A 144,179-nucleotide genomic window follows, 5' to 3' on the forward strand; every position below is an offset into this window, starting at 1 on the left:
GGAGGGATAGCTAATACTAGAGAAGAGAGAGAGAGGATTCAAAAAGATTTAAATAAACTGGAGAAGTGGGCAGCAACTAACAGAATGGTTTTTAACATGGAGAAATGCAAAGTACTACATCTGGGCAATAAAAATGAAAAAAGCATATATAGAATGGGAGGAATAGGGCTAAGTGACAGCACATGTGAAAAAGACTTGGGTATACTAATAGATCACAGACTGAATATGAGTCAACAGTGTGATGCAGCAGCAAAAAAGGCAAATGCAATTCTAGGATGTATTAACAGAAGCATACAGTCTAGATCACGTGAAGTCATTATTTCCCTCTACTCCTCTTTGGTCAGACCTCATCTGGAATATTATGTCCAGTTTTGGGCACCACATTTTAAAAAAGACATCAACAAACTGGAGCAAGTTCAGAAAAGAGCGACCAGAATGGTGACCGGTCTGCAAACCCTGTCTTATGAGGAAAGGTTGCAGGATTTGGGAATGTTTAGTTTGCAAAAGAGAAGACTGAGAGGAGACTTAATAGCTGTCTACAAATATCTAAAGGGCTGTCACATTGTAGAAGGATCAACTTTATTCTCATTTGCACAAGGAAAGACTAGAAGCAATGGGATGAAACTGAATGGGAGGAGACACAGATTAGATATTAGAAAAAACTTTGACAGTTAGAGTGATCAATGAGTGGAACAGGCTGCCACGAGAAGTGGTGAGTTCTCCTTCAATGGAAGTCTTCAAACAGAGGCTGGACAGACATCTGACTGGGATGATTTAACGAATCCTGCTTTGAGCAGGGGGTTGGACCAGATGGCCCAGGAGGTCCCTTCCAACTCTACGATTCTATGATTCTATGAATCTGGTAGGACCTATAGTAAAATCTGCCCAGGGCCACCAGCACATATTAGTAGTCGTAAACTACACCACCCGGTACTCAAAGGCGATACTGCTCCACCGCACTTCGGCTAAACTAATAGCCCATGAATTGATTGCCATGTTTTGTCGCCTTGGGCTACCCAAGGAGATCCTTACAGATCAGGGACTCCTTTTACGTCTAAGGTGACCAGGGAGCAAATGTAAGCTGCTCCAGATTAAACAGCTACGTACGTTGGTGTCCCATCCACAAACCGACAGGCTGGTGGAGAAGTTCAATAAGACCCTCAAAGCCATGCTAAAAAAGGTGGTTGCCAAGGATGGGCGGGATTGGGACATGTTACTGCCCTATCTAATGTTCGCCATCTGCAAGGTACCGCAGGCGTCCACCGAGTTCTCCCCATTTGAGCTATTATATGGCAGGCATCCGAGGGGACTGCTGGATGTTGCCAAAGAGACGTGGGAACAGGAGCCCACTCCACATAAGAGTGTCATCGAGTGTGTGGCAAGCATGCAGGATCGGAATGTGGCCATATGGCCCATACTAAAGGAGCATCTGTTAGAGGCCCAGGCCACTCAGAGCCGCATATATAATAAAAGGGCCACGGTAAGGACCTTTAAAGGAGACCGGGTGTTGGTACTAGTACCCACCCCAGAGCGTAAGCTCATAGCCAAGTTGCAAGGGCTTTATGAGATACGGGGCAAGGTGGGGGAAGTGAATTATAGTGTGTACCAACCCGTAAAAAGGAAACCCGAGCAACTGTACCATGTAAACCTGCTAAAGGCCTGGAAGGCTCGGGAATTTTTGGTCATGGAGACGACTCTGGTCGTACCATAGGGGTCCCTCTGGCATTGGCTAAGGACGCAACAGGGAGTCAGGTTAAAATAAAAGATGCTCTCACCAAACAGCAGCGGCGGGAGGCTCGGACCCAGGTGCAGCAGAATACAGATGTATTTTTAGAGCTCCCGGGACGGACCTCTGTGATACAACATGACATTGCCACCGAGCCCTGGGTAAGGGTACGAATGAAACCATACCGAGTGCCAGAAGCCCGAAGGCAAGCCATCGCGGCCGAGCAGAAGCACATGCTCCAGTTGGGAGTCATTGAGGAGTCCCGAAGTGAGTGGGCCAGTCCCATTGTCCTAATACCAAAACCAGACGGGTCATTACACTTCTATAATAACTCATAAAGTCCCATGGATTCCAGTACCACCTTTATGCCGATGATACTAAGATCTACCTCTCTGGCCCAGACGTCACCTCTCTGCTGTCCAGAATCCCAGAGTGTCTATCAGCCATATCCTCCTTCTCCTCTCGCTTCCTCAAACTCAATGTAGACAAATCTGAACTGATCATCTTTCCCCCATCTCACAGATCTTCCTTACCCGACTTATCTATAACAATTGACGACATCACGCTTTCCCCCGTACTGGAGGTCCGCTGCCTCGGAGTAACCCTTGACTCTGCCCTGTCCTTCAAGCTGCACATCTAAGCTCTCTCCATCTCCTATCTCCTCCAGCTCAAAAATATTTCCAGAATCCGTCCCTTCCTCAACCCTCATTCTACTAAAATGCTTGTACATGCCCTCATCTCCCGCCTCGACTATTGCAACATTTTTTTCTGTGGCCTCCCTGCTAACACCCTCGCACCTCTCCAGTCCATTCTTAACGCTGTTGCCCGACTAATTCATCTCTCTCCACGCTACTCCTCCGCTTCACCCCTCTGCAAATCTGTTCACTCTCTCCCATTCCCTCAGCATTGAAATTACTAATACTGACCTACAGGGCCATCTATAACCTGTCTCCCCCATATGTCTCTGAACTAATCTCCTGATACCTTCCCTCACGTAATCTCCGATCCTCTCAAGACCTCTTTCTCTCCTCCACACTTATTCGCTCCTCACCCAACCGCCTCCAAGACTTCTCCCGAATAGCCCCCATCCTCTGGAATTCTTTGCCCCAACACATCCGACTATCAACCACAATCGGATCCTTCAGACGGAACCTGAAAACCCATCTCTTCAGGAAAGCTTACAGCCTGCAATGATCCCCGCTGCCTCCTCACCACTACTGGAGCTACCGCCTCACCATCACTGGAGTTGCTGCAACCCCCCAACTTACTGTCTCCTTCCCCACCATCCTGTAGAATGTAAGCCCGAAAGGGCAGGGTCCTCTCTCCCCGCTATATCAGTCTGTGATTGTTAGTTTGTTTACTGTAAGTAATATCAGTAATTTGTATGTAACCCCTTCTCCTGTACAGCACCATGGAACCAATGGTGCTATATAAATAAATTATAATAATATAATGACTTCAGTAGGTTAAATGAGGTGTCAAAATTTGACCTCTAGCTCATGTCACGGGGTGGACGAGCTAATTGAGAGACTAGGGGAGGCCCAGTACTTCACCACGCTGGATCTCACAAAAGGTTACTGGCAGGTCCCCTTAACAGAGTCAGCAAAAGAAAAGACCACTTTTATAACCCCAGAGGGTCTTTGTCAGTATGTCATCTTGCCTTTTGGGTTACATGGGGCTCTGTCCACATTCCAGAGGCTAATGGGCATTGAGATAGCGACTCATCGGGAATACGCGTCGGCCTATTTGGATGACAGTCATCTTTAGTACCGACTGAGATACCCATCTGTCCCAGGTACAAGCAGTATTCGAGTCTCTCAGAACCACGGGGTTAACAGCAAACCCAAAGAAATGCAAGATATGACTCACGGAGGCCCGGTACTTAGGTTATGTGATAGGCCGCGGGGTTATGAAGCTCCAAGTAAATAAGGTTGAGGCCATTTAAAACTGGCCCAAGCCTTTAAGTACCAAACAGGTGAGAGCATTCTTTGGCATCATTGGGTACTACCGCCGGTTTATACTCAATTTTGCTTGGAAATCAGCACCCTTAACTGTTAAAAGGTAAGAAGACACTAATGGTCCAATGGAATCTTCAAGCAGAATAAGCATTCCAGTCCCTGAAGTCGGCGTTGTGTGGAGAGTCGGTCCTCATCAACCCCGATTTCAAGAAAACCTTGACTGTACAATCTGATGCCTCTGAGGTAGGTCTAGGAGCAGTGCTATCACAAGAGGTGAACAGGGATGAGCATCCAGTCACCTACTTGACCAGGAAACTGACCTCGGCAGAGAAAAATTATAGCGTAGTGGAGGAGTGCTTGGTAATTAAATGGGTCCCTACTATTTGCATGGAAGTCAGTTTTGTTTGGTAATGGACCATTCACCCCTTGTCTGGATGAGAAACGCCAAAGAGATGAATGCTCGAGTCACCAGATGGTTCCTGTCCCTTCAGTTTCTCAGTGGAACATCGGGCGGAGAAATCACAGGGAAATGCGGATGCCCTGTCATGGGCCCCCTGTATGGTGACAAATGTTCAACCCCACAAGTTTGAACAGAGGGGGGGTTATGTGAGGCAGTGACCGGAGTTATATGTGAGGGTCGCTATATGTCTCTCAGGATGTGCTCAGAAGTATATTAGATCCGCTGGAGTGCCTTGTGGTCACAGCAGGATGCCTGTGAGTTACAAGGCAGAATAAAAGTAAGCTTGAACCTGGTCAAGTTATTTTTGACCAAGGCGCTTGTTCAGGAAAACCCGGCATGGGCTTTTATTTTTCAAATGGACTGCAGGAAGGTAGTGGGGCCGGTCCATTATCTCCATCATGGATCTTACCAGTGGCCCATGGCCACAGAATCTAGGAGAGAGGAAAAACAAACCCTGCAGAGGGGTTTTGGGATGTCTCTATTTTGGTTTTGCAAGCAGACCGAGCAGTCAGGCTGCAGAGCAACACGGGGCCAAGTGTAGCCAAAAGGTCTGGCACCCTCAGCAGATATAGTGGTGTAGTCGTTAACGGTAACTGGTCACGGATTGTCTTTGTTTTCCCAGCTGCGATCCAGAGGATACAGCGTGCTGTGCACTGTATGAGTTTTTTTTGGATAATAAACACATTTTGTTTTGAACTTAGTTGGGTCACTGCCTCATCACTGCACAGCGTGGACACTGCTGCACTACACTTTATATATGTAATCATACTGATCCGAAGAATAAAGCTGCCTTATTAATTTTAGCACATGCGGAACTGCATAAAAAAGATAAAGAAAACAAAATAACTGAATTGCTGCATTTTGTCCTTTCTGCCTCCCAAAAATCTGAATAAAAAGCAATGAAAAAATGCTATGTGACCAAAAATGGTACCAATAAAAGCGTCAACTCATCTTGCAAAAAACAAGCCTTCCCATAACTCTGTTGTTCGATATATAGGAAAATTATAGTTATAAAAATATGATGCTTAATAAAAAAAACATTTTTTTAGTTTATGAAAGCAGCCAAACATAAAAAATGATATATTAACTGGTATCACTATAATCACATTGACCCAAAGAATGAAACTGTCTTATCACTTATAATGCACGGTGAATGGCGTAAAAAATAAATAAAACCAATTCTTGACTTGCTGTTTATTTGTTCATTCTGTCTCAAAGATTGCAGTAAGGCTCTGCGCACATTTATCCTGCGCTTAGACCAGGGTTTCTGTGTATATTTCTTAAATATGTGATTCCAACAGATCCCCTCACAGAAGATTCCCTATAATTAGGCAGATGGGGGCACTGTAGATGCCATCTGTCCTATGATCTGGATATGTCTGTCTTTTTAAGCGTACATGTAAGTGTGGTCAGCCACAGTTTTGTACAAGTCTGAAAAGGACACCGCTGAGTAGATGCCAGACGTCGTGCAAGTTAGATCTGCTGCTTCATTATATTGAGTGGATCAGTCAGGTCTTTCGTCTGAATTACATCATTCAGAGATTTGAAAGTAAACAGATGTAACTGCTCAGTGTAGAGCGCAGGATAAATGTAATCCCAAATGCTATGTAAAATGTTCTCAATAAAAGCTTCAACTCAATCCATAAAAAATGCAAGTCCCCTCTCAGCTCCGTCATCTTGTCCATATAACTATAAGGGGCTTCCACATTACTGGTAGCACAAAGGCTCTGAAAAAGCACTATGTGCCCTCGCCCCCAAAAGAAATCCAGAGAATTCTGTGCTCCCAAATCCAGATGCCCCACTGTGAGCCTAAACCACATTTAGCACCCACATGTTTGGCATTTCTGTAGGGATGAGAGCTTGCCTAATTTAGGGGTCCATGTCTCCAGAAGCCTGAGCTGGGCACAATATAGGGGCAGTACAACATACTGGGCACTACAATAGCAGATTTGTAATTTTCACTCAGCATCATCCACTACTTCTTGCTTCTCAAAACACGCATGGAGTCAAAATCGTGACTACCCCTGTAGATAAATTCCCAGAGGGGTATAATTTCCAACATAGTGTCACTTGAGGGGGCATTCTGCTCTTTTGGCACTTAGAGGCTCTTAATATTGAGTCCGCAAACTATTTTTCGATAATTTGTTGTCCAAGAGTCAAATAGCACTTTATCCCTCCCGAGTCTCACCGTGTGGCTAAGCAGTACTGCACAGCCACATATGAGGTATTTCCAAGTTCATCAGAAATTGTGTGACAAGTTTTGTCGACAGTTTTACTTATTTCCCAATGTGAAAATGTAAAATTTGGGGCTAAAATTATGTGTAAAAATTTAATTATTTTCTAAAGGTAAGTAGAGAAAACTTTTTAATAGAATTAAATAACTGGCCTAGGGGGACAGCAAGTGATGGGTGTGGGGGTGGGGTGGGGACAGCAATTGATGAATTGGGAGTTGGGGGTGGGGTGAGCAAATGATGAATTGGGAATAGGGAGAGCAAATGATTGAACTCAAGGTGGGGTTGGGGAGAGCAAATGATGACTTGAGGGTGGAGTGGAGAGGAAATGATAATGAATTTGGGTGAAGGGGGCATATATATTATGAATCGGGAGAGTGGGAGGTACAGAGTGGAGGGCATTGAGGATTACTGGTAAGGATTTGGGAAAGAGTACAGGTGCTAATTAATGGTTGGGGAAAGTGGTTACGTATAGTTAGTGAGGGCACAGTGGTGGATTACAATTCATATTTGGAATGGTAGTTTGCATAATAACTAATATATTAATGATGGGTGCATGTCTATATTCAGCTGCAAAGTGTAGAAGTTGGAGAATATGCTCTGGAAGCGGGGCTCTAGATAACGGTATTATTTTTTGTAGAGACGTGTTCTGGCTGGAATAGGTGATGGCGGTCTGCACTGCATGAAAAAGAAAAGTGAAGGTAAAGCACTTCAACTAGAGATGTCACCGGTGAGTAAGTGTGTCATCTGTACACTGACACTATACACTGTGTATAGAGCTCCTGTGTATATTGTCACTGGTGATCACTGTATTACCTGTACATTCTACACTATACACAGAGCTCCTGTGTATAATGTAACCGATGATCAATGTATTACCTGTAAACTATAAAAAGAACTCCTGTATATAATGTTACTTTTGATCACTGTATTTCCTGTACACTAACAATATACACTGTATACTAAGTACAGCACTCCTATGTATAATGTAATTTATGGCAATATTATTATTGTGTTTTTTTATTAATGATCAGTATTGTAGTGTTCGGTCACTATGTGGTAATATGTGGTCTGGTCACAGTGTGGCGGCATTTGTTCCATGTACATGATATTATTCAGTAACTATGTGATGGAAGTATGTGGTTGGGTCATAGTGTGGTGGTATTTCTCTTGTATGCGGTATTAATCGGTCACTATGTGGTGGTAATATGTGGTCTGGTCATGGTTTGGCGGTATCAAACAGAACCCTGAGACTATCACAGAGCAAGTGAATTTATACGGAGACTTGATTACACACAGGTGGATTACATTTATCATCATTAGTCATTGAGAACAACATTGGATCATTCAGAGATCCACAATGAACTTCTGGAGTGAGTTTGCTGCACTAAAAGTAAAGGGGCCGAATAATATTGCACGCCCCACTTTTCAGTTTTTGAATTTCCAAAATTTTTTTAAAATTACCAATAAATTTCGTTCAACTTCACAATTGTGTTCCACTTGTTGTTGATCAACTTCACAATTGTGTCCCACTTGTTGTTGATTCTTCAGCAAAAATTTACATTTGGAATCTTTATGTTTGAAGCATGATATGTGGGAAAAGGTTGAAAAGTTCCAGGGGGCCGAATACTTTCGCAAGGCACTGTATCTAACAACCAGGGGCGGAGCGGACACCGCTCCTGGCTGTTAGTGCAGAAGCTCAGCCACTGGCAGTGCTAAGTGCCTGCACTGACCGGGCGGGAGGTGCTGATATTTCATGCTGTGATTGGTCATGCTGTGATTGGTCAGTCAGATTGACTGCGACCTGGGTGCGAGGACCGAAGGCATGGGTCCCAGCACATCTTCCCATGCCTCTCAGCTGTCTGTGACAGCTATCGGCACGGAACTGTCACTGCGTGTTTACACCCGGTCATGATGGACTATGTCCGTCAATTGATGTTAAGGGGTTAAAGTAACTTCTAATGTGATGTGGTCTGGACAAAAACTGGTTTTGTAATTTTGGTGGAAACTGAGAAATTGCTGATCGACTTTGAACCTTTCTAAATTCCTAACCAAAAAAAAATATTTAAAAATTGATTTTTATGTAAAGTGGACATGTGGTTTTTTTTATTAACTATTTTGTGTGCTATAACTCTCTGGTTTAGGACAGAAAAATATAAAGTTTGCTAAATTTCCGATATTTTCACAAATAAAATCAAGTCACATCTAACAAAAGGTATCACTATCATGAAGTACAATATGTCATGAAAAAACATAGTGGGATCTGCTGAAGCGTTCCAGAGTTATTGTTATAACTCAAAGTGACAGCAGTCAGAATTGTAAAATTTGGCCTGGTCATTAAGGTGAAAACAGACTGGGGGCAGGAGGGGGTTAAATGGAATCTGGCAGCAGGTTTTGTTTATGTAATCCGAGTGTAGCATGAGATAGGGGCTGAGACACTGATTTCAGCGATCCGTCACTTTGGCTGTGTGCTGTTGCAATACAATTAATATTTTATCAGCAAGAGATAATCACTGCCTGGACTGGTGCCTACATGAGCCCTGGTCCAACTAAGATCCCTCCACTGATAAGCAGCTCATTGCCAATACTGGTCAGCACTGCAGCCTTGCAGCGCTGGGGTCCTGGGTTCAAATACCACTAAGGACAACATCTGCAAAGAGTTTGTATGTTCTTTCCTGGTTTGCATGGGTTTGCTCTACGAACTCCGGTTTCCTCCCACACTCCAAAGACATACTGATAGGGTTTTTAGACTGTGAGCCCCATCGGGGACAGTGATGTCTGTAAAGCCCTACGGAACATGATGATGCTACATAGAAACTATGTAGATAGAAAGCTATTATTCTTTCTGATAAGAACTCTGATTATACCCAGTAAATACTGCTGCACCCAGTAAACTAAGTGACACATCGCTGGAATCAGGGTCTCTTCCCTACATCATGCTGCTCTCAGATGGGGTAGCAAAAACCTGCTGACAGATTCCCTTTAAGTTGCGCAGGTCTGATTTTCTGTAACCCAAATGTGAATATCGTATTCTGAATTTCTCTCTAGTGAGTTTATTCAAAATGTAGAAAGTATGACTTGGTTGCCATGACACCAATATAAGAAGCTCCAAGGAATAACAGGGCGTATTAAGCTATAATTATCTGAAAGGTGGCATCGTTATTAAGCCTCGCTGTATTGTATGTCTCCTGGGTCACTACACCAGTGTCTTTCCTCTTCAGGCTGAACAAAGCCTTAAACGGATGGAAAAGTAATTGAGAAATACTATATGTAAGTTTTTCACTATAAACTGGCTTTTGACAATTATTTTTTCCTTTCCTCAGTCCCCAGTTCTGCATTTTGAAGTATTGTGGGCCCATCATAAATGTCCCTCTATATGCCTTGTCCGCTAAAGTGTGTGATCCTATTAGACGCCAAAGGGGCAAACATTTCCCAAATGGAAAGCTGATGGTAGAATTCCTCTGACGGGAAACAATCCAGGTTTTGGTATAAACTATACACAGCTCACATTATTTTCCAAGTAGAATGGAGGGAGATCCAAGCGCAGAGCTAGGATGATAGATGAATAACTAATGCCGAGATCAGGGCCGGCCGAACACCTGTAAAACCAGTAACCCGGCACGAGGTGCAGGCAGACAAAATAGTGAACAAATAATAGAGTCCGGTAAATGTAGTCTGAACACTCTCTGTGTCCAGTGTAGAATCATGTGCTACGTGGCAGGATCTCCCACCACGGCCAAAAGCATCAGCAAATCCAAAGGTATCCAAGGTACCATAGAGTAAAAATCCAATAAAAGAGAATGCAGTAGCCAGGAATCTGCGCACAGGGGTCACTGTACACACAATCTTCTTGTAGCTGAAGGTTGCACAGGTGTCAGAGATTGTCCTGGCTTTCATGCTTTTTGCATACCAGTCCTTTTTAGTCAATACATACAGTTGTGGCCAAAAGTATTGACACCCCTGCAATTCTGTCAGACAATACTCAGTTTCTTCCTGAAAATGATTGCAAACACAAATTCTTTGGTATTATTATCTTCATTTAATTTGTCTTAAATGAAAAAACACAAAAAGAATTGTCCTAAAGCCAAATTGGATATAATTCCACACCAAACATAAAAAAGAGGGTGGACAAAAGTATTGGCACTGTTCGAAAAATCATGTGATGCTTCTCTAATTTGTGTAATTAACAGCACCTGTAACTTACCTGTGGCACCTAACAGGTGTTGGCAATAACTAAATCACACTTGCAGCCAGTTGACATGGATTAAAGCTGATTCAACCTCTGTCCTGTGTCCTTGTGTGTACCACATTGAGCATGGAGAAAAGAAAGAAGACCAAAGAACTGTTTGAGGACTTGAGAAACCAAATTGTGAGGAAGCATGAGCAATCTCAAGGCTACAAGTCCATCTCCAAAGACCTGAATGTTCCTGTGTCTACCGTGCGCAGTGTCATCAAGAAGTTTAAAGCCCATGGCACTGTGGCTAACCTCCCTAGATGTGGATGGAAAAGAAAAATTGACAAGAGATTTCAATGCAAGATTGTGCGGATGTTGGATAAAGAACCTCGACTAACATCCAAACAAGTTCAAGCTGCCCTGCAGTCCGAGGGTACAACAGTGTCAACCCGTACTATCCGTCGGCGTCTGAATGAAAAGGGACTGTATGGTAGGAGACCCAGGAAGACCCCACTTCTTACTCCGAGACATAAAAAAGCCAGGCTGGAGTTTGCCAAAATTTACCTGAATAAGCCTAACGTTTTGGAAGAATGTTCTCTGGTCAGATGAGACAAAAATAGAGCTTTTTGGGCAAAGGCATCAACATAGAGTTTACAGGAGAAAAAAAGAGGCAAGCAAAGAAAGAAACACGGTCCCTACAGTCAAACATGGCGGAGGTTCCCTGATGTTTTGGGGTTGCTTTGCTGCCCCTGGCACTGGACTGCTTGACCGTGTGCATGGCATTATGAAGTGTGAAGACTACCAACAAATTTTGCAGCATAATGTAGGGCCCAGTGTGAGAAAGATGGGTCTCCCTCAGGGGTCATGGGTCTTCCAGCAGGACAATGACCCAAAACACACTTCAAAAAGCACTAGAAAATGGTTTGAGAGAAAGCACTGGAGATTTCTAAGGTGGCTAGCAATGAGTCCAGACCTGAATCCCATAGAACACCTGTGGAGAGATCTAAAAATGGCAGTTTGGAGAAGGCACCCTTCTAATATCAGGGACCTGGAGCAGTTTGCCAAAGAAGAATGGTCTAAAATTCCAGCAGAGCATTGTAAAAAACTCATTGATGGTTACCGGAAGTGGTTGGTCGCAGTTATTTTGGCTAAAGGTTGTGCAACCAAGTATTAGGCTGAGGGTGCCAATATTTTTGTCTGGCCCATTTTTGGAGTTTTGTGTGAAATGATCAATGTTTTGCTTTTTGCTTCATTCTCTTTTGTGTTTTTTCATTTAAGACAAATTAAATGAAGATAATAATACCAAAGAATTTGTGTTTGCAATCATTTTCAGGAAGAAACTGAGTATTGAATTGCAGGGGTGTCAATACTTTTGGCCACAACTGTACCTGTATAGTGCCTTACAGGGCTTGTCAGCTGACCAGAGAATTGTAGACAATCATTGATTAGTATCACCCCATTGCCTGCGATGTTCAAAATGAGCAGGGATTACAATGAATATAAACAAAAACTTACACTCATTTTCCCCCTTTACACTCAGCTTCTCCTGCTCAGTATCATGCAGCCTGATGAATGTGAACAATTGCCTTTGAAATCCTGCTATATGACTGCAGCGCCACCTGTTTACACACACTGCACTTTGTCTTCAGTAAGCCACATAGCTGCAAACAAGTCATGTGTCTATAACGAACGCGGTCACTGAGGTCGCAACTGCAACCAGAGGATGAGGGGTACGCCGAAGCCTGCACAAATTTCAACTGGATGTGCGTCCTTGAATTCACATTCAGGTGGAGGGTATTGCGGTGCAGAGACCCGTCAGGTCCAGGCCCGGATTTAGGGGGGGGGGCCAAGGGGCCCGGGCCCTGGGCCACCCACCAAGTGGGGGCCTCCCACCAATATAGGGATAAATATGTTAAAACATGTAAAATACATGTCTCTCTTTGCTGTGAACCATTTCTAATGATAAGGAACATTTAACAAAAGAGAAACTATTGAAAGTGTAGGCACCTGGCTACGGTCCTACATCTCATTCAGGCCCGGATTTAGGGGGGCCCAAGGGGCCTGGGCCACCAACAAGCAGGGGCCTCCCACCATTATAGGGATAAATATGTTAAAACATGTAAAATACATGTCTCTCTTTGCTGTGAACAGTTTCTAATGATAAGAACATTTAACAAAAGAGAAACTATTGAAAGTGTAGGGACCTGGCTACGGTCCTACATCTCATTGGCTGGCGCAAAGCGGCAGAGTCATGGCACCTGCGTCAGCATCCACTGACCTGGCTAGCCAGACTTCCTAAGTACCTGTACCTAATGCTTAGCTTATGGCATGCGGCAGCCTCCTCCGATCCCAACAGAAGCTTCTAGGCGCGCCGCGCTACCTATTCAGCTATATCGCTCCCTGACCCTCGGATCAGATCAGATGAGAGTTTGTTCAGTTCAGCTACCTTCGAGGAAGGAGGTGGAGCCACGATGTCAGCGCGAGAAGAGGATTCTCCACCGTAGAGGGCGGCAGGACTTCACTCTGGATCTTCAGTCACTGAAGATCCAGAGTGAAGTGGCTCAGTCTTCCCAGTGTCGCAGTGGGTGAGTATGATCTCTATCTGTCTGTGTGTGTGTGTGTGTCTGTCTGTGTGTTTGTGTCTATGTGTGTCTGTCTGTGTATCTTTCTTGCAGCTTCTGTACTACACAGTACCATACTGTATATACAGGTCCACACTATTATTGCTGCATTATGGTGTGTCTGTGTATATAGTAACATAGTAACAAAGTTAGTAAGGCAGAAAAAAAACATTAGTCCATCCAGTTCAGCCTATAAAATTCTGTCAGAATAAATCCCCAGATCTACATCTTTCTAAAGAACCTAACAATAACTGTAAGAGTCAATATTGTTACGCTCCAGGAAGACATCCAGGCCTCTCTTGAACCCTTCGACTGAGTTTGCCATCACCACTTCCTCAGGCAGGGAATTCCAGATTCTCACTGCCCTAACTGTAAAGAATCCTCTTCTATGTTGGTGTAAAAACCTTTTCTCCTCCAGACGCAGAGAATGCCCCCTTGTGACCGTCACCTTCCTTAGTATAAACAGATCCTCTGAGAGATATTTGTATTGTCCCCTTATATACTTATACATGGTTATTAGATCGCCCCCAAAGTCGTCTTTTTTCTAGACTAAATAATCCTAATTTTGCTAATCTCTCTGGGTATTGTAGTTCCCCATCCCCTTTATTAATTTTGTTGCCCTCCTTTGTACCCGCTCTAGTTCCATTATATCCTTCCTGAGCACCGGTGCCCAAAACTGTACACAGTACTCCATGTGCGGTCTAACAAGAGATTTGTACAGAGGCAGTATAATGCTCTCATCATGTGTATCCAGACCTCTTTTAAGGCACCCCATGATCCTGTTTGCCTTGGCAGCCGCTGCCTGGCACTGGCTGCTCCAGGTAAGTTTATCATTAACTAGGATCCCCAAGTCTTTCTCCATGTCAGATAGTGTGGACTTGTTTACAGTATAGTGCTGTGTATACACTTTATACAGCCCCTCAGCCTCTATTCTATTACAGCCAGCACAGCAACAGCCTCTGATATATACACAGCCCGGCAGCAGCGCTTTATATACATACAGCCCCGCAACAGCTTCTAATATATACAGCCCAGCAGCAGCCCCTCACATATATATATATATATATATATATATATACAGCCCAGCAGCAGCCCCTCATACATATACAGCCCAGCAAAAGCCTGCCTCTCATACATATACAGCCTAGCAGAAGCCTCTCATACATATACAGCCCAGCAGCAGCCTTTGACATATAGTGCCCAGCAGCAGTTTTTGATATAGACAGCCCACATTTCTACAATATACATATGTACATATTTTAATCTTTAACTCCCTTTCAGGACATCAAGTGTTGACAAGGTCATTTTGTTACTTTGAGATTACCATCATGGACAATCGTGAAGGAGATAGGCACAGACATCGCACAAAAATTTGGGAGTCTGGGACTTCTAAAAGACGTAAGGCAAAAGAAGCAACAATGAAATCAATAGAAGGGATAGCGAAGACAAGAAAATAGGACGAGTTCTTCACTGTTCATTCAAGGCAAGTGTCGGAAAGGAGTAATGACTTTGTAGAATCTGATCAACCTGACAATGCTTCAGTGGAAATGGTTGTTGATCCTGGCAAAGAAAAGGCTAAAGTAACGTGTACAACTGAAGAACACAAAGAAAAGGAGACTGATAGTGGCACATCTAATGAAGAAGGTGACGTTGAAGGTCCACCAGGGGGAGATGACATTGGACTTTAGCCATCCATTATTTCAGAACAGATGCGAGATTACTGGCTGAAAAGGGGTGTATCAACAATTCAGCACTGTGATGAAAGTTTGTTCATTGCACACTCGGTTCAGCAACCTAGAAAGGACTAAAATATTCCAAGAATGTGCACACTTGGGCTTTTCTGTCGTCAAAATCATAATGAAGAAGTCATAGCGAGGAATTGGTTATGCTTCTCTCCCTCTAAAGGATGCATTTACTGCTTCACGTGCAGATTGAGGTGCTTTATTACAGCATCTGAGTCTTCTCAGCTTTCGTCTCTAATGGATTCTGTGAATGGAAACAATCACAAGAACGTATAAAAAGTCATGAGCAGTCAGCGGAACATCTGAACTCTGCAATTGCTTTCAATATGAGGTTAAAAGCGATTAGGCAAATTGATACGGAGCTAACACAACAGATCGAGGCTCAGGAGCATTATTGGAGGTCAGCATTGAAACGAGTAGATGTTATTCATATTATTGCCGAGCGTGACTTAGCATTTAGAGGAGATAACGAAATGGTTGGATCACCTAGAAATGGAAACTTTCTGGGCGTTCTTGAACTCATTGCCCAGTACGACGACTTTCTTGCACAGCATATCAAATCTCAAGCCAAACGCAGCAAGGGTCATACAAACTACCTGTCATCTACAATTAGGGAAGAAATTATCAATGTAATGGGCGAACAAGTACTACTCCATCTCTTTGGACTCCACACCCGATGCAGCTCACGTTGACCAACTAACCCTTGTATTGAGGTATATGGAGAAAGATGGCCCTGTGGAACGCTTTGCAACATTCATGGCAAACAAAGGCCATGGCGCTCAAGACATGTTGGATGCCTTGTTGGAATTTTTGAAGAGACATGACCTAGACCTGGGAAATTGCTGCGGTCAAAGTTATGATAATGCATCTGCAATGAGTGGCAAATACAACGGCCTGCAAGCCAAAGTGAAAGAGAAGAACAATCTTGCATCCTGGATTCCTTGTACGGCACACTCTTTAAATCTGGTTGCTAAAAATGCTGTAGAAAACTGCTCAAGTGCAGTACATTTTTTTTTACTTCCTTGAAAAGCTGTTCCTCTTCTTCTCAGTTTCAATGCATCGGCATCAGCTCCTGACTGAGGCTTTGAAAAATATTGACTCAGCAACAGCATTGACTCTCAAACGTGTAACAACGCGTTGGTCCTGCAGAGCTAACGCTACTAAGGCCCTTAAGCATGACTATCAGCAGATTAAAGCTGTACTTAAACAGATTGCTGATGACTTTGAAGAAAAAAGCTGTGTATGGTGTGAAGCAGAAGGACTGTTAAGACAAATGAATCAGCTTGAAATTGGTATTAACACCACCTTCTGGAATGATATCCTGCAAAGAACAGATGCTACTACTAAAAATCTACAACACGCAAAACTCGATCTAAACACTCCTGTGGCGTCACTGACCAACTTTAAAAAAAGCGTGACGCCTTCAAAATTCATGAGAAGCAAGGCGAAGAGCTGTCTGGTTCATCCGAGTATGTTCAGATGATAACTTGACACAGGCGCCGAAAAGTGTGCCTCAATCCATTGGATTATGGCCATACAGAACAAGTACAACTCAGCCTTTCTGAAAAATACAGAACAGAAACTTTCTTGCCTATCATTGATCAGTTTATTGCTTCTCTTGACCAATGTCTTCAAGCATATAAAGATATATCAAGCAAATTTAGCTTTTTTAGCCATCTGAAAGAACTGTCTTCAGACGAGCTTAAGGCCACAGCAGAGCAACTCATCAGGTCTTATTCAGATGACTTGGACATTACATTTATCAATGAACTGTGTCAGTTTGTAACATTTGCCAATTTATTCACAGACGAGGAGAAAAAAGATATCAGCACTGAACTTTTCATGTACAAGCTTATCATGGAAAAGGGTGTGCAGGACACTTTCCCAAATATTGAGATAGCTCTAAGGAGATATTTAATTTTGATTGTAACAAACTGCAGTGGTGAGCATTCCTTCTCAAAACTCAAATTAGTTAAAAACCGATTAAGGACATCCATGAAGCAGGAACGACTTGTAAATTTGGCTATCATGAGCATCGACTCAGGTGTACTGCGTGAATTGGACTTTAGTGACATCATTAGTGATTTTGCAGCACGAAAATCAAGGAAAGTGCCTAGATTGTAAAAAATGAATTATTTTACCTGAATTACTCTGCGTAAATGATTCTTGGAAATAAACTTGCGTTCATTTCATTTTGTGTTTTTGCATTACATATTGCAACACCTTGAAAAATGGGCCTCCCTCCAAAATGGGCCCCGGGCCACCCACCTCTTAAATCCGGCCCTGGTCAGGTCTGTGGGCAACAATACACGCTGTTGGCCAATCAAAGGCCAGCAGCTGATGTCAGTGTGCATGTGACTGGGCAGTGCCATCATGTGCTCCCATCGCTTGCACTCTGAAGTCAGCTTCCAGCTTCAGAAAAGGACACCCCGTGGCGGGAGAGCATAGGGAAGGTGAGTATAATTGTTGTTTTTTTTTCTATGCATTAAAGAACAGCAACAGAACGGGGAACATATGTACCAGGAAGGAGGTCAAAATGAGGGACATATGTGGCGCCCCTGAGGGTTCAGTCACCACAGAGGTACTGCATCTCCTCCTGAGGTGTGGTACCCCACCATTCAGGTAAGGTGGAGACTCCTGACCACACTATAACACCTGCATCCCACACAACATAGTAGTGTAGCAAAGCACCCTTTGGTGGCTCCCTACTTGGAACACGAAGCGTGCTGGGAGGCGGGTGGAGTTAGTTGGCACCAAAAGAGCCGGAAAAGTTTAGGATTTAGTCAGTCTGACAGTCAGTGGAAGAGTGAAGATCCCCTGAGTGGGATGGATGAAGGAAGTGCTGCAGACGACCTCAGTGATCTGGGTCCGCTCGCACAAGAAAGAGAGATTGAAGGAAAGCCTGACTCTCTCCATAAGAAAGAAGGATTAGTACGGAACGTAAGGAGGACTAAGGATTAGGGTTAGAGCAGAACCCTTCCGAAGTTCACAGTGCATGGCTGGGGTTCGGTCCCCGAGGTTGTATGGATACTAATGGTCCTGCAGCAGACACCGGAGGAATAGAAGTTGTCACCACTGTATTCCCACACAAGACTTGGGGGCACAACAGCGACGAGAGTGAGCCGGGACTTGGTAGCAAGGAGTCCCCGAAGCAGGCTACAGCTGTCTGCCGTACAAGTAGAGTTCATAGGAACATCTGACAGGAGGAACTCCAGTGTAACTCAGTACTGAGAGTACTTCACTATAGGCGCAAAAGGGAGACGTTCAGAAAGGGCACTTATGTTGGCGGAGTGTTGGAACGGAGGACTTCATCTTGCCAGGAGGTTGGCTGAGCCCATGACCTGGAGGACACGGCACCGAGGCGGGCACCTGTATGCACAACAGACTGAGTAAAGCTTTGGAACTACATGCCCTGGTGTCCTCCGCTTATTCCTACGCCAACCCACTCAGCACTGCTACATCTCTGTGCTTAACACGACACCGCTCTCCTCTCCTCACCATCTCTCCATCTACACTGCCCTGGGACTACAGCCCTGTCTGTGGAGGGCTACACCATCATTGCTGCACCACACCGTCTGTCCCAGAGGATCTGTCTGTAGCGTCGGCTTAACATCTTCATTGCCGAACACCACATGCGGCGTCACGAATCATTCACTAATAAACTTTAATCATCATCCGCACACTTGACATTTCCCCCCTTTTACAATGGACGCCCAGGGCCACGCATCGGGTCACAGCTACTGTGACAACTCCCATTGAGTTCCACTGGGCACGGCTCCGAGTACCCTCCGCCGCACTGGCGAGACCCTGGGGGCGCTCCATTTTCTGGCGTCACGAACAGGATGTCGAAGCCCGGTGCCACCGGGTTCTGTGTGCCGAAGATTTATTGGACTTAAACATTGCTGAGAATGCGCAGAATAACCAAATTAATAGACTGTAAAATGGACTCTCAAAATGGCCACCTGCGCGATGAAGAAGGGCGTGACAACATGGGTGGTCCTAAGAAAAGACCGCGAACTGTCCTGGGCCTCCCCTGCCTAAACTTCTATGCTACAGCAACATGGCCCAGCCCCAGAGGGGTTCGTATACTGGCCTGGTATGGAGGAGTAGGAAGAAGACGCCGCCACCAGAAGGAGGAGAGGAGCGAGAGCCGTTGGCGGGATAGAAGCCCGGGAAGAAGGAGGAAGAAGGCGAGAACGCCATGATGGAAGGAGGACAGAGGCCGGAAGAACGCAATGGAGAGAAACCACTTGCTCCTAAGCAGCCCCTGCGGGGCATACGGCCGCTGCGATACCATCTACAGTGCCCACCTCCACCTCCAAGCCAATACTGCCACTGGATGCGGCCTGCCAGGAGGAGGTATATGAGAGTCCCGGAGCCGACTGTGGGGCAGGGACCAAGTCCCAACCAGGACCCGGCGCGGCTGCGCAGGATCCTACCAGCGTGCCCCAATCCTGTACGGGGAGGGATACCGCTGCTGCTCACTTACCAGGCAGCCCCGGAGGTTGCCGCTACCAGTTTCCCCCAAATGGCAACCGCGCAAGACCTAGAACATCCGCGGGAAATACCAGGTAGGATCACAGCCCCCGCCATGATCCTAGTATTAGGGACTGCTCCCATGGACAGAAATGGACCCATGATTTCCATGATATCGAGTGGCAGCACCCAAATTGTGCCGTGCTTGCAGCAACAGGCAGCAGCAGTGCTAACTGTGGTACCACCTGAAACTGGGGAACAACATCTATTGGTACCCGTTATAACCCCTGCGGAATCATTGGCAGCAGAGCTACCTCCAGCAGCAGCTGAAATGCTACCCTCACAGATAGCAGTCACTCCCGTTGCCATTCCATCTGCACCGGCAGCCACCAACTTAACCCCTTGGGAGAAGGAATACCTACAATTTGTGGACAATCAACAAGAAAAGGAAGCCCTTCAGTTCTCCCCTGGAAGCAGCCAAAGCGACCCGCTTCTACCACCCCAGGGATCCCCAATAAAGAAACACTCCAGTAACTAACTAATTGTTACCCAGGAGGGTATTTGCACCGTTGTGCCTTCTTTTTGTTATCATGTTTTCTTTGGTTTTACAAGTTTTTGCCTAATTACGTTGGCAGCATACTTTTTATTCAACTGCAGAGATCATGAACAATGAGTGATCCACAAACTGTGTTGTAAATAGTTGCACCTCTTAAGGTGCCCTCTCTTGGTTTTACATAGATCTTTTATGAATAAGGACTACCTCATCGTGGAGCATAGCTCCAATCCAAGGACACTGCAAGAAATCCCGGCTGGGAGCGGTGTCCAGCATGTGCAAAAATTATTGATGTCTTAATGTGAAGCATTGTATGATGTGTCTTATAAAAATGTTGCAGATTTTATAGAGAGCTTTCTTGATAGTAGTATTTAGGCATTTGATTAGGAATGGATATTTTATAGAATTCAGAGAATAAAGATGTAAAATTTTGAATAAAGATTTGAATGTAGGTGACGAACCAGGCATCAGCGGTTGTCACCCAAGTCTAGTCGAGACAGTAAAAGAAAATGGGAAAGACAAAGAAGAAAAATGTGTTGATGATAGTACTTGAAATGGTAGTGAGTTTACTTCCATAGCACTTTAAAATTAGGTAATATAACTTTAAAATTAGGTAATTATAGATAGTCTGTTAAATTGTTTGCAACGTTCAAGAGTGAGTGCCTCCCACATTGGGAAGTTTAGATAAGAATTGTTTATCAAGCATTTCAAAAATTTTTGTATTTTCCTTTGTTTGTCTGACTTTGTTTCACTTGCAGCCCGCGGACGTGCTGTGTTTAACGGGGAGGTATGTGGCGCCCCTGAGGGTTCAGTCGCCACAGAGGTATTGCATCTCCTCCTGAGGTGTGGTACCCCACCATTCAGGTAAGGTGGAGACTCCTGACCACACTCCAACACCTGCATCCCACACAACATAGTAGTGTAGCAAAGCACCCTTTGGTGGCTCCCTACTTGGAACATGAAGCGTGCTGGGAGGCGGGTGGAGTTAGTTGGCACCAAAAGAGCGGGAAGAGTTTAGGATTTAGTCAGTCTGACAGAGTCAGTGGAAGAGTGAAGATCCCCTGAGTGGGATGGATGGATGAAGGAAGTGCTGCAGCCGACCTCAGTGATCTGGGTCCGCTGGCACAAGAAAGAGAGATTGAAGGAAAGCCTGACTCTCTCCATAAGAAAGAAGGATTAGTACGGAACATAAGGAGAGGAGGACTAAGGATTAGGGTTAGAGCAGAACCCTTCCCAAGTTCACAGTGCATGGCTGGGGTCCGGTCCCCGAGGTTGTATGGATACTAATGGTCCTGCAGCAGACACCGGAGGACTAGAAGTTGTCACCACTTTATTCCCACACAAGACTTGGGGGCACAACAGTGACGAGAGTGAGCCGGGACTTGGTAGCAAGGAGTCCCCGAAGCAGGCTACAGCTATCTGCCGTACAAGGAGAGTTCATAGGAACATCTGACAGGAGGAACTCCAGTGTAACTCAGTACTGAGAGTACTTCACTATAGGCGCAAAAGGGAGACGTTCAGAAAGGGCACTTATGTTGGCGGAGTGTCAGAACGGAGGACTTCATCTTGCCAGGAGGTTGGCTGAGCCCATGACCTGGAGGACACGGCACCGAGGCGGGCACCTGTATGCACAACAGACTGTGAGTAAAGCTTTGGAACTACATGCCCTGGTGTCCTCCGCTTATTCCTGCACCAACCCACTCAACATTGCTACATCTCTGTGCTTAACACGACACCGCTCTCCTCTCCTCACCATCTCTCCATCTACACTGCCCTGGGACTACAGCCCTGCCTGTGGAGGGCTACACCATCATTGCTGCACCACACCATCTGTCCCAGAGGATCTGTCTGCAGCATCGGCTTAACATCTTCATTGCCGAACACCACAGGTGGCGTCACGAATCATTCACTAATAAACTTTAATCATCATCCGCACACTCGACATTTCCCCCCTTTTACAGTTGACGCCCAGGGCCACGGACTGGGTCACAACTACCGTGACAACTCCCATTGAGATCCACCGGGCCCGGCTCCGAGTATCCTCCGCCGCACTTTCGAGACCCTGGGGGCGCTCCACATACATACCAGATTGTAAGATATATACAGTGTATGTATATGTGTGTATATATATATATATATATATATATATATATATATATATATATACACATACATACACATATATAAAATATATTTATACACGCACACAGTGTGTACGTATATATATATATATATATATATATATATATATATATACACACAGCTCTGGCAAAAATTAAGAGACCACTGCAAAAATGTTCAGATTGTCTGATTTTTCTCTTTTTATTAGTATATTTTTGAGTAAAATGTAAATTGTTCTTTTATTCTATAAACTTCTAACATGTCTCCAAATTTCTAAGCAATAAATTATGTATTTATTTTCTAAAAATGAGAAATGGTCAAAATTTAAAAAACAAACAGTGCTTTCAGACCTCAAATAATGCTAAGAAAACAAGTTCATAATCATTTAGAAACAACAATACTAATGTTTTAACTCAGGAAGAGTTCAGAAATCAATATTTTGTGGAATAACCATGATTTTTTAATCACAGCTTTCATGCGCCTTGGCATACTTTCCACCAGTCTTTCACACTGCTTCTAGCTCAAAAATTTAAGCAGTTCTTTGTTTGATGGTTTGTGACTATATATGTATATATGTGTATATAATATATAAATCTCTATATATAAAATTGAACGTGTGTGTGTGTGTCACCAACCAATCACGAAGCATCTTTCATTTCACCAGAGCTATTTAAAAGAAGCTGAACTGTAATTGGTTGCTATGAGCAACAGTTTTCTCACTCCATGACAACACCTCAGCAGACAGTGACTGGGTGGGAGAAATCTACCATCCCCGGAAACATAAGCCCCCAGCCATTGTCTGCCCCCCAAAAAGGAGCAGACCGCACATGACAGAAATGAATCCCCCCCTCCCGTGCTCATATCCCCATCACACATCCTCCATCCCATAGGCACATCTTTCCTCTTAAAGGGATCTCCGGTAAGGAAGTTAGGGCAAATCCATCCAGCACTTTGGTTTGACCCTAGGCCTCTCTTAAAGGGATCCCCGGTATGGAAGTTAGGACCGTTCCACTCAGCTCTGTGGTTCTGACCCCAGGCTCTCTTAAAGGGATCATTGGTATGGAAGTTAGGGCAATTCCACTAAGCACTCTGTGCTTAGCCATGCGCTAGTATAGACTCTTATGGGTAGTTGTGTGTGTGAAGATGGATGCATGAGACTGGTGGCTGACTCATTATGATCCCCTCCCTTTGGTTGTGTATGGTATAGGGGTTACGGAGTCAGAGTCAGCACCAGTAGTGGCTTTGTCTATGTGCCACAGAGCATCCCGCTCTCCACACGAGCGTAGCGTCATATAGTGCCATCCAGCACAAGGCACCTCTGCACCGCACGAGCAGTAGCATTCCTTACAGTGGCGCCGTGCGCTTGTTAAGCGCTTTCCTCCCTGCTCTGGGTGGCTAGTGTCGTCTGCCGGTGCGGTGCAGTGCGCACTCGGTGCAATTAATATTAGTTGGTTCTCTTGCTGGCGCTGCGGCGCCGAATACTAGTGGTCTAGAGGGACTCTAGCCCTGTGTCTCTGGGGCAGAGTTCCGTGACTGTTAGCTAGTGCTCACCCAGCCGAGCTCTGTGAGTATAAATAGGCTCCGGTAGTTGTTTCAGCGGCTCTGTGAGGTAACAGAGTTCGCTCCTGTGCACCCCGGGTCAGCGGATATCCCACTGGTGTTCACTTAGTTCTCTGCCATTACCGAGCAGCAGTTTACCATCTCTGCACCGTGGACCCCGGGCTGTAAACGAACCTTATACCATCTTTATTATTTGGTGCGTTCCGCAAGCCCCTTTCACTGCATGCTTCCCTGCCCCCGGAGCAGCGCAATGTGCTGTGCAGCTCTGAGGGTCTCCTTCTCTGCACGCTCCCGGATCCAAGATGGCCTCGGAGGCTTGCAGGGAGGCGGCTCCTCAGTGCCTGCAGAGAGCAGGCATGGAGGAAACCTGTGCAGCGCCTGTCAGATTGCTGATCTGACACAGCGCTGTTCTAAGTTTCAGATCAGCGATCTGACACTAGACAGTGATGTCACCCCTGGGACAATAAAATAAAGTAAAAAAAAAAAAGTGTAAAAATCATTAATAAAAAAATCCCTAAATAAATAATAAAAAAAAATATTCCTTAATAAATTCAATTTTTTTTAATAAAAAAACAAACAATAAAAGTGCACATATTTAGTATCGCTGCGTCCGTAACGACCCGCCCTATAAAACTGTCTCACTAGTTAACCCCTTTAGTGATCCCCTTCAAAAATAAAAAACAAAGCAAAAAACAATGCTTTATCATACCGCCGAACAAAAACGCGCGATCAAAAAGACGGATATAAATAAACATGGTACCGCTGAAAACATCATCTTGTCCCACAAAAAATGAGCTGTCATACAGCGTCATCAGCGAAAAATAAAAAAAGTTATAGCTCGCAGAATAAAGCCATGCAAAAATAATTATTTTTTATATAAAATGGTTTTCATTGCATAAAAGCGCCAAAACATGAAAAAACAACATAAATGAGGTATCACTGTAATCGTACTGACCCAAAGAATAAAACCGCTTTATCAATTTTACCAAACGTGGAATGGTGTAAACTCACCCCCCAAAAGAAATTCATGAAATGCTGGTTTTTGTACTTTCTGCGTCCCAAAAATCGGAATAAAAAGCGGTCAAAAAATGTTACGTGCCCGATAATGGTACCAATAAAAACGTCAACTCGTCCATGCAAAAAATAAGACCTCACATGACTCGGTGGGTCAAAATATGGAAAAATTATAGCTCTCAAAATGTGGTGATGCAAAAACTATTTTCACAATAAAGCGTCTTTTAGCGTATGACAGCTGCCAAACATAAAAAACCACCGTAAATAGTAAATCAAACCCCCCGTTATCACCCCCTTAGTTAGGGAAAATAATAAAATTAAAAAAATGTATTTATTTCCATTTTCGGGCAAGGGTTAGGGCTGAGATTAGGGTTAGGGGTGTGTTGGGGTTAGGGTTGGAGTTAGAATTGGGGTGGGTTCCACTATTTGGGCACATCAGGGGCTCTCCAAACGCAACATGGCGTCTGATCTCAATTCCAGCCAATTCTGCATTGAAAAAGTCAAATGGTGCTCCTTCCCTTCCAAGCTCTGCCATGCGCCCAAACAGTGGTTTACCCCCACATATGGGGTATCAGCCTACTCAGGACAAATTGCACAACAACTTTTGGTGTCCAATTTCTCCTGTTACCCTTGGGAAAATAAAACATTGGGGGCAAAAATATCATTTTTGTGGAAAAAAAATGATTTTTTATTTTTATGGCTCTACGTTATAAACTTCTGTGAAGCACTTGGGGGTTCAAAGTGCTCAACACACATCTAGATAAGTTCCTTTGGGGGTCTAGTTTCCAAAATGGGGTCACCACAGTTTAGGCACATCAGGGGCTCTCCAAAGGCAACATGACACCCGCAGACCATTCCATCAAAGTCTGCATTCCAAAACTTCACTACTTCCCTTCTGAGCCCCGACGTGTGCCCATACAGTTGTTTTCTCCCACATATGGGGTATCAGTGTACTCAGGACAAATTGGATAACAACATTTGGGGTCCAATTTCTCCTGTTACCCTTAGGAAAATAAAAAAATTGGGGACAAAAAGATCATGTTTGTGGAAAAAATGATTTTTTTTATTTTCACACCCGGGCGTTATAAACTTCTGTGAAGCGCTTGGGGGTTAAAAGTGCTCAACACACAACTAGATAAGTTCCTTGGGGGAGGTCTAGTTTCCAAAACGGTGTCATTTGTGGGGGGTTTCCACTGTTTAGGCACATCAGGGGCTTTTCAAACGCGGCATGGCGTCCGATCTAAATTCCAGCCAAAAAAGTCAAATGGCGCCGCTTTCCTTCTGAGCTCTGCTATGCCCCCAAATAGTGGTTTACCCCCACATATGGGGTATCAGCGTACTCAGGACAAATTGCACAATAACTTTTGTGGTCCTGTTACCCTTGGGAATTTAAAAATTGGGGGTGAAAAGATCATTTTTGTGGAAAAAATATGATTTTTTAATTTTACAGCTGTACATTCTAAACTTCTGTGAAGCCCTTGGGGTTTCAAAGTTCTCACCAAATATCTAGATAAGTTCCTTGGGGGGTCTAGTTTCCAAAATGGTGTCATTTGTGGGGGGGTTTCTACTGTTTAGGCACATTAGGGGCTTTCCAAACGCGATATGGCGTCTGATCTCAATTCCAGTCAAAAAAGTGAAATGGCGCTGCTTCCCTTCCGAGCTCTGCCATGCGCCCAAATAGTGGTTCACCCCCACATGTGGGGTAACAGCGAACTCAGGACAAATTGCACAATAACTTTTGGGGTCCTGTTACCCTTGGGAAAATAAAAAATTGGGGACTAAAGATCATGTTTGTGGAAAAAATATGATTTTTTTATTTTCACGCCCGGGTGTTATAAACTTCTGTGAACCACTTGGGGGTTAAAAGTGCTCAACACACATCTAGATAAGTTCCTTGGGGGGTCTACTTTCCAAAATGGGGTCGTTTTGTGGGGTTTCCACAGTTTAGGTACATCAGGGGCTCTCCAAACGTGACATGACGTCCAATCTGAATTCCAGCCAATTTTGCATTGAAAAAGTCAAACGGCGCTCCTTCCCTTCTGAGCTCTGCCATGCACCAAAACAGTGGTTCCCCCCACATATCAGTATCAGCGTACTCAGGACACATTGCACAATAACTTTTGCAGTCCAATTTCTCTTGTTACCCTTGGTAAAATTAAAAAAAAATTGGACCTGAAGTAATTTTTTTGTGAAAAAAAATTAAATATTCATTTTTTTTTTTAAACATTCAAAAAATTCCTGTGAAGTACCTGAAGGGTTAATAGACTTCTTGAATGTGGTTTTGAGCACCTTGAGGGGTGCAGTTTTTAGAATGGTGTGCCTTTTGGGTATTTTCTATCATATAGACCCCTCAATGTGACTTCAAATGTTATGTGGTCCCTAAAAAAAAAAAAATGGTGTCGTAAAAATGAGAAATTGCTTGTCAACTTTTAACCCTTATAACTTCCTAAAAAAAAGACCAATTGGTTCCAAAATTGTGCTGATGTAAAGTAAATATGTGGGAAATATTATGTATTAAGTTTTTTGTGTGCCATATCTCTGTGATTTAAGGGCATAAAAATTCAAAGTTGGAACATTGCGAAATTTTCGCCAAATTTCCATTTTTTTCACAAATAAACGCAAGTTATATGAATGAAATTTTTACCACTAACATGAAGTACAATATGTCACGAGAAAACAATGTCAGAATCACTGGGATCCATGGAAGCGTTCCAGAGTTATTATCTCATAAAGGGACAGTGGTCAGAATTGTAAAAATTGGCCCGGTCATGAGCGTGCAAACCACCCTTGGGGGTAAAGGGGTTAAAGGCATCTCCGGTATGTAAGTTAGGGCAAATCTCTCAGCGCTCTGATTCTGACCCCAGGCCTCTCTTAAAGGGATCATTGGTATGGAAGTCAGGGCAAATACATCCAGTGCTTTGGTTCTGATGCCATGCATCTCTTAAAGGGATCCCCGGTATGGAAGTTAGGGCAATTCGACTCAGCATTCTGGTTCTGACCCCCACTCTCTTAAAGGGATTCCTGGTATGGAAGTTATGGCAATTGCCTTCAAATGCTCTGGTACTGACCTCAGGCCTCTATTAAAGGGATCATTGGTATGGAAGTCAGGGCAAATCCATCCAGCGCTTTGGTTTTGACCCCAGGCCTCTCTTAAAGGGATCCCCGGTATGGAAGTTAGAACCGTTCCACTCAGCTCTGTGGTTGTAACCCCAGGGTCTCTTAAAGGGATCATTGGTATGGAAGTTAGGGCAATTCCACTAAGCACTCTGTTTCTGACCTCAGGCCCCTCTTAAAGGGATCCCCGGTACGGAAGTGAGGGCAAATCCACTCTGCGCTTTGGTACTGACCCCAATCCTCTCTTAACCCCTTTCTGACATCAGACGTGCTATCCCGTCCACGGTACCTGGGTCCGTATGACCGGGGACGGGATAGTACGTCTAAGCGATCAGCGGCGCTCCCGGGTGGGGGGAGCTGCTGATCGCGGCCTGGTGTCAGCTGTTTATCACTGCCCCTGGCACATTAACCCCTGGCACACTGCGATCAAACAGTGGCACAACAAAGTGCTGTAATGCGCATGCATCGGGAGAGAACGAGCGCCGAAGAAGTAAAGCCAGCACATGTGCACTACAGTATTTTGCTCTGTAAAGTACACCTGCACAGGAGTGCGATTGGGAGACAGTGTGTGGATGATGTAGGACTTGTCATCCATGTGACGCAGGGCAGAAAGATAGTGCTTTTGATGAGAGAGGAGGTGCTGAAGGAAGACCAGCGATACCCATCCAAGAGAACAGTGCCGTATGGAGGAATTATTAAAGTTGTTTTTTGCACTATGCAGTGGGGATTGGAGACCTACATACAGCTTACTAGAATACTGAAAAAGAGGCCTTAAAGATGGTGGCTGTAGTTTATATTGGGAAAACCTATTCACAGGTTTCCATTAAGAAAACGCCAGATTTACATTTTTTTCAGTCATCTCAGTTCTCCCCACATTGCAATTATAAATGGTCAATATATGGTGGGTACCGCAAAAATGGTATCCATAAAAATGTCTTGTAGCATAACGGCTTAGAACCCAGAAAATACAACTCTAGTTGTTTTTTTACAAATATTTCAACATTTTTTCAGCACTCAAATATATATAAAAAATGTACAAGTTTAATATGTCCATAATCAGGCTGACCTAAACAATCATTTAGTTTATTGTTTACTGCACACTGAAAACTAAAAACACAAAACCTGAAAAAAACAATGGTTGAATTGCACTTTTTTCTCCACAATTTCACAGGATTTGGAATTTTGAATGGTCACAATAAAAACTTCAACCCATCCATCAAAAAACAAGTCCCCATTCAATTATACTGGCTTTTGTAAGAAAAGAAAAAACAAACAAACCTGATGTGTAATGTTGATGTGTTGCTGAGTATGGACGTTTCTTTATTTAGCAGTTTTAACATAATAGTTACAAACACTGAAAACAATTTTTTCACTGAGCTCTGCATCTTTTCAAAATAACAAAAAACAGCAATGTAGGCCATGCTAGGAGACCCAATCCAGGTCATCCCCGGGGGACTAATAGACCCAATTCAGGTCGTCCCCGCCCAGAGGACCAGTGGACCCAATGCAGGTTGTCCCCGCCCGAGGGGCCAGTGAATCCAATGCAGGACACCCCCAGGCACCAGTGGACCCAATGCAGATCATCCTGGGGGACCAGTGGACCTAATGCACATCATTCCAGCCTGGGGACCAGTGGGCTCAATGCAGGTCATTCCTGCCCAGGGGAACAGTGAACCCAATGCAGGTCGTCCCCAACCGGGGGACCAGTGGGACCCAATGCAGGACACCCCCAGGGACCAGTGGACCCAATGCAGGTTGTCCCATAGGATCAGTGGACCCAATGCAGGTCGCACCCAGTGACCAGTGGATCCAATGCAAGTCGCTCCAGATGTGATTGGCTGCAGTGCTCAGATGACAAAAGCAGATCATTGAAGATACATCAAATTACTCTTCTAGTTAGCCAGTCACAGGTTTTGGCGCTCCCGTTGACATCCGAACGACAAAGACCTCCGCATTAGTCTTTGCTTGATCCACAGGGGCAGGGGCATTGCTAGTGTCCTATAAGATGGGGGGCCCCAAGCCCCAAAGTATGTGTTTCCCTATCAACCTCACTGCCACTTAAAAGAGGATCTATAAATATATAGAGTAGTATATAGAGTATACTACTGTTGCTAACCTAAAATACACTATACAAAGACGAATATTACCAAAACTACTACTATATAAGGCCAAAATAATTTAGCTGCCCAATGTTCTCTACCAACCCCACTACCTAGTGAGTACATAATATGATAATATGACCATTGGCGCTATATATAACACACACTGTACAAAGACAAATAATACCACAATACACATACTACTGCATGACTGAAATGCGTGGAGCTGTAACTAAATTAAAAAATGAAAACGCTATTGAAAAGACTGATATTACCACCATACAGGGACCATATAGTGGCAGATACCAGTCCTGTCAACCATATTACATGGATTACAGTACAGATATACAGTATAGTGACTTACACCTAAAGTTCTTTCTGATGGAGTCGTTCACTTTTCTCATCTGTTTCTTTTGGTCCAGACCACATAACAATTTCTTCCAGCCAGGACTAGTCTGCAGAGATTATAACAAAGACACATCTAACTTCTGACATTTCCAGCACCGTCCCCATCTATTCCAAACCTGCACAACCTCCCTATGCTGCCTGCTCTTCTGGGGTGGAACAGAGACCTCAACACTTCGAACATTGTCATTACTATGATTACCCCTCCACAAATTAGTGTTACAAAGACAATGTGCCAGATGGAGGTGGTGCTACCTAATAATAACGATGCTTGATATGCTCTTTTGAAAGTTGTAATATCGAAAATTGTCCCTTCCAAGCAACAAATACCATTTAGTATCCCCTTTAAGTAACAACGCCATACCAAATGTAATAATGCGCCCTCAAAGCCACAATCAAAGCCAATAATGCACCGATTTAAATGAAATAATGTCCTGAGTGCCCCCATAGGCCCCCTATATACTGTATGATAGTCCCAAAGCTCCCTACACACTGTATGATGGTCCACAAAGCTCCCTATATCAGGTATGCTGCCTCTCACAGTTCCCTACACCCAGTATGATGGCCCATACAACTCCCTATATCTTGTATAATGGTCTCCACAACCTCATATATACTATATGATGGTGACTGCAGCTGAATATTGTGAGACTAGAGAGCTCCGGGGGTTGAACCCTCAGGACTGCGACGACGAACCTCCCTCAGGCAAGCTGGCCAGATGTACCACCTCCTATACAGGGAGCGTTAGGGGCAGACCCAGGGGAGACTATCACCGCGGAAGCTGATACCTGGGAACAGCCGGAAGGAGACACAGGCAGGGGACGTACAGGCCACCAGATGGGAGATGGCGACGACCACAGGGGAGACAGCTGTAGCCGCGGGGATGGAGGTGGACAGCAAGGGAGGCGGCAGGAACGGGTTCTGGGTGAGACACTGGAACAGTCAGACGAAGGCAGGAACAGACTGGACCTGGAAGGGAACACAGGAAGGTCACAAGTAGGGAAACTAGCGGAGGACCAGGAAAGGTACAAAGCGCAGAGACAGGAGGAGGAACGCAGGAGAGCGTGGAGCCGATATCAAGCGTGAACCACAATTGATAGTCAGGCAGAGAGCATAGGGTGAGGCTGCCTTATATAGGGTACGCTGCAGAACTTCCGGGTCAGGGTGCGGCAGTGTAATGGGCCAAGGGGTAGGGCGCCTAGTCTAGGGAGCAGGACAGGAAGAGAGGCAGTTGATGGACAAGCGCCAACAGTGGGGGCAGGCCGAGAGGACCGGAAGCGCAGGAGAGCCCTGGGCGGCGTGGAGGCACGGGAGGCGGCGGGGGCCACCAGTGCCTTGACAAGAGGAGCCATGGCAGAGGCGGACAGAGCGGCGGTGGCAGGAGCACGGCCAGGGGGAGCTGTGGCAGCGGCGGTCAGAGCAGCGGCCGCAGAAGCCGCAGGGCGAGCGGGAGCCATGGAAAAAGAAGAGGTCCTTGTATACTGTATTAAGGCCTCCACAGCTCTCTATATACTTTATAATGGCCCACACAGCCACTTATACTCTATATTATGGCGCTCACGTCCCCTTATATAGTATTATGGCCCCCTGCTCCTGATATATAGTATGACGACACCCACAGACTTTATACAAGTGCTTCTCACTAAATTAGAATATCATCAAAAAGTTAATTTATTTCAGTTCTTCAATACAAAAAGTGAGACTCATATATTATATAGTCATTACAAGCAGTGATCTATTTCAAGTGTTTATTTCTGTTAATGTTGATGATTTGGGTTTTCATTGGCTGTAAGCCATAAAGTCATTATCTCAGTATATTAGAATACTTTATAATACCAGCTTGAAAAATGATTTTAAAATCCAAAATGTTGGCCTACTGGAATGTATGTTCAGCAAATGCACTCAATACTTGGTCTGGGCTCCTTTTGCATTAATTACTGCATCAATGCGGCGTGGCATGGAGGCGATCAGCCTGTGGCACTGCTGAGGTGTTATGGAAGCCCAGGTCACTTTGATAGCAGCCTTCAGCTCGTCTGTATGGTTGGGTCTGGTGTCTCTCATCTTCCTCTTGACAATACCCCATAGATTCTCTATAGGGTTAAGGTCAGGCGAGTTTGCTGGCCAATCAAGCACAGTGACACGGTTGTTTTTACTCCAGGTATTGGTACTTTTGGCAGTGAAATAAATTAAGTTTTTGATTATATTCTAATTTAGTGATAAGCACTTGTATATAGTATAGTGGCTCCCACAACCGGATAATATAAAAAAATGATAAAGATTATACTCACCTAATCCTGGTCACCAGCACCGCAGTTTCTGTCTCCTCTTCAACGGTGGGTCTGCAGAGTGGCAAGCTGCAAGGACGTCATTGTGCCACTTGCATGAGTACGCTGATGTCTCATAATCCGCAGGCCTATAGCAGGTGCAGCTTACGAGATGAACAGTGCAGGGAGCTTGTGTCTCGCTGCTTTATCATGGAATTGATAAGTTGACGCCGACACAGTTCAATGCAGCAGTCGCAGGAGATCCGGGGCTCTGGGCAAAACGTTTGGGGTCAGAGCCTCGGCCCTGACGCCAGCGACGCCCCTGCGCAGGAGTAATGAAAGATGAGTATATGTCTATTCAATATTTTGAAAAGATATATGTCTAGGAAAGATGTTTTCAGTGTCAGAGAGCTCCTTTAACCCATTAATGCAATATGTTGTATAAGTACCATACGTCATTACAGGGCTGACAGAGCACAGGGGGCTTTGGAACTGAGCTCTCGCCAAACACATCTGATGATGGGTAAATTACATAAACGGCATCTTATCTAACAGCAGCAGCCAGAAATGAGCTCCGATCTGCTGCTGGGTAGTCATGGCAGCTAGTGACCTGCTGAAGGCCTCTGTTCGTGCCACCAAGGTACTGCATCATTGGGCTAAAGCAGACGACCGTATTATCGGTCCGAGTGTGATCCAATGACATTTTGCGAGGTTGTGCACATGTCCAATTTTTTCCTTGGACAGAGTCAGTCTGGGGGAAAAAAAAAAAACAACAAAATGTTACATGCCGAGGTGGATCTGAAATTCGGATCACACTCGACCTTGCAAGTTTAATGAGTGTATGTCAAACATCTGAGTGCTATCTGTCCATGGACTGACACTATGGACAAGGTAAAGAATTTTTTTCTGCCTCAACAGAATCAGATCTCACACTGTTCAGATTGTGAGCTGTTGGATAAGAGAAAATACGCTGGTGCTACTCTGGCCATAGGCTGAGCTTCATGACATTAAGATTTTCACTATACTGAAATACGGTGGTACTGCAGCATATAGGAAAAGTGATCGGATAGTTCTAGTTTCTCTCAGGGGACCAAAAAATTTTTTTTTTTAAATTATAAAGAAAAAAATTCAAATTTAGGGTGATTTGAAATTTTTTTAGTTTAATTTTTTACTTTTTTTTATTCCCTGCAGGAAAACTTGAATCTGTGATCGTTCAATCACTTATACTATTAATACTTTTCTCTCATTAAAAATATAGAAATTTAAAAGATAAATATATTTGATATTGCCGTATCCTCAAGCATCTAGTCTATCAAAATATAGCATTAATCCACATGGTAAAAGTCATGACAAGAAAAAAATCATAATGGACAAATTGTGGCCATAGAAAGCGATTAAAATATCATACAGTAGCAACCAAAAGCTTTGTATTTATTTAAAAGTGTGATTACTTCTGTCTGGTTGTTGTGATACCATTTTCCTTGTGATTTTAGTAAACCGGAAGCAAATGGTTGTCAGCTATAAGGAAGAAAATTGTATTTTACATTATCCCTTTGTGCTAGTGTAGTAATCGCAGGTACGCGGGATGCAGTGACGAGACGGGAGCCGGAGTAAGCTTAGAATGTAACCTTATTATATATATATATAATGTATATACAGTATGGGGCTATTTTGAGTAACTTGCAAGCTAACAATAGTTATCCTCGCAGGGATCAAAACAATAAGACACTGGTAACACGGTTATAACTACCCGGTCGGAACTGGTGACTATGAGGCCGCGGTGTGGCCGACTACGGGTCCAAGAACTAAGAATGAACAACTACGACGTGCCACTTATCCTCCTCTGATGTCCGGCAGAGTGGTGGTCGGTGTCTATTCGGCGTCTCAGCCACTGGGCCCAGCCGACGAGGAGCTGATGCAAGCTTCTGGCATTCCTACGCCCAGGTGAAGCGTGGGCACAACAGACCCCTGAAGAGTTCCTCTGCGTTGCACTTCCCGGTGGAGGCGGGATGGCGGTGGCCAGGGCCCTGTACGTGTAGGCCGCAGCCATAGGCTGGGGCCGGGCAGCAGCTGCCGCAGGTGATGGCAAGCAGGCCGCAGCCGCGGGCCGAAGCCTGGCAGCGGCGGCCACGGGTGGCAGCAGGCAGGCCGCGACCGCGGGCTGGAGTCGGGCAGTGGCGGCCGCAGGCGGCAGTGGACAGGCCGCGACCACGGGCTGGAGCCGGGCGGTGGCGGCCGCAGCCGGCAGCGGACAGGCTGTGACCATGGGCTGGAATCGGGTAGTGGCGGCCCCGGGTGGCGGGGAACAGGCCGCGACCGCAGGCTGGAGTGACGGGAGCAGGAGTCCGGTCATTCGGTCGGTGTCCCTCGGCTGGGCTGCTTGGTGCTGTCTCTTCCCTGACCGTGGTGAGTCCCCTTCCAGTCTGTCTGGTCGTCTCTCATTCCTTCTGGCTCTGGCACTCTGGCGCCACCTAGGCTTCCTGCTCCTTCTCTCCTTTTCTGTCGAGTGCCCCCTGCTAGCGTTCTCAGCGCCTTTCATATCTGCCCCCACTCCTTCTAGAACTCTCTCCGGTCCGTCCTCTAATTATGTCCCCCGGAAACAGTCTCCCTAGGAACCTTGGTGACAGTCTCCTTGGTTCCGGTCCGGTTACACAGCAGGAACTCTCCCTCCTACACTAGTTTTCAACATTTGCTGGGCCAAATGTTTTGCATATTTAGCCATGTGTAATCAAATTTTTGGGTAGTCAAAATTTTTTTTGTTTTGTGTGTTTTTTGGTAAAAACAGGGCAAAGACCAAGCCAAATTTATCAGCAGATGTTGGGAAGCTTATTATTCTGAGAGTGATGTCAGGCAAAAGCCAAAAAGAGATAGCTATGGAATTCACCTGCTCTCAGTCAAGTGCCAGGTATAATAAACAATGAAAAAGAAGGTTATGAAACAGGTGACCAAACTAGAAGTGGCCGACCATGGAAAACTTCCTCCAAAGATGATCACATTATTAAGAATGAGTCAGTATCTGAAGTCCATAAAAGTGCTGTACAGATTTTGCATGAAATGAATGACAAATATGAGGTTAAAGTGAGTTGCCAAACTGTGGTGAGACGGCTAAGAGCAATAGGGCTGAATGCACGAGTTCCAGTCAAGAAACCTTTCATCTCTGTAAATAAATAAGTGGAAGGACCGACTAAAGAACACAGCCAATGGAAAGAGATAGATTGGTCGAAGGCAGAGGTCCCCAACCTTTCTGGCCTTGAGAGCCACATTCAGCTCTGAGAGAGGGTCGCGAGCCACATTCAACTTTGAGAGAGTGTCGCAAGCCACATTCAGCTTTGAGAGAGTGTCGCAAGCCACATTCAGCTTTGAGAGAGTGTCGCAAGCCACATCCAGCCTTGACGGAGGGTCGCGAGTCACATTCAGCTCTCGCCCTCCTCACAATAGTGGAAGCCAAAACCCCCATTACATGCATAATGGTAACCAAACATTTTCCACAGAAATCTCAAAGCAGTATATCAAGATCCTGGGGTTCCCACAATACTCCCATTCAGTTCTCTCTCATCAAGCACTCCCAACACACTGTCACATCAAGCTTCAAGCACCTCCTCTGACCGGTGGTATCATCTTGTCTCCAGCATACCATACTTAAATTATCTCAAAATCCCTAAGACCAGTATAAGTGCATCCAGACCTGCTCTTCTGTGCAGGGCTGCTCACAAAATTCACCATTCATTCATACCTGTTTGCTAGATCTGGAGCTAATGCCCAAAGCTGGCAGACAGTTGTGAGCCACAATTCATGAGCCCGTGAGCGACATGTGGCTCCCGAGCTACAGGTTGGGGACCCCTTGTCTAAGGTGTTGTGGTCAGATGAATCCAAGTTCAGTCTGTTTGGTATGATGACAAGCACTATATATACCGCCCAATTGGAAAACATAATGATGTAAGGTACCAAACACCTACAGTGAAACATGGTGGTGGCAATGTCATGGTTTGGGGCTGCTATTCTGCATCTGCCCTTTTGCCTCTGCATAGAATTGATGGAAATATGAATGCTACCATGTACAAGGATATACTGGAGAATGAAATGCTGCCACATGGTAAAACCAAAATAGGCAGGTGCTGGAAATTCCAGCATGACAATGATCCTAAACACACATCCAATTTAATCACAAATTGGTTAGCAAAGAAAAATGTTCGCCTGTTGCAATGGCCAAGCCAATCACCTGATTTACGGTATATCTTATAGAGCACCTTTGAGGTAAGGTGACAAGTTGGAGCTCATACCAATAGCAATAAAGATGAATTGTTTGCAGGTTTGCAAATGTAATGGAGCAATATCCCTCAGGATGACTTGAATACCCTAGTAGCTTAAATGCCTCGTCGCTGTGGTGTGGTAATTAAAGCAAGAGGTTGTGCTACAAAATACTTATGGCATTGTACACAATGAATTACTCTCTATGTTATGATCAATAAATTGTATATGCAAAACTTTTAGCAGTCAGTTGTTTTTCATTACATGACCATACATATACTCTAAAGCATTTTAGTTAAAATTAAAGGGAACCTGTCAGCAGGATTGCGCACAGCAACCTACAGACAGTGGCACATTGGCGCTGTTATTCTGATTAAAATGATACCTGGGTTGATGAAATCAGTCTTGTGGTTATTTAATCTTTTTTTCAGTTTTGAGTTAATGATCCTCATGCAAACTGTGCATATAATTGAGTTAATTAGCGCTACAAATAAATTCTTTAAAAAAGTGCCTCCTTCAAGATGGCGTCGACCCTATGGGGGTGCCTTATACAGGGTGGGCCATTTATATGGATACACCTGGGTGGGCCATTTATAAAGTTGCATCCAATATGGCCGAATTCAAAATGGCCACCATGGTCACCACCCATCTTGAAAAGTTTTCCCCCTCCCATATACTAATGTGCCACAAACAGGAAGTTGATATCACCAACCATTCCCATTTAATTTAGGTGTATCCATATACATGGCCCACCCAGGTATATCCATATAAATGGCCAACCCTGTATAAGGCACCCCCATAGGCAGACTCTATATTGTATAATGCACTTCCATAGGCAGACTCTATATTGTATAATTCACCCCCATAGGGAGACTATGTTGTTTAATGCACCCCTCATAGGCAGCCTCTAAAGTATAATGCACTCCTCATAGGCAGACTCTATATAGTATAATGCACCCCCCATAGGCAGACTCTATATAGTATAAAGCACCCCCCATAGTGAGACTCTATATAATATAATGTACTTCCTGCTAGGCGTCGGGATTCTCCCTCTGCACAGGAGGAATCCCGAGCCCTGCATTCTGTGGTCTCCCATTCAGTCCTGGCTGCAGAGGAGCCTGCTCAGCAAAGACATTGTTCCAGGCACCTTGCTCAAGCTAGTGCTGTCAGGTTGGTTGCTGCTGCCATCCCTGGTTCAGCTATAACAGCATGCACTAGCCAGTGGCAAGCAGCTCCTGGGACTAAGTCCCTTTTTCGCTCCACTAACCATGCCCTTGGCTCAACCCCCCATTGGAGTTCAGGGGTCACATGCTCAGGTCCCGTCCCTGTTCCGATTGGACCATCAGGAAGGTTCCGGAAGGACGCTGCTATAAAAGGTTTGCATGGTCGCTCGGCCATGTGCTAGTATAGACTAATATTGTCAGTGGTATGTGTGATGATGGATGCACGAGACTGGTGACTGACTCCTTATGACTCCTTCCCTCTGGTTGTGCTTGTTATAGGGTTTAGAGTTAGAGTCAACGCCAACGGGTGGCTATGCTCTTGCCACCGTGCTCCTAAGTAACAGCACACACTAGCGTCCGGTGGTGTCGTCCTGTACTGCGCCAAGCCACAGCACCCGCCAGTGCAGCACTGTGCGCAAGTTGTGCAGTGGTTAGCCCAACCCTGGGCGATTCGTGGCGCATGCCAGAATGGCACCGTGCACACTTGTGTGCTACTTATACATTTATTTCACTTTCTTGCTCGCACCGCAGCCGTGGCGCTGAGCGCTGGTGGTCTAGAGGGACGCTATCCCTTGTCTCTGGGGCAGGGCCCTGTGACCGATTAGTAGCGCTCCCCCTGCCGAGTCCTGTGAAGTTAACAGACTCCGGCATTTGTTCCAGCAGCTCTGGGAAGTAACAGAGTTCGCTCCTGTGCACACCGGGTCAGTGGTTAACCCGCCGTTGTTCACTTAGTACTCCACCATTACCGAGCAGCAGAATACCATCTCTGCATGGTGGACCCCAGGTTGCGAACGCACTTTCTTATATTTTATGTTTAGTGCGATCCGCAACCCTAACACTCCCTATGTGTAAACTCTATTTAGTATAATATACTACCCATAGGCAGACTCTATATAGCATTATGTACCCCCATAGGCAGACTATAATATACTGTACTACCTGTTATGAATGGGTCACCGAGAAGGAAAACAAAACCAAGCTAAGTCACAGAAAACCAGAGAGATTGGTAACTACGCAGATTGCAGACACCTGATCCTAACCACACAACTAACAACAGCCGTGGAGCGTACCTCCGATGATTCTAGACGCCTCGTCACAGCCGGAGGACTAAATAAGCCTAAAGCAAGAAAAGGGGAAATCTAAAACTGCCCCAGAGCAGACCCCAAAGGAATAGACAGCCCCCACACATGTATTGACGGTGAGACAAGATGAAAACACGAACACAGGTAGGGAAATAGGCTGAGCAAACGATGGGCCACACTAACTAGAAAGGACAGGAAAGGAAAGATACGGTCTGCCATCACTCCAAAAAAAACCTGCAAAAATGTCCAACACTTCTGATAGCAAAAAAAACCCTGAAGTCACTAGACTTCACCCACTATATCAGCACTCTGGTATATTCTGAGAACAGAGCAAAAAGAGGCCAATCTAATAAGGGACAAAAAGCAAACTGGCAAATACAGATAAATAAGAGTGGAAATTCAGCACAGCCCCAGCCGGGGCTGGCTGACCACATAAAAAATTGAATAGACCAAACGAAATCAAATGTGAACATTAGCAAAGACAACTTAGCTTGAGAAGGCAGGAACTGAGCTGGAAACTAAGACCTCAAGAGGCAGGAAAAAAATCACCAGCATGGGAATAGGGAGTCGGCTGTCTTAAATCCAGTCTGTGACTCCAGATGTCCAATCCTCTTCCTCATTATCAGGTGGCAGGTCTCTGTTAATTAGATCAGCTTCATTACCTCCAGAGGGAGCCCGGAAAGAGAACACAACTCCTCTGTCAGCACAACCAGCTCCCTCAACAGAAACCAGAGGCAGACCAGAAAATGAGTTCACAACTACCCATAGGCAGACTTTATATAGCATAATGCACTATCCATAGGTAGACTCTATATAGTATAATGCACCCCCATAGGGAGTTTATATGGTATAATGCATCCCCAATAGGGAGACTCTATTGTTGTGAGTTCATTTTCTGGTCTACCAGTTGTGAGTTCTCCTTCCAGGCTCCCTCTGGTGGTAACAGGAGGTAGTGAGGCTGATTTAATCAGTGGAGATCTGCCACCTGATAAGGAGGATGACGATTGGACCTCAGGAATCTCAGACTGGATTTAATACAGCCGACGCCCTATTCTGGTGCTGGTGATTCCTTCTGGCTTGTCAGGTCTTGGCTCTCAGCTCTGTTCCAGTCAGCTCAAGCTACGTTTTTCTGCTAATGTTCACACTTGATTTTGTTGGTCTATTCAGTTTTTTGTGTGGTCAGCCTGCCCCGGCTGCGGCTGTGCTGAATTTCCACTCTTATTTATCTGTATTTGCCAATTTTGTTTTTGTCCCTTATTAGATTGGCCTCTTTTTGCTCTGTCTCAGAATATTTCAGAGTGCTGATATAGTGGGAGAAGTCTAGTGACTTCAGGGTTAATTTTATTATCAGAAGTGTTGGACATTATTTTTGTAGGGTTTTTGGCAGATTGCAGACAGTGTCTTTCCTTTCCTTTCCTCTCTAGTTAGTTTGGGCCCCATCGTTTGCTCAGCCTATTTTCCTGCCTGTGTTTGTGTTTTCATCTTGTTTCACCGTCAATACATGTGTGGGGGCTGTCTTTCCTTTGGGGTCTGCTCTGGGGCAGTTAATTTTCCCCTTTTCTTGCTTTAGGCTCATTTAGTCATCCGGCCGTGACGAAGAGTCTAGGTTCATCGTAGGAACGCTCCACGGCTGCTGCTAGTTGTGTGGTTAGGATCAGGAATCTGCAATCTGCATAGTTACCAACCTCTCTGGTTTTCTGTGACTTAGCTTGTTTTGTTTTTTTCCTCCTTAGTGACTCATTGTTAACTTTCTATATTGCATAATGCACCCCATATAGACAGACTCTATATAGTATAATGCACCCACATTGGCAAACTCTATAATATAATGCACCCCACATAGGCAGGCTCACTAGATAGTATAATACATCCGCTATAGGCAGACTCTATATAATATAATGCAACCCCTATAGGCAGACTCTATCGTATAATACAACCCCATAGGCAGACTCTTTATGGTATGATGCAGCCCCATAGGCAAACTATAGTATAATACACCCCCCTAGGCAGACTCTACAGTATAATGCATCCCCCATAGGTAGACTTCACATTGTATAATGCACCCCCCATAGGCAGACTCTATATAATATAAAGCACCCCATTAAAAAAAATCAATACTCACCTCTCCTCCTCATTTCCCTGCTGCTCCGAGCGCCGGCACATATCAGGACAGCAGGCGCCAGGTAATGACATCATTGCTCCTGCTGTCAGTGTGCGTAACGCTCCCACTCTCATCAATGCGGTCATCTGTATCTGCATTTAGCACAGCTAACACCAGGTCCCCCCCCCTTCCTCCTGCTCACGGGCCCCATACTGGCTGGGTGGTAGTGCAGGGTATACAGTGGTGAGGTGATCAAAAGTTTTTCATTTTTTTTTTTTTTTTTTAAAGTGCGATTAGTTCTGCCTGGTTGTTGTGAGGCCATTTTCCTGGTGATGAATTGAATGTGCACAAAGTTTTCATAATGCAAGACCTTAAAGCAGTAGTGTAGCTACCCGGGGGGTCAGTGGCCCCGCGCTCTGAGGGGGCCCACCCGGAGCTACGCTACTATAATGGAGTGCACAGCGCGCCCGCATTCAATTAGGCCGGGGTCACACGTGCAACTGCAATGCGAGAAACTCGCGCCTCGATACCTGGCACTTCTGCCAGCACTCGGACCGGAGTGTGCGGCTGCATAGAAATACATCCAGCTGCACACTCCGGTCCCGAGTGCCAGGTATTGAGGCGCAAGTTTCTCATAGAACGAGGGGCCTGGGGCTACTGCACCCACCCCCCCCGGTAGCTACGCTTTTACTTTAAGGTCTTGCATTATGAAAACTTTGTGCACATTCAATTCATCACCAGGAAAATGGCCTCACAACAACCAGACAGAACTAATCACACTTTAAAAAAAAGAGAGAAACGTTTGATCACCTCTGTATGTACCCTACAGTTACTATCAATAAAATTGTCTGCTCACCACCCAAAAAAAACAAAAAATCAAGTCCTTGCATATGTTCCTGAATGCAAAAATAGGTCGCGGAAATGGAGATTGTAAAAAAAATGTGTCTTCTAGCTTCTAAATTTGTTTTTAAATTAAAAAAAAGCCCGTGCAAGTTTGGTATCGCCCAATTGTTCTAATATGGAGACCTAGGTTTCAGAGACTTTTTTTTAACCACAAAATGCCGGGTGTAAAAAAAAAAAAAAACAACACCCCCCGCACCACCTCCAAAAAAATAAAAAATAAAAAAAACTATTGCATTTTTTCACAATTTCATCTTGCAGATTCTTTTTCCCCATTTTCACGTACATTGCATGGTTAAAAAAAAAAGCCTTCATACGGTTTGTGGATGGAAAATAAAAAAGTGAAGGCTCTCGGAAGAAAGAGAGTAAGGGTATGTTCACACAGTGCGGATTCGCCCGCGGATTTTTCCGCACAAAAACAGCAGCTCTTGGCAGAAAACATGTCATTTCTGTCCAACCTCCTCTTTTACATTTGTCCAACCCACACTTCATTACACACACAGACAGATGATAATAGATAAATATGGGATAGTTATAGATATACAGTGTGGCAAAAAAGTATTTAGTCAGTCAGCAATAGTGCAAGTTCCACCACTTAAAAAGATGAGAGGCGTCTGTAATTTACATCATAGGTAGACCTCAACTATGGGAGACAAACTGAGAAAAAAAAATCCAGAAAATCACATTGTCTGTTTTTTTTTCATTTTATTTGCATATTATGGTAGAAAATAAGTATTTGGTCAGAAACAAGCAATCAAGATTTCTGGCTCTCACAGACCTGTAACTTCTTCTTTAAGAGTCTCCTCTTTCCTCCACTCATTACCTGTAGTAATGGCACCTGTTTAAACTTGTTATCAGTATAAAAAGACACCTGTGCACACCCTCAAACAGTCTGACTCCAAACTCCACTATGGTGAAGACCAAAGAGCTGTCAAAGGACACCAGAAACAAAATTGTAGCCCTGCACCAGGCTGGGAAGACTGAATCTGCAATAGCCAACCAGCTTGGAGTGAAGAAATCAACTGTGGGAGCAATAATTAGAAAATGGAAGACATACAAGACCACTGATAATCTCCCTCGATCTGGTGCTCCACGCAAAATCCCACCCCGTGGGGTCAGAATGATCACAAGAACGGTGAGCAAAAATCCCAGAACCACGCGGGGGGACCTAGTGAATGAACTGCAGAGAGCTGGGACCAATGTAACAAGGCCTACCATAAGTAACACACTACGCCACCATGGACTCAGATCCTGCAGTGCCAGAGGTGTCCCACTGCTTAAGCCTGTACATGTCCGGGCCAGTCTGAAGTTTGCTAGAGAGCATTTGGATGATTCAGAGGAGTTTTGGGTGAATGTCCTATGGTCTGATGAAACCAAACTGGAACTGTTTGGTAGAAACACAACTTGTCGTGTTTGGAGGAAAAAGAATACTGAGTTGCATCCATCAAACACCATACCTACTGTAAAGCATGGTGGTGGAAACATCAAGCTTTGGGGCTGTTTCTCTGCAAAGGGGCCAGGACGACTGATCCGGGTACATGAAAGAATGAATGGGGCCATGTATCGTGAGATTTTGAGTGCAAACCTCCTTCCATCAGCAAGGGCATTGAAGATGAAACGTGGCTGGGTCTTTCAACATGACAATGATCCAAAGCACACCGCCAGGGCAACGAAGGAGTGGCTTCGTAAGAAGCATTTCAAGGTCCTGGAGTGGCCTAGCCAGTCTCCAGATCTCAACCCTATAGAAAACCTTTGGAGGGAGTTGAAAGTCCGTGTTGCCAAGCGAAAAGCCAAAAACATCACTGCTCTAGAGGAGATCTGCATGGAGGAATGGGCCAACATACCAACCACAGTGTGTGGCAACCTTGTGAAGACTTACAGAAAACGTTTGACCTCTGTCATTGCCAACAAAGGATATATCACAAACTGTTGAGATGAAATTTTGTTTCTGACCAAATACTTATTTTCCACCATAATATGCAAATAAAATGAAAAAAAAAACAGACAATGTGATTTTCTGGATTTTTTTTTCTCAGGTTGTCTCCCATAGTTGAGGTCTACCTATGATGTAAATTACAGACGCCTCTCATCTTTTTAAGTGGTGGAACTTGCACTATTGCTGACTGACTAAATACTTTTTTGCCCCACTGTATCTATCTATCTATAGATATATCCATAGACATATCGATAGATATTTCCATAGCTATATCTATAGTGTAGGGATTCAACTCGCTTAGGTGCGACGGGAGACAACCAGGAGGCACGTTCCTTTAAAAGTTCATAGGGTTTATTGCTCCATAACCCATAAAGCAGCACATAACATAAGGAATAGCCTTTAGCTCAGGCGAAAGCAAGTATAAGTGTCCATGATTTCAGGCTCAGTCCTGGAGCCTCAGCAAACACAGGAGGCTTATCCGTCCTCACATACAGCCAATATCCACAGGCCTCACCGGTCAGCAGCCTCAGCACGTGGTCTTCAGGAAGGTAGCACACCTTCCTCCACATAGGCCTGCCGGGACCTTCCACATGGCCCAATCAGATCCAAGCACTCTCTCTTATGTGACCTACTCTGGTTAGCTTATATGGTCCGTAGCCACGTCCCCCGGGTCACATGGCTATGACCTCATCACAGGTCCCTCAAGCATTCATACACATATACTTTATTATGATACTCTTAAACACACCCCTGGGTGGATTTGTAGATGATTGATCCCGCCCATCTCATCAATCATCTGAAGGCTTCTCCCTGACCCAGTGTAACAACAGCTCAGCAGTGCCTCTGCTGATCAGCACATAAGCAAGCCTTCATCTCAAGGCCACCTACCTTGAGATACATAACGATCCTTCAGCATCCTATACCCATTACCACAATAGATATGACTGTAGGCCCATCCTGGGACACCCACACAGCGCCCCCTAGCGGACATAGTGGTCACTACACCACAATAGATATTCCCACAGATCTATAGATATTCCCACAGATGTATCTATAGATATTTCCATGGATATATCTATAGATATTCCCACGGATATATCTATAGATATTACCACAGATATATCTATAGATATTTCCATGGATATATCTATAGACATATACATAGATATATAACTATATATATTTTAAAAGATAAAAAAAAAGGGAGAAAAAATGGCGTGAGCTCCCGCACAATTTTCTGCGCCAGAGGGGGAAAGCCGACGACCGGGGGCCAATATTTGTAGCCTGGGAAAGGGCTAATACCCATGGCCCCTTCCCAGGCTATGAATATTAGCCCGCAGTTGTCTGCATAGCCTTTACTGGCTATTAAAATTGGGAGACCCCCCAAAAAATGACATGGGGTCCCTCTATATTTTATAACCAGAAAGGCTACGCAGAGAGCTGCGGGATGATAGTAATAGCCTAGGAAGGGGCCATGAATATTGACCCCCCCGCTACAAATACCAGCCCGCAGCAGCAGCCTCAGAAATGGCTCATCTATAAGATGCACCAATTCTGGCACTTAGCCCCTCTCTTCCTACTCCCGTGTAGCGGTGGGATATGGGGTAATGGAATGTGACATTAAGCACGGTTACTAATAGAGAGGCATCAATAAGACACCAATCCATTATTAATCTTTTGAAAGGGTTAACAAAAACCCACACACATAAGAATAAAGTCTTTTAATTAAATAAAGCACAACACAGTTTTAATATTTTTATTTGACTCCCAGATCCAAGCGACGCCCTTGTCTCCTAGAAAAAAACGAAAAATAATAAACCAACCATATACTCCCTGTCTGACGCAGTCCAATTAATAACGAGTGTCCCACGATGATCTCCCCTATAGAACAGTGACATCAGGTGATGTCACTGCTCTATGGGGCCTCCCAGTGATGAACTGACAGGAGACAATGCCTCCTGCAGTCCATCACTGAGGTTACCTGAGGTAAGAGTCTCACTTTACAGCAATGCTGCGTGAGAATTAGGGCTAGGGTTACGGGACCTCTTTCCTGGCGGAGGGATGCACAGCGGAGGATTACCGCTACCTGTCATTTCATTGCTGGAGCCCCTGGAGAGCGGTCACAGCAGCTGATGCGGCTGTTCTCCACGGGAGATCATCGTGGGACCCTCGTTATTAATTGGACTACGGCGGAAAGGTAATGTATAGGTTGGTTTATTATTTTATGTTTATTACAGGTGATCGATGGCTTTGTGGAATTAGGTGTGTGCGGTGAGTATGTGCTCTATGTTATGTGTTGTATGTTATATGTTGCATGTTCTGTATGTTATATGTTGTATGTTCTGTATGTTCTATATGTTATATGTTCTGGATGTTATATGTTATGTATTTTCTATATGGTCTGTTTGTTATATGTTCTGCATGTTATATGTTCTGCATGTTATATATTCTGTATCTTATATGTATGTTATATGTATGTTCTGCATGTTATATGTTGTGCATCTTATATGTACAGTGGGGCAAAAAAGTATTTAGTCAGTCAGCAATAGTGCAAGTTCCACCACTTAAAAAGATGAGAGGCGTCTGTAATTTACATCATAGGTAGACCTCAACTATGGGAGACAAACTGAGAAAAAAAAATCCAGAAAATCACATTGTCTGTTTTTGTTTCATTTTATTTGCATATTATGGTGGAAAATAAGTATTTGGTCAGAAACAAAATTTCATCTCAATACTTTGTGATATATCCTTTGTTGGCAATGACAGAGGTCAAACGTTTTCTGTAAGTCTTCACAAGGTTGCCACACACTGTTGGTATGTTGGCCCATTCCTCCATGCAGATCTCCTCTAGAGCAGTGATGTTTTTGGCTTTTCGCTTGGCAACACGGACTTTCAACTCCCTCCAAAGGTTTTCTATAGGGTTGAGATCTGGAGACTGGCTAGGCCACTCCAGGACCTTGAAATGCTTCTTACGAAGCCACTCCTTCGTTGCCCTGGCGGTGTGCTTTGGATCATTGTCATGTTGAAAGACCCAGCCACGTTTCATCTTCAATGCCCTTGCTGATGGAAGGAGGTTTGCACTCAAAATCTCACGATACATGGCCCCATTCATTCTTTCATGTACTCGGATCAGTCATCCTGGCCCCTTTGCAGAGAAACAGCCCCAAAGCATGATGTTTCCACCACCATGCTTTACAGTAGGTATGGTGTTTGATGGATGCAACTCAGTATTCTTTTTCCTCCAAACACGACAAGTTGTGTTTCTACCAAACAGTTCCAGTTTGGTTTCATCAGACCATAGGACATTCTCCCAAAACTCCTCTGGATCATCCAAATGCTCTCTAGTAAGCTTCAGACGGGCCCGGACATGTACAGGCTTAAGCAGTGGGACACGTCTGGCACTGCAGGATCTGAGTCCATGGTGGCGTAGTGTGTTACTTATGGTAGGCCTTGTTACATTGGTCCCAGCTCTCTGCAGTTCATTCACTAGGTCCCCCCGCGTGGTTCTGGGATTTTTGCTCACCGTTCTTGTGATCATTCTGACCCCACGGGGTGGGATTTTGCGTGGAGCACCAGATCGAGGGAGATTATCAGTGGTCTTGTATGTCTTCCATTTTCTAATTATTGCTCCCACAGTTGATTTCTTCACTCCAAGCTGGTTGGCTATTGCAGATTCAGTCTTCCCAGCCTGGTGCAGGGCTACAATTTTGTTTCTGGTGTCCTTTGACAGCTCTTTGGTCTTCACCATAGTGGAGTTTGGAGTCAGACTGTTTGAGGGTGTGCACAGGTGTCTTTTTATACTGATAACAAGTTTAAACAGGTGCCATTACTACAGGTAATGAATGGAGGAAAGAGGAGACTCTTAAAGAAGAAGTTACAGGTCTGTGAGAGCCAGAAATCTTGATTGCTTGTTTCTGACCAAATACTTATTTTCCACCATAATATGCAAATAAAATGAAACAAAAACAGACAATGTGATTTCTGGATTTTTTTTTCTCAGTTTGTCTCCCATAGTTGAGGTCTATCTATGATGTAAATTACAGACGCCTCTCATCTTTTTAAGTGGTGGAACTTGCACTATTGCTGACTGACTGACTAAATACTTTTTTGCCCCACTGTATGTTCTCTATGTTATATGTTCTGTATGTTATAAGTTTCTCTTTTTTTTTTTTTACATTCAACACATTAACCGGATGATGGGACTACTACTGTCCCATCATTGGCTGATGTGTCACTCACTGTCAGGGTAGCAAGCATAGCCCGATGGGACTTGTAGTCCCATCGGACAATGCCTGCATACACATACACACAACACAACCCCCCCCCCCCCAGCACATCCGCCGGACAGACCGATGACCCACGGACAGCCCCCCCGCACAGGCCCCGCCAGCCCGATGAGCCCCGCACAGACCCCCCCAACAGCCCGATGACCCCTGCACAGGCCCCGCCAGCCCGATGAGCCCCGCACACACACACCCAGTCACCGCCCACACACCATACACACCCAGTCACCGCCCACACACCATACACACCCAGTCACCGCCCACACACCATACACACCCAGTCACCACCCACACTTTCCCCCTTCCGATCTGCAGCGTTTCATCAGCAGCAAAGCCGCAGATCTTTTTTAGACCTGCGGTTTTGCTGCGGATCAACGCAAGTCAATGGGTGCAGAAACGCTGCAGATCCACCCAAAGAATTGACATGCTGTGGAAATGAACCCACAGCTAATCCGCGCTGATTTTTCCGCAGCATGTGCACAGCAATTTTTAATTTCCATTCCATAATATTGTACTGTACATGACTTGCATATCCGCTGTGGATCCACGGGAGAATCCGCACTGTGTGAACATACCCTAAGGCCACGGTCAGTATGATATTGATATTGCACACAGAATGCGTGTCGTCATCTCAATTGTCTGTGGCCGAATTGGATCTCTGGCAGAGATTATACGTGCACGGAGAAAAGAATACACAAGACAAGGTATATCATGTCAAATGATTCTTCCCTACTTTTAATCAGAGATGTACAGTTTTTATAACAGAAATCGAGCGGTCTCATTGTGTTACATCATGGGTTCTTTTCCAAATTACTGTTTACCCCAAATAGCAAATTAGTATTGATCTCATATGTCCTATATCCGCCACATAATCATTATGCACATAATTATCGTTTTTGGCCTAGCCTAACCCAGTTTCGATGAGACTAAGTGGATACAGAAATAATTCTCAGAAAATCAGAAGTATCTTAAAGCTACATGATTCTTAAAGCTATATGATTCTAATATTTGAGGGAAGCGTCCATATAGTGGTACAATTTTTGATTCTTGTATATATTCATATGCCATATATTCTCCCCTTAACAAGTATTTTACCTCAGTATTTGTAAGCCAAAAAAGTATAATAGAAACCCGTCACCACTTTTGTATTTATCACCCACTCCTGATTTGGCCTACAAATACTGAGGTAAAAAAATAATGTATGAAAGTGGCCTAAAGAGCAAATACACCCACCCAGTCCTTATGCGGTTAATATAGTGATGTGTCGTTCACGAACGCTCCGACACAAAGAGCCGACTCCCTGCTGTGAATGATGGGAGCCGGCACCCCAGTGAGAGCCACTAAAATCCTTGAATGGCTCTCACTGGGCATAAAATCCCGGTATTCGGCAGATGTAACCCCGCCCACCAGAACGAAACTCCACCCACTCAACAAGCTAATTGGCTCCTAGCAAGAGGGCAGAGTTTCAGACGCCCCAACACATATGCAATAGGGATCCAAAAAGAGCCGGCTCTTTTTGGTGAGCGGAGCCATGAGAGCTGGATCACCAAAAAGAGCCGGACTGCCCATCACTAGGTTAATACAGTGGTGTAATGTGACCAGTACAGTGACCGCGCGCATATGCGGTAATACACGTATGCAGTGGCGTAACTACAAAGTTATGGGCCCTGGTGTGGACTTTCAAATGGGCGCCCCCAATGCCAAAATACACGCATATCTCCGCTCCGTACACCTCGTACGCGTGCGGCTCCGCACCCACATAGCTCCGCTCACCTCGTACACACACTGCTGTGCTCCGTACACACACGTCTCCGCTCCGTACACACAAGGCTGTGCTCCATACACACACGGCTCCGCTCCGTACACCTCGTACACCCAAGGCTGTGCTCCATACACACACGGCTCTGCTCCGTACACCTCGTACACACAAGGCTGTGCTCCATACACACACGGCTCCGCTCCGTACACACACGGTTGTGCTCCATACACACACGGTTCCGCTCCTTACACCCAAGGCTGTGCTCCATACACACACGGCTCCGCTCCGTACACCTCATACACACGCGGCTCCGCTCCGTACACACACGGCTCCGCTCCGTACACACACGGTTGTGCTCCATACACACACGGCTCCGCTCCGTACACCTCGTACACACAAGGCTGTGCTCCATACACACACGGCTCCGCTCCATACACACACGGTTGTGCTCCATACACACACGGTTCCGCTCCTTACACCCAAGGCTGTGCTCCATACACACACGGCTCCGCTCCGTACACCTCATACACACACGGCTCCGCTCCGTACACACACGGTTGTGCTCCATACACACACGGTTCCGCTCCTTACACCCAAGGCTGTGCTCCATACACACACGGCTCCGCTCCATACACACACGGCTCCGCACACACACGGTTGTGCTCCATACACACACGGTTCCGCTCCGTACACACACGGCTCCGCTCCGTACACCCAAGGCTGTGCTCCATACACACACGGCTCCGCTCCGTACACACACGGCTCCGCTCCGTACACACACGGTTGTGCTCCATACACACACGGTTCCGCTCCGTACACACACGGCTCCGCTCCGTACACACACGGTTGTGCTCCATACACACACGGTTCCGCTCCTTACACACAAGGTTGTGCTCCATACACACACGGCTCTGCTCCGTACACCTCGTACACACAAGGCTGTGCTCCATACACACACGGCTCCGCTCCATACACACACGGTTGTGCTCCATACACACACGGCTCCGCTCCTTACACCCAAGGCTGTGCTCCATACACACACGGCTCCGCTCCGTACACCTCATACACACACGGCTCCGCTCCGTACACACACGGTTGTGCTCCATACACACACGGCTGTGCTCCATACACACGGTTCCGCTCCGTACACCTCATAGACACACGGCTCCACTCAGTACACCTCATAGACACACGGCTCCGCTCTGTACACCTTGTACACACACAGCTCTGCTACATCAACCCTGTAACCCCTCCTGACCCCACACAAACTTCCTCTCATCCAGCACCATGACAACCAGCACAGCACAGTCCTCCTGCACACAGAGGCTCATGATCATGTGACCCCTCACTCCTCTCCTCCTGTGACCTCATCACAGGTCCCGTGCGCAGATATCAGCTATCCTGTCAGGCCAATTACAGCCGATCAAAGAACGGAGCTGCACAGCCAATGAGCGGCTACAGCTCCGCGACAGGGCCCCTAAGGCCTCCGGGCCCCTTCGCAGCTGTGACCGCGGTAGTCCCGCTCTTGCACGTATGTAACATGTGACGTGCTAGGAGCAGGTCCACACGTGCAGCACCATGACCGGTAGTGCCTAGCTGAGCCGCAGCACGGAGCGCCCACACATCTGCTCTCACACCCTGACTGACTCAGAACTAAGCTGAACGACTGAATCAGGAGTGAGAGGACAAAAGACTAGTAGCCACGCCTCTTTGCCGCCGACTAACCAATCAGCGTCAAGCATTTCAGTACACTCGTTAGAAGAGAACAGGCAGATGCCGGGGACTGTTCCATTCGCTCGCTCGCCGCGCCTAACGCTACATTTCAGATAATGCCGCATGTCAGAGTGTTAGGATGATATAACTAGTGGTGAGCCAAATATTAATACAGAATGGCGTATAGTTCTGTTTAATACGAGTTATATATACCCGAAAAAAACGCATTATTACTGCACAATGTTTCCACCTCGGACCCGGCGCAATGGTACAACCCACATATAAATAGAGGTTGCGCTGCACGTGTTTGCAGACGCTTGTGTGGCGCGGAGAGAGAAGGGTGGCTGTGAGGTTGTGTTAGCAATAGAGCAGGTTTAGAGGGCACAAATCATCGGCAGGGGCAAACATGCGACATTAGCTGCTTGCGCTGACGGCGGCAGCCCGGCTTTGTCGCTCATATAGGTGACCCTTGCTGCGACGAGCGCTGACCTAGCTGTGCCGCTAGGGGCAGCAGTGTGCTCCTCGGAGTATTCCTGACCTATATTCTGGAGGCATTTGTGCCCGGACTTTTGAATTAGTCCCTTTTTGTGGTGGCAGATCAGCCCCTGTGATCGGCTGCGGGAGGGTCATAGCTCCACGTGCACAAAGTGCGGTTGTCAGCAGAGCTGCTCCAATAAGTAATGCTTTGTGCTGCTCATAAATCACCATGAACGTGCCAAACGACTCATACGTGTCCATTAAGGACATTAGACCCGGGCAGAAAAACTTAAATGTCATCTTTATTGTCCTGGAGATAGGTAAGTGGGCTGCAGGGCTGACCATGCCCCAGTGCTGGGCAGACAGGTGGCACTGCTGGCTGTTGTGCCCTGATATTACAGCAGGTCGCTTCTGGGCGATCGCAATTGTCGTTTTTTTTTTTTCCATGACTAAATTCCAGTTTTGTTTCCCATTTCAATTTCTCACACAGGCAGAGTTACAAAAACTAAAGATGGGCATGAAGTGAGGTCCTGCAAGGTGGCAGATAAAACGGGCAGCATCACAGTCTCAGTGTGGGATGAAATTGGAAGCCTTATTCAGCCAGGAGACATAATTCGCTTAACAAGAGGGTATGTTATAATGACTAGGCGGTCACGGGCTGCTCATGGATGTGTGCGGCTCGGATGTGGCCTCTGACCCCTACATTCCTGGGAAAACCTAAGGGGCAGTCAAGGCAAAGCATCTAGATATCTGCTTCAGGGCCCATTCTCACGTCCGTTTAAAGGGAATCTGTCACCTCGTTTTTCGCGTATAAGATGCGGCCACCGCCATCAGGGGCTTATCTACAGCGTTCTGTAATGCTGTACATAAGCCCCCGATGTAACCTGAAAGAGAAGAAAAGCATGTTAGATTATATTCACCCAGGGGCGGTCCGGGTCCGGCGCCTCCCATCTTCATGCAATGACGTCCCCTTCCTTGCTCCTGTCGCGGCTCCTGCACAGGCGTAATTCTCTGAGCAAAGTACTTCAGTGTGCAGGCGCCAGGAAAGGTCAGAGAGGCCCGGCACCTGCGTACTGCAGTACGTTACTCTGCCCTCAACAGGACAGATCAGTACGCCTACGCAGGAGCCGCGACAGAAGCTAGGAAGAGGACGTCATCGTATGAAGGTGGAAGGCGCCGGACCTGCAACGTCCATTGGACCGGACCGCCCCCCCCCCCCCCCCCCCCCAGGTGAGTATAATCTAACTTGTTTTTCTGATCTTTCAGGTTACATCGGGGGCTTATCTATAGCATTACAGAATGCTGTAGATAAGCCCCTAATGGCGGTGGCCACAGCTTATATGCGAAAAATGAGGTGACCGATTCCTTTTAAGGACAGCAAATACGGACACACGCACACACACACTGTATTCCGTTGTGGTGCGCTCATGTCAGATTTTCCCATAGACCATGTGTCTGTGTGAAAAACCCACCACAGAATGTCCTTTTTTCTTTTCCACGCACCACAGACTATATGCGTGCTAAACACAGATGGGAGTTGGAATTGGCCCCTGCTGTCTGTGTTAAATTAATAAATAAAAAGTGTGACGTCCCCCTTCATTTACATAACCAGCTGAGGGAAAGCAGACAGCTATGTGCTGATATTAATATTTTGTGAAGGGGCCAAAAGCCACGAAGCTTCCCAGTCTATTAACATAAGCTCAAAGCTGTTTGCTTAGCCTTTACTGGTTATTAAAGGGGAGAACAAAAAAAATAAAAAGACGCTAGGTCCGCTCTCTATGCTATATCTCTTGCCCTTAGGTTCCGCTCTTCCTACTTGCCCTTAGGTTCCGCTCTTCCTACTTGCCCTAATGCAGTGGCAAGTGGGGTAATAGTTGTGGGATTGAGGTCAGCTGTTTTATGTTCGCTGACATCAAGCTCAGGGGTTAGTAATGGAGTGGTGTCTCTAAGACCCCCCTCATTACTAAACCCATAATCAAAATTAATAAAGACAGAGTAAAATCCTTTAATTGAAATAAAAACTCCCCACCCTCTTTTACCCATTTATTCACATAAAAATAAAGCCAATTCACCTTTTCACCAATAATCCATTAATGCCCATGTCCCACGACCATTCGGATGGTTTGGTGAGCGGTCACATCAGTGATGCGACTGCTCACCTCGCCAGCTGGAACACACTGAGTTGAGCATGAGAACGTGGCTATGTGTGACCAGCGGTAACCTTAAAAAAAAAAAACAAAAAAAAAAAAAAAACACAGCCAGTCACATGCAGCTGCGTTCTCGTGCTCAGCTCAGTGATGTGACCGCTAGCCAAACCATCCGGATCATTGTGGGACAGGGGCATTAACGGATTGTCGACAGAAAGGTGAGTATAACTTTTTATATTTTTTGGTGAATAGATGGGTAATAGAGGATTGGGGAGTGTTTATTTCAATAAAAGGAATTTACTGTGTATCTGACTTTATTAAATTTGACTATGAAGTAGGTTTTGGGATGTCTTATAGACCCCTCTCCATTATTGACTTCTTGGCTTGATGTCAGCAATCCTAACATAACACCTGACATCAGCTCCACAACTATTACCCCACTTGCACCACAACATGGATGCACCATTTCTGGGACGGCTGAGCGCTGATGTTCTTAGTCTGGTAGGGGACCAATATCCGTGACCCTTTACCATACTATTAATATCAGCCTGCAACTGTCTGTTTAGCCTTTTCTGGTTACAAAATATAGGTGGGACCTCATGTAACTTTTTTTTTTTTTTTGTGTAGGGGGTCCCTCCTATAATAAGCAGTAAAGGCTAAGTAAACCACTTTGAGCTGATATTAATATCTTGGGAACTTTTATGGCTATTGGCCCCTCCCCAGAATGTTAACATCAGCCCCCGGCTGTCGGCTTTCCCTCAGCTGGGTATGAAAATTAAGGGAGACCCCATGCTGTTTTATTTATTTAAACAATAAATACAAGAACAGAAAAATAAGAAAGCAAAGCACTGATTAGAACTCAGATTGAAATATGTCAGTGTATCTAGTTCTCCATCGGCATATCTCTATCTTTGAATATCTTTAATACAGAAAACTCTTAATTTCCATGCTGCATCTCATTCCATACATGTCACACTGGCAGCACACGGACCACTGATCTTACCAGGACTGTGTTGTGTTTTTTTTTTTTTTTTTTTTTTTTTTGAAAGGAGGTGGCTGACTGCCTATATCAGTGGTTGAGACACGTCCCTTCTCTCTCACATCTGACGCTTACACTGGAAAGTGGGCTAACAAGGCCATAGAAATGAGCAGGGAGTCAGCCTGCCCCCTTCACACAATGGGTCTGTCATGTTCCGACGCAGGAAAAGCTGTTCTGTGTCTTTTGCTGGGATGAAAGCAAAGCTGCTGGGACCAAGGCTACCTGTTGAGGGCACGTGGCCTATTTGAACCATATTAGGCTAGATTCACATTATGGGCCCTATTCATTAAAGGGTTTGTCTGGTCTTAAGCTACAAGTCTGCAGTCACATTTATGTGTCTACAGACTTGTGAATCCTCACACCGTGCATGCTATGAGGATTCTCTGGCTACAAGAGCGGTGGGCGCATTACTGCAAGTATACAATAATAATCTTTATTTATACAATTTCCATACATGCAGTCCACGTGTCAACTAGATGGGCGCGGCCTCGCTGAATGCAAGTGTATTGAGCGAGGCTGGAAACAGTCTAGTTGGTATGTGGTCGGGAGGATGCAAATCGCATACTTGCAGTCACATGACCACCCGCCCCCTGCACAGGAAAATCCTTGCAGTGCATGCAATGTGAGGACTCGCAAGCCTGCAGTACATTTCAGCCTTGGGCTGGGATCACACATGCAAGAAACTCGGACAAGTCTCGCATCTTAATACCTGGCACTTGGGACCGGAGCGTGCAGCTGCATGTATTTCTATGCAGCCTCATGCTCCGCTCCCAAGTGCTGGCGGCAGTGCCGGGTATCAAGATACGAGACTCATCTGAGTTTCTCGCATGTGTGATCCTGGCCTTAAAAAGGTTGTCCACTACTTTAACATTGATGGGCTATCCTTAAAATAGGTCATCAGTGGAGGTGCGACACCTGGTACCGCTGCCAATCAGCTGTTATTGAAGGCCGCTGAAATGGATCAGTTATGGTGCGGCACGGTGCAGCTGCGTTTACTGTATTGTAGTCGTAGCCAGGTACTGCAGATCTGCCCCCAATTTAGATCAATAGAGGGTGGAGGTGCAGTACTTGCCCTCGGCCTCTGTACAGTAGATGGAGCTGCACTTTGCAGCTCTGAAACGGGTCAGCACCGGACGACACAGAACAGCTTATCTGCAGGAGTGTTGCAGACCCCATGCCAATCAGACATTGATGACGCAGCAGCGATATCGCTACATGTGATACTTACTTCCGACCGGCTCCCCTGCTGGCTATCGCTGATCGCGCGAGATCGTTCACGTCCATTTCTCGTCGTCTGCTTCCTGCTGGCACCGACGAGCGAGCCATGGACGCGGGCGGAAGACGGCGGTCATTGCTTCGTCTGAAAGGTAAGTACGACCGCCGAGCATCGCTACATCGCTGGTGAGATCTGCCCGTGTGGCGGCTCACTAGCGACCATTTAGAGATGCACCACGATCCTGACCGGGTCATATCGTGGTCGGGATCGCTGGTGCATCGCTAAATGTAAAGAGGCCTTAAGGATAGCCAATGAATGTTAAAATACTGAATAACTTCTTTAATGACGGGGCGAGGTGTAGTAAGAGGTGCCTGAGTCATTAAGAGGTGCACATTCCCCTTGATGAATTGGACGCATATTTACATGTGGTGCGTGCCATCACCAGAAATATTCTCCAAGCACAGATTGGAGTAAGATTTCTAGCACATGTTCCACCACGTATGGTCGTGAATTAGACTTGTTAGTGTTGTCACGCCTCTGGCCACCCATGCTCCACCTACTGCGGCAGAAGTGGCGTGAAAATGCCAAGTCGAAATTTTTTGTACAACTTTGTAAAATTGAAAAAATTTTGCACAACTGAAGTGGTTTACTCTAATATTTGTTTTAAACACCTGTGTCTGTGCCTCATTTGCTGTCCTATCAGGTTCGGTCATATGATGCCTAGAGAAATGGGATTCCGACTCATCCATTGTGTATAATGAGGAAAACTGAATCCAAAGTCTGATCATTTTTTTTTTTTTTCCTGACATTCTGTCTTATGTCAGAAACAACAGCGCACTAGTCCACACTACACCAGAAAAAACTAAAAATGAAGTCCAAAATTGCCGACTTTGGAGTTCTGATTGGCTCTGTCGGGGTAGCACTGCAATCGGGGAGGCTGGCAATTGGCTTTATTTTACATAGAAGAAATAGTTTGAGTTTCATTATTATAAAAGTGGAAATCCCTTTATGGGGGAACTCTGATAGAAGCTTGGGGTTCCAACAAAGTATTCTTTAGTATTTTTTTTTTTTTTCCTGATTTTCATAATGAAAATTTGTTTGCGATGTATATTTAAGCTCCTGCTTAGTACTAGAATTCATGGCCCATGTATAGTGTGCTAGAAGTGGTTATGGTCCCTCTGGTCTCGCACAGTAAGTGTTAGATGTGTCACCAGCCATGGTAGACGGTGGCTGACCCCAAGTACTGAACATGGGTGTGCGGGTACTTAGCTGTCTGAAATGATAGCATGGGGTGAGGGCAGTATGGGACTTTGTTCCCTGCTGTAGATTTTTATCATGGGAGTCCTGGTAAACATAATGCTATGAGAATTACTATCTTTACAGCAGAGATCGTGCTGATAAGGCCACATGTTTGTATTAAGGATCTGCGATGTACACACACGTAATGCTGTGTAGTCCTGTTCTACCCCTGTTTCTATATTGAAGCACGCAGTCTGTAGGGTTTTGTTGTGTTCCATCCCATGTCCTATTATGCAGGTCTTCTGCCCTATGAACATTGCTGCAGTTGTCCATTGCCACCAATCGAGTTTCGCCTGTCATTTTTCAGGGGCTCTTGGGGGAGAACAATATGGCTACCTGATTGGTTGGCACGGGCAACAATTCCACTTATTTTGCACAAGGCTCCTAGGAGGAGGCTATGCACAATAGCACAGGGTGCCGCTGCTTCTGTCGGGACTTTGTGTGTTGCCATAGGGGTTTTTGGACTCCGCCATGTTATGTGCATGGACTCTGATCCATAGTGCTGTTGGGGAATTTTTATTCCCTCCATTGCCCTATCTCTTCATCAACAGATTATTGGTCGTGCCTGTAAATGGATGAGTGCAGAGAATTCTCCTGCCGTGTTGGATAAGGGTACGTGCACACGCTGCGGAATCCGCTGCGGATTAATCCGCACGGATTTTGCAAAAACCGCAGATAATCCGCAGGTCCAAAGACCTGCGGATTATCTGCGGTTTTGCCTGCGGTTTGGTCCTGCGGATTCACTATCTCCACAATGGTGGAGATAGGAACCCGCAGCGGTTTCCGCAGAAAGAATTGACATGCAATTCTTTCTGCGGATTCAAAACCGCAGCAAATCCGCGCGGTTTTTTCCGCAGCGTCGGCACAGCGTTTTTTTTTTTCCCATTCAAATGAATGGTACTGTACACCGCAGCTAAAACTGCTGCGTGTCCGCAGCGGCCAAAACCGCTGCGGAAATGCAGCGGAATCCGCAGCGTGTGCACACAGCCTAATAATGACATTCCTGCTTACCCTAAACATGGGCGGTTTTAACTCGCTTATAATTACTAGACATGTTTATAGAAATTGGCCAGACGAGCAATGCAGAGTTTCAAGGGGTCTATAGGTGATTTATTGATAAGTGATGGTTCCACTTGTGGGATCCGCACCGATGGGCAGAATGGGCACTTTTAGAATAGTGGCAGATCTAATGCCCAACTGCTGCTGCATTCCTCCTCTAAGCAGGGGCTCCTGGGGAAAAGAGTGCGACACTCAGTTGGCCTATAGGGATTGTATGGGGCCGCAGCGTCCATGTCTGTGCACCACCGCTCCGTTCTCGTAGGGTTAAAACTGCCCATTTTGCCAATCAGTGTGGGGTTCCTTCTTTTTACCAGATAACCCTTTTGATCGTTTATTTTTATATTCTGTAAATTGATGTGTGCTGCCGTGACACTACAGCTCTCCTTGCGGTAACTAGGATGCCAATTTTAATAATTTTCCCAAGGGTATTTTCCTATGAAGTCAGCTTCTTGTGCAGCATGAATCATGTGAAGGAAAGACCTGTTTAATAGACTGGTACAAACACTGAAGCATCAGGATCTGCTGGGTGACTCTTGGTATGTGGGGAAACATTGCACACATGGCAATTCCCTAATGTATACGTATTTCCCTGATCCTCTTATGGGTGAGCTGTCCAAACCTAAAGGAGAACCGCTGTGTATATACAGTATATGGACACATTTATTGCTCACCTACAGGAGCTTTTATGACATCCCATTTTACATCCATAGTCATTAACCTGGAGATGAAGGCCCCACCATGCTCTGCAGCCAAAACAACTCATGCTCTTCTGGGAACATTCTCTAAAAGCCTTTTCTTTTGCATCTGTGGGAATATTTTCCCATTCATCCAGAAGAACACGTTTCCATTGCTCCAAAATCCAGTAGTGGCGGCCTTACACCGTTCCATCTGACACTCGGTGGTGTAAGGCGTGCAGTTGCATGGCCATGTATACTTTGCCAAGAAGCTCATGACGCACCATTCTTGTACTGATGCTAATGCAGAAGAGGTTTGGACCTTTGCAGTTAGAGACAACAGGACATGGATGACTTTTATGCACTGTGTGACTTAGACCAGTTAACGTCAGAGTGGAGCTGCTCAGGGATAACACTTTGTGGCCGAGCTTCTGTGGTTTTCAAATGTTTCAGCTTTTTCATATTCCCACTCAGGCCTCAGTAAGCCATCAGATTATTCTCATACGCAGAAATTTATTTATTTTTATCATCACTGTTTTGTCTCAGATTTCCTTCATCTGGGTGAGACCTTACAAACCCATGTGTGAATGTCACCTTAAAATGAATACATGTTTTACTAGGGGGCCGTCCCACCGATCGATCTATCATGTGATGATCTTCTGTATAATATATCCCACTCACAGATGAGACCACATGTCTAACATGACCGGTTAGCCGATTGATCCATGTGGCAGAGGTATTTCATGTGATCGCTTCTGGGGCTGTGGTTGCTGATGTGCATCTAAACAGGATCTAGCACAATTGCTTCCTTTTAGTGTTCACATAAGCAAACATGGTGAGCGATGTTCTCTCCGGCTCGCCTATTATGGCAGCCTGGCATGAGTTAGTACATGTTTCACAGTGCAAGCTAAGCACATGGTCTGAGCAGAAGAATGACTTATTGTTCGATGCTGCGCTGTAGGACAATCGGTAAAGAGAAGCCTGTATTACTCTAGAGGCCGGTTTGGCTGTCGGTCTGCGGGCACTTTCCTTATAGTGGAGATATTTAATGAATGCGTCTTCGGCATTACTTTTAGAACTATTTAAACTATCCACTATATGGTATGTGAACGGTGCACATCTGGACACCTCTGTTTAGAGAAGCGGACAGCAGGATTAACCCCCTATTAACTAATTAAAGTGTTGCATTCATCATGTAACACTGATATATAAGGGAAAGTTGCCAGCATAATGGTAAAATCAGACTTGTACTCTGCTGCATACTCTAATTGGTGTGACTAGTCGTACAGACGAGCTGTAACGGCGGAGCAGCCCAGTCGATCGATGTCTCGCTCACGGAGGCTTGGTTATACCCTCTATAGTGCCCCCCCCCCGCATCCTCAATGGTTGGAATCGATGGCGCTATATAAGTATATAAGTGAGATAAATAAACATCAACGTTTTCTAGAAATCGGTGTTTAATGACAGATGCAGTGCTGTATTTAGCTAATGGGGTAAATCCTGCTGTCAGATTCTCTTTCGGGCGATTTATTGGAAATGGCCAAGTATAAATCTGAAGAAAGAAGCCCCTTCACCAATTTAAGAGTAAGAAAATAACTTGGGAATCAGCATGTCATTATCAATGTATTTGCTGCATACACTTCCAAAAATTTTCATCAAAATTCCTTTGAGGGCTGCGGAGAAATCCACAGCAGCACATTTACATAAAATCGTGCTGATTTTGGCACAATTTTTTTATTTTTTTTTTTCTAAGTGGCATTCTCATATTTCCAGTAACACTAGTTGCTTCCATTAATGAATTATCGACACGTGCAGTAGTCTCTTGTCTAGACCTTTTGTGGGCCAGAGAAGGGCCGAATGCCGTGCAGTCTCCAGCTTGTGGTAGTGTCCCTGCTGATCTGTGCTGCGTAGAGCCCCTGCCTCTGTCCTACACCCTGCACATGGACTGTAGGACATCGGAGTCCTGTCATGTGTACTTCTCCTTGTCCTTTCTTGGTAGGGGAGATATTTCTGTCTGGTCAGACAAACCCGTGCACTTTGCTTTGCCCATAACAAACTGCTTATGATGAGTGATAAGAAGCTGCACCGTTAGAGCTCGAGCCCTCCAGATATTGCTGTTGTGTCAGAATGAGACCCCGGCTGGTGTCGACTTCTTTATGACAAACTGGATTGGATCTCAGTGAGAAAGTTCCCTTTAGAAATGGGATCCAATACAGGTGTTTGTATTTACAAGGATGTACGGATATTAATTTCTGGCTTTAACAGCTATACGTGAACATAAATATCTAACCTTTCTGTCTTTAAGGTATGCGTCATTGTGGAAAGGCTGTCTAACACTGTACAGCGGCCGAGGAGGGGAGCTGCAGAAGATCGGAGAGTAAGTACCGCGCTTGTCCTCCACACCCGATGCCCTCGCTGAGGCTCTCTCTCCCTAAGCGAGCTAGAATCTCCAGTGTTTCTCTAGCATTTTGGTGCAAGTGCCTCGTATTCTTTCATTTTCCTTTTTTATTTAATTCTTTATTTTACATACACATAAGCGATTGCAGAGCCTTTTATGATTGCTTTATCATCCATTGTAGTAACTTGTGTTGCACGTGGAAATTAACGCTCAGTATATCATAGAAACCTAAAAAGTTCTTCTCAATTCTGACATGTGCAGATCCTGCTAGAGAGCAGAATAGGGGTCTCTGGACCCCCCACTTCCCTTGTGATATGGTCACTGTCCACTGACTCCATGGGGGGGGGGGAAAAGACCATATACGCACAGCTCTCTTCACTCTGAGAGTTGCAGAAGTAACTGAGCAAGTGTGCGGAGTAGGTATACTGATAAAAGGGAGCTGTCACTTTGCAAAAAAAAAGCACTTTTTTCCCTGCAGATATGGAATCAGTCTGCAGGTGATCCGCTTAGGACTTGTGCACATGACCATATAACTCGGATGAGAGATCTGGTTACAAAAAAACAAACGAATTGCACTTGGACCAATGTTATTCAATGAGGCAGTGCAGATGAACGAACCGCAGCATGCTCCATTTTAGGCCATGTTCATACATTCAATATTTTGTACCTTTCTTTACCTCAGTATCTATAAGCCAAAACCAGCAGTGGGTGATAAATGCAGAGGTGGTGACGTGTTTGTTATACTTTTCCTCTGATTGTTCCACTCCTGGTTTTGGCTTCCAAATACTGAGGTAAAATACTGATGCGTGAATTTTGGCCTTACTCAGGAAATCTGAGACTCCTCCATTGAAGTCCGAGTGTGAGGAAAAAACAATTGGAAGCCATACAGAGCCACAGTACAGCATCCGATTTTTACGGGCTACATTACAATTCTGTAACATAAGTGACTATACAGTTAGGTCCATATATATTTGGACAGACAACATTTTTCTAATTTTGGTTCTAGACATTACCACAATGAATTTTAAACAAAACAATTCAGATGCAGTTGAAGTTCAGACTTTCAGCTTTCATTTGAGGGTATCCACATTAAAATTGGATGAAGGGTTTAGGAGTTTCAGCTCCTTAACATGTGGCACCCTGTTTTTAAAGGGACCAAAAGTAATTGGACAGATTAAATAATTGTAAATAAAATGTTCATTTCTAGTACTTGGTTGAAAACCCTTTGTTGACAATGACTGCCTGAAGTCTTGAACTCATAGACATCACCAGACGCTGTGTTTCCTCCTTTTTGATGCTCTGCCAGGCCTTCAGACCGAACTGTAAATGGTCCTGTACATGATTAATAGCTGCCATGTAAAAAACTGATTACATACGGGCGAAAAGTGAGGGGGAAAAAAATCGTTTGACTTTTCTGGATGAAAAGTGTGTGTGTATATGTATCTATGATTCTATGTGTGTGTGTATGTATGTATATGTGTGTGTATATATATATATATATATATATATATATATATATATATATATATATATATATATAATATATATATTCAAGAAAAAAGGGCAGCACTACCAAAATAATATAGTAGGTGCAAAACCTATTCAGCAGTGTCCAAACAGCCGAATTAACAAAAGGAAAAAAATAGGCAGCACTCAAATTAAATATGACAAAGATGGGTCACTGTTGAAACGTTGCCACCTGAGGATCAGTAAAGTATCCACTGTTTTCACATTTAATTTGAGTGCTGCCTATTTTTTTTTTCCTTTTTTTTTCTATAATAAATATATATATATATATATATATATATATATATATATATATATATATATATATATATATATATATATATACACACATACCCTCAATGCAGCCAGCTGGAGAAAACAAGCCTATTTCCTCCCAGGAGCCTTCGGCTTTCAGTAATGAGGATGTGTATGGGGCGGCTCCAGTCTGCGCTCACAGAAGCTCCCTGTTCTGTGGACGGTGACTGTAAGCACGGCCTGACATGCATACCCCATGACTGAAAGCTGGCGGCTCCAGAGAGACAGTAAGTTTGTGTGTCTGTAGCCACACTTTCAGTAAGCTGTCGCTGGCCGGCAGCATTTTCCTGCAGGTACATGGTGTTTTCTGAGGTGACATACTCCCTTTATGCTCTAGTCACAGGATGTTTATGGGTTACATCAGTGGGATGTGTCTGTAAGTCATCTCTGATGTGCCCATGACATAGGCCATACATGTTCTTTTGGTATTTGTTAGACTTGGGGTATGTGCACACGGTGCGGAGTCGCAGTGGTTTTGGCTCTGCGGGTCTGCAGCAGATTTAGGTGCGGTGTACAGTATCATTGTTTTCAATGGTAAACTGGAAAACGCAGTGCACATGCTGCGGATTTTTCCACGGTTTACAATCCGCAGCATGTCAATTCTTTTGTGCAGAACTGCAGTGGTTTCATACCTCATCCATTATGAGGTTTAAAACCGCAGGCAAATCCGCAGATAAACCGCAGGACTTTAGTCCTACGGCTTTTACTACAAAATCCGCACCACCAAAAAACTCCGTGTGCACATACCCTAACAGTTTTATTTGACAGTATTGAAAAAGGTCACGTACCGCACCCTGAAATACTGTAAGGTAACCAGATGGACTTCAGTGAAATATCCATTATGTGTGATTGTGGGCTCTCCATTCAAGTGGCTTCTAGTGGCTAGCGATCCATGGTTCAGTGTCTGCCAATGTTTCCTAATGTTACTAGTGCCACTGTGACAGAGTTGGGTAGCAGTCCTGATAAGGGGCAGACTGCTGTAGTATAAAGTCACTTCTCTGTGTGCAAAAGTGTATGTGCTTCAGGGAAACTGTCCGCCATATCGCATGTAATACATCTATGGTTGTATGATGTGAACTCTGACATTATGAAGCCAGGTTCGCATGAATGTATGTAAAATCTGTTTTGTCCAGGAAAAAAAACAGCGTTTTTTTCATCAGTATATTTATGTACGTCTGTTTGTCATATGTTTATCGCATCCTTATGTCCTTCTTTTTTTTTTTTTTTTTTTTTGAATGAAACGAACTACTAGTACCATAAGAACCTAGGTATTCATGCAGCACATTGGGCTTGGATCTATTGAACAATGTAACTGCTTTCATATATAATGACCTATGCAAGATATATTTTGAATAATCTCTCGTTACTTTTCCATCATGGTCTGTGCAGAGTTCTCATTGTTTAACCATTTCCAATCTCCACAAGAGCAGTGATGGCCGAGGCTGCCTACCTTGCTAGTGTATGAAGGTTGCACTCTCTTCTGCCCTTTTCAATAAACTCCTGAAACTTGGTGCAAGAAAAGAAGAGTATTAAAGAAGCCGTTTAGCTGCCGCTGCTTCCACCCTGTGGTGAATGTCCAGAACTACATGCTGTCACTGAGGACACTCGGCTTATGCAGGCACACAGTGAACGCAGCTGCTGTGCTCCCCCTTGCTGTCTGGCTTAGGGGTGATGGTCTGATGTGTCACTGACTGCCATAGAGTTTGTGTTTGGGGAGGCAGAAATGCTTTTGCTTAAAGGGTATTTAATATTCTTGCCGACTACTTCCTGCACAGTTTTTCTCCCAGCCACTCGCTGTGCAGAGATCAGTCATGTTAGATGAGCAGTGGTGAGCACAGCTGTGTAGGGAAAATCTCCGTAATTTAAAGTCCCCCTCTTGTAGCGTCACTGCCATCTGGTCCATGGTCACCTACAACAAATCCTGATTTCTGTATACAGGCAATGACCCCTCGCAATGCGAGCTACCACCCACTCCCCTGACCCAAGGGAGCACCCTGTAGGGCTGCGAAAAGGTACAGCCACCTCCTGCTGGCCAGATAGTGGCCGCGGTGGATCAGCTAGAAGATGCGCATGGTGACGAGACTATTTCTTTTGGGGATTTTTGTTTTGTAGGCACTGCTGTGGAGGCGGCGTCTGTTTTGGTGGCGTTGGTATTAAATGGAACGACTCCTAAAATAAATAAAAATATTGGGTACAGTAGTTTAGTGCAGGATGTGCTCAGTATTTTACATAAGAATTTGGGAAAGTTCTGAAATGTCTATTCTGTTCCTAATCTATGCCGAGACTTGAGATGGAGTGCGTTACCGCGGCGTGCCAATTAAAGATTTATGTGCTAAAGTTGTATTCCAATACATGTTATATCATAATAAGTCTGATGTTGCCATTTTACTCCAGTAAATGTAACCCTTAGGCTAAGTGCACACGTACCGGAACTCTCGTGGAAATCAGGGCTGTGGAGTCGGAGTCGGAGTCGTGGAGTCGGAGTCGGTGCTCATTTTGGTGGAGTCGGAGTCGGTATAAAATGGACCGACTCCTAAAATATATAATAAATTGGGTACAGTAATTCAATGCAGGATGTGCTGAATATTTTTTCATAGGAGTTTGGGAAAGTTATGAAATGTCCTATAAATGGCTGTTCTATTCCTGATCTAAGGCTACATTCACACACAGCGTTTTTCCTGTGTTTTTTGAGGATACGTTTTTCAGCTGCAAAAGCTGATCATCTTTTTAAAAAACTGCATCACCTGAAAGGTTTTTGAGCTCATAGATTATGTTTTCAATAGCAAAAGCAGATTAGAAATCTGCTCTATCCATTTATCCATATCTGTCTATCCATATCGTATCTGTACCAAAAAGAATGAAAACCGGGTAGTACACCAATATATATTCTGTTCTATCTAAATATCTTGATTATTGGATCATAAAAATGATTAAATGTCTGAGGTTCACATTGTACTACAATAAATTTTTCACTTAAATATAAGCAATATGTGTGGGAGTCGGAGTCGGAGTCGGTGTAAGGGAAATTGAGGAGTCGGAGTCACAGGTTTGGCTTACCGACTCCACAGCCCTGGCGGAAATTACCGCAAGAATTCCGGAATTCCATTCCGCGGGAAAATCGCATTTTAAATTCCTGCGATTTTTTTTTTTTTTTTTTTTTTTTTTTTTTTTTTTTTTTTTTTTTTTTTTTTCCCGCGGAAAAACTAGCATTTTCCAAGCGTATTTAGCTTGCAAAATGCTAGCGTTTTCCAAGCGATCTGTAGCATCGCTTGGAGAACTGATTGACAGGTTGGTCACACTCGTCAAACATAGTGCTTGACAAGTGTGACCAACTTTTTACTACTGAGGCTGCCTATGCAGCCTCAGTAGTAAAAGATAAAATGCAAAAAAAAAATAAATGGTGTTATTCTTACCTTCTGACGTCCCGCGCAGCCGTTCCCAGTAATCCTTTGCGAAAATGCCCGTAATGACGTCAGTTCTCGCGGGATCGCGATGGCGTCGCGCGAATGACCGCGAGAACGGACGCCATTGCGGGCATTTTCGCAAAGGATTACTGGGAACGAGAGCGTGGAGAGAAGCGGGAAGGTGAGAATAACAATATTTTTTATTTTAAATTCTATTTTTTACAGGGATATGGTACCCAGAGCCCGGAGGACAGTCTCCTCTCCTCCGGACCGTGGGTACCATCCGCAAATGTTCTGCTTACTTTCCGTATGGTGTGCACAGCCACATGCGGGAAGTAAGCAGAACAATGCATTCCTATGGGTGCGGGATCGCTGCGATTCCGCAAATTAACGAGCATGCTGCGTTTTTTACCGCGAAGCGATTCTGCCGCGGTGAAAACCGCAGCACTAGCACAGCATTGCGGAATCCCATAGGAATTCATGGGATGCTTATTTTTCGCGGCAAAATCGCGCGGTTAAAACTGCCGCGGAAGCGCAAAAAAAAGCCACGTGTGAACTCAGCCTTAAACATGAGCCATGTATGAGGGAGTCGTAGTCAGTGGGAGGTTTGGCTTACCAATGTTCGTGGGAATATTGTTTCCCTTTCAGGTCAGAAAGCGCCCTGTATGGAAAGCTTGCGGAGGAACACTTTTAGTTCAATTCTGTCATCCTTACTTTTTTTATTTTCTCTTCTTTTTGTAAGCTGATGAAAAGATTATAATTTTCCTTAAAGGGAATCTGTCACCGCATTTGTACCTAACTATTAATATTGGCATCCTACTTGTGTCTCATATCAGGTGCCTTGTTGTGAATAAATCCTCTTTTATCACTTTATATAAATGACCTCTTCCAGGCTGTGGGGTCGATGCTTGGAAGATAACTCTGCCGCCAGAGATTATTTTACACGAAGGAGAGTTACCAGTGAGACAAGTAACTAACTTGGAAAAGGTGATGTGTAAGGCTGCTCTCTGCTCTCCTGATATCTCACTGCAGAGCTGTGTGTGGATATAACTGACACATCTGCAGGATCCTCTCGGTTTCCAGCTCACAGGCAGACAGGGCTGCAATATTGTTACAATACAGCAGAGCTCAACAGCTGAAAAAAAAAAAAAAAAAGTTTGTAAGAAGACAAATTTCATTTCTCTTGTTCTGTGTTGGTTACTTTTCTCACTGGTAACTCCCCTTCATGTAAGTTAATCTCTGGAGGCAGAGTTGTCTCCCAGGCAGCATTCTCCTCAGAGCTGGAGGAGGTCCTTTATATAAATTGATAAAAGATTACTTCTCCACAACAAGGCATCTGATATAAGACACACAGGGAGGACTGCTCTCAGCAGTCTATAACTTGTATGCCCATATTAATAGTTGGGTCAAATGTGGTGACAGATTCCCTTTAAAGCGCTCCAAAACCAAAGCAAAAATATTGTATGTGCTGTGAATACACAATTCCTACACCTGCAATATAACTTTGGGCCAAAAACCTCATCACAGGTAACTATATAAAACCACTTGCAGGATTCTTGTAGCTTTTATTGTATTTAAAATTGATAAGCAAAATGTAAATTGCAAATACAAAGTATATACCGTATGTATTTGCATTTGGTGTTGTGGTTTGGCAAGTTCTTGCGCCACGTTGGGTTATGCAAGTAGGCAGGGGAGGAGGTGCTAATCATTTACTTCCAAATATTAACATCAATAGTAAAATCTGTGTTTTGGGTGGGCTTTTATCAAAACCTAGCATGCAGTATCTTTTGCAATTTTTCTTAATGGGCTACTCAATAGAACTTCGAACTCCTGGATATTGCTTCCATCTGCAAGGATTTTTTTCCCCAGATCTTTAGTAATGCCATGATAAAAAAAACAAAACACATTTCTGCAGCAATCTACTGCTCATAACAAATTTAAAGGAGTTCCTAGTGATGAGCGAACATGGTCAGATAAGATGTTAGATCATATTCAGGTGCTAACCGAGTGTCTTCGGTGTGCTCGAAAAATATGTTCAAGTCCCCGCGGCTGCTTGTCTCGCGGTTGTTTGACAGCCACCACACATACAGCGATTGTGTAACCTAACAATGTGACACAATCCCAAGGAGAGCCAGCACAGACCCTGTGAGAACGACGCCGGTGGTGAGTATATCTGCTATTTTACTGGGGACAAACTGAGAAAGGGTTGTCCGAGTCGTGGGCAGCCCATGTAAGAATTCGAGAATGATGCCTTGGATAAGATGATAAAGCAATCTGGCAAACCTCAATGTGTAGTTTGGTGAATGTCCTGCTCGTAGCTTAGGTAGTTTAAGGTTCCTTCATAACTGATCAGTTCCCTGGACTTGAGATGTTGAGATGGATTCTCTGCTTAGATTTGTCTTGTTCACTCTTTCCCCTTATGTCCCTTTTTTCCCTGCTCTAGGTTTTGTATGGTGTTTTCAGAAGTGCCAAACTTTAGTGAACCCAATCCAGACTTCGCCAACCCGCAACAGAAGTCAAATCCAAATAAATCCGTAAGTTATATTTTTGAAAGCAGAAATAAAATTAGTCCTTAAACGGAACTTGTCAGCCATTTTTTTTTTTTTTTTTTTGCCCACAGTGAGCATGACATTTGTACATGTCTCCTCGTCAATTGTTTTCTCCCAAACACTCTACCGGTTTAGGAAAAAGAGCTTAATACAGTTGTGGCCAAAAGTATTGACACCCCTGCAATTCTGTCAGACAATACTCAGTTTCTTCCTGAAAATGATTGCAAACACAAATTCTTTGGTATTATCTTCATTTAATTTGTCTTAAATGAAAAAACACAAAAGAGAATGAAGCAAAAAGCAAAACATTGATCATTTCACACACAACTCCAAAAATGGGCCAGACAAAAGTATTGGCATCCTCAGCCTAATACTTGGTTGCACAACCTTTAGCCAAAATAACTGCGACCAACCGCTTCCGGTAACCATCAATGAGTTTCTTACAATGCTCTGCTGGAATTTTAGACCATTCTTCTTTGGCAAACTGCTCCAGGTCCCTGATATTTGAACGGTGCCTTCTCCAAACTGCCATTTTTAGATCTCTCCACAGGTGTTCTATGGGATTCAGGTCTGGACTCATTGCTGGCCACCTTAGAAGTCTCCAGTGCTTTCTCTCAAACCATTTTCTAGTGCTTTTTGAAGTGTGTTTTGAGTAATTGTCCTGCTGGAAGACCCATGACCTCTGAGGGAGACCCAGCTTTCTCACACTGGGCCCTACATTATGCTGAAAATTTGTTGGTAGTTTTCAGACTTCAGAAGCCATGCACACGGTCAAGCAGTCCAGTGCCAGAGGCAGCAAAGCAACCCCAAAACATCAGGGAACCTCCGCCATGTTTGACTGTAGGGACCGTGTTCTTTTCTTTGAATGCCTCTTTTTTTTTTTTTTTTTTTTTTTTTTTTTTTTTTTCTCCCGTAAACTCTATGTTGATGCCTTTGCCCAAAAAGCTCTACTTTTGTCTCATCTGACCAGAGAACATTCTTCCAAAACGTTTTAGGCTTTTTCAGGTAAGTTTTGACAAACTCCAGCCTGGCTTTTTTATGTCTCGGGGTAAGAAGTGGGGTCTTCCTGGGTCTCCTACCATACAGTCCCTTTTCATTCAGACGCCGACGGATAGTACGGGTTGACACTGTTGTACCCTCGGACTGCAGGGCAGCTTGAACTTGTTTGGATGTTAGTCGAGGTTCTTTATCCAACATCCGCACAATCTTGCGTTGAAATCTCTTGTCAATTTTTCTTTTCCGTCCACATCTAGGGAGGTTAGCCACAGTGTCATGGGCTTTAAACTTCTTGATGACACTGCGCACGGTAGACACAGGAACATTCTGGTCTTTGGAGATGGACTTGTAGCCTTGAGATTGCTCATGCTTCCTCACAATTTGGTTTCTCAAGTCCTCAGACAGTTCTTTGGTCTTCTTTCTTTTCTCCATGCTCAATGTGGTACACAGAAGGACAGAGGCTGAGTCAACTTTAATCCATGACAACTGGCTGCAAGTGTGATTTGGTTATTGCCAACACCTGTTAGGTGCCACAGGTAAGTTACAGGTGCTGTTAATTACACAAATTAGAGAAGCATCACATGATTTTTCGAACAGTGCCAATACTTTTGTCCACCCTCTTTTTTTTATGTTTGGTGTGGAATTATATCCAATTTGGCTTTAGGACAATTCTTTTTGTGTGTTTTCATTTAAGACAAATTAAATGAAGATAATACCAAAGAATTTGTGTTTGCATTCATTTTCAGGAAGAAACTGAGTATTATATGACAGAATTGCAGGGGTGTCAATACTTTTGGCCACAACTGTAAATGGCTCAGCCATGGGGAGACGTGTCCTATAAGAAACCTCTCGCCATTTACTTATAAGGAGAGACCTTACAATCTGCAGACCCTGGAGGGTAGATGCCAGTGGGTGATGCTGACTAGGATCCTTTTTTTTTTTTTTTTTTTTTTCCATAAAATAATGCAGTGCTCTAAAGTAAAATATAGCTTTTTGTAATGAGCTAGGGTTTCCTGTACAAATTGCGCACAGGTTCCTTCTCCATGTGTGAGTAATGTATAATTTGTATAAAATTTCTGTCTAGCTGTAGGCAACTTTATCAGCAGCCATATAAATGGTGTATCTGCACAGATGGACACATTGGCCTGTAGTATGTCCTGTGCAGAGACTGCTGATATATATAAGGGTTGCACTTTCCTCTAATATTGTGCTTTCCTATGATGTCTGAAGCTGGTGGCAAAGTGTGATCAGAAAGGATCGGTGATGTATGAATTATTACCAATCTGGCATTAAAGGGTATTCCAAAGTTTGGACATTAACCTCTAGCCATGGGTGGTCCTACCACTCGGACCCCCACAAATCCCAAGAGCTGGAACTATGAAGAGCCCTGTGTGAATGGGGTGGTGGTCGATCATGTACACTGTAGCTCCATTCGTTCTAATGGGAGTGGCGTACCAGCCTAGCGCTGCACTGGGCTATCCCTGATGGTCCCATAATGAAAAAATCATATGAGACTTTTCAGATCCCTGGTTCTCTGGAATGGTGGGGTCCCAGCTGTCAGCGCCTAAGCGATGGAGAGGTTATCCCCTATCACTTGATCATTCCCCTTTTAAGTCAGCTGTTGACACTTTGGGGAGTTCCTCATTCCAGTTTTCAAGTAGTACCGAAAAATGGATTTTACTTCTCAATGCATTTAGGAGGGTTTGCACTTCACTTGCACATGGGTATAATAAAATGCACATTGTCTTCCAGGTACATATGGATCAAAGCAATAATTCCCCACCAAACAATGGTAAGTGTAAGACCACTTTTGTTTTAGGAATTAAACTTTTTCTACCTGCCACCAGCACTTGTAAAGTAATGCAAATACCACGTTGGAAATGCACGTTTCATTTTCATGTAAAAAGTGTTTAGAAAAGTTGTGCTGATTTCTTTAAAGGGTTGACGCACCATTTACTCCTTGCAAATTCTATCCTTTGGATAAGTGTTGACTTTCTGTGCCTTGTGCTCTCATCACTAGGACCCCCACGATCACTAGAATGGGGTGTCCAGATCCCTCCTTCCAGGAGTGGACGGGGAAGCTCCCTGTGGTCGCTATACCGCTGAGAGCTGTGTGATTCCTCTCTGCATTCAGCCACTGCTGGAACCAGCTGATGGGGGTAGGGGCTGGGTTTTGTACCCCCACTGATCTGATACTGATCATCTGGAAGATAGGCCATCAATATTAAGTACTGGACAGTACTTTTAAGTGTATGTATACAGGGGGGTTGGAACACCTCAATAAAGACACAATGTAAAATCTGACTGTTCAGTCCAAGAGGTGAAGGAGGTATTTTTTTTTTTTTTTTTTCTGTGATAAATCAAGACATCAAGTGAAGCTTGCACTTAAAAAAAATAAATAAAGCGCATAAGATTGTCATTTTAGCTGTTATATGGCTTATTGTAGCATTCACAAGTGGTGGGTCATGCTGTGAACACATAATGCAATGTCGGGCTGCACACGTTGTCATCCAAAATTTGCACTTGGCCATTTGTCAGACTGCGCGGGAATGATGGATATAGTACTGATGCTCTGCAGTTCTGGAAGTACACTATCGTAACACGTGCTTTCCTTCTTGCAGGTAATGGCTCGCAATCTGTGTCAGGATCTGCTTCTAACCATGCACCTTCATATAGTAACAATGGTCGAACAAATGGACGGGGACCTGTAAACCGGCAAACCAATGTTCCACCAGTTAATCCTGCTCCCCCAACAGCTGCCTCCATGAGCAATGGACGAGACCCAAGACGAGCCAAGAGATGACGTGTATATGTTTCTGTAGGCCCTGATAGATAACACACCAGACTCCTAAGTTGTCAGCAACCTGTGAGTATCTAGCTATGGTTAAACTACACTTTCCATCATGGACTGCCAATCTCCATCTGCCGAGGGTTGTAGTTCCCCAACAGCTAGAGAGACAGGTTGCAGACCACTGCTCTACTTGAACACTTAGTGCACTTTTATTTTTGGTAATGTGAAGAGTTGGGTTTCTTGCATTTTTTGTATTTCTGTACCTCTGTTTCCAGATGATATATGATATTACGGAGTTATTATCAGGAGACTATATTAACGATTTGGAGCAATGTATAGAATTGTGATAAATGACCACACTGGACCAAATAGGATTTGCAGACACAATCTCTTCGTAGCATAAATTGTTTCTTTTTGGGATCTTGCAATGTTCCTGTAAAAGTTGCAGAGTAAAGGGTGCATTCTGCTGGGGATTACAGAAGGTATGGAACATGTTTTACGTACGGATCTATATTCATTTATTTTGGTTAACTACGGTACACCCAATTACTGTTTGAGAACGATGCTAAGAGTGGTGAATACTGTTGTATGCCATATATACTGTGTTTCCCATAATGAAATGTTTATTAGTAAAGGTCATTTTTAATGATGCTGGTCTCCTTTATTTATTTTTTTAAGTGGAAACTAAATCAAATTATGGAAGATGCGCTTCTCTGGTGATATGTTTTGCGGTTTTAAAGAGTGCCTATTGGTTAAATTTCTTTTTAAAAAGGTGCCACCTAACCTGTACTGCAGTACAGTCCTGAGACCAAAAGGCCACTCTGGTGTAAGGGCTCAATGTAAAGTCCATGACCCCAATTCATTATGCTGTTTGCTGGTGTTCTGACATACTTCTTTGCAAAATTTTACATACATTTAAAAAAATAAAAATGCTTGGCTTGCATCACCCTCCAGGTGTAGACTCCACACTCTTTCATTTTGGTGACAGGAAATGCAGAGATGTTAAACAGCCCCTCCACTCCTATGTATTTCTGTTCTGTCTCTATGGGGCATGAGTAGGGTTTAGTGCTTCTGATTAGGTGATCACCTGAACCAAATCTTATTTCACAAAGGAAAGTATAAAAAATCCTGCTGTGGTGTTCACAATCCTCTTGAAATAGGACAAGCTGGATGGCAAAACAATTGCTAGTAATATGCCAAAAGTAATAGGAATGAAAAAATAACTTTTAACCATGCCAAAGGAGTTGAAAAAAGTCTTGAGTGCGTAAAAGAAGGGCTCAATACTGGCTTTACTAGCAGAGGGATACAGTGAGCGTCATGTTGCCTCCATCCTTAAAATTTCTAAAACTGCGGTCTATTACAACAAGGTCAAGCAGCAGACATTGAGGACAACAAAGCTACAGACCGGCAGAGGGCGAAAACGACTCTCCACTGACCGGGATGACCATCATCTTATTCGAATGTCGCTCAGCAACCGGAGGATGACATAAATGACTTACAAAATGAATGGCAAATGGCAGCTGGGGTGAAGTGCATGGCAAGAACAGTTCATAACAGGCTCCTAGAGACAGGTCTCAAGTTTTGTAAGGCTAGAAAAAAAAGCCTTTAATCAATGAGAAGCAGAGGAGAGCCAGGCTGAAGTTTGCCAAAGACAAAAATTGGACCATAGAGGGCTGGAGTAAAGTAATCTCTGATGAGTCTAATTTCCAGCTTTTCCCAACACTTGGTCGTCTAATGGTTAGTTGGAGACCTGAAGAGGTGTACAAGCCACAGTGTCTTGCACCCACTGTGAAATTTGGTGGAGGATCGGTGATGTTCTGGAGATGCTTCAGCAAGGCTGGAATTGGGCAGGTTAATCTTTGCAAAGGACGTATGAATCAAGCCGCATACAAGGTTATCCTGGAAAAACAGTTGATTCCTTCTACTCAGGCAATGTTCCCCAACTCAGGACTGTTTTTTCCAGCAGGACAATGTGCCATGCCACACAGCTAGGTCAATCAATGTGTGGATGAAGGACCACCACATCAAATCCCTGTTATGGCCAGCCCAATCTCCAGATCTGAACCCCATTGAAAACCTCTGGAATGTAATCAAGAGGAATATGGATAGTCATAAGTCATCAAACAAAGAACTGCTTAAATTTTTGTACCAGGAGTGGCATAAGGTCACCCAAAGCAGTGTGAAAGACTGTTGGAATATGCAAATAAAGTTTCCGAAAGGAGCCACCCCTTGGCTGGGTCCTTGCCTGGAGGAAGATCTGGCTAGTCCCGTGTTTGAGACTCTTAAATGAGGCTCCATGGACTTTATTTGCATATTTGTATTTCCCAGGGAGCATTGCACCTAGGATTTCACTGATTGAGCGCCTTTGCCGGCTGCCACAGTGTTTCCTTTGACTGGTCTCCCTGAGGTCAGTGATTGTTTCGTAAAAGACTGTTGGAAAGCATGCCAAGATGCATGAAAGCTGTGATTAAAAATCATGATTATTCCACAAAATATTGATTTCTGAACTCTTCCTGAGTTAAAACATTAGTATTGTTGTTTCTAAATGATTATGAACTTGTTTTCTTCGCATTATTTGAGGTCTGCAAGCACTGCATTTTTTTTTTTTTTTTTTTTAATTATTTTGGCCACTTCTCATTTTCTGAAAATAAATACAAAATTTAGTGCTTGGAAATTCAAAGACATGTCAGTAGTTTATAGAATAAAAGATACTTATGAAGAGAAAAATCAGACAAACTGAAAATTTTGCAGTGGTCTCTTAAATTTTTGCCAGAGCTGTGTATGGTTTTTTTTTTTTAATTTGATCCCCTATGACCGCAACAAGAGTGAAGGGATCGGCCCTTCAAGGATAGGAAACCTACTGATATAAAAGGGTGACTGGCACCTCTCGCAGTTGGTTTCCTGTACTTAACGGGTGAACCTCTTAGGCCGGGGTCACACTAACCGACGCAAAATACGGTCAGTATTTTACATGCGTAATACGGATGAATGGCCCCTAAACAGTGCTCCGTATGTCATCCGTAATCAAGGTGTGGTCACGTATTTTGCGCATGTCAGCATCCGTATGTAATCCGTATGGCGAGATTTTCTCGCAGGCTTGCAAAATGGACATAGAATGGAGCCCTATGACAGGGTATCTAACAGAAAACAAAGAATAGATATAGACACATAGAATGCATATATATTTATATATATATATATCTCCTTTCATTTCTTTATTAAACCTGTCAGTGTGAGTTTACTGTATAGTTATGCAAATTGTCTCTTCAGAGACGAAGAGGACTAGAACTCTAGTGCCACCTATTGGAGGAGCATTGCGGCTTTAAGTCTCCTCACCTCGACATGCTTAGCATGTCATTCTCCGCAAGGAGAAATGATACTTCTTGGATTTACTGTATAGCGCACTGAATTGCCGGCTTTGCTAAAAGACACCTGGTGCGTATTTCTCGCAAGTCACATGTGTGGTCCGTGTGTAATGCGTATTTTTTGCGCACCCATAGACTTGTATTGGCGTATTACGGCCGTAGTACGCTGACAATCGCAGCATGCTGCGATTGGCACGGACCGTAGAATACGGATGAGAAATATACGGCTGGTGCGAGGGACCCCATAGAGAATCACTGGTCCGTATGTAATGCGGGCTTTTAGCGCCTCTCACTCGGCCGTATTCCTCGCCAGTGTGACCCCGGCCTTACAGACATATCTGTTGAAGATGGATGAACTCGTTCCCAGTTCAGGCAGCGGAGGTTCCCTTCCTCGGCCTGTGCGGGGTCCCTGGAAGTGCCACAGTCGGTCCAGGGGGACTGCACGGTAGGGAGCGGAGAAGGTGAGGTATCGTTTTTTAAGTATGAATATCTACATACTTTAAAAAAACAAAAACAAACCTTCTGCAGGCAGGTGCCAGCCTTGGCACCTGCTCTGCAGCATAATTGCATGTTTCATATCCCAATAATACATGTTCTTGATGTTATTCAGCTAGAAAAAAAAATCTATTTGAAAATGGTGCCCGCTGAGCCTGTGCAGTAGTAGCTATCGGTGTAAATAGCTGTGATCCAATAGCTGCTACTGTGCATGGGCCGGTGTCACCACCTTACTGGAGATGAAAAAGAAAATTCATCCTCCAGCAGCTTTCGGCTGCCTCATGGCTGGCACCTGCCTGCAGAAGGTTGTGTGTGGTTTTTTTTTTTTGTTTTTTTTTAAAGTTTGTACAGATATTAATTATGCACACTAGGGGGCAGGTCACTGAGGAAATACCTAATTGGAGCACCACATAAAGAACCCCCTCTTCAGGCCCGCCCTGGGCACGAGCATATCATTAACTCAAAACTGAAAATAAAGATTAATTAACAACCACAAGATGGATTTTATCTACCAAGGTATCATTTCAATCAGTATAATGATGCTGACCTGACACTGTACGTTACTGTGCACAATCCTGCTGACTGGTTCCCTTTAAAGCAGCCTTTCTCGTAGCGTTGACATCTGCCTGAAGGCTTAGCAATATTCAGACCCTTTCCAGACTCCCACCATACACTCGGTTTTTGGAGGATAGCATTATCTTGAAGCTAGATCCATCTTACTTACGGAATTTAGAGGCTACCTTCAGTAGGTTACTAGAGATGGTTCTTTCCTTCCTCCCTAACCCTAAGAATCAGTAGGAGGTGAAGCTCCATATGCTAGGTATCAGGAGGTGCCTATTGGAGTACATGTTGGTTACTAATCCTTGGAAAAGGGATAATTTTTTTATTCGTGACCTTTCAGGGGGCTAGAAAGGGACTTAGAATTTCAAGAGTCACTTTAGCTAGGTGGATCAGGGAGGTTATTTCATTAGCTTATACATCAAGTGGTAAGGCAGCCTCCTGGGGGAAAGATTGGAGGTTTCAATCGAGTAGATATGTAAGGCAGCTACATAACCTTCTCCTTCCATTTTTTTTTTTTTTATAAGCATTATAGGCTTGATATTGGTGCCTCTTCTGATCTCACATTTTGAAGAAAGATGCTTCAATCTGTGCTTGCTCCCTAAAATTCTTATCTCTCTGTAATTCTCTTGTGGTGTTGTCATGGGGGATCAAATAAAGTCTTAGTTACTTACTAGTAACCGGATTTTTCAGAGCCCATGACAGCACCCTTATTTTCCCTTCCTTCACGTGCGGGTGAGCACTCCTTTCACTTTTACATAATCATGTTTGAGAAATTATTGGGTGTCGGATTGTTGCATATTTGATGCTATTAACCATGGGAGGTCCTCATGTGCTCTATAATTCAACTAATGCGTGAGAGAGGTGACACTCTTTTATGTCTGTAGGTTTCCTGTCCTTGAAGGGCGGATCCCCTCTCTCTCATGGTGCGGTCATGGGCTATGAAAATCCTGTTACCTGAAAGTAACTAAGACTTTTTATCCCCTAATGCAAAACCTTTGTATGTATTAATGCAGATTTAATTTTGATGTTTGCTTCTGATCTGCAAGAAATTTTCAATAAAAAGACCACATCTCCATCACATGCATTGAAAATGTACTTCTGTTGAGAAAAAAAAAAAAAAGGTACACTGCTGATAAAAGGTTTGTACAAGTATGGAAGTAGTCCCCAATTCATAGAAGTCTCATTTGAGGGCAGCAGAGGTCGAGCAGAGCATGCGAATCTCTGCTGCATTTAGCCAACATGCAGTCTCACAGGAAGTTGTGTGCTGCTTGCATATAAGCTCTGGGCACGGAAATATTAATGTTTTCTACATCTGCATCTTACAGTAGGGATGTAGCCATTCATATATTCTACTCCCATTAACAGGATCAATCTAAAGTTTGGACACGCCTGTTCATGCAGTGATTTTTCCTTGTTTTTATTAGAACGTGTACATAGTAGATTCAGACTAGACGCAGCAAAACTACAAAGGTAGACATGGAGGGTATGTGCACACGTTGCGGATTCTGCTGCGGATCCGGCCCTGCAGATCTGGCATCCTGGATATCAACTTCTGATCCAAATTTTGACTGATGACAACCTATCTTGTCTAATCAGTACTTGGAATTTATCACAATTGTTTTTGTTTGTAAACCTGCCTTTTTTAGGATTGACTGCAGGTTCCCAATGGGATTGAGATCTGTGATTTTCCTGGCCATGGACGCAGAATTTTGAAGTTTTTTTTCACCAAGTTAGTTGGTTTTCATTTTTGACTTGTGACATGGCGCTTCACCATGTTGACATGCTCCATGATGTTTATAGCTGTCATGGAGCGTTAAGGGGTTAAAATAATGATGGATAGATGAGTGGATCTTGCCATTTTCTGACTTAGAACAGATATGAAATAAGGCTCAGCACTGTATGGAATGGAGTACCAACAATTCCTCTACAGAACACACTGAATGGTTACAAACACTTCCTGAAGGTTGGTGGTGATTCCACAAATCAACTCTTAATAAGACATATCTGTACTTTGGAGAACATTCTGCCATCAGAGTAGAAAGGGGGTACATTAAAGAATCTAAGGTTTAACACATATTCAAATTTAGTTCATTTGTTTCATGTATGTTTTTTATACCTTGTTTCCATATGCAATCCCATGTAGTTTTGCTGCCTTCAATCTGAATCTACATTGTCTACACTCTAAAGAAAACAATCAAAACTATTGACCAGCACTGTCTATTTTGGAATACATTGGTGAATTGATTTACCCGCGAGAAGATACAGATTAGATATTAGAAAAAATGTTTTGACAGTGGGGGTGATCAATGAGTGGAACAAGCTGTCACGAGAGGTGGTGAGTTCTCATCAATGGAGGTCTTCAAACAGGCTGGACAGACATCTGTCTGAAATGGTTTAGTGAATTATGAATTGAGCAGGGGGTTGGGCACGATGACCCAGGAGGTCCCTTCCAACTCCACCATTCTATGATTTGTGATCTGGTGAATTTATGACAAAATTAGGTAAAATGATTCTCTGATTATAAATGTCTAATTTTCCCTTCACCCATGACAGCACCACATGAGAGAGGGATCCGCCCCGCCAGGACAGGAACCTACTGAGACATAAGGGGCGGCACCTCTCCCCCGCTTCAGTTGGGTTCCTGTCCTGGAAGGAATCCCACTGTGGCGGTGCCTGTCATGGGCGAAGAGAAAGAAGACCCAGGCCCGTCCCGGCGCGGGAAGAACAGGTAGCTTACCTGTAGCGCCGGCCGTCGGGTCCTGGAAGCGCAGTCCCCGGGGTCCCTGGGGCTCCGGGTTCGTGCGGGCGTGGATGGGATCCCGGTGGCTCCGGGAAGCCCCCACCGCGCCGCCCTCCCCTCGCGCACGCCGCATCTCGATCCCCGTGGCAGGGGAGAGACGCTGGCGTCTTCCGGCCGCTGACGTCAGCGGCGCTTGGAATGCTGGGTACGCCGGCTGACGTCAGCAGAAGGCGACGGTGTAATGGCGCCGGGTGCGACGCCGGCCGGCTTTCTGAAGCGCTGGGCCGGCGGTCGCAGGGGGGAGGGGAGGAAGACGCTCACCAGGCGGAGGCATGCAGATTTAAAGGGGAAGACAGCGGTAGATCGGCGGTGCAAGATGGAGTCCGAGCAGGAACGTTCAGCGTCCCTGCCTCCCTCACAGCCCTCTGGCAGAAAGCATGGAAGCCATTCAAGCAGCAGTCGCCCCAGCCGCAGGTCGGGGCACTCCTCAAGGTCCAAAGAGCGCGGGTCAGGTGCTCCGACGCAGCCTCCAAATCCGGTACCCTTGATTACGGGTGGTGAGTGATCTTCGTGAATGTCAGCAGTATGTTAATAGGGGGTTTTTCTATTGTATGCTTCACCCTGTAGGAAAGGCCCAGAAAAGCAGGAAGCAAGAAGAACAATAGGGATTGTGCTATATGTAAATCTCCCCTAGCAAGAGACTGGCAAAAAGATCTCTGTGCTTCGTGCATTCAGCGAACTATGGCGGAGGAAGCACCTAGTTTCGCAGCCAATCTAATATCTGCCCTCAGGTCAGAAATGGAAGGCTCAATTAAGTCCTTATTGAAAAAAGGGAAAAAAAGCAGGAAGGATTTCCCTAGTTCCCCCTCAGATTCCGCATCAGTATCATCTCAGGCGGAAAAATCATCCTCCTCAGACTCCTCAGATAGTGACACAGGGGGTAAGCCATGTTTCCCTGTAGAAGATACAGATGCCCTCCTAAAGGCCATTAGAACCACAATGGGCCTACAGGAAGAAAGGGCGGCCAAAACCCTAGAGGACGTCATGTTTGGAGGGCTTCAGGAGAGGAAAAAACGAACCTTCCCAGTAAACGCGAAAATCCAGGCGCTTATTGAGAAGGAGTGGAAAAAGCCTGAAAAATCGGGGGCCCTTCCATCCGCTTCTAAGAGGCGATACCCCTTTGAATACAAGGATACGGAAATATGGGACAAAGTCCCAAAAATAGATGCAGCGGTGTCCAGGTCTTCCAAAAGGTCGGCCCTGCCCTTGGAAGATGCAGGGGTTCTTAGAGACCCGCTAGACAAAAAAGCGGACTCATATTTGAGGCACGCATGGGAAGCAACAGCAGGAGGTCTTAAGCCGGCGATAGCGGGCACCTGCACGGCACGCTCCCTCATGATCTGGCTGCAGCAGTTAGAAGAGAAGCTGGCGTCAAGGGTCCCAAGAGAGAAGATCTTATCAGACATGTATCTCTTGCACGGGGCAGCGGCTTTTCTGGCAGATACCTCGGCGGACTCTATGCGATTAACAGCCAGAGCAGCGTCACTATCAAATGCTGCTAGACGCGCGTTATGGCTTAAAGGCTGTCCGGGTGACCTTCAGTCCAAGACCAAATTGTGCTCTCTCCCCTGCGATGGCCGATTCCTGTTCGGCAAAAACTTGGACGATATTCTGGAGAAAGCAGGCGATAAGAAAAAAGGCTTCCCCAGATTCCCCATGGATCAGAGGAGACAGCCCTTTCGGAGGGGAAGATTCAATAGAGGACGTCCTCCCGCTGACAGGAGAAGATGGGAGGATAAAAAGAAGAAAGAATCAGGGTTTATGTTTGGTGGAGGCACCTCCACCTCCAAAAAGTCACCACAGTGACGCCAGTATTCCAGTAGGAGCGAGATTGGCACTCTTTTTCCAGGCCTGGGAAAAGATCTCCTCCAACACCTGGATTCTGAGCATCCTAAAAGAAGGCCTGAAAATCCCCTTTATTCGTCAGCCAAAATCCGTGGTCGTCATCACACCTATCAGGAAGATGACCGAAGAACAACTGGCCTTAGAAACAGAAATCCTGAGCCTGATAGACAAGCGGGTACTGTCCGAGGTGCCACGCTTACAGGAAGGAAAGGGGTTTTATTCACCCCTTTTCCTAATAAAAAAACCGGATCAGTCGTTCAGGACAATCATAAATCTCAGACGCCTCAATCTATGGATAAAGAACCCGACCTTCAAGATGGAATCAGTAACTACGGCAGTGAAGCTGCTACATCAAGATTGCTTCATGGCCGTAGTCGATTTGAAGGATGCGTATTACCACATCCCTATCCATCCAGATTACCAGAAATACCTGAGGGTAGCGCTTTATATTCAGGGCACACTAAGGCACTTTCAGTTCAGGGCTCTTCCGTTTGGCATATCCATAGCCCCGAGGGTCTTCACCAAGGTCATAGCGGAAGTGACAGCCTTTCTCCGGATTCACGATACGGTCATAATACCATACCTGGACGATTTTCTTATAGTGGGCAGTTCAGAGGACCACTGTACAGCACAGCTGACTCAGGTGATCAACACCTTGCAAGAGTTAGGGTGGATAGTCAATTTCAGAAAATCAAAATTACAACCCCTAAAGAAACAGACCTTCCTAGGATTTATACTGGACTCAGAAAGGCAAGAGTGTCTGCTCCCAGAGTCCAAGATAGAGAAGGTGCAAAATCTGGCCTTGGCGGGCCGAAACCAACCATGTATGACATTAAGAAAAGCAATGTCCCTGCTAGGTACCCTAACATCCTGTATTCCGGCGGTCAGGTGGGCTCAGTTTCACACCCGGCAACTCCAGTGGGAGATACTAAGAGCACAAAGATCGCTAAGAGGGCGTTTGGAAGGAAAGCTGGAGCTTTCCTTAAAAACCAGAGACTCTCTCAACTGGTGGTTGAACGAGACAAATCTGACCTTAGGAATACCATGGGACAGACAGGCGACAGATATAATTTTAACAGATGCAAGCTCCTCGGGGTGGGGGGCACACCTAAGGGGCCTCATAGGTCAGGGTTCCTGGACACCTCAAGAAAGGAAGGCATCCTCCAACCTGAGAGAACTGTGGGCAGTGGGCAAGGCCCTAAACCACTTCATTCCGCTACTCCAGGGTCAAGATGTACGCATCATGTCAGACAACAAGGTAGCAGTGGCATACATCAACCACCAAGGAGGGACAAGATCACACTCCTTAATGGAAGCAGCAACAAACATTCTGAGCAGGGCAGAGGATCACCTACACTCCGTGACAGCCCTACACATAAAAGGGGCAGAAAACATAGAGGCAGATTTCCTGAGTCGCAATACCCTGAGGCAAGGAGAATGGGCACTAAACCGATCCATTTTTCAAAAGTTAATTCAGCTTTGGGGGGAACCGGTGATAGACCTCTTTGCAAACAAGCACAACAGGCAAACAGAAAGGTTCTGCTCTCTAAACCCAAGGGAAAACCCATGGGCAGTGGACTCATTGCACATCCAGTGGAACTTCAGACTGGCTTACGCGTTCCCCCCAGTAGCTCTGATCCCGACTGTGGTAAGAAAAATCAGAAACGATCAAGCCAGGGTGATTCTAATAGCTCCATTTTGGCCAAAAAGGCCCTGGTTCGCTCTGCTACGGAAGATGTCCCTCTCCGATCCTTGGGTTCTGCCAGAAATCCCGGATCTACTAGCTCAGGGTCCAATATTACACGCTCAGGTCAAAGGATTCCATCTGACGGCGTGGAATTTGAAAGGTCGCTTTTAATAGATAGGGGGTTCTCCCCTGGGCTGGTGGCCACTCTGCAAAAAAGCAGGAAACCGGTGACTACTAACATCTACGGCAGAACATGGGATAAGTTCCTACAGTTCTTGGGTAAGCCGTTAGGGAAAGAACCTCCGATTAGTGACATCCTAGAGTTCTTACAATCTGGGTTGCAGATGGGGTTAGCAGTAAACACACTTAAGGTTCAGGTGTCGGCACTAGGGGCGCTCTACAATTGCAAACTGGCATCAGATAGGTGGATAGCCAGATTTATTAAATCCTGCCATAGAGCTAGACCTATTCCAATACCTAGAATAGCCCCCTGGGATTTAAACCTGGTGTTAGAAGCCCTTACAAAAGAACCGTATGAGCCATTACATCAGCTACCCCTAAAGTTTTTGACCCTAAAAACGATCCTGTTAGTAGCCCTCACATCAGCCCGCAGGATAAGCGACTTACAGGCTCTCTCAGTAAATCCTCCTTATACGCAAGTCTTTCAGGATAGGGTAGTGTTAAGAACAGACCCCAGTTATCTGCCCAAGGTAGTGTCAGATTTCCATCGGGGTCAGGAAATTGTTCTTCCATCCTTTTGCGAAAATCCAAAAAATCTGGGGGAGGAAAAATTCCATAGTCTGGATGTTAAAAGAGCTCTTGTAGAATATATATCTGCCACTAGCCAGTGGAGGAGGTCACAGTCCCTATTCGTAGCTTTTCAGGGTGCCAGGAAAGGCTATGGGGTTTCAAAAGGGACTATTGCTAGATGGATCAGGGAAGCCATTAGTGTAGCCTATTCAGCTAGTGGTATCCCGATTCCTGACGGCATCAAAGCTCATTCCACCAGAGCCGTGGCGACCTCCTGGGCTGAAAAGGCAGAGGTATCAATCGAACAAATTTGTAAGGCCGCTACCTGGGCCTCACCTTCAACCTTCTTTAAGCACTATAGATTAAATCTATCCTCCTCTGCTGACTTAACCTTTGGTAGAAGGGTGCTGCAAGCGGTGGTCCCTCCCTAAGGTGTTTCGAAGTCTCCAAAAATCTCTCATGTGGTGCTGTCATGGGTGAAGGGAAAACCACCATGGTTACTTACCGGTAGCCGGTTTTTCCGGAACCCATGACAGCACCCGTACATTCCCCCCCTTTTTCACTGTATGGTGTGCACAATTAGTAGGGTGTTTTGAGTGTTGTGGTGTTGGATAAACATGTAACTAACCGGGAAGTCCTCTCAATGCTCTGTAACCCAACTGAAGCGGGGGAGAGGTGCCGCCCCTTATGTCTCAGTAGGTTCCTGTCCTGGCGGGGCGGATCCCTCTCTCATGTGGTGCTGTCATGGGTTCCGGAAAAACCGGCTACCGGTAAGTAACCATGGTGGTTTCCCTTAAGACGGTGTATAGCAGTGAAACCTGTTGGGAGAACATATTTGGAGCTTCTACCAGTTTTTAGTAGACTGTCCTGTATTTTTATATATGAAGCAGAGTAGATGCTTTGAATGTGTGCTCGCTGATAAAATGAATAAAGTGCCAATAGTACTGATCCCAAAGTAGTGAAAATAAGACAACACATAGGACACCATAAATTTTAATCCACTGTACTTAAACATAATTCACTATTATTGTTTAAAGAAAAAAATGTAAATTTGACGTACCCGTTAGAAAAAGTCTTCTTCACTAGTGGGGTCTTTGGCTCTGGTATATTTGTTGGTTCTCTGAAAATATCACCGACACAAGTGAATTTTGTTTGCTGTTCTCTACTACGTTCTGATCTGAGCAAACAGTACCAATTACCATTCCTATGTTGTGCACAATCAGGTTCTGACTCCCAGTTTGTACCTCCCAGAGAAGAGCAGACTCTCACTGTACAGTCAAAATGACAAAAGATTAAAAACATAATGGGGAAATTTTCAACATTTTTATATCACTTTTTTGTCCTAAAAAACAATCACAAATTTTGCTGCATGTTGTTTGTTCAAAGTTACTCCAATAAAGGGTGGCCTAAGGCTAGTTTAACACTAGTGTTACCAAGCTCTGCCCCCGGCCGCGCCACCTCCGGTCAGCTCCTCCTCTGAGCGCATGACGCTGCATGAGACTAGCATACCCTATATTTAGCATTGGGTATGCTGGTCGTGCGCTGGTATGGTTTTTCCGGCGCATGCGCCCTTTTTGCGCAACAGTGCGTTTGGTGCATGTCGGCGCAGCGCAAAAAGGGCTCATGCACCAGCAAAACCATACCAGCGCATGGCCAGCGGACCCAACGCTAAATCTAGGATACGCTGGTCGCATGCAGCGTCATGCGCTCAGAGGAAGAGCTGACCGGAAGGGGCACGGCCGGGGGCGGAGCTTAGCGGCGGCCCTGCGCTGCGCGTGGTAATGCTAGTGTGAAACTAGCCTAAAAAGTGGATAATGTATTCTAGACAGAAGTGTTTTATATAAAGATGTGTCAGATTTATCAAACGGTGAGTGCTACTTTGATACATTTGGCACAAAATTATGAGAAACAATTTAAAAATGTATCTCATGGTGAATTATTTCCTATAAAACAGGGAAATCCTGTTTTGCTAATTATTGTCACTGAAATATTTCTTATTATTTAATACAGTGTAACTTTAGTGTTTTCCTCAGAACTAATGTCCTCCATAATAGATCCTGGCAAGCAATATACAACGCTATCTCTCTCAGGTCTGTCTGTCATGTGCTTATTGCTCACACACTCAACAAGAGCTATTTTTCAACACAGGCCGCATATTGCTCGTGCTAGCGTGAGCAGCCTGTGTGGTGTAAACGTGTTATCACAGCCTGCAACAGCTCCGCTATGGGGCCCATGAGTAAGGAGGGCCCGGCACTGCCCCCACATCGCACATTCAACTTATCGGCATCTCAGTTGAAAGTAATGATGGAGGAGAGAGCGTCAGATACGATACGGTATGACACTCCTGATGACACTCCTTCCCCCATCTTTCCCCTCTGCTTCTGATGCAGCGGTCTCTGAATGATGTCACTTCATTGTGGGCCCACGCTGTGCCAACAGTGGAGCTGTAGAGACACGCTGCAGGAGTCAGAGCAGCGGGGGAATGGTTAGAGGAATATCTCTAAATCCGCCCCTTTCTCACCATGGAAACAACAAAAACTCTCACTTTTGCCCTGATCCACTCTTGCCTGGACTACTGTAATGCTCTAATTGGCCTCCTCCTCCTAACTCGACTTTCCCCTTTCCAGTCCGTCCTTAATGCAGCCTCCGCTCTTTGTCAGTCATTGCACTGGCTGCCCATACAATTTAAACTGCTTGTTCTCACCCATAAAGCTCTCCACAGTGCGGCACCCCTTACATCTCCTTCATTTCTCATTATGCTCCGCAAGCGACCTTCGACTAACATCCGCACTAATCTGTACCACCCACTTCCGGCTCCAAGACGTCTCCCGAGTTGCACCAATCCTCTGGAATGCTCTCCCCCAAGAAATTAGGACTAAATACAACTCACACAGTTTTAGGCGCTCTCTAAAAACACATCTGTTTAGGGTGGCCTATCACGTTTTCTTTTATATGTAGTCCATTCTCTACTTCTCTGATCATAAGACTCCATCACTCCCAAAAAAACTACAAATATTGGCTGGCTTTTTAATCACAAAAAAAGTCCTTAATATTTTTGAACCCCTAATTCAATGGGGTATATCCCCTCAAAATGCAATATTAATCACAAAAATGGGTTCCTATAGAATAGGCAACACTCAAGGGATACTGATAAAAAGAATATTTTTATTGAAATAAATTAAAAAACAAGTAAAAAAGAATTGGTACTGAAAATACAAAGAATTGGGGACATCATGCTACAGAGTGCCAACAGTGCAAAAAAAGCTGTAATAAACAGCAAGTTCACAATCTGAAGGAATGATTAAATCCGCTATAACAATAGCACAATTCATGTATAGTGCACAAAGAACCAATAGAACCAACACTACAGATGTGGGATTATGTAAACAAATGCCCATATCCTGGAATAAAGTGCTTAGGTGCTCATTGTGTAAACCTTAAAGATAAATATAGCTATTAAGCCTATCATGATTGATGTGCTCATAGAAGGGATAAACTAGTCCCTATTTAAAGTGCATGGTGGTATAAACATTCTTATGACATATTAGAAAGGCTAAAAGCCGTTACCAGTATGATGCATGTGGAAATCCTGTCATCCTTGCTGCCCCGACGCACGTTTCGCTATCCTTCGGGAGGATACTATGAGGAGTGCATTGTACCATATGGAGGACTATGCGGGGTGCAATATACAATATGGAGGACTATGGGATACATTATGGTATATGGAGGACTATGGGGAGTATATTATACTATAGGGAGGTTATGGTGAGTGTATTATGCTATATGGAGGATTATGGGGTGTGTAATAAAGTATATAGAGGGATATGGGGCACATACTACTATATGGAGGATTATGGGAAACATACAATATGAAGGACTATGGGGTGCATTATACTATGTGGAGGACTATGTGGTGTAGTATACTATGTGGAGGACTATGGGGTGAATTATACTAAAGGAGCAAAATGCTGCCTATTCAAGCTTTTGAGCCCATGCGCCGTTCAAACTACAGGAACATTTTAAAAAATCAAGGACAGTGTTTTTATTCTGCTGGCCACTACAGATAGCAGAAAAAAATATCTGGGGCCGAGAAAGGGGAGGCAGACCACTCTGAGATCAAGAGCTGCGGCCCACCTGGAATCTATCTGATTGAGCAGATAGCGTGCAGGTCATGAGGAAACTGATCTATGACAATAAAGGGCCTAATGCTAATCAAGGGCCATAAAACGTCTAAAAATAGAGCAGTACACTTAATCCAGACAACAGCTAAGTATGCTACTTTTATATACTCTGGGCCTTTTTTGAATCCTTGTATCTATTTCCATTATTAATGAGGATGTCATCCTTCTTCCCATACATTATCACCTTTGGCCTCTATGAATAATATTAACTATATCTACTACTAGCTGAAGAGCCCGGTGTTGCCTGGGCATAGTAGCTAACTGTGGTTAGTTATAACAAATTATGATTACATTGTACATAAAAACATTTCACATCATATATTCAACACTACAGCTTTGCAACACAGCCTTATTCCTCCTGCACCTCATGCGTCTTCTTTTTACACAGCTTCCTCCTGCACCTCATGCTCCTCCTTTATACACAGCATTTTTCTGCAGCACCGCTTTTCTCCTTTATTGTCGCCTCCTCCGGCAGCACCTCACACTCCTCTTCCATATACAATTGGAAACACTTGATCCCGAGAGAAATTACACTAATTGCAATAAAGTGTATGGTATACATACCCTACTTCTTCCGCAGCACCACCATAATTTTCTCCTTTAGAACTCGTTCACACATTATTTGGTCAGTATTTTTACCTTAGTATTTGTAAGCTTCAGCTTGGACTAAAACAGAGGAAATGTATATAAGAAACATGTCACCATTTCTGTATTTTTCTCCCACTCATGGTTTTGGCTTATAAATACTGAGGTAAAATACTGACCAAATACTGAAAGTGTGAATGTGGCCTTATACATAGGTCCACTTGCAGCACCTCACTCTTCTCTATACACAGCCTCATACTGCAGCAGCACCTCACTTCTCTCATTTTCCCATCACGCCTCTCATTTTCCCCCTCACTCCTCTCATTTTCCCCCTCACATCTCTCATTCCCTCACTCCTCTCATTTTCCCCCTCACTCCTCTCATTTTCCCCCCTCACACCTATCATTTTCCCCCTCACACCTATCATTTTGACCTCACACCTGTCATTTTCCAATCACTCCACTATTTTCCCCTCACTCCTCTCATTTTCCACTCACACCTCTTCATTTTCACCTCACACCCCTCATATTTCCCTCAGTCCACTATTTTCTGCTCACTCCTCTCATTTTTCCCTCACTCCTCTCATTTTCCCCTCACTCCTCTCATTTTCACCTCACGCCTCTCTTCCCCTCACAAGTGCACAGCAACTAAGGGTGGTTTCACATTAGCGTTTAAGGCCGCAGCGTCGGCCTGCGCACGGCTGCCGCTAAGCCCCGCCCCTGGAAAGGGAAAGGGAGGATTCTCATGGATTACACCGCTGTGCTCAGTAAGGGTGGTTTCACATTAGCGTTTAAGGCTGCAGCGTCGGCCTGCGTAAGGCGGCCGCTAAGCCCCACCCTCTGCAGTGCCTTCGCCGGTAGCTCCGCCTATGGGCGCATGACACTGCATGCGTCCTGTGTCCCCTATATTTAGCACTGGGGACGCAGGCCGTGCGCAGGTATGCGTTTGGCGGCGCATGCGTCCCTTTGACGGGTGCGCCGACCAGCGCCAAACGCAACCTGTTGCGGAGCTACTGGCGGAGGCGCGGGAGGGGGCGGGGCTTAGCGGCCGCCTTACGCAGGCCGACGCTGCGGCCTTAAACGCTAATGTGAAACCACCCTTACTGAGCACAGCGGTGTAATCCATGAGAATCCTCCCTTTCCCTTGATGTCATGCCTCACAGGAGCAACTCCATTCTAGACACGATGGAGCTAGATGTGGCCTGTGCCTGCCACGCACTGATACTCTGAAGGCGGCGGCCCTGATTGTAGCTAGCAGCAGGCTGGGACCTCGCAGCTGGTGAGATTTGCAGGGTGGCTTTCGAGGTGAATGTGTCTCCACCCGTGTGCGCTAACAACGTGGGCCATGTGGACGGGGCTTTGCATGTGGAGTGAGTGTGGCTACGCAGAGTAGTTGTAATTTATGTTTGTTTAATAAAAGTTGTCTTTTCAGTTAATGTGGGGATTTTATTTGTCTTGCTCTTATAGCTGGGGTTTCATGACCCAGAATTTTGGTCGAGATTATAACAATGAAGGGTCTAAAAAGCATGGACTATAAGCAGATTCTATTGGAACTATCAGATTACAGAAAGGTATGAAGACGTGGGCAAGAGTAGGTGGGAAGGAAGAGCAATATACATCAGACAAGGCAAGGAAAAAAGGGTGAATTTGCCAAGTAATCGTTGACAAGAAACGTAAGTGGATAATTGCACGTATGACATCCAGCACAACCATATAGGTGTAAGTTTATCCTGTTGGTCTAAAAGAGTAGATATTTTTCATTCACCATATACAAAGGTGTCTTTTGACTTTTGCAAATAGGTTATTGCTTTTCCAGCTATGAGTAATTGTCTGCTTAACCACCAGGAAAATGTGAGGAAATAAAACTTTAGATAGCATAGGAAGGTACATGTGCATTATGTTTATTTAAGATGGCATCCCATGGGACTTTAAGAATGGTATACCCTGTTTAAGAATGCATTAGAGAGTAGGTTCTGTTCTACAATCTTTTGATTTTTGGACATGTTTACCAGATGTGGAGCATGACAACCCTAGTCGCACAGCATCTGGTTGCAGAAAGTCACAGTGGTTGGTGTTATGAATGGGTCACTGAGGAGGAGAGCAAGCCCAAGCTAAGCCACAGTAAACCAGAGAGGTTGGTAACTATGCGGATTGCAGACCCCTGATCCTATCCACACAGCTAGCAGTAGCCGTGGAGCGTACCTACGATGATCCTAGATGGCTCGGCACAGCCGGAGAGCTAGCTAAGCCTAAAGCAAGAAAGGGGAAATCTAAACTGCCCCAGAGCAGACCCCAAAGGAATATTGGGTCGCCCGCCAGGGCAGTGGGGTACTCGTACCGGGCCGGTATTTCACAGGGAAGTGTCACAGTAGCAGTGACCCGGTCCGTGGCCCTGGGCGTCCATGTAAGGGAGTGAAGTGATGGAATAAAGTTTATGAATAGATGATTCGTGACGCCACCTGTGGTGTTCGGCAAATGTTAAGCCGACGCTGCAGACAGATCCTCTGGGACAGATGGTGTAGTGCAGCAATGATGTTATAGCCCTCCACAGGCAGGGCTGTAGTCCCAGGGCAGTGTAGGTGGGTGTTGAGAAGAAAGGTGCAGTGTCAGGCACAGAGATGTAGCAGTGCCGGGGAGGTTGCAGCAAGAAGGCAAGGACACAATAGGTTGCAGTTTCTTTACCTTTACTTGGCAAATGCAGTCCAGGGTCCTGAGTACAGATGGCACAGGAGCTGGTTAGCCTGGAAGCAAATCAGGAATCACTCTGGCAGATGGGTTGTGCAGTCTCCTTACTAGCGCTCTCTATGAAGTACTCCCAGTACTGAGTTACACTGGAGTTCCTCCTTTCTGATGTTATCCACACTCCACTCGCATGGCAGACAGCCGTAGCCTTCTATCTCTCTTGACTCACCCGTCGCTGTTGTGACTCCGAGGATTATGTGGGAATAGGGCATTTACAGCTTCCTATTCCTCTGGTTTCTGGTGCAGGACCGTTAGTATCCATACACCCTTGGAGACCAGGCTCCAGATCATGCGCTATCACTGGGACTGAGCTCTCCACTTTCCTCACTCTCTCCAGCTCTTCTCCTCCACGTCTGCACACGATGCCCTCCTCACACTAACTGACTCACTCCTTCCTGGCCCCCAGAGACAGCTCCTCCCCTCAGTTCTGGGTTCAGAGCTCCCTCTGCTGACCCGGAGTGGGAACTGTGTTGCATGCAGTGATTAACTGCCTGTGAGACCCTTCATTGCTTCCAGGCATGACATCACTCTCCCTGGAGGAAGGCAATGCCACTGTGGCGACCATACTCCTGGGGGCGCCACACTGACCCGGAGTGGGAACTGTGTTCCATGCAGTGATTAACTGGTGACCATACTCCTGGGGGCGCCACACTCCCCCCTAGTGCAATTCAGCACTCCTGGGCTGAAGAAAAAACACGTAAACAACATAAACAAATAAACAATTATAGGTGTACAAGATTCAAAAAGGAAAAATTTACAAAAACCAAATGCTCAAAAAGAGTCCTATGGTGATAAGTCCATGCGCCAATGTCCATGATCCCATTCCTGGGCAATTGGTGAACTATATACAGGTTCTTACAGAGTCTCTGTAGGCACAAAACTTGAGAAAGGTTACATATTTACATTTTTATTAAACCATTCACTATTACTTTAGAACATTAGACACTATCATTATTTACTTTAACTTATTTATATGCGAAATCTGAGGGGCGGTATACCTTGGGTACCACGGGTAGACCTACGTAGCTCTTGTGTGGGTAAACTTGGGAGTAGCCGTCTGTGAACTCTTAGACTCACTGTGGGCATGACAGATTCACCACTGGCAGGGCGAGGATTCTCTGGCTCCACTGCTGGTGTGGCATCCGCTGCCTGAATTTCCTGATTTTCAACGTTCTCTTGAGTCTCTGCTACTTCAGTCGCAGTAGGCTGGGGAAAGGTTAGGACAGAAACTACAATGGCGGGACCCATTCTTGTCCAGTTTGCAGGGAATTCACTAAGTACAGTGCTGACCTTTTCTTCCTCTTCTTCAATGAGCTGAAGATTGTTTTGTTCTTCCATCCTTTCTTTTAACTGGTCAGGGCACAGTTTCAGATGATCCCTTGATACTCCTGCTGAGGTTTCACCCCCATCCTTACTGATAAGGCACACCTTGGTGTTATCGAAGTTTGATGGTAAGATGGTGTAGGGTTCAGCTTCCCATTGGTCATCCAATTTATGCAGCCTTCTTTTCCTCTTGAGGACTTGTTCTCCTGGTGACAAGGGAACTGCAGGTGCATTTTGGTTGTAGTTCTTCTCTTGTTTTTGTCTTGCCTGAGCTAGACTCTTTTCCACACACACTTGTACCCTTTGATATTGCTGTTGCCTTTCTGTATCCCAGTCAGCATCAGGGGATGTTACTTCAGGGGTAAGGACCCCCATATCCAAATCAATAGGCAACTTGCCAGGCCTTGCTCTCATTAGGTAGGCTGGCGTGCAATTGGTGGAATTCACAGGAATGTGATTATAGAGGTCTACAAGATCTGGCAACTTTTCTGGCCACAGATTCCTCTCGTCCAAAGGCAAGGTTTTCAGTAGGTCAATCACTACCTGGTTCATCTTTTCATACATGCCGTTGGTCTGTGGATGGTACGGGGTTGTCCTGATCTTCTTGCAAATGTACAAGTTACAGAATTCCTGGAACACTTCTGCCTCGAAAGCTGGACCTTGATCTGTAAGCACTCGCTCGGGATATCCGTGTGGTCGACAAAAGTGCTGTTGGAAGGCTCTGGCTGCTGTCCTGGCTGTTTGATCCTTGACAGGCACAACTACCAAGAATCTTGAGTAGTGGTCAACGATGATAAGGGCATAAATGTAGCCTGAACGGCTTGAGACCAGCTTCACATGGTCCAGGGCGACCAACTCGAGTGGCTGTTTGGTTATTATTGGCTGTAAAGGAGCTCGCTGGCTGTTACTGTCCTTTCTGCGCAGGTTGCATTGTCCACACGCCCGGAACCAATTTTCAATGGCTTTCCTCATACCAGCCCAGTAGAATCTCTCCCGGAGCAAGGCCTCTAACTTCTTCCATCTGAAGTGTCCAGCTCCATTGTGGTATGCTTCCAAGACCATTGATGCTTCCCTCTTTGGGACTACCACTTGCCAAACCAACTCATGAGTGCGGGCACAACTTCCCTTCATAGATGAACAGACGGCCTCTTTCCTTCCACAACTGCTGGGTTTCTTCAGGAGCATCCGACTCTGGGCGTGAGTCAGCTTGTGACAGTAGCTCCTTCACCAGGCGAACTGCTGGGTCGCTATCCTGGGTTTCTGCCCAGTCATGATGAGGCAATGGATTTAGGGTGGCCCCTTGTTGAAGCCAGACCGTCTGTTTCTCACTCCTTGGGCACGTTGAGCCGCAATTGGCCGGTGGAAGGCAGGTAACTCGATTTCTTCAAGTGCCTCAGGGTCTTCTCCTGCATCTGGCAGATTGGGCATTCTGGGCAGCGCATCAGCATTGGCATTCTTGTGCCCCGCTTGGTACTTGATGGTAAATTCATAGTTAGACAGCCGAGCCATCCATCGCTGTTCCAGTGCACCTAGCTTTGCGGTGTCCAAGTGAGTCAACGGGTTGTTATCCGTTAAGATGGTAAACTTGGCTGAAGCTAGGTAATGCTTGAATCGTTCAGTCACAGCCCAGACTATGGCAAGGAACTCCAGCTTGAAGGAACTGTAGTTATCAGGGTTCCTTTCGGTGGGACGAAGCTTCCTGCTGGCATAGGAGATCACTCTTTCTCTGCCATCCTGTACTTGTGACAGTACTGCTCCCAGTCCCACGTTGCTGGCATCAGTATACAGAACAAATGGTTGGTCATAATCTGGGTAGGCCAGAACTTTATCTCCTGTGAGAGCCATTTTCAGTCGAGTGAAGGACCTCTCCATTTCCTCGTTCCATTCAAATGTAGAACTCTTGTTTCTAGCCTTCTTTGGCTGGCCCACCAGAAGATTCTGCATAGGGGTGACTATCTCAGTGAAGCCTTTGATGAACCTTTGGTAGTAGCCTACCAACTCGAGGAATTGACGTACTTCATGGAGGTTGCTGGGCTTCTGCCAGTCCCGGATGACTGTGACTTTGTCAGAATCCGGTGCCACACCTTCTGCACTCACTACATGTCCGAGGTACTGTACCTTGGGCTTCAGGAGGTGGCACTTGGAAGGCTTCACTTTCAGGCCAAAGTTGGGCAAGGCTTCAAACACTTCAGCCAGGTGCTTCAGGTGGTCTTCATACGTCTTGAAAAAAACAATGACATCATCCAGGTATAACAGGACTGTCTCGAAGTTCTTGTGTCCCAGACTGCACTCCATTAGCCGTTGGAATGTCCCAGTGGCGGTGGAGAGGCCGAATGGCATGTAATTGAACTCGCAGAGGCCCATTGGGGTGGTAAATGCTGTTTTCTCCTTGTCTGCCTCTGCCACGGGAACCTGCCAATACTCACTAGTGAGATCCAAGGTGGAAAATAGTTAGCAGTTTTATGTGCGGCTAATGACTCTTCAATTATGGGTAATGGGTAGGCATCCTTATGTGTAATGCTGTTAATTTTCCTGTAATCAACACACATTCTCATGGTACCATCTTTCTTTTTCACAAATACTATTGGAGCTGCCCAGGGGCTACAACTGTCTCCGATCACCCCAGCCTCCTTCATTTCCTTCAACATACTTTTGGCACATTGGTATTGTGTTGGGGGTATAGGCCGGTACTGTCAGGAACACCGCACTGTACTTGCTCACTGAGCCAGTGCACATGTCCTGAGTGTTAGGATCCTATCAGCGCCGGCGTGCAGCCTCCGCTGAGCAGGGACTCACCCGCACTGTAGGGGTACCGGGGTCAGGTACAGCCAGAAAGTACTGATGCACAGGACCTGTGGATGCTGAAGTTTAGCAAGCAGACACGGGACCTACGGTCATGTGACTGCAAGGGGGTGGGGCTTAGCGTCCTGCTTAGTGAGATGGAAAGACACTATACAGAATTACTCAGAGTCAGGCAAAATGGGGTTCATACACAGAGATAGCCGTAACGTACCAAGGATGAGACAGAGCGGATAGTCAGGGCCAAGCAGCAGTCAAAAACCAAGCAGACATAGAAGGTACCAAGCAGAATCCAAAGCAATATCCAGAGAACAGACCGAGTCATACACAGATTATCAAGCAACCAGAACACAGCAAAAACACACTCAGGGGTCACCACACTATGCCAAGGGCAAGAGTATAACTGACAGGGATGGGAGCGTCCTGAGGCTATAAGAAGCCTCTCCCAGAACCAGGGAGAGGCCACAATCATAGTCCCAGGTGTGCAGGTAAGCCTGCACCGGGATCACAACCTTTAACCCCAGAAATGCCAGTCATCAGCACTGGTTCCAGACATTAACCCCACGTGTGCGAGTCAAACCCGCACTGAGATCATGACAGTACCCCCCTCTCAACGGGAGGCCTCTGGACCCCCAGACTTGCCTGGGTACTTAGCATGGAAAGCCTGCACCAGGCGATCAGCATGCATCAACTGGGCCGGTACCCAGGACCTGTCTTCCGGTCCATACCCCTTCCAATGAACCAGGCACTGTACCGACCGCCGTACCAACCTGGAATCTACGATATGACCAACCTCGTACTCCACCTGCCCCTCGACCAAAACAGGAGAAGCAGCAGACTCGGAGTCTCCCCGGACTGCTTCAAAAGGTTTCAGTAGAGATTTGTGGAAGACGTTAGGGATCTTGAAAGAGGGTGGAAGGCACTGCCTATACGCCACTGGATTGATTTTTTCCACAATCTTGTATGGGCCAATGAATTTGGGCCCCAACTTGGCTGAAGGAACCTTCAACTTAATGTTTCGAGTGGAGAGCTAAACCTTGTCTCCAACCTGAAACGTGGGCCCTAGTGTTCGTTTCCTGTCCGCGAAAAACTTATACCTGCCCTAAGACCTAGATATACTCCGCTGAACTTCTGCCCATGTATTCTGTAATCGCTGAAAAGAGCCCTCAGCCCCGGGACACCCCGAGTCCAGACGAGAAAACTCACCAAAATGAGGACTGAACCCATAATTGATCAAAAAAGGAGTCATACCCGTGGATTGACTCACCCGACTATTGAAGGCAAATTCAGCCAACGGCAGTGCATCGCACCAGTCATTCTGTCTAGTAGAGGTTAGACACCTGAGGATCTGTTCCAGGGATTGGTTAGTGCGCTCTGTCTGACCATTGCTCTCAGGATGGTATGCAGACGAAAAGGACAGAGACATCCCTAATTTTTTGCAGAAAGCACGCCAAAACTTAGCCACAAACTGCACACCACGATCAGACACCACATTCAGGGGTACCCCATGCAACCGGATCACATGCTGCACAAACAACCTGGACAACGTCTCAGCTGATGGTAGTGCGGACAGGGGTACAAAATGAGCCTGCTTAGAAAACCTGTCCACCACTACCCATACCACTGTATTACCCTTAGATGGAGGGAAATTGGTAACAAAATCCATGGATAAGTGAGTCCATGGTCTTTCGGGCACTGCCAAGGGCATCAGCTCCCCTGCCGGATGGCTATGAGAGCTTTTAGAACGAGCGCAGACCCCACAACCAGCAATGAATTTTTTTATGTCCAAACCAAGGGTAGGCCACCAAATGATCCTAGCCACCGCCAGACGTGTGGCTGAAATACCAGGGTGAGCACTCAGCTTGGATTCATGGAACTCCTGCAAGAGTTTCAGGCGAAGTTGCTCTGGGACAAACAACTTCCCCTCCGGCTTGGCCGCTGGGGCCCGCGACTGGGCCCCCTGAATCTCCCGTTCCAATTCAGATGAGACCTCTGCTATCACAACCCCAGGGTGAAGAATGGAGGACGGTGGCTCAGGGGGCGACACAGCTAAAACCTGCGCGATAAGGCGTCAGCCTTGACATTCTTAGACCCTAGACGAAATGTAATCGTAAACTGAAAACGGGAAAAAAAAAGTGACCAACGGGCCTGTCTGGGTGTTAGTCTTTTAGCAGACTCAATGTATGACAAATTTTTGTGATCTGTGATCACCGTAACCGGGTGACTGGCCCCCTCCAAAAAGTGCCTACATTCTTCAAACGCCAATTTGACCGCAAGAAGCTCTCTATTGCCTACGTCGTAATTTCTTTCCGCAGCAGAGAACTTCTTGGAAAAGAAAGCACATGGCCTGAGGTTGGTTAGAGTGGCAGGCCCTTGGGACAACACCGCCCCCACCCCCACCTCAGAGGCGTCCATTTCCACGACAAATGGTTTGGACGGATCTGGCTTTACTAACACAGGAGCAGACATAAAGCTTCTTTTCAGGGTCGCAAAGGCCTCTTTTGCGAGCGAGGACCAGTTTCTCACATCCGCACCTTTACAAGTAAGATCTGTGAGTGGTTTGACCACCTGTGAAAACCCCCGAATAAATTTGCGGTAATAATTGGCGAACCCCAAGAAGCGCTGAAGACCCTTAAGGTCTCGGGGTTGCACCTAATCCGCAATGGCCTGCACCTTCTTGGGGTCCATGCGAAAACCCTCACAGGACACAATTAATCCCAAAAAAGACAATTCTTGAACAAAAAACACACATTTCTCCAATTTGGCATACAGATGATTTTCCCTCAGTCTTTGGAGAACTGTTCGTACATGATTCAGATGAGATTGACTGTCATGTGAGTGTATCAGAATATCGTCTAAGTAAATGACAACAAAACAACCAATGAGATCCGAGAATACCACGTTGATGAAATTCTGAAATATGGCTGGGGCATTGACAAGACCAAACGGCATGACTAAATTTTCAAACAGTCCCTCGGTCGTGAGGAACGCGGTTTTCCATTCATCCCCCTCCCGGACCCTTATCAAATTATATGCCCCCCGAAGATCCAGTTTGGAGAACCATTTTGCCCCTGAAAGTTGGTTACACAAGTCGGGAATCAACGGAAGGGGGTACGTATTTCGTACAGTAATCTTGTTCAGCTCACGAAAATCGAGGCAGGGACGTCAACAACCATCTTTTTTCTTAACAAAAAAAACCCCTGCCGCCACAGGTGAGACTGAGGGAAGTATGTATCCTTTGCAAAGACTCTCAGCAATGTAAACAGACGGGCTTTAGGCAATTTAGCCCCCGGGACTAACTCGATAGCGCAGTAAAAGGGTCTATGTGGCGGCAACGTCTCGGCCTCACTTTCAGAGAACACATCTTTGAAATCTTTCAGGTACTCCGGAATACCTTCCAGCTCGACAGATGACACAGATACAGATTTAACAGGTTCAACCAATAGTGCAGACTTATCACATAACATCAAATCATTAAACCCCCACTGAACAATCTCCCCCGTTTTCCAGTTAATGACTGGGTTATGGCGTTGTAACCAGGGCATGCCCAACACCAATCCTGCTGGTAGATTGTCCAGAACCAAACAACTTAATTTTTCCACATGGGTAGCACCCACTTTGAGTGAAAACAAGTCAGACATAAAGAGAATTCCCTCTTTAGTGAGGGGGGAGGAGTCAATGGCCACCACTTTGATCGGAACCTTAAGTCTAACTGTCCCTATCTTACAGCGTGTGACCAATTGGGAGTCAATGAGATTGATGGATGATCCGCAGTCCACGAAAAAAACCACTCAGCCGAGTGTTTCCCCTGACAGACACTCATCACCATGTCCTCTGCCAATCGCACTCGGTCCGGCTCATTATATATGTGCCCTAGGGCCTCAAAAAACGCATTCACAGACACTCTCTCATGGGCAGTGGGAGGAAGGGAGAAAGCCCAAGCTTGTGGGGACCCTCTTAACAGAGACATAATGACCCCTACCTTCTGACTTTCGTCCCCAGAGGAACGTGGCCTCAAACTAAAGAAGAGTTGGCACCCCTCCATGAAAACCCTGAACTCCTTTTTGCTCCCAGAAAAAAAATCAGGCAGTTTAACAGGTGGTTCTGGGGACACCAAAACAACATCACTCGCCCCAGCCCCCAGAGACCCAGCAGCTAAAGCCCCCCGCACTGTCTCAGAAACCTGCTGCTGAGAACGAGCCAGAGCTTGCTGCTCCAGAGATAAACCCTGAAACATCTGACTCAGATTTTTCATTTGCTCAGCAAGAGATTGTATGGGATCCATATTTCTCAGCAGAGAGAGAAAAAAAAAACCCCAAAAACTTAATGGTCAGTTATAATGTCAGGAACACCGCACTGTACTTGCTTACTGAGCCAGTGCGCCAGTGGAGCTGCCCAGGGGCTACAACTGTCTCTGATCACCCCAGCCTCCTTCATTTCCTTCAACATACTTTGGCACATTGGTATTGTGTTGGGGGTATAGGCCGGTACTGTCAGGAACACCGCACTGTACTTGCTCACTGATCCAGTGCACGTGTCCTGAGTGTTAGGATCCTATCAGCGCCGGCGTGCAGCCTCCGCTGAGCAGGGACTCACCCGCACTGTAGGGGTACCGGGGTCAGGTACAGCCAGAAAGTACCGATGCACAGGACCTGTGGATGCTGAAGTTTAGCAAGCAGACACGGGACCTACGGTCATGTGACTGCAAGGGGGTGGGGCTTAGCATCCTGCTTAGTGAGATGGAAAGACACTATACAGAATTACTCAGAGTCAGGCAAAACAGGGTTCATACACAGAGATAGCCGTAACGTACCAAGGATGAGACAGAGCGGATAGTCAAGGCCAAGCAGCAGTCAAAACCAAACAGACATAGAAGGTACCAAGCAGAATCCAAAGCAATATCCAGAGAACAGACCGAGTCATACACAGATTATCAAGCAACCAGAACACAGCAAAAACACACTCAGGGGTCACCACACTATGCCAAGGGGAAGAGTATAACTGACAGGGATGGGAGCATCCTGAGGCTATAAGAAGCCTCTCCCAGAACCAGGGAGAGGCCACAATCATAGCCCCAGGTGTGCAGGTAAGCCTTCACCGGGATCACAACCTTTAACCCCAGAAATGCCAGTCATCAGCACTGGTTCCAGACATTAACCCCACGTGTGCGAGTCAAACCCGCACTGAGATCATGACAGGTACCTTTCCTTAATGGGTGGATGATCTCCAGTGGGGATATGGTGTTGAACCCCTTTTGCCTTCCCAAAGTCTAGAGGGTGTTTACTGAATACCCGCTCATACTCCTGGGTCACCCGGTAAACCCCACTCTTTTGGTATGAAGGGGTGGAGTCAGTTCTCACATGCAGCTGCTGACACCACTCCTCCTGCAGCTTTACAGAGCCATTGTCCTCCAGCTTGCCAGATGAGACCAAGGGCTCTGCTGCCGTATTGCGTTGTTATTGACAGTGAGCAGCTTGGCAACTGTGGCATACCGAGGTATTATGGCCTCCTCCTCCCCACAATTCAAGAGGCGTACAGAGGTACTCTTCCTTTGCGAACGTCAACTACCCCTCTGGCTGTCAGGACAGTGGGCCGGCTATCAGAGTATACTGGCTCTACCACTGCTTGGTAGTCTTTCCCTCTGAGACCTATGGCTGCCCGACACCAAATCAACATTTCACATCTGAGGGGTATTGCAATGGGGAAAGAATCACTCACTCTGATGCTGCCAATTTCTCCGCCAGAGAGTTCTATCTGCTGTCTTTGCATCAGGGCTCTGATCTCCTTCTGCAGGACTCGTTGTTCACTGGAACCAGCAGTCTCAGCCACCTGTTGCAACAAGACAATAACCTCGGAAAGACAATTTTCAATTACATTTGTACCTAAGGTCATCATGGGATTACATTCTCATTGATCAATGTCTACAACTATCAGACCTTGAGATTTTAACTCTACTTGTCCCACTTTAATAGTAATTTCCTTACATCCTATCTGCGGTAAAGACTGACCATTACTAGCAACTACTGTCAGTTCATCAGTTGGGCCACGGGTAAGTTCAGAGTCAGCCCAATACCGCTTGTATAGGATATATGGCATAGTTGTCACCTGAGAACCAGTGTCCAGCAAAGTGTTCATGGGGATGCCATCAATCACCACTGGGAGGACCGGTCGCCCTCCAACATACTTGGCTCGCCAGTTCCTTGGGCCTTGTGGTCCTACTCCTGGGGGTTGGTGGCCCTATGCCCCAGGGGTTACTCGTTTAAAGGACAGAATCTTGCGAGGTGGCCTGCTTTGTGGCAGTGACGACAGATGGGACGTCCGTTCTGGTCATAGTGATCACTGTTCCTCCCTCGGAGTGGCGGGATCCTCTTCCTCCGCATCCACGGGACATCCTCTGGGCTGGAGGCCAACTGGATCTTCTCCTTGGAGGACTCCTGCAGGGACTGCACGGTTTTGGCAAGTGCAGCCATACCTTTGGTCAACTCCTGGACCTGAAGACGCAGTTCTGAAGATGGGTCATTGTCCAGAGTCTGTGCATCAGTCTCCATAGGGTTGAGGGGGAAAGATGTTGTTTCCTGGTGGTAGGTGATCGCTGGGTGCCTAGGGGGCGCTGGACGGCTGAGAGTTGGTTCATGCAGCACCCGGATAGCCCTGTCCTTGAAGTCTGCAAAATCCAGGTCAGGGTTCTGCAGGGCTATAATGCGCTGCTGTGCTCTGTGGGTACTGGATAGGAGTCCTTCAATAAACTGCTCCTTTAACAGTCTGTCTCCGTCATGCACACTGTCTGGATCCATCTGCTTTATGGCTCGCAGCGCCTCCTGCAGGTTAAGAGCATAGTCCCGTATACTGTCCTGCGCTCTGCTTACATCCAAAGAATCTCATCTTTATTTCAGCTGCAGTGCGGGTGTCAAAGGTGCTTCTGAGCTTAGCCAGGATCTTTTTAACAGTCTCTTTATCAGTGTCCTGCCAGGCTTTTACTTCTCTCTGCGCTGCACCTGTTAGCTGCCCAATAAGAATGTTCACGTTCTGACTTTCAGACAGGGGATACACTTCGAACAAGCTGCACAGTCTCTCTTTGAATTCACTCAGGGTATGTGACTAACCCGAGTACTGCGGTAGCCAGGCTGCTCCCGGTATTTAGGGCATGGACAGCGGCATTATGGGGACCGCTGCAGTGGGCGCTAATTCTTGCGGTGCCCTGGAGGTAGCGCTGGCTGCCAGATTCAGTGGCGCTGTTGGAGCCGCAGCTGCGCTGGACCCTGCATCTGGCGGCACTGAGAGGTTAGCAGGAGCATCCACTGCCGCATTGGCATTGTCCACAGACATTTTCTCTCCCCCCTAGTTAACGTGGGCCAGGCCGCGGGGTTGCGCTGGCTTACCGGATGCTGGTCCTCGGCTGGATCAGGGGACGCCGGAACTGCAGGCCTCAGCTTCTCACTTCCCGCGCGCTCTTCTCCTTTTGCGCTTTTCGGCTGGCTCCGCCCACGAAGGTCTGCCCCCTTTTCTTCCCGCGCGCGCCAATCAGCGGGATAATGGCGGCAATGGCGCCAATTACGCACACAGTCTATAGCACCAAACACAGTCTCTGGCACACAGGACCCGGGGATACTGGGCTCCGTTAATCCTATTTGTGACGCCAAAATGGGTCGCCCGCCGGGGCAGTGGGGTACTCGGTACCGGGCCGGTATTTCACAGGGAAGTGTCACAGTAGCGGTGACCCGGTCCGTGGCCCTGGGCGTCCATGTAAGGGAGTGAAGTGATGGAATAAAGTTTATGAATAGATGATTTGTGACGCCACCTGTGGTGTTCGGCAAATGTTAAGCCGACGCTGCAGACAGATCCTCTGGGACAGATGGTGTAGTGCAGCAATGATGTTATAGCCCTCCACAGGCAGGGCTGTAGTCCCAGGGCAGTGTAGGTGGGTGTTGAGAAGGAAGGTGCAGTGTCAGGCACAGAGATGTAGCAGTGCCGGGGAGGTTGCAGCAAGAAGGCAAGGACACAATAGGTTGCAGTTTCTTTACCTTTACTTGGCAAATGCAGTCCAGGGTCCTGAGTACAGATGGCACAGGAGCTGGTTAGCCTGGAAGCAAATCAGGAATCACTCTGGCAGATGGGTTGTGCAGTCTCCTTACTAGCGCTCTCTATGAAGTACTCCCAGTACTGAGTTACACTAGAGTTCCTCCTTTCTGATGTTATCTACACTCCACTTGCATGGCAGACAGCCGTAGCCTTCTATCTCTCTTGGCTCACCCGTCGCTGTTGTGCCTCCGAGGATTATGTGGGAATAGGGCATTTACAGCTTCCTATTCCTCTGGTTTCTGGTGCAGGACCGTTAGTATCCATACACCCTTGGAGACCAGGCTCCAGATCATGCGCTATCACTGGGACTGAGCTCTCCACTTTCCTCAGTCTCCCCAGCTCTTCTCCTCCACGTCTGCACACGACGCCCTACTCACACTGACTGACTCACTCCTTCCTGGTCCTCAGAGACAGCTCCTCCCCTCAGTTCTGGGTTCAGAGGTCTGTCTGCTGACCCGGAGTGGGAACTGTGTTGCATGCAGTGATTAACTGCCTGTGAGACCCTTCATTGCTTCCAGGCATGACATCACTCTCCCTGGAGGAAGGCAATGCCACTGTGGCGACCATACTCCTGGGGGCGCCACACTATTGTCGGTGAGACAAGGTTAAAACACAAACGCAGGCAGGAAAATAGACTGAGCAAATGATGGGGCCCACACTGACTAGACAGGACAGGAAAGGAAAGACGCTGTCTGCAATCACGCAAAAAACCCTGCAAAAAGTCCAACACGTCTGATGCAAAAAACACTGAAGTCGCACGACTTCGCCCACTATATCAGCACTCTGGTATATTCTGAAAGCAGAGCAAAAAGAGGCCAATCTAATAAGGGACAAAAAAAAACTGGCACAAGCAGTAACATATGGACGGTGATTCAGCACAGCCCCAGCCGGAGCTGGCTGACCCACACAAAACTGAGATAGACAAAATCAGATCAAATGCAAACAGAACAGCAAATGAACACTTAGCTGAACATGCAGGGACTGAGCTGGAAACATCAGACCTCAGGAGGCAGAAGAAAATCACCAGCAGGGATAGAGGGAGTCGGCTGTCTTAAATCCCAATCTGAAACCCCAGATCTCCAATCGTCGTCCTCATTATCAGGTGGCAAGCCTCTGTTAATCAGATCAGCTCCATTACCTCCAGTAACCACCAGAGGGAGCCCAGAAAGAGAACTCGCAACCCCTCTGTCAATCTGACCAGCTCCACTACCTTCAGTAATAACCAGAGGGAGGCCAGAAAGCGAATTCACAACAGGTTGGCCTTGCAGACTAGTGGCCACCTCCCTTGGCCTTAATGATTTCACCTGGATCTGGGTGTTTATAACTCCCAACTTCTTTCTAGGAGTTTCAGATGTTATTTCTTATTTGCACTTCTCTGTTGAAGCTTTGAACTGTAGCAGTCTGCTAGAAACCTCTTGGAGTTTGGAGGGCATCGGTGTTTAACTCTGAGTCTACTCAACCTAAGTGTCCCCCTGTTTTTTTTAATTTATCCTTACTGTCTTTAGTGTTAGTGGGATTGACCAGCGTTTATCCTTTCCTTCCCGATGCAGGGCTTTCCGCCAGGGTCACACAGGGACAGGTATCCTGTTCGGTGATAGGTGCGAAACCTATATTGGGACGGTAGGACAGACATGGTGACATTAGATCAGTCTAGGGGTCTCCACTTTCCCCTTCCCTAGTGTTTGGTTCCCCTTACCCAATCCCTTTGTGTTGCGCTTAGTCTGTCCTACACTGTGTGTGACAATAGAGGAACCCTCAGGGACTGCATGGGTAATAGGAGCTGGCTGGAGGCACCACCTAGTTATGACCTTCAGATTGGTCTAAATCATTAAAGTACTGAAAATGTCTTTTGTGTTAGAAGTCCAAATCTGGGACCATTTTTTTTTTTAGCTAAGGTGGACCTTAAATCTGATTTCCATATCTAAGCCCCATATTAATTGCATATATACTGCTTGGCTGCTTTAAGTGGAACTTAGTTAAATTAAAGTATATACATGCTACCAAATCATTTGTAGTTCTGCAGTATTTTCTATTTTCCTTCTTCGTAGAAATTGTCAAAAGTGGAAAAGAACATTTAAGCTCGCTTTTTTTGCATGTTTCTAACAAGACATGATTGATGAAACTGCATTTGGCCCCTTTCAGCAAAATATTCAAAAGAAATGTGATGTGAGCCCTGTTGGTGTTAAAGCTATGCATATGTGAACAGCACACTCAGAACAGCGTTGACACCTCGAGACTTTATAGATTTCAATTGAGTTCTGGATCTCCTGTAGAACATGACTTCATATTTTAATTATACAAGATGGATAGCTAAAATATCAGCAAATTTGACAGTAGTGTGCTTCATTAGTGCGCTATACTGTGTTAGATTGAGGATGTGAATTTTGTCTTTTTTTATCTCATTTCTTTTCCTTATACCGTTCACTTGTATTAACTATTTTAAATTGGCTCAGTGAAGCCTGACACCAAATTTGAAGCCTGACTGGTTAAATGCATATAAAATTTTGTATGCTTGAATTAGAATTGCCTAACCTGATGCAAGATATATAGCGGATGAGCACATCAGGCATTTAGAGGGAAGTTCACTAAGAACTAGGGACTGTTAAAATCACATTTAGTACAGTTGAAATGAAAATAATCTTAAAGCTAGCTATAATCAGCAATTTAAAATCTGCAGATGAATGGAGCAATGGTGGAAAGAACAATGCTCCACATCAGGAAATTATGCATAGTCAAACTGGTTCACTTGGGCTTTGCTTTCGATAAAGCAAAATTCTCATATCATCAGTTCTGGAATTGGGGTCTACTCTACTACACTTGGCATCGCAATCAACCAGATTGAAAAATTGAAACACTGGAAAGAAAAAATATTTGCATGGTTCGGTTTACTTAAAGTATGAGGTCTTGCATCCAAAAAACAGGCAATTTTTTTTAACACACTACCGTCAGTTTCATATTTCTTTTCATATACCTTCCTCACTGAAGTTTTGACACTTCAAGAAGATTTTATAGAGTGTTCTATGATCTCATTGTCAAAAAAAGTCAGGGGGCACCAAGCAAAATAGCCAACAACAACAAGTGCTTCACATCTGCAAAAAAACAGACCAAAAAGACAGCTACAAATTAGAACAATATGCACACATCTAGTTGTCATAAGTAACTGTGGCGCCCTGCGTCTTTACCCCCACAAAAGGGTTAAATATCTACTGTTTTGTATGTGTTTTGTGAGAAATGGGAGTTATGCTTTCTTTGCTAGAGACCACAACACACACACACAATTTACCTCACTCCCTTACTTGTCTGAAGCTTAGAGCTTTGCAGACATACCCTAACTAGGAGGGGGAGGAGTCCAGAGTTGTTGTTTTCAGTGATGAAGAAGAAGGAAAGATGGAGAACGCTCTTGGAAGCCATGCCATGCGCTTCCTTCAGGAGCAAAGCTAAGAAGCATCAGGGAATCAGCCCCTAGGCCATCCATGCTTTCAGAGCAGGGTGGTAAGCTGAGAGACTGTGTGAGTTTATACAACCAACAGTGGAGTGTTTTCCCAGGGAAGACAGCAGCAGACTAGGATCAGTGAGGGATTGTGCAAGAAAGAACTGGAGCTTCACACAGGATCCAAGCTGCAAGTTGCCAGAGGAGGAAAACACAGTGAGTAGTGGCTATCTTGGAAAGTTCTAGACTCTGGGAAGCCTTGGTCCCAGAAGGGATTAGAATAGCAGGAATCTTACACCGAGTCACAGCAGAGTGAAGGATAACTCCCATTCTGTAGAGCAGACTGTAAACGGGTGAGAGTTGTAATATCTCCTCTGAACTGCACCTGAACTACAGTAAATGATAAAGTGACTTTCCTTGTCTCCTGCCTTATTACTCCTTACCTTCTACTTTCATCACAATCTCTGGGGTTCAGCACTGGTTGGAGAGGGTTGAACATCTGCACTGCCATCACCATTTACTTCCCCAGGGATCATCTGCAATGCCGGCTATACTACAGTCGAACACTCCAACTGGCGTCACGAATCACTACATAAACTTTATCCCTAATCAATACTCCCCTTTTATGTGACCGCCTGGGGCCACGGACCGGGTCACTGCCACTGTGACACATCCCCTTTAGACGACCGGCCCGGTACCAAGTATCCCACGGCCTCTGGGGCGCATCATAACCAATCCTTTAGGCTATGTGCACACGTATGCAGAAAATTTCTGCATAAAAACCGGACTTCTTCCCAGAAAACGCACGTTTTTGTTGCGATTTTTGCGCGTTTTTGATGCGTTTTTTTCCGCATGTCCCCAGACACATAGAAAATAGCTAGAAATGCGGAATTTTCCACGAAATTAATGAGCATGCTGCGTTTTTTTACCGCAAAGCGTTTTTTCGCGGAAAAAACCGCATCAATATGCACAAAAAGTGCAAAATGCATTAAAATGAATGGGAAGCTTCTTTTAAGCGTTTTTTGAGCTGATTTTTTTGGTAAATCTGCGGGAAAAACGCAAAAAAACCTGCTGTGTGTGAACACAGCCTTACTTCACTAAAACAGAAACAACACATGACCAGAGAAAGCTTGATTAACTGCTTGCAGACAACCAAAAGCTTAAGGCTGGTTTCACATTCGCGTTAAAACGACGCTGCGCACTGCGTCGTTAAGCCCCGCCCCGATCCGGCTCACTGCCCGCCCCATCCGGGATCACCGCCTACTTTCGCATTTGCACGCATGCGATCGGCGCACCCTATCTTTAGCATAGGGTGCGCAGATCATGCGCTGCCAGTGTGAAAGTAGCTTGCTTCGCACTTTTGACGGTGCGCCGTGCGCGCCGAAGTGCAACATGCTGCATTTCGGCGCGCACGGCGCACCGTCAAAAGTGCGCAGCACGCTACTTTCACACTGGCAGCGCATGATCTGCGCACCCTATGCTAAAGATAGGGTGCGCCGATCGCATGCGTGCAAATGCGAAAGTAGGCGGTGATCCCGGATGGGGCGGGCAGGGAGCCGGATCGGGGCGGGGCTTAACGACGCAGTGCGCAGCGTCGTTTTAACGCGAATGTGAAACCAGCCTTAGAAAGTCCTTGCAGAGTCTGGAGTTGGGAGGCATCTCCTCAAAGAGAAGGCAGTGACTGTTTATTATCTCAACAAACCTGATTGCTCTATACACAGTGTAGAATGAGCACTGTCTATACAATTCATGAAGTAGTAAAAGGGCTTCCTCCTTCCAACCTAGTGATGATCATAGGTTCTGGGTAGAGCTCCTGGGTCTTAGAAGGCTGGGATTAACTTTACCGCTCAAGCAGGTGCTGAATCTGCCCTGTAACTGGGGATAATATGTCAGTCCCCGCTGCAGGGGAAATCAGCAATAATATAAATGTATTTTAATACTGAAATTCCCTCAATAATTCCCTCAATTTCCTTTAGACAAAATACATGCATACATAGGGAGCGAGAGCCGCAGCTCTCACTTCCTCTGGTTGTATGTGATTCATCCGGAGGTGAGGAGAGTGTACAGTCATGACCAAAAGTTTTGAGAATGACACAAATATTATATTTTCACATGATCTGCTGGCCTCTGGTTTTTATGTGTGTTTGTCAGATTTTTTTATCACATACAGAAATATAATTGCAATCATATTATGAGTAGCAAAAGGTTATATTGACAGTTAGAATGAGTTAATGCAGCAAGTCAATATTTGCAGTGTTGACCCTTCTTCTTCAGGACCTCAGCAATTCTCCCTGGCATGCTCTCAATCAACTTCTGGATCAAATCCTGACTGATAGCAGTCCATTCTTGCAAAATCAATGCTTTTATTTTTTCTGAATTTGAAGGTTTTTGTTTGTCCACCCGTCTCTTGATGATTGACCACAAGTTCTCAATGGGATTAAGATCTGGGGAGTTTCCAGGCCATGGTCCCATAATCTCTATGTTTTGTTCCCTGAGCCATTTAGTTATCACCTTTGCTTTATGACAAGGTGCTCCATCATGTTGAAAAAGGCATTGTTGATCACCAAACTGCTCTTGGACGGTTGGGAGAAGTTGCTCTTGGAGGACATTCTGGTACCATTCTTTATTCATGGCTGTGTTTTTAGGCAAGACTGAGAGAGAGCCCATTCCCTTGGCTGAGAAGCAACCCCACACATGAATGGTTTCAGGATGCTTGACAGTTGGCATGAGACAAGACTGGTGGTAGCGCTCACCTGGTCTTCTCCGAATAAGCCGTTTTCCAGATGTCCCAAACAATCGAAAAGGGGATTCATCAGAGAAAATGACTTTACCCCAGTCCTCAGCAGTCCACTCCCTGTACCTCTTGCAGAATTTCAGTCTGTCCATGATGTTTTTCCTGGAGAGAAGTGGCTTCTTTGCTGCCCTCCTTGAGACCAGGCCTTGCTCCAAAAGTCTCCGTCTCACAGTGCGTGCAGATGCACTCACACCTGCCTGCTGCCATTCCTGAGCAAGCTCTGCACTGCTGGTAGCCCGATCCCACAGCTGAAACACTTTTAAGAGACGGTCCTGGCGCTTGCTGGTCTTTCTTGGGCGCCCTGGAGCCAATTTGGCAACAAGGGAACCTCTCTCCTTGAAGTTCTTGATGATGCGATAGATTGTTGACTGAGGTGCAATCTTTCTAGCTGCGATACTCTTCCCTGTTAGGCCATTTTTGTGCAGTGCAATGATGACTGCATGTGTTTCTTTAGAGATAACCATGGTTAACAGAAGAGAAACAATGATGCCAAGCACCAGCCTCCTTTTAAAGTGTCCAGTGATGTCATTCTTACTTAATCATGACAGATTGATCTCCAGCCCTGTCCTCATCAACACCCACACCTGTGTTAATGGAGCAATCACTGAAACAATGTTAGCTGGTCCTTTAAAGGCAGGGCTGCAATGATGTTGAAATGTGTTTTGGGGGATAAAGTTAATTTTCTAGGCAAATATTGACTTTGCAAGTAATTGCTGTTAAGCTGATCACTCTTTATAACATTCTGGAGTATATGCAAATTGCCATTAGAAAAAATGAAGCAGTAGACTTTGTAAAAATTAATATTTGTGTCATTCTCAAAACTTTTGGCCATGACTGTAGAGACCAGTGATTGGTTGCAGTGATTGCATGACATAACAATGTCACGTGATCCCCGGGAGAGCCAGTGATGACACCACTTGAATAGCAGTGGCACTAGAAGTGAGCGTAAGTGTTATTATTTTACAAGTGTGAAACATAGGGATTGAGAAGGGGTTGTCGGAGTAGTGGATGACCTCTTTACAGTACGGGATGGAGAGAGTGAACTGACCTTTATATCTCCATTGAAGTAGGAGGCACCTGCAGTGACCAGGTAATTACAGCAGAGAGATTTGAAAGGAAAAAGACATCAAGTCTGAGATTCTTTTATGCAGAGGCGAGGAAGTATGTTTCCAAACCAAAGAGCTTTCTCTGATCAAATAATCTTACTGAGACACTTCAGAGGCGGTGGTTAGTGCATTGATCTGATATTTATGAGAGATATATTTTCGGCGTTTCAGTGAAGGGATAGACATAGCGCATTCACTCACATTACCTTAAGGCTAGCAAAATCCCTATAACTTAATATTGGTGTAATGGTTGGTGCTATCCAGGCCATGTTTCATGTCTATAGAGAGATAAAATCACAAAAAAGAAACATGACAACAATATCTACCACCTGATACCTCCAGGGGCAAAGATATCTGGTACGTTGGGGATCTCATGTAATTCTGAAAGACCCAGCACATATCACAACCAGCACCCCCATAAGCTCACCAAGGGATGGTATGTGAGCGTAACTTTGATCTAATGAAAAGCAGAAAAAGGGTTTAGACATTTGTCATTCTGGAAGACAAAGTTCACTGTAAGAGTAGTCCATGTTCCCAATCGGAGTGCTTCCCTCCATAAAATAAGAGCCATTCCTGCAACATCAGGTTTAGCAATTCTCTTTTGCTATTACTATTTATTTTATGTAGCGTATTTGTATATATCGTATTGTTTTGTTCCATTTTGTATAATTTTTGTATTTTTTTTTTATAAACACTGTCTACCTTTTTGGATTAATAAAATACAATTGTGGCACACATAATATATGTGGAAAAGAGAGAAAAAAGATTTTTCCATCTCAATTAGATAAATCCCTCAATGAGCAACAATATTGTTGTTGAGGCCTTCCCACAAATATACCTGTACTAGGACTGATAAAGACAAACTGCAAACTATATGTAGAGCTCACTAAAGACCAAGCAGTCAAATAGTCCCATAAAACATCACTTTTATTAAATATGCTTTTGTAAAATAATGGACAACAAGATACATGGAATGAAGGAGGATAAGATGCAAACACCCAATGGCACACAAGAACCGGACTCACAACCCACCCAGCATACTGTAGCAAATAGCCCTGTGAGACAGATTTAAACTATTATGAAGGCACAACACCATTATCACAATCATAAAGCAAGTGCTTATATCACAGGTGGCAGGCAGACTGCCCAGAGACAATCCAGCATGACATACTACCTTAGTGCTGTAGGTGCGGAGGGAAGCCGGCCCACCCCGACGTGCGTTTTGGAGCATTTAGCTCCTTCCTCAGGGGGCTTGATTCTCTTTTGCTATTACCATTTATTTTATGTAGCGTATTTGTATATATCGTATTGTTTTGTTCCATTTTGTATAATTTTTGCATTTTTTTTATAAACACTGTCTACCTTTCTGGATTAAATAAACAAAATGTAATACCTCTCTTCCTCTTGCTCTATAAACCACACCCCTGAAGCCATAAACTACCTGTAACAGGTGTCCAATTGGCCTGTATAAACGATTGGTGATGGCAGCTAGTAATGGTTCCTTTTTTGTTATTGTGGAGCTGGCAGTGACCATATATACCCATATATTTCATGAATTGGAAACGGAGGTTTATATACCATACACTCAATGTGAGTTCTCCAATAACGGGCCTAGTAGTGCAAGCAGCCGCGGCCTTGTCCGTCAATTGCGTAATTTCATCATACCGCCAAACCAACAGTGCAATGAAAAGGTTGAATGTAAATAAAAGTGGTATCTCTGAAAACTTCATCTTGTCCCACAAAATACCGTTGTCATACAGCTTCATCAACTGAAAAATAAAAAAGCTATAGCTTTAAGAATAAAGTGATGCAAAAAAACAATGCTTTTTTTCAATAAAATAGTTTTTATTATGTAAGAGCACCAAAACATAAAAAAAAATATACATGTGGTATCATTGTAATCGTACTGACCTGAAGAATAAAGATGTCTAATCATTTTTACCACACGGTGAACGGCATAAACCCCCTCAAAAAAAACAATTCCTAATTTCCTGGGTTTTGTTCATTCTGTCTCAAAAAAACAAAATAGAAAGCTATCAAAAAACATTATGTGACAGAGAATGGTACCATTGACAAAGTCAACCGCAAAAAACAAGACCTCACTTGACTCTGTCAGCACAAATATAGAAAAACTAGCTGAAGAGCCCGGCGCTGCCCGGGCATAGTAACTAACTGTGGTTAGTTACAGCAAATTATAATTATCCTCCATCCCATAGTCCCGTGCCCATATACCCATCATACATATCCACGATCCCATAGGCCCATGCCCATATACCCATCATACATATCCTCCATCCCATAGTCAAGTGCTCATATACCCATCACACATCCTCCATCCCATAGTCCCATGCCCATATACCCATCACACATCCTTCATCCCATAGTCCCATGCCCATATACCCGTCATACATATCCTTCATCCCATATCCCGGGCATAGTAACTAACTGTGGTTAGTTATAACAAATTATAATTATCCTCCATCCCATAGTCCCGTGCCCATATACCCATCATACATATCCACCATCCCATAGTCCCGTGCCCATATACCCGTCATACATATCCTCCATCCCATAGGCCCATGCCCATATACCCATCACACATCCTCCATCCCATAGTCCCATGCCCATATACCCATCATACATATCCACCATCCCATAGTCCCGTGCCCATATACCCGTCATACATATCCTCCATCCCATAGGCCCATGCCCATATACCCATCACACATCCTCCATCCCATAGTCCCATGCCCATATACCCATCATACATATCCACGATCCCATAGGCCCATGCCCATATACCCATCATACATATCCTCCATCCCATAGTCGAGTGCCCATATACCCATCACACATCCTCCATCCCATAGTCCCATGCCCATATACCCATCACATATCCTCCATCCCATAGTCCCATGCCCATATACCCATCATACATATCCTCCATCCCACAGTCGAGTGCCCATATAACCATCACACATCCTTCATCTCATAGTCCCATGCCCATATACCCATCACACATCCTCCATCCTATAGTCCCGTGCCCATATACCCATCACACATCCTCCATCCCATAGTCCTGTGCCCATATACCCATCATACATATCCTCCATCCCATAGTCCAGTGCCCATATACCCATCACACATCCTCCATCCCATAGTCCCATGCCCATATACCCATCATACATATTCTCCATCCCATAGTCCCATGCCCATATACCCATCATACATATTCGCCATCCCATAGTCGAGTACCCATATACCCATCACACATCCTTCATCTCATAGTCCCGTGCCCATATACCCATCACACATCCTCCATCCCATAGTCCCATGCCCATATACCCATCACACATCCTTCATCCCATAGTCCCATGCCCATATACCCGTCATACATATCCTCCATCCCATATCCTGGGCATAGTAACTAACTGTGGTTAGTTATAGCAAATTATAATTATCCTCCATCCCATAGTCCCGTGCCCATATACCCATCATACATATCCACCATCCCATAGTCCCGTGCCCATATACCCATCATACATATCCACCATCCCATAGTCCCATGCCCATATACCCATCATACATATCCTCCATCCCATAGGCCCGTGCCCATATACCCATCACACATCCTCCATCCCATAGTCCCGTGCCCATATACCCATCATACATATCCACGATCCCATAGGCCCATGCCCATATACCCATCATACATATCCTCCATCCCATAGTCGAGTGCCCATATACCCATCACACATCCTCCATCCCATAGTCCCATGCCCATATACCCATCACATATCCTCCATCCCATAGTCCCATGCCCATATACCCATCATACATATCCTCCATCCCACAGTCGAGTGCCCATATAACCATCACACATCCTTCATCTCATAGTCCCATGCCCATATACCCATCACACATCCTCCATCCCATAGTCCTGTGCCCATATACCCATCATACTTATCCTCCATCCCATAGTCCAGTGCCCATATACCCATCACACATCCTCCATTCCATAGTCCCATGCCCATATACCCATCATACATATTCTCCATCCCATAGTCCCTTGCCCATATACCCATCATACATATTCGCCATCCCATAGTCGAGTACCCATATACCCATCACACATCCTTCATCTCATAGTCCCGTGCCCATATACCCATCACACATCCTCCATCCCATAGTCCCATGCCCATATACCCATCACACATAATCCATCCCATAGTCTTATGCCCATATACCCATCATACATATTCGCCATCCCATAGGAGGGAGGAGGAGGAGGAGCGCTGAGGATGGCTGCTCTGGCATGAGGCTCCTGAGTTTTTTAGTTTTTTTCCCCGTTTAATTGTTAATTCTCCCTTTGGTTCACTCACCATTGCGTAGCTACAGGATTCGGCAGAGCTGGGAGTAGTGTGGAGACTGCGAACAGCTGGGACCGGTGTCTTTCTGTCCTCGTGGAGCTCCGTGCCTGGATTCAGCTGGGAGAGAGTGAAGCTGCTGGCTGCCTGCCAACTTTCCTACAACTTGTACCCATTTCCAGCAAGCAGATGATCCCAGGATAGGAAACCTGGTGGAGTGTTCAGTGCTGGTGTTGTTCTGGAGATCTTGTGGTCCATGTGGAGCTGTAGGGCTACAGGATTCGGCAGAGCTGGGAGTAGTGTGGAGACTGCGACCAGCTGGGACCGGTGTCTTTCTGTCCTCGTGGAGCTCCGTGCCTGGTTTCAGCTGGGAGAGAGTGAAGCTGCTGGCTGCCTGCCAACTTTCCTACAACTTGTACTCATTTCCAGCAAGCAGATGATCCCGGGATAGGAAAACTGGTGGAGTGTGCGGTGCTGGAGATGTTCTGGAGATCTTGTGGTCCAGGTGGAGCTGAAGGGGTGAGCTGGGCAGGTTTGGACTGACTGTTGGCGTGTCCCCTGATGTCCCTGTCTTGTTGCACCCATGCCCTCCCCCCCAGCAGTGCTGGGAGCACCCACTCTGCTAAGCTGTGACTGTTCAGTCTTTATAGCTACAAGCTGAGTGTAATCATGGCCACTGCACTCTGTAAACCTACTCTTATGATTTCAAGGGACGATTTATTATTCTGGAATCATCCGCAATTTCTCATGGACTCCCCTTCTTGGAGCATGATTGCTAATTCAACAATTGAGTACATAAAATCCATTACTTCTGTGAAACCTGTGGAGGTGTACTGCAAGAGAGGTAGGAGAGGAGGCGTCCTGGCACGCCTTCGGAGGAGAGGGTTCAGAACAGCTCTTCCTTCACTCCACTTGGCTAATGTCCATTCCTTATCTAACAAAATGGAGGATCTGAGCTTACTTTGTAACATGAGATCTGATATGGCCAATTCAGCTGCTCTTTGTTTTACTGAGACCTGGTTGAATGTCTGGATCTACCTGGTTTTGTTATCTACAGAGCTGACCGTGATTGTGTAGCTTCAGGTAAACAAAGGGGGGGTGGGGTATGTCTCTACATCAACACTAGCTGGTGCTGTGATATTAACATACTGGGAAAAGGTTGCTCTCCAGATCTAGAGTACCTTGCACTCAATTGTAGACCATTTTACTCTCCAAGAGAGTTTTCATCTATGGTTCTGGTTGCAGTATATATTCCCCCTCAAGCATCTGTTAAAGCTGCTATTGGTGAATTAGCTTGCAAAATATCAGAATAGGAGAAAGGATCTCCAGAAGCATTTGTGATAGAAATGGGGGACTTTAACAAAGGAAAACTCAACCTGGATCTCCCCAAATTTACTCAACATATAAACTGCTTCACGAGGGAGAACAATACGCTTGATCACTGCTATACAGTCATAAAAGGGGCCTACAGGGCAGTGAGGAGAGCAGCAGTGGGCTTTTCAGATCATTGTCTAATTCAATTAATTCCAGCCTACAGGCAAAGGTTGAAAACATCCAAACCTACAGTTTATACAAAGAAGACATGGTCTGAGGAGGCAAAATTGCAACTACAAGCATGCTTTGAATGCACGGACTGGGAGGTATTCCAGGAAACATGCTCGGGTCTGGATGAATGGGTTGATGCAGTGTCCTCATATATCCGTTTTTGTGAAGACACGTTTATTCCATCCAAATCTGTCCACTTTCGGGGAAACAACAAGCCGTGGTTTACAAATAAAGTCAGGTTGATCCGTAAGAGAAAAGAGGAGGCTTATAAAGCAGGCAATATTACTGAATTCAAGAAACTTAGGAACTCGCTATCTAAAGAGATCAAGTTAGCCAAACACGAGTATGCAAAGATTCTGGAGGAAAGGTTCTCATCAAAAGATACTAGATCTGCATGGAGAGGATTAAGAGAGGTCACCAATTATAAAAGCCACCCCACTATAGTGAACCCCAGCAGAAGTCTGGCAGCAGAGTTAAATGAATTCTACTGCAGATTTGAGGCAAGCTCTACACACAGTGGCTATTCATCTCTAAGCTCCTCAGTCAGTTCATATAAAGATCATTCATTGTGCAACACGAAAGTAGTGATCTCCGAGGCAGAGCTGATACGCATCCTGAAGGGACTTAAGGTCAAAAAGGCACCTGGCCCTGATGGTGTATCTCCAATGTGTCTGAAAGTATGTGCTACCCAGCTTGCCCCTATACTGACAAATATATACAATGTGTCACTGAAAGAGTGCGTTGTACCTCAGTGTTGGAAAAGTTCCACAATTATGCCTCTCCCCAAGAAAGTGGGATCCTCTGAGTTGAACGACTATAGACCAGTAGCACTCACATCTGTAGCTATGAAAGTCTTCGAAAGAATTATGATGTCCCACCTGATAAAATTCACGCAGAAGCTATGGGACCCGCTTCAGTTTGCCTATAAGGAGAATCGTTCGGCAAACGACACTGTCATCAATCTGGCACTGAAGTACATTTTGGATCATACAGATGAACTGCACTCATATGTCCGGATTCTTTTCATGGACTTTAGCTCAGCGTTCAATACCATTGATCCGAATTTACTTCATAAGAAAATGGTAGCTCTTGGAGTCCCTCTCAACTTATGCTTGTGGATTTATAACTTCCTGACAGCCAGGATACAGAGTGTAAAAGTTGGACCATTCACTTCGGACACCTTGGTCACAAACATCGGGGCACCTCAGGGGTGTGTTTTGTCCCCGTTACTGTTTTCTCTCTATATGAATGATTGCATCTCTTCAGCAGACTCAGTAAAAATCTTGAAATTTGCCGATGATATGACACTGATTGGTCTCATCAGGGGAAATGCTGAAGACTTGTATCGGAGTGAGGTGAAAAGAATATGTGACTGGTGTAAAGCCAATAATCTTGTACTCAACACTAAAAAAACTGCTGAGATGGTTGTGGATTTTAGGAAAGATCAACATGAGATACTTCCAATCTACATCCATGACGAAGTGGTTCTTAGGGTCACAGAGACCAAATTCCTTGGTGTTATCATCTCTCATGATCTTAAATGGGGGAAAAACGTGGATGCTGTTATAAGAAAAGCACAACAGAGGATGTTCTTCCTGCGTCAGCTGAAAAGATATGGCTTGTCTAAGAATCTGCTGATCTTATTCTTTAATGCTGTCATCAGATCTGTGATTTGTTCCTCTCTGATAGTCTGGTATGGGGGAGCCACTGCGCATGACAAACTCCGCTTACAAAGGACTTTCAGAACAGCAGAGAGAATTATAGGTTCCCCCCTGCCTAAAATCCAGGATCTTTATGATAAGAGTATTCGATCCCATGCATTGAAAATTTCATCCGATCCCTCTCACCCGGGACACTCCTCATTCCAATTACTCCCTTCAGGACGTCGCTTCAGAGTCCCCAAATGCAGCACCAACCGCCATATGAACAGCTTCTATCCACTCTCTGTTCAACAATTAAATCGTCATGTGTAGACTATATACTGTATCTGTCTTGTTAGATGTTACTTGTTGTATCTGTTGTTATATATTATGTTGCCTCTTTGCCACAAAGAATTCCTTGTATATATGTAATATGTACTTGGCGATAATAAATTTGATTGATGATTGATTGATTGATTCATAGTCGAGTGCCCATATACCCATCACACATCCTTCATCTCATAGTCCCATGCCCATATACCCATCATACATATCCTCCATCCCATAGTCCCGTGTCCATATACCCATCGTACATATTCGCCATCCCATAGTCCTGTGCCCATATACTCATCATACATATCCTCCATCCCATAGTCCAGTGCCCATATACCCATCACACATCCTCCATTCCATAGTCAACCATTATGACATCATAATGAGCGGCGGGGTTGCAACCTATGATGACATCAGCATTGCCATGGCAACCATTATGACATCATAATGAGGGGCGGGGCTTGATGCGCACACACTGTTTCCCCATTATGTAGATAGGGGCATTATGACATCATAATGAGTGGCGGGGCTTGACGCGCACACACTTTTTCCCCAGTATGTAGACAAGGGCAAAATTGTTTGGTGAATTGGAACGCGCGGGGTTAAAATTTCACCTCACAACATAGCCTAGGACGCTCTCAGGGTCCAGACGTGTGACTGTGCCAAATTTTGTGGCTGTAGCTGCGACGGTGTGGATGCCTATCCCGGACATACACGCACACACATACATACATACATACATACATACATACGTACATACACACTTTGAGCTTTATATATTAGATTATAGCTCTCATAATACGGCAATGCAAAAATGTGGCGCCCCTGAGGGTTCAGTCGCCACAGAGGTACTGCACCTCCTCCTGAGGTGTGGTACCCCACCATCCAGGTAAGGTGGAGACACCTGACCACGCTCCAACACCTGCATCCCACACAACACAGTAGTGTAACAAAGCACCCTTTGGTGGCTCCCTGCTTAGAACACGAAGCGTGCTGGGAGGCGGGTGGAGTTTTAGGTTGCATCAAAAGAGCAGGAAGAGTTTAGGATTTAGTCAGTCTGACAGAGGAAGAGTGAAGATGCCCTGAGTGGGATGGATGAAGGAGGTGCTGCAGCTGACCTCAGTAACCTGGGTCCACTGGCACATGAAAGGAACTTTGATAGAAAGCCTGTCTCTCCATAAGAAGGAAAGGATTAGTACAGAACGTGAGGAGAAGAAGAGAACTAAGGATTGGGGTTAGAGGAGAATCCTTCCCAAGTTCTAGGCGCAAGGCCGGGGTCCGGTCCCCGAGGTTGTATGGATACTAATGGTCCTGCAGCAGACACCGGAGGAATAGAAGTTGTCACCACTTTATTCCCACACCAGACTTGGGGGCACAACAGCATCGTGAGTGAGCCGGGACTAGGTAGTAAGGAGTCCCTGAAGCAGGCTACAGCTGTCTGCCGTACAAGTAGAGTTCATAGGAACATCTGACAGGAGGAACTCCAGTATAACTCAGTACTGTGAGTACTTCACTAAAGGTGCTAAGAGGGAGACGTTCAGAAAAGGCAAATATGTTGGCGGAGTGTTGGAAAGGAGTGCTTCATCTTGCCTGAAAGTTGGCTGAGCCCCTGACCCAGAGGACACGACACCGAGGCGGGCACCTGTACCTGCAACAGACTGTGAGTAAAGCTTTGGAACTACATGCCCTGGTGTCCTCCACTTATTCCTGCGTCAACACACCCAGCACTGCTACATCCTTGTGCCTAGCCCTGCGCCAGACACTACACCATCTACGTGTCACTTCATCTCACTGCCCTGGGACTACAGCCCTGCCTGTGGAGGGCTATAACATCATTGCTGCACCCCACTATCTGTCTCAGAGGATCTGTCTGCAGCGTCAGCTTAACATCTTCATTGCCGAACACCACAGGTGGCGTCACGACTCATTCATTCATAAACTTTAATCATCATAAGCACACTGAACATTCCCCTTTGTTACAATGGGCGCCCTGGGCCACGGGCTGGGTCCCAGCTGCCGTGACATCTCCCATTGAAGCTCATCGGGCCCAGTACCGAGTACCCCACAGCCCTGGGAGGGCGACCCAACTTGGCGTCACAAACAGGATGACGAAGCCCAGTGCCACCGGGTTCTGTGTGCCTAGGATTTATTGGACTTAAAGATTGCTGACAATGTACAGAATAACCAAATTAATAGACTGTAAAATGGACTCTAAAAATGGCCGCCGGCGCGGAGAAGAAGGGCGTGACAATATGGGTGGTCCTAAGAAAAGACCGCGAACTGTCCTGGGCCTCCCCTGCCTGAAGTTCTATGCAACTGCAACATGGCCCACCCCCCCGAGGGGTTCATATACTGGCCTGGTATGGAGGAGTAGGAAGAAGACGCTGCCCTCAGAAGGAGGAGCGAGGGCCAGTGGCGGGAAAAGAGTCGAGACAGGAAGAAGGAAGGGAGAACGCCATGATGGAAGAAGGAAGGAGGCCCGAACAGCACAAGGAGGCTGAGCTGAACCTCCCCAGTGCATTGGCTGAAGGCTCCGATCCGACTTCCACCATGAACTGCCAGCAGGTGGAGGCCGAGATTGCCCAGCTGACACACCTCCTACGGCTGAGGCAGGAGGCGCTCTGGATAATGAACTGGCAGCACGCCCGTGAGGGACCTACACCATCGGTACCTCCATGCTCGGTACCCTTACCATTGGTACCCGCTGTCGCTGCCGTCACAACAGTACCATCACCAGCGGTACCTGCCGCCGCTGCACAAGACTTCTCCCAGGCAGCACCTGTGAAATCTATGACCGCTGCTGTGTCATTGGCAGCGCCTGTCTCCACCTGCATGCTGCCATCACCGCAGAGCGTGGCCTGTCAGGAGGAGCTCTCTGAGGACCTGGGAGCCGGAGCGGAGGAAGTTGAGCTCCTGCCTGGACCTGACGCGGCTGCGCCGATCCCACCGGAGACCCCTGCTGACCCGGAGCCGCCAACGGCTCCACCGCCGCCGCCGACAGCTAATTGGACTATTCCGGTGGATGTTCCTGCCGTTGATTGCCGTTCCAACCCTGCACCGGAGCCGGAGCCTCGCCAGAGGGCCCCAGGTACGTCCACTGCCCCTACACCTGGGAAGGCCTCGGGGTGTGTAGTTGCTGCAGCGTTCGGACAGGTCATGCTGGACCTTGTCTGGGACTGGGACTCTGAGCCCTGGGGGCAATTTTGTATTCTAAAAGTCAAATCGCGCTCCTTCCCTTCAGAGCCTTGGCATGCCCCCAAACAGTAGCTTTCCTCCACATATGTGATATCGGCGTACTCAGCAGAAATTGTACAATCAATTTTGGGGTCCATTTTTTCTTGCTACAATTGTGAAAATAAAAAATTGTGGCAAAAAATAACATTTTTGTGGTAAAAATGTGTCTTTTAATTTCCACGGCTCAACATTATAAAATGCTATGAAGCCCCTGAGGGTTCAAGGTGCTCACCACACGTAGATAAATTCCTTGAGGGGTCTAGTTTCCAAAATGGGGTCATGAGTGAGGGGTTTCCACTGTTTAATTACATCAGGGGCCCTCCAAACACAACATGGTGTCCGTCATCGATTCCAACTAATTTTGCCTTCCAAAACTCAAATGGTGCTCCTTCCCTTCTGACCCTTGCCGTGTGCCCAAACAGTAGTTTCATACCATATAGGGGGTATTGGAGTAATCAGGAGAAATCACAAAATAAATTTTATGATGAAAGTGAAAAATTTGGGGCTAATGTAACATTTTTGTGGGAAAAAGTTAAATGTTAACTTTTTTCCTTCCACATTCCGTTAATTCATGTGAAGCACCTGAAGGATTAATAAACTCCTTGAATGTGATTTTGTGCACCTTCAGGGGTGCAGTTTTTAGAACCGTGTCACTTTTGAGTATTTTCTGTCATATAGGCCCCTCAAAGTCACTTCAAATGGAATGTGGTCTGTAAAATAAATGGTTTTGTTAACCCCCTTTTCCACCTTAGACGTAGACTTACATCTAAGGTGAGCTCCCCCTGTTCGCTGCAGCCTCCCTAAATGAGCCTGCAACTTTTGTGGCACATGTCAGCTGATTTGAACAGCTGACATGTGCCCCTTACAGCCGTGGGTGGAATCGCGATCCACCAGCGGCTCTTAGCATGTTAAATGTCACTGTCAATTTCTGATAGCGGCATTTAACATGCTCAAGCCAGAAGAGCGTCACTAATCCCACTCATTGGCATCTATGTCACATGACCGTGGGTTGCCGATGGGTTGGCATGACATCCCGTGGTCTGCAGGAGATCCCTTGGTTGTCATTGCTGTGAGCGGCACCCAGCATGGTTTTTAGTTTTGTGTTTACAGATATTTTTGGCAGTTGTTTTGTGTAGATCATTTCTGATGTTTAATAAAGGAAACATTTTATACTTATGGAGTTTGTATATTTATTTTAGCTATTGTTTTGAACTACTGGTTGGATATTGCTTGTATTACATGCTTCTGTTTAGGCCTGTTTCACACTTCAGTTTTTTGTGTCAGTTAAAATCCGCCAAAAAGGCAGAAAGCGGATCCGTTCCTAACTGATGTGAACGGATGCCACCGGATCCGTTTTTTTGACGGATCCGCCGAATGAAGAATTGTAAAGGAACCGCTGCCCGGGAAAGAGAGAGAGAGAATTTTTTCTGTCCACCAGAAATGATTTCAGGGTTAAATTTCCGCCTGACATCATTCCTCCGGGCATGCGCACTATAAAAATGCGGATCCTTCAGCACAAAAAAACGTTACATGGTCCGTCCAGGCATCTCGGCGGACGCAAAAAAATTGACGCATCTGCAAAAACACGGATCCAACGGATGGCCATCCGTCAAGATCTGCCGGTAATGCAAATCAATGGGGAAAAACAGATCTGCTAAAAAAATGGCGGATCTGTTTTTTTTGCAAAAACGGCGGATTTTGACTGATGGTCAAAAACGGAAGTGTGAAACAGGCCTTAGACATAATTTGTTCGAGTATTATTAACCCCTTAGTGACAGAGCCAATTTGCAGCTTAATGACCAGGCCAATTTTTTACAATTCTGACCACTGTCACTTTATGAGGTTATAGCTATGGAACTCTTTAACGGATCCCACTGATTCTGAGACTGTTTTTTCATGACATATTGTAAATCATGTTAATGGTAAAATTTCTTCGTATAACTTGCGTTTATTTATGAAAATAACGGAAATATGGCAAAAAATTTTAAAATGTCACAATTTTCAAAATTTAATATTTATCCCCTTAAATTTGAGAGATATGTCACACAAAATAGTTAATAAATAACATTTCCCACATGTCTACTTTACATCAGCACAATATTGGAACCAACATTTTTTTGTTAGGAAGTTATAAGGGTTAAAATTTCACCAGCGATTTCTCATTTTTACAACAAAATTTACAAAACCATTTTTTTAGGGACCACCTCATATTTGAAGTCACTTTGAGGGGTGTACATGACAGAAAATACCCAAAAGTGACACCATTCTAAAAACTGCACCCCTCAAGGTGCTCAAAACCACATTCAAGAAGTTAATTAACCCTTTATGTGCTTCACAGGAACTGAAGAAATGTGGAAGGAAAAAATGAACACTTAACTTTTTTTCGCAAACATTTTACTTCAGAACCATTTTTTTTTACTTTCACAAATGTAAAAAGGGAAAATGAACCACAAAATTTGTTGTGCAATTTCTCCTGAATATGCAGATACCCCATATGTGGGGGTAAACCACTGTTTGGGCGCACGGCAGAGCTTGGAAGGGAAGGAGTGCCGTTTGACTTTTTCAATGCAGAATTGGCTGGAATTGAGATTGGACGCCGTGTTGCCTTTGGAGAGCCCCTGTTGTGCCTAAACAGTGGAAACCCCCACAAGTGACCCCATTTTGGAAACTAGCAAAGAACTTAGCTATATGTGTTGTTAGACCTTTGAACCCCCAAGTGTTTCACTAAAGTTTATAACGCAGAGCCGTCGAAATAAAAAAATCATTTTTTTTCCACAAAAATGATCTTTTAGCCCGCAATTTTTTATTTTTCCAAGGGTAAAATAAAAAGAAATAAGAAGACCATGGAGACATCAACAATCACACAGCTGAGAAACTGATACCAAGGACTTTTGGAAGACGAAGATGGCACACCTAAGTATGAAGTACTACCAGCAAGCAAAGAAGAAAAGGACCAACAGCAACACCCAGAAGTGGCAACAAAAAGTACAGCTAAAAAGTGAAGAAGAGTGGTAGTGGTGGGAGACTCACTACTGAGAGGCACAGCAGCAGCCATCTGCAGACGGGACACAACCACAAGAGAAGTATGCTGCCTCCCAGGTGCGATGATCAAGGATGTGACTGATAGGATACCAAAGCTCATCAGTTCCAAGGGCGTCCACCCATTTCTTCTGATACACGTTGGCTCCAATGACACGGCAAGGAAGGAAATACCGAAAATCTGCAAGGACTTTGAAAAGCTGGGGAAGAATGTAAAGGAACTGGATGCACAGGTAGTTTTTTCTTCTATCCTTTCAGTAGATGGGCATAGCACCAGGAGATGGAACAGGATCCTTGATGCGAACAACTGGCTAAGATGATGGTGCAGACAACAAGGATTCGGATTCCTGGACCACGGTGTAAATTACCTGTACGACGGACTCCTTGCCAGAGGCAGACTACACCTCAACAAACCTGAGAAACACACATTCGGCAGAAGACTCACTACACTCATCAGGAAGGCGTTAATCTAGAAGAAGAGGGGACAGGAAGAAAAACAATAGACTCGAACATGAAGGCAGAACATTTACTGATGAAGGATATGAGGTGCGGCAAAGAAGACCCAAGACAACATACTCGGAAGGGAGGTAAGCAAATTTCAAAAACAATCCACAGGGAGGAGATTAGAACAAACAAAATCCTCTAACATGCCTGCTCGCAAATGCCAGAAGCCTGACAAACAAGATGGAAGAACTAGAAGCAGAAATATTTACAGGTAACTATGACATAGTGAGAATAACCAAGACATGGTTAGATGAAATCTATAACTGGGCAGTTAACTTACAGGGTTACAGGCCATTTAGAAAGGATCGTAAAAATCGGAGAGAAGGAGGGGGTTGTCTTTATGTAAAGTCTTGTCTAAAGTCCACTTTAAGGGAGGATATAGTGAAGGGAATGAGGATGTCGAGTCCATATGGGTCGAAATGCATGGAGGAAAAATAGTAACAAAATTCTCATTGAGGTGTGTTACAAACCCCCAATTATAACAGAAAGTCTACTACTAAGGCAGATAGATGAAGCTGCAAACCATAATGAGGTCCTTGTTATGGGGAACTTTAACTACCCGGATATTAACTCGGAAACAGATCTGCAAAACCCATAAAGGCAATAGGTTTCTGCTAATAACCAAGAAAAATTATCTTTCACAATTGGTGCAGAATCCAAACAGAGGAGCAGCACTTTTAGACCTAGTACTATCTAATAGACCTGACAGAATAACAAATCTGCAGGTCGATGGGCAACTACAAAACAGAGACCACAATATTGTACGGTTTCACTTGTCTTTTGCTAGGGGGACTTGTCAGGGAGTCACAAAAACACTGAACTTTAGGAAGGCAAAGTTTGACCAGCTTAGAGATGCCCTTAATGTAGTTGACTGGGACACTGTCCTCAGAAATGAGAATACAGATAATAAATGGGAAATGTTTAAGATCATCCTAAATAGGCACTGAAAGCTGTTTATACTTTGGGGGAATAAAAGGACAAGAAACAGGAAAAACCCAATGTGGCTAAACAAAGAAGAGGGGCAATTAACAGTAAAAAGAAATCATTTACACTACTATAGCAGGATGGCACTGTTGAAGCTCTAAAAAACTATAGGGAGAAAAATAATTTATCAAGAAAAACTAATTGCCAAAAAGGAAACAGAGAAGCACATTGCTAAAGAGACTAAAACTAACCCCAAACTGTTCTTCAACTGTATCGATAGTAAAAGAATCATAAGTGAAAGTATGGGCCCCTTAAAATATTGTGAGGAAAGAATGGTTGTAGATGATGAGGAAAAAGCTAATATATTAAACACCTTCTCCACGGTATTCACGGTGGAAAATGAAATACTGGGTGAAATGCAGAGAGACAAAGAAAACCCTATATTAAGCTTCACAAATCTAACCCACGAAGAGGTGCGAAACCGGCTAAATAAGATTAACATGGATAAATCTCCGGATCCGGATGGCATAGCCATACACCCACGAGTACTAAGTAATGTAATGGACAAAACATTATTTCTTATATTTAGGGACTCTATAGCGATGGGGTCTGTTTCACAGGACTGGCACATAGCAAATGTGGTACCAATATTCAAAAAGGGCTCTAAAAGTGAACCTGGAAATTATAGGTCCGTAAGTCTAACCTCTATTGTTGGTAAAATATTTGAAGGGTTTCTGAGCGATGTTATTCTGGATTATCTCAATGAGAATAACTGTTTAACTCCATATCAGAATGGGTTTATGAGGAATCGCTCCTGTCAAACCAATCTAATCAGTTTTTATGAAGAGGTAAGCTATAGACTGGACCAAGGTGAGTCATTGGACGTGGTACATCTTGAGTTTTCCAAAGCGTTTGACACTGTGCCACACAAGAGGTTGGTACACAAAATGTGAATGCTGGGTCTGGGGGAAAATGTGTGTAAATGGGTAAGCAACTGGCTTAGTGATAGAAAGCAGAGGGTGGTTCTAAATGGTATATTCCCTAACTGAGTCGTTGTGACCAGTGGGGTACCTCAGGGGTCGGTGTTGGGACCTATTCTCTTCAACATATTTATATTCATATCTGCAGATGATACATGTAACTATGTAAAGCAGTCAATACCAGAGATGATAGTATTCTGCTACAGATGGATCTGGATAGGTTGGAAACCTGGGCTGAAAGGTGGCAGATGCAAACAATGATAAATGTAAGGTTATACACATGGGAAGATGGAATCAATATCACCTTTACACACTGAACAGGAAACCATTGGGTAAATCTGACATGGAAAAGGACTTGGGGATCCTAGTTAATGATTAACTAAAATGGAGCAGCCAGTGCCAGGCAGCGGGAGAATTGGCAAACAGGATAATGGAGTGCATTAAAAGAGGTCTGGATACACATGATGAGAGCATTATACTGCATCTGTACAAATCCCTGGTTAGACCGCACATGGAGTACTGTGTACAGTTTTGGGCACCGGTGCTCAGGAAGGATACAGTGGAACTAGAGCGAGTACAAAGGAGGGCAACAACATTAATAAAGGGGATGGGGGAACTACAATACCCAGAGAGATTAGCAAAATTAGGATTATTTAATCTAGAAAAACGACGACTGAGGGACGATCTAATAGCCATGTATAAGTATATAAGGGGACAATACAAATATCTGTCTGAGGATCTGTTTATACCAAGGAAGGTGACGGTCACAAGGGAGCATTCTCTGCGTCTGGAAGAGAGAAGGTTTTTCCAACAACATAGAAGAGGATTCTTTACTGTCAGGGCAGTGAGAATCTGGAATTCTTTGCCTGAGGAGGTGGTGATGGTGAACTCAGTCGAGGGGTTCCAGAAAGGTCTGGATGTCTTCCTGAAGCATAACAATATTGTATCTTACAGTTATTAGGTTCTTTAGAAGGACATAGATATGGGGATTTATTCTGACAGAATATAGGCTGAACTGGATGGATAAATGTCTTTTTTTGGCCTTGCTAACTACAGTATGTTACTATGTTGGTATCCGGAGAAATTGGACCCCAAAAGTTGTTGTGAAATTTTTCCGGAGTAGGCTGATACCCCATATGTGGGGGGAACCACTAATTGGGCACACATCGGGCCTCGAAAGGGAAGTAGTGACGTTTTAAAATGCAGACTTTGATGGAATGGTCTGCGGGCATCATGTTGTGTTTGCAGAGCCCCTGATGTGCCTAAGCAGAAGAAACCCCCTACAAGTGACCTCATTTTGGAAACTAGACCCCCCCAAGGAACTTATCTAGATGTGTGGTGAGTACTTTGAACCCCCAAGTGTTTCACTAAAGTTTATAACGCAGAGTCATGAAAATAAAAATTTTTTTTTCCATAAAAATGATTTTTTAGCCCCCAATTTTTTATTTTCCCAAGGGTGAAAGGAGAAATTGGATCCCAAGAGTTGTCAAATTTGTCATGAGTACGCTGGTACCCCATATGTGGGAGAAAACTACTGTTTGGGCACACGTCGGGGTTGGGAAGGGAAGTAGTGTTGTTTTGGAATTCAGACTTTGATGGAATGGTCTACGGGCGTCATGTTGCCTTTGCAGAGCCCCTGATGTGCCTAAACAGTGGAAACCCCCCCAATTCTAACTCCAGCCCTAACCCCAACACATTCCTAAGCCTAATCCCAACCCTAACCATAACCCTAACCACATCCCTAACCCCAACACACCCCTAACCCTAACCCTTAGGCTGGATTCACACTAGCGAATAAATCGGACGAATGCAATGCGCTAAAAAATCGCATTGCATTCGTCCCAATGTTATTCTATGGTGCAGCTCCCATCATCCGATTTTTTTCGGAACGTTTCCTCGGACCGAGACAATCGCAGCATGCTGCGATTGTCACCGATTTTCGGCTCGGATTCGCTAATGCAAGTCTATAGGTGCGATTAAAAATCGGATTACAAACGGACCAGATGTGTGACTTGTGATAAAATTGTAAGACTTCTCCAGGTCAACAGGAAAGAGCATCAGGCATTGGCATTGGATGTCAATTGGATGCTTAGATGTGAAAAAAATCGGTTCATCGCCGGAAATTCGGATGACAGACGGATCCCTGGACAAGAAACCTTTGTGCAATTTCGTAAAATAAAAATCGGACCGATTTTTTAATCATTGTGTGTGACTCCAGCCTAGCTCTAATGCCAACCTTAACTGTAATCCAAACCCTAACCCCAACTCTAGCCCCAACCCTTATGCTAACCCTAACTGTATCCCCAACCCTAACTCTAACTTTAGCCCCAACCTAAACCCTAACTTTAGCTCCAACCATAACCCTAACTTTAGCCCTAACTCTAACTTTAGCCTCAACCCTAACCCTAATTTTAGCCCCAACCCTAACCCTATCTTTAGCCCAACTCACTTTAGGCCAATGCCCCAAAGAAAAGGAAGTGCAATTATCCCAATAAAATAATGATTTTATTGATATAAATAAATTAAAATAATTCAGAATAAAATACAAAACAAAAAAGGGTAGATCACATAGCAGAGTGATAGATGAGCAGAAAAATCATCCAATTGTACCAAATAGTGACAGGAATAGATTAAAATGAGCAAAATAAACAGTGCTATATAACTATAAGAGTAATAAGATAAAGTACTAGTGCATAAGAGCCATGAGATAATAATAAAGATAACAAAGTATGTAATAATACCTGTTGTGAATTCCCTTGCTCGGATTTCTGAGCCGAAGCTCCCTCTGTTCCCTCTGGTGGTTACTGGGAGTAGTGGAGCTGGCAAAGGTTGATGGAAGTTTCCCACCTGACGATGATAATGGGAACCTGGGATTACTGGCTGGGAGCATATAACTGAGCTTGCTGCTCTTGGCAGTTGCTGGCGATTTCCTCCTTGTGCATTTGGAGTTCTTTTGTCTCCTTCCTGATCTGCATGGTTCAGTTAAGTCATTCTTTTGCAAATCCTTTGCATCTAATCTGGTTGTGCCTTTTTTTTGCATTCTGCTTTGTTGCTAGGGTTCAGCGTACTCCCTGCTGGGGGCAGCGCTGGGTCCAGCTCCATATGTTACAGTTTGTTCAGTCCCCTGTTATGTTAGTATCTTTTGCTTTGCTTCCAGTCCCTGCCGGAGTGCTGATCTAGCGGGGGTGAGGTCGTGTGGCCTCAGGTTTTTTGTATGTCAGATGTGTTGGATTTTTTTAGGGTTTTGTGCATCATTGCAGACAGTATGTTTTCTATCCTGTCCTGTCTAGACAGCTTGGGTCCCACCGTTTGCTCAGTCTGTTTTCTGCCTGTGTTTGTGTCTCATCTTGTCTCACCGACAATATAGGTTTGGGGGCTGTCTATTCCTTTGGGGATCTGCTCCGGGACAGTTTAGATTTCACCTTTAAGACTTTAGGCTCAGTTAGTTCTCCTGCTGTGCCGAAGTGTCTAGGGCATCGTAGGCACGCTCCACAGCTACTGCTAGTTGTGTTGATAGGACCAGGGGTCTGCAATCCGCTTAGATACCAACCTCTCTGGTTTTCTGGTGGCTTAGCCTGTTCCTGCCATCCACCTCGGTGACCCATTCATAGCAAAGACCCATGGATAAATATATATACAGTGCATTGCAAAAGTATTTGGCTCCCTGGAACTTTTCAACCTTTTCCCACATATCATGCTTCAAACATAAAGATACCAAATGTAAATTTTTGGTGAATAATCAACAAGTGGAACACAATTGTGATGTTGAATGAAATATATTGGTTATTTTAAATTTTTTTGAAAAGTCAAAAACGGAAAAGTGGGACGTGCAATATTATTCGGCCCCTTTAACTTAAAGTTTGTTGTGCCACCTTTTGCTGCGATTACAAGAGACGGAAATTTTTGCCCATTCTTCCTTGGCAAACAGCTCAAGCTCAGTTAGGTTTGATGGAGATCGTTTGTGAACAGCAGTTTTCAACTCTTTCCACAGATTCTCGATTGGATTCAGGTCTGGACTTTGACTTGGCCATTCTAACACCTGGATACGCTTATTTGTGAATCATTCCACTGTAGATTTTGCTTTATGTTTTGGATCATTGTCTTGTTGGAAGACAAATCTCCATCCTAGTCTCAGGTCTTTTGCAGACTCCAACAGGTTTTTTTCAAGAATGGTCCTGTATTTGGCTCCATCCATCTTCCCATCAGTTTTAACCATCTTCCCTGTCCATGCTGAAGAAAAGCAGTCCCAAACCATGATGCTGCCACCACAGTGTCTGACAGTGGGGATGGTGTGTTCAGGGTGATGAGCATGTGTTGCCTTTACGCCAAACATATTGCTTGGCATTATTGCCAAAAAGTTCGATTTTGGTTTCATCTGAACGGAGCACCTTCTTCCACATGTTATGTGTGTCTCATCCAGAGTGATCATGAGCCTCTTGGCTGCATCTCTGATCAGTCTTCCCCTAGTTTGAGATGAAAATTTGGAGGAACAGCCGGGTCTTGGTAGATTTGCAGTGGTATAATACTCCTTCCATTTCAATGTGATCGCTTGCACAGTGCTCCTTGGGATGTTTAAAGTTTTGGAAATCATTTTGTATCCAAATCTGGCTTTAACCTTCTCCACAACAGTATCACGGACCTGCCTGTTGTGTTCCTTGGTCTTCATGATGCTCTCTATGCTTCAAACTGAACCCTGAGACTATCACAGAGCAGGTGCATTTATTCGGAGACTTGATTACACACAGGTGGATTATATTTATCATCATTAGTCATTTAGGACAACATTTGGATCATTCAGAGATCCACAATGAACTTCTGGAGTGAGTTTGCTGCACTGAAAGTAAAGGGGCCGGATAATATTGCACGCCTCACTTTCTCAAAAGTGACAGTGCACAAAAATTCCAAAAGAGAAAAAAACAATAATATCCTGATATAACACCATAAAAAAAGCAATCCTAAAAATTACATGCAAATGCCATAGTGGCAGAAAACCTTTCTTTAGGTAAGTGCAATGAAAGCTGAATATAGAGCCTCAACTGGGCAAATGAAACATGGCACAAAAGGAATAGGTTAATATAAATGCATGTGCTATACCTGTAGTGATCTGCTTAGTCTGATAAAATGCCCAGGCACGCGTTTCACATTCGCTTCATTAATGGGAGGTCATTAAATGAAAAAGCTGACTATTTTTGCGGTTGCCGTTATATCATTAATAACGGCGATCGCAACACCGGGGTCGATAAAATCCGACTCGAATCATATTCTCTGGGGTCTCGGCTATCCCCGGCAGCCGAGATCCTGGAAAAATTCCAACGCTGGGGGGCGCTATACTCTTAAACCTCAGTGCCGCTGTGGTTTAAGTACCTTTAACTGCCGCCATGAAAAGGCATATCGGCGGTCAAGTATCGTATCGGTTAAGTTATGGGTATTTTTAGTCCAGAATTGTCTTCTAATTATGAATATGACTGTGTCCCCAGCATCATTCTCAAGCTAGTGTTAATACAATATTCTAGGACAAACGTCGATATACTGTATTTGTAACTAAGGCCAACAGAAATGTACGGAATGAAAGAGTTTATTTTAGGCTAATTTAAAGACATAAGAAAACATTATATTCTTATCCACGTATTGCAATTCTAAATAGAAAGGTGAGAAAAAGATTAGGAAAAGTTGGAACTGATAAACAAGTATCATATACAAGCAGAGCTAATTAAAAGGAAGCTGCATTAAATAATGAAAAAGAAGAGGATTAAAGGGAATCCTTCTGGTGTCCAGATTGTAATCAAGCATATCTCAGTGCATAATGGCAGACCATTATTTATGTCTTGCTGTAGCTCATTTAGGCATTTCATGTGAAATATTTCACTGCTTTTCGAAGAGAATAATGAGGGCGGTTGATTAAACAGGTTGCACAGTAAACATTCACATTTTAGAATGAGAGCGGAGCAGTTCTAGCCACACTATGGCAACCCTGGGTACTTATATAATTAAATGTTTAAGTGGACCCCTTCTGTTTCTTTCTCTCTTTAGGTCAAACATGGTACCACAAGACCCGTTTACTTTTTCAATAAATAAAGACATGTAACATAATATTAGCGTGGATAAAATTAGGCCGTGATGTAATTTATTATGAGTTACTAAATATTTAATAATTAATAAATATACTATATTAAATATTAATAAAATACTATCAATTCTCATAGTAACCAATTAACAATATTAACCAAAGACCAATTCCATCCAGCAAAAGCTGGGCAAATATTCACCAGCCAAGACTTGAAGAGTCCTGGCCCCTCCATACCTGAACATCACAGACATTGTTCAATTGCATTTTGCAAACCAACAATGAAAATGTCGAGACCTATATCAGAAAGGTGTACCAAGTAGTTTCTAAAATGCCCAGAGTGAAGCTCTCCAATTCAGAATGCCTGTAGGAAAACCACCTAATGTTACGGAAATTTTTTCCATTGCTCTACTAACCCTTTTTTCTTATTTTTTTCTAGAAATTTACAATCAGAGCCTGACCATACTAATCTAGGGACTATTTCTGAGAAAAACTAAAGAGCATATAGGGAACCAACATTTGATTAGGGAAAGATTTCTATGCATTAGCCAAAGGAGATCCAAGGTTTTTAATTTTCCTAAATCATTTCCGCCCGCTTGAATCAAAAATAAATGTGGACTTGGCCATAGCATAGATCATTTTTTAACTCCATTACAAACATTTTTTCACCTCAAACCTCTAATACATACCATACCAAAATATATTGAACTCGTTGTGGTCTACAGACAAATTTTCAGAATAGGACCTCTTGGCTGCCTTCTTTTGGGCCCAATGAATATACGAATGGCCCAGAATCCAGATAATAAATGGACCTAAGAGATGAACATTAATTCTTTAAATAAACTCCAGTCTGACATATAACGTGTACCTATTAGATTTCCATCTACCTATTTTCTTTATTACACTTTCATTCAAACCCATTCTCGCAGCCTCCGTAGCTGCGCCAATTCTGAATGAATGAGATGTTATTTACTCTTTGCTCAGTCCCAATTTATTCAAACATTTCCTGAGAACTGCATTAAATTGGAATTGTGTGGCTGGCAAACCATTTTTATGAATAAATAAAGAATCCTAAGGCTATGTGCTCACGTTGCAGAAATGCTGCGGAAATGTCCGCATGCGTTTTCCTGCAAATCACAAGCGTTTTTCGCTTGAGAAAAAATATGTATATTTTTTTGTTTTTGGTTTTCTCTGTCTAAAGGTCAAGTGTTTATATGCATTTACATTTTGCATACACATTAATTTACTTTTTCAGCTCAGACCTAGTTTCTCATTAAGTGTTTTTAGCTTGCGGAATGCTTGCGCTTTCTAACGATTTGAAGCATCACTTGGAAAAGTGATTGACAGGTTGGTCACACTTGTCAAACATAGTGCTTGACAAGTGTGACCAACTTTTTACTATTGATGCTGCCTATGCAGCGTCAATAGTAAAAGATAGAATGTTGAAAATAATAAAAAAAATTAAAAATATGGTTATTCTCACCTTCCGACGGCCCCCGATCTCCTCAGCGATGCTGCTGTCAAGCTCCGTTCCCAGGAATGCATTGCGAGAATCACCCCAGATGACTTCACGCTCGCGAGACCGCGACGTCATTTCAGGTGATTCGCGCAATGCATCCCAGGGACCGGAAGATGCTGGCAGCGTGACTGAGAGGCGGGAAGGCTCCGGGGTGCCATCAGAAGGTGAGTATATCACTATTTTTTATTTTTATTCTATTTTTTACAGGGATATGGTACCCAGGGCCTGGAGGAGAAGCTAATTCTACATTGCTTCTATTAAAGTCTAAATCCTGTGCTAAACAAAAATTCCTCCATTCCATCCATGTGGCTGAATAGCCAGCCCACGTTGTCACATCAATTGAGTTCTTGATATATGAGAGAATCAATCCCAAATGAGATCCCATAGATGAGCTGGGCAATGAATCCCTTCTTGCCCTCCCTCCTGGTACCAATACACAAAATGCTTCCCACTGGCGACGAGAAAAGGCATCAGCTACACTATTCTTACAACCTTCAATATAACATGCTTCCAACCAAATGTTCTGCTTGAGACAATATAAGACTAAATGCCTAAGTAATTTAGCTGACCATCCACATTTTGATGAAAGAGTATTCAATGCAAACACCACACCCTGGTTATCCGACTGAATCATAATTCTCTTATTCTTAAGCTTAGAACCCCAAATAACCATTGAAACTAAAATCTGAAAAAGTTCCAAAGTCACTATGCTCTTAGTAACTTTGGAAGTAAGCCAAGCACTGAGCCACCTGTCAGCCAACCACTGACAATTCTAAAATGCACCGCAACCAGTGCTATTCACTATAGTAAACAACTGTAAAGACTCGGAAGAAGAAAAGAAGAAAATTTTACTTGCCAGCAACTACGTCCATTAAAAGTACTTAAAAATTCCCACCATATATACATATCATTTTTCATTGTTTTTCTCAGCCTAATATGTGACTTTGGAGACTTCACTCCAGAGTTGCAACATATAATCTCCTTGAAAAGACCCTACCCATTGGTATTATACAAAGGGAAAAATTCAGCAGGCCTAACAACGACTGCTTTTCTCTGCTTAACATGAATCTCAACTGAATACAAAGCCGATTTACTTTATCCTGTGGTAATCTGCATTCCATACACTCTGAATCAATGGTACTACCCAAAAATTCTAAACAACAACAAGGAGAGACAATTTTTTCTTCAATTAATGGAACTCCAAACCACTCATACACTTCTTAAATTTTATTCGTAGATTCATGCAAGCATCTGAACCATTATTACCTATAAAAAAAAGTCATCTAGGTAATGCAAGACCCCTCCCTCCCTAATCTCATATTGTAAAGCCCACTGCAAAACTAATGAAAAAAACCTTGAAATAAAACATGACAGATAGTAGGCTTCTATCTAAATAAAATCCTCTGTCAAACAGAAATCCCAATGTCATGACCCAGTTCAGAGTTTGTTTCTGCTGTCTTCTCTCTGGACTGGTCATGCGTGGGTTAATCTCCTCTGCCTCGTTTTGGAGCTGGCCGGGCTATTTCAGTCCTCTGCAGCCTGCGGACCAGTGTCAGCTATAGTTCATGCTTCCAGGCTAGAGCCGCTGAGCCGTATACTTTAGTGATCCTTGCACCTATGACTTCCCGACTTGTGTATGACACGGCCTGATCTCTAAACTCCGCCTCTTGTTCACATTTTTGATACTACGTTCCCGGTAGGTTCTGACGCAAGCTTGTCTCTGACTACGTGCATAGCTGTGACCTTTGGTACTTCTCCTGACAGTTTCTGATTCGGCTTCTCTGACCACTCTTTCATTACCCGTGACACCTGTGCTGCTGCTCTGTGTTACTACTCTGTGTGTGCAACCTCTTTTTCCTCACCAGCACCCCCTGGTGGAGGTTGCACCATACTGCACTGCAGCAGCACATTACACCCAAAGAACAAAACCCTTTTGGATTGACTGGCAATAGTCTGAATGCGGATTTTATGTCTGTTTTACCCAACAAGGCGCCAAAAGACTTCAATAAATCTACTGCTTAATCAAACAATGCGTATTTGACCAACGACACATTTTTATTTATCTCATCGTTCAAATAGGCATCCTAAGGGAAAGGAAGGTGATGAATCAGACAGAATGATCCTGCTTCTTTTTTGGGTACTATGCCTAGCGAAGATAATCTAAAATTTTGAAATGGAGTTGATGTAAATGGGCCTGACATTCTATCCATCTCAATTTCTTTATCAATTTTTTCTTTTACTACTGCTTCAAACGATTTGACAGATGATAAATTCTCTACCCAACTACAACCTGAACCTTAAAACTCAGGAACATAAAAACCATATTTGAAACCTTCAAAAATGAGCTCAGCTTTGTCCCAACTGCTGTTGAGAGGATTGTGCATTTCTTTTAAAGCATTTAGACATGGGGTACATGCCCCCACAAAAAGAGCAGTCTTGGCGAAATCTACAATTACTCTGCCATTTGCATGTTACCTCATTAAACGCAAAGCAAAAACCTCTCTTGTTTAGGAAGGCAGGTGTAGCCTGTCTTGTAAAATCATTCCTTTGTGGTAACATCAAATTAATCCATAACCAAACATCCCCATTTTGAGAAAGAGTGGACCAATAACTTCTGCCTGAATAATTCGTCATAATTGCACCATGCTATACCCCAAAATTGTGGTATGCCTCTTGTACAATATCCAAATGCTGAAATAATCCTGAACAAAAGTTAGGTCTCTTTTCACCAAGCACTGCTGCATATATAGAAAAGGCTTGGAACCAATTATTAAAGGATTTGTTTATCAATTTTTCTTATCATCACCTTCCGTTTTTTCATTCCTTTTTTCTACCCTTGGATAACTTTGCCTTACAAGTAGTAAAGAAAATATATCCACATACTCCAGATTCCAAATACTTTCTTTAACAGATTGTTTTAAATGAAAACCCAATGGTGATAACTGACAAACCAAAGCTTCCTTTAAACAAAACTCTGACACCCTAGAATCTTTCTTTTTACTGATCGCCTCCTGTTGCATTATTGTGCTTCTGTCCGCACTCTTACTGGCTTTTGTGTATATTTTATTAATTGTTTTTATCCATGTTTTACATTTTAGGTGGTTCCCTGCGATTTGTCTTTTTTACTTTTGCACTTTCTCCCACCCGGATTCGGAGGGTTTTCATTATAGATTATTGTACCTGCAATGATTGGAGCATCATGATTTTTGTGTGTGTTTCTTTTTGCGCTGATTATGTATGTTTACTCTTATACATTGTTACTATGATATATGTAAAGAAACCACACCTTTTATAATATGTACAATTATGCAATTAAGTGTTAACATATGGATTTATATTTTGTCCATTTTTCCTACATTTCATGAGTGAGGACATGGTTGCTGCTATAACTATCTCAGATGGTCTCTGTATAGGTGTATTACTTTATTTATTTACTCATACTGCTATGCCCATATACAGTTGTGGCCAAAAGTATTGACACCCCTGCAATTCTGTCAGATAATACTCAGTTTCTTCCTGAAAATGATTGCAAACACAAATTCTTTGGTATTATTATCTTCATTTAATTTGTCTTAAATGAAAAAACACAAAAAGAATTGTCCTAAAGCCAAATTGGATATAATTCCACACCAAACATAAAAAAGAGGGTGAACAAAAGTATTGGCACTGTTCGAAAAATCATGTGATGCTTCTCTAATTTGTGTAATTAACAGCACCTGAAACTTACCTGTGGCACCTAACAGGTGTTGGCAATAACTAAATCACACTTGCAGCCAGTTGACATGAATTAAAGTTGACTCAATCTCTGTCCTGTGTCCTTGTGTGTACCACATTGAGCATGGAGAAAAGAAAGAAGACCAAAGAACTGTCTGAGGACTTGAGAAACCAAATTGTGAGGAAGCATGAGCAATCTCAAGGCTACAAGTCCATCTCCAAAGACCTGAATGTTCCTGTGTCTACCGTGCGCAGTGTCATCAAGACGTTTAAAGCCCATGGCACTGTTGCTAACCTCCCTAGATGTGGACGGAAAAGAAAAATTGACAAGAGATTTCAACGCAAGATTGTGCGGATGTTGGATAAAGAACCTCGACTAACATCTAAACAAGTTCAAGCTGCCCTGCAGTCCGAGGGTACAACAGTGTCAACCCGTACTATCCGTCGGCGTCTGAATGAAAAGGGACTGTAAGGTAGGAGACCCAGGAAGACCCCACTTCTTACCCCGAGACATAAAAAAGCCAGGCTGAAAAAGCCTAAAATGTTTTGGAAGAATGTTCTCTGGTCAGATGAGACAAAAGTAGAGCTTTTTGGGCAAAGGCATCAACATAGAGCTTACACAAGAAAAATAGAGGCATTCAAAGAAAAGAACACGGTCCCTACAGTCAAACATGGCGGAGGTTCCCTGATGTTTTGGGGTTGCTTTGCTGCCTCTGGCACTGGACTGCTTGACCGTGTGCATGGCATTATGAAGTCTGAAGACTACCAACAAATTTTGCAGCATAATGTAGGGCCCAGTGTGAGAAAGCTGGGTCTCCCTCAGAGGTCATGGGTCTTCCAGCAGGACAATGACCCAAAACAAACTTCAAAAAGCACTAAAAAATGGTTTGCGAGAAAGCACTGGAGACTTCTAAGGTGGCCAGCAATGAGTCCAGACCTGAATGCCATAGAACACCTGTGGAGAGATCTAAAAATGGCAGTTTGGGGAAGGCACCCTTCAAATATCAGGGACCTGGAGCAGTTTGCCAAAGAAGAATGGTCTAAAATTCCAGCAGAGCATTGTAAGAAACTCATTGATGGTTACCGGAAGCGGTTGGTCGCAGTTATTTTGACTAAAGGTTGTGCAACCAAGTATTAGGCTGAGGGTGCCAATACTTTTGTCTGGCCCATTTTTGGAGTTTTGTGTGAAATGATCAATGTTTTGCTTTTTGCTTCATTCTCTTTTGTGTTTTTTCATTTAAGACAAATTAAATGAAGATAATAATACCAAAGAATTTGTGTTTGCAATCATTTTCAGGAAGAAACTGAGTATTATCTGACAGAATTGCAGAGGTGTCAATACTTTTGGCCACAACTGTATACAGTGGGAAAAAAAAGTATTTAGTCAGTCAGCAATAGTGCAAGTTCCACCACTTAAAAAGATGAGAGGCGTCTGTAATTTACATCATAGGTAGACCTCAACTATGGGAGACAAACTGAGAAAAAAAAATCCAGAAAATCACATTGTCTGTTTTTTTTTCATTTTATTTGCATATTATGGTGGAAAATAAGTATTTGGTCAGAAACAAGCAATCAAGATTTCTGGCTCTCACAGACCTGTAACTTCTTCTTTAAGAGTCTCCTCTTTCCTCCACTCATTACCTGTAGTAATGGCACCTGTTTAAACTTGTTATCAGTATAAAAAGACACCTGTGCACACCCTCAAACAGTCTGACTCCAAACTCCACTATGGTGAAGACCAAAGAGTTGTCAAAGGACACCAGAAACAAAATTGTAGCCCTGCACCAGGCTGGGAAGACTGAATCTGCAATAGCCAACCAGCTTGGAGTGAAGAAATCAACTGTGGGAGCAATAATTAGAAAATGGAAGACATACAAGACCACTGATAATCTCCCTCGATCTGGTGCTCCACGCAAAATCCCACCCCGTGGGGTCAGAATGATCACAAGAACGGTGAGCAAAAATCCCAGAACCATGCGGGGGGACCTAGTGAATGAACTGCAGAGAGCTGGGACCAATGTAACAAGGCCTACCATAAGTAACACACTACACCACCATGGACTCAGATCCTGCAGTGCCAGACGTGTCCCACTGCTTAAGCCTGTACATGTCCGGGCCCGTCTGAAGTTTGCTAGAGAGCATTTGGATGATCCAGAGGAGTTTTGGGAGAATGTCCTATGGTCTGATGAAACCAAACTGGAACTGTTTGGTAGAAACACAACTTGTCGTGTTTGGAGGAAAAAGAATACTGAGTTGCATCCATCAAACACCATACCTACTGTAAAGCATGGTGGTGGAAACATCATGCTTTGGGGCTGTTTCTCTGCAAAGGGGCCAGGACGACTGATCCGGGTACATGAAAGGATGAATGGGGCCATGTATCGTGAGATTTTGAGTGCAAACCTCCTTCCTTCAGCAAGGGCTTTGAAGATGAAACGTGGCTGGGTCTTTCAACATGACAATGATCCAAAGCACACCGCCAGGGCAACGAAGGAGTGGCTTCGTAAGAAGCATTTCAAGGTCCTGGAGTGGCCTAGCCAGTCTCCAGATCTCAACCCTATAGAAAACCTTTGGAGGGAGTTGAAAGTCCGTGTTGCCAAGCGAAAAGCCAAAAACATCACTGCTCTAGAGGAGATCTGCATGGAGGAATGGGCCAACATACCAACAACAGTGTGTGGCAACCTTGTGAAGACTTACAGAAAACGTTTGACCTCTGTCATTGCCAACAAAGGATATATCACAAAGTATTGAGATGAAATTTTGTTTCTGACCAAATACTTATTTTCCACCATAATATGCAAATAAAATGAAAAAAAAACAGACAATGTGATTTTCTGGATTTTTTTTTCTCAGTTTGTCTCCCATAGTTGAGGTCTACCTATGATGTAAATTACAGACGCCTCTCATCTTTTTAAGTGGTGGAACTTGCACTATTGCTGACTGACTAAATACTTTTTTTCCCCACTGTATATACTCCTAAATATTTGCATAAATATTTTTATAAGTGTGTATATACTATGATTGATTGATGTATTCCTTTATTGTGGCAATAGTGATATTGTATATACCAATTTTGGACATCTTGCTGATAGTCTGTTAGGCTAGTTTCACATTTGCGGTTGAATCTGCAGCGTATCTTCTGCAATTTCAAACGCACGAAAAACCGCATGCAAACGTGCACAAATGCAGCATTTTTTAGACGCATTAGCTTACTCATGCTGACAAAAAAACGCAGTGTTTTTATGCTTTTGCATGCGTTTGCGTTTTTTGTGCACATGATGGAAAATTCAACAGGAGAAAAATCTAGATAATCAGGGACAATGGGACAACAGTGGTCGTATCTTATATGGGATATCTTTATATATACCCTTGGACAGCTGAAAACTTCAGATTTTGCTCCTGTATCCTGATGCACGATGGGTCTTTGCATGGAGAGCTTTTATTTCAACCTGGATTTGGATATAAAGATGTTTCTTGCCTTTGCTTTTGCTTGTGAGCAACAAAGAAACAGAGAAAGACGGAGAAGGCTGCGTTGGCGCTATTGGAGACATCCCATTATTGAAGTCTAGGAGAGCTGTGGAGCCTACCACACCCTATACAGTGAGCTCAATGCCAACCCGGAGAAATTTGCAGAGTATACCAGGATGTCTTAAGAGACCTTCCGGGATTTGCTTGGTCATGTCCGAGGAGTCACCCGGAGACAGGACACCCAGCTCCATAGAGAGATTCCTGCTGAGGAACGTCACCTGGTCACATTAAGGTACGTAATATTTTTTAAAAAATGCCTGTCATAATTACTATTGTTCTGCCTTGTATTATGTTTTTTTATCCTTTATCTGTTTAGCTAAACCCCGTCATATTTCTTAATTTTTTCTTACTCTGGCAGATTCCTGGCTACCTGAGTGAGCTTATCATCGCTCCATTTTCAGTACCGGATAGGAATTTCCACCCTGTCTAGAATAGTTGCAGACACCTGCTTTGTGGAACGTTCTCTGGGATGAATTTATCCACCTACCCACCATGGAAATGTGGCTTTAAATTGCCGAAAATTTCTGGTGTGTGTGTAATTTCCTCAACTGTTTGGGAGCAGTGGATGGAAAGCACATTTGAATTACCAAACCCACCAGAACTGGATCTGAGTA

At 44.8% G+C, this 144,179-nt stretch overlaps 1 protein-coding gene across 1 annotated transcript; it reads left to right on the forward strand.

The window, feature by feature from the left end:
- Positions 1-52,060: 52,060 nt before the first annotated feature.
- NABP1 (nucleic acid binding protein 1) lies at positions 52,061-74,282 on the forward strand. The gene is made up of 6 exons (XM_073546696.1): positions 52,061-52,560; positions 52,731-52,869; positions 61,980-62,051; positions 69,741-69,831; positions 72,595-72,634; positions 73,464-74,282. The coding sequence occupies exons 1-6, from the start codon at positions 52,470-52,472 to the stop codon at positions 73,643-73,645; spliced, it is 615 nt and encodes a 204-aa protein (XP_073402797.1). The 5' UTR covers positions 52,061-52,469; the 3' UTR covers positions 73,646-74,282.
- The last annotated feature ends 69,897 nt before the right edge of the window (positions 74,283-144,179 follow it).

This window comes from Dendrobates tinctorius, unplaced genomic scaffold, assembly GCF_039654945.1.
Source record: "Dendrobates tinctorius isolate UK_male_01 unplaced genomic scaffold, ASM3965494v1 ptg000150l, whole genome shotgun sequence".
Classification (NCBI taxonomy): domain Eukaryota; kingdom Metazoa; phylum Chordata; class Amphibia; order Anura; family Dendrobatidae; genus Dendrobates; species Dendrobates tinctorius.

What these genes read in the sequence shown, in the direction of transcription:
- NABP1 (XM_073546696.1), top strand. Translation starts at nt 52,470, where the DNA reads ATGAACGTGCCAAACGACTCATACGTGTCCATTAAGGACATTAGACCC. An exon ending in CTTTATTGTCCTGGAGATAG is followed by an intron (nt 52,561 to 52,730) that starts GTAAGTGGGCTG and finishes TTTCTCACACAG; the next exon opens with GCAGAGTTACAAAAACTAAA. An exon ending in GAGCTGCAGAAGATCGGAGA is followed by an intron (nt 62,052 to 69,740) that starts GTAAGTACCGCG and finishes TCCCTGCTCTAG; the next exon opens with GTTTTGTATGGTGTTTTCAG.